This window comes from Solea senegalensis, linkage group LG6 (genome assembly GCF_019176455.1).
Source record: "Solea senegalensis isolate Sse05_10M linkage group LG6, IFAPA_SoseM_1, whole genome shotgun sequence".
Classification (NCBI taxonomy): domain Eukaryota; kingdom Metazoa; phylum Chordata; class Actinopteri; order Pleuronectiformes; family Soleidae; genus Solea; species Solea senegalensis.
In genome coordinates this window covers 23,855,149-23,964,755 of record NC_058026.1, presented here as the reverse complement: position 1 = coordinate 23,964,755, position 109,607 = coordinate 23,855,149, and the positions used below count along the sequence as shown (strand labels likewise).

The 109,607-nt window shown below is 41.4% G+C and overlaps 2 protein-coding genes across 6 annotated transcripts in view; one reads left to right on the top strand and one right to left on the bottom strand.

The window, feature by feature from the left end:
• Nucleotides 1-4,247: 4,247 nt before the first annotated feature.
• Nucleotides 4,248-63,738, bottom strand: nr3c2 (nuclear receptor subfamily 3, group C, member 2). 2 transcript variants are annotated; one of them, XM_044027666.1, is made up of 9 exons: nt 63,276-63,738; nt 59,994-61,796; nt 31,724-31,866; nt 23,690-23,806; nt 19,955-20,299; nt 18,038-18,182; nt 13,231-13,361; nt 8,599-8,756; nt 4,248-7,857 (listed from the first exon to the last, which is right to left on the bottom strand). In XM_044027666.1, exons 2-9 carry the CDS (start codon nt 61,775-61,777, stop codon nt 7,702-7,704), a joined length of 2,979 nt encoding a protein of 992 aa, XP_043883601.1. In that variant the 5' UTR covers nt 61,778-61,796; nt 63,276-63,738; the 3' UTR covers nt 4,248-7,701. The 2 variants fall into 2 exon arrangements, with proteins under 2 accessions (XP_043883601.1, XP_043883602.1); XM_044027667.1 differs by having other exon boundaries at nt 31,739-31,866.
• Nucleotides 63,739-99,699: 35,961 nt separating this feature from the next.
• dclk2a (doublecortin-like kinase 2a) overlaps nt 99,700-109,607 on the top strand; it is a 29,005-nt gene continuing 19,097 nt past the window's right edge. For all 4 annotated transcript variants that reach the window (XM_044029320.1, XM_044029318.1, XM_044029316.1 and 1 more), the window contains exons 1-2: nt 99,700-100,545; nt 104,558-104,898. In XM_044029320.1, coding sequence (XP_043885255.1) covers nt 100,140-100,545; nt 104,558-104,898 — 747 coding nt within the window. In that variant the 5' untranslated portion in view covers nt 99,700-100,139. The remainder of the gene's footprint in view (nt 100,546-104,557; nt 104,899-109,607) is intronic.

The window sequence follows — 109,607 nt, the reverse complement described above, 5'->3', positions numbered from 1 at the left end:
GAACAGCTTTCACTTATAAAATGTTGTATTTTATGTTATTTTAAAGTTATTTAGATATTAAAGAAGAGGCACATTGCTACTGCAATTCTTATTTTATTTTATTTCATATATGACCGGCACAATGATTGCATGACCGTTGAATTTTAAATACACTCTGTGCTGTTCTGTCCGTGGTGCACTCCTTCACCGACATACAGTGGAACACCTGTTGTGTTTGTGTTAACACGAGCATCTGACACATCCATCAGAGGCCAGTTTCACTTGGTAGTGTCGGTTGAAACCAAGTGGTGTTCTCATCAAATTGTGTATTAAAATAAATATTCCTCTGAGCGGAGACCCGAGACGCTGCTGCAACATTTCAAACGAAATTTCAGTTTTAATTGTATCTTCAACTTCAGCAGAGTAAGTGATTATATCGTCGACATACATTTATCTGTAGGCCGGCTCAAAGTGTTCTCGCCTGCCAGGTACATTCTGGAAATTCACGTTGAGTGAGTGACAGTTTTTAGGGATTTTTATTTGGATTGGTTTTAGCGTGTTTGCTCTCCACATTAAATTTCATCCCTCTGCTCTTCAACAAGACACTTTAATTTTTCTGAGAGCTTTGGTTCAGCAGATTGTTTGTGTTTTCAGTTGCAGTTGCAATAATTTAAAGACAGTGATTTATGTTCTTTGTAAAGGGCCTTGACTTCTTTCATTTTTATACCTTTGGGTATTCTCTGGATCAATGTTAAACAAATAAAGATCTTTTGTTGTTTGTTACTGTATTATACGTTCTTTCCATGAAATAAACATGATAACTTAAAATTTGACACAATGAGCACATCTTACAGTCACCGATTTTCATTTGTTTTCAACAAACTATAATATTCCCCCCAAACATTCAACATTGTAACACCGTGAACCACAGTTTTATGGGGTTGTAAAAGGCGTTGTTGAGATATAAAATTTAGATTTAGGGAAATGTGTCTAATTTTGCTGACTCATCTGTTGTGTCACTGTGAAAGTGAACAGTTTCCCACAGTCTAAGAATAAAGTCACTGGTAAAATGAGGATTGGTTCTGCAGCTCTCACTGCAACACTGAGCCGTGTAGTGTAATGTAAGCCTTCCTCTTTTTATTGACCTGCACTGGTCCGCCTTCCTAAAAGAAACTTTCACAACTTCAAAATGGGATCAAAATGGATGTTTATCTTTCACAGAAGCAGAAACCATGCATTAATCCACCTCCGCCTCCCTGATCCATTAACATTTCCGCCTTGTGCATGTTAATTCTCCGTCTACGTTTGGGTAATTAATACACCAAATGGCCCCCAGACCTTGTGTTTTTGGCCCGAGCTACATAATTACCAACAGTCCACCACCACGTTCACACCTCCAGTAAGTGAGCAAATGCACATTTCTTTAATGAAGTAAACACTTGTAACTTTGTCCACTCAAAATAAATAAATAAACAATTGTCGGCGCTGTGGTTTCCGTACGACACCTTCTCCCTGAAGCAGCCGCGGACGGGTGATGATTGCATAATTAAATGGGGAAGCGTTAATGAGATGGGCAAAAAAAAAATAATAATAATTCCCCCACCGTCACTCCCACCACCCAACCCCCGGGGGCTGTCGTCATCTCCCCTCACCGCCAAATTACTGCTGAATCATAGAGACTTTCACTCTGTGTGCTTCTCACTCTGCTTTGCACTGTCTGTCATGAAGTGTGCCATGTTGCCATGTCTGCCTTCCTTTTCCTCCTCTACCTGTCTGTCTCTCTGTCTCACTCTTCTTACTTTCCTTCGTATGTTAACCCCCTATTAAGTCGGTGCTCAGGTTAGTTTCTGCTGCTCTAGCGTTAGCTCGTTTTCATTAAATCAGTGAAAGCTCTTTGCATGTATCGCTCCTCCTGATCTTGTGAATGTGACACAGTGGACAGCAGAGGTAATCTGTGTGGATCAGACTCATATTGGTATCACTTGACATTGATGAAGCGTCACCTGTGGTGATTTCTGTCTCTGCATGCATAATGCATGGGGGAATATCAGCCCGCACTGACGGATATATCAGTGTCACTATGTCAGTTTAGACGTGCGTTTGAATAAAGATCACGATATTTCCTGGCACCCTGGCCGTGTGCCAACTGTCCTCTAACGCTCATAACGCAGTGTCCTTCAGCTGCAAAACCTAGTCCCACACCATGACTCAGCTTAGATCAGTGCAGTACAGCAGTTTGGTAAGACCCTGACATAACAAAGTGCCTTAAATGTGTCTGAATTTCCCAAACGTGCTCCAGAACATGTCCAGGTTAAAGGAACTCAAGGTTCCCCGAGTCTTTATCTGGATTATTTATTGCACAAATCTTCTGAAATATAACCTTAATGACTCTCTTGATGTGTTAGTGGGGAAAGCTGAGTAAGAATATGGAGAAAATGAATATCAGTGAGTGAGTGAAGGGAAAAATAAAACTCAGCTTAGAAAATGGGCCACAGAAGCCGCCATGTGCGAGGGTGCAGCCGTGAAATCAGCCTGATCCAATAGATTCTGTTTATCTGGCACGACTACAAGTGAAAGCAATTGGAAATCTGGGGGAGATTTGGAAAGGGCTGTGGATTCAGAGGGAAAAAAAAAAAAAAGAGCAAAAAAGTAATACTGTCTGCTCTACAGTCTGGCAAAGCAGGCGTGTTTTCAGATCAGCCTCGAACAAGGTTAATGGTGATTTTTCTCCACAGGCACCATTTTACTGTAAAAGTCTCATCTTTGCTCACTTTATCTCTGTCATTTTAACTCTCATCATTTTCTATCTCTCTTTGTTTGCTTCATCTCCTCTCCCTGCAACCGCCGTACCTGCTGCTCTGACACATTATTTCTGTTTTTCTATGTTTTCCGGGGGGGTTTTTTTTCACTCATTATTCTTGCCAGACACCAAATGCAGCTGTGTGGAATTCACACAGATCAGACAACATTTCGGGTGGGAGCCTTTCCTAGCCTCTCTCTCTCTCTCTCTCTCTCACTCTCTCTCTCATGGTATACATGCATACATAAACCACCACATGAATTATGTCAAATTGGAACTTTTTTTTATTAGAGTCTTGCAATTGTTTTGCAAACACAAATATGGCAATATCTGCATCAAGATATACAGTAGTGACTGGTTTCAGAGACGTCTCACTGCTTTCTGGTGAAGGGTGTCTACTGCATGTTTGTTGGACAGTTGTTGAGAAATGTTGTACAAATCATCTCAGTAAAAAGTCATTTCTGGAACTGGACAAAAAGCATTTAAAAATATATATGCATATATATATATATATATATATATGTACATATATATATATATATATATATATATATAAATGCACTGGCTGTGGAAATATGGCTTTGTCTCTCTGCACCCAATTCGTCACCGGCGATCAGAAAATGGCGATGACGCTACTCCGCATGTACCGTGAAACATTGTGAGTCATTCATGCCTCGAAAGAAGAACTGAGTTACAAGAAGACAGCTCAGAAGATAGAATGGCTTCGTCAAGTGGTTATTCATGGTTTGCAGCAAGTGGTGATTCATGAACATTAAAGAAACTGAATCAATTAACCAAAAAAAAAAAAACATTTTAAAAGCTAAGTTCAGTGTTTTTGGGAGAAAACGTTAATCATGAGTTAAATGATAAGGTAAAAGAATGGCATCTACTCTTCTATAACACTGTTGGTCTCACACTGGAGCGTGTAGCTTTTTTTAAATTTCACAAAGTCGTCGTCATTGTGAAACTACTTGCCTACATAACCCACAATGCAACGCGGCCACCGTTAGATCTGTTGCTTTGCCTCATGCAGAGACGCAAACTTCTTTAATTTCTAGATTTTATTATTTTAATTTGTCATTTTTAAACTTTCCACATGGAAATATGCTGACTCATGTGGCATCACTTGGAGCTCCCTTGCTTTACAGCGATGTTAATTCATATTTGGCCACGTTGGAGCGGTTTAACACACGATTAACACTTGGCATGACAATAAAAATCAGTTTTTCCCCACGTATTGAATTGTAATTTTAAATGTTGGCCAATTGCATCCTAGATATTGTCTGCTGTAAAAACCCAAACATTATTTGCTGTTATTGAGCCGTGGTTTGGACGGTCATATTTGAATGAGCTAAAGCTTCCAGGAGTCTGTACTTGTTTCATTTTACTTTGTGTGTGTGTGTGTGTGTGTGTGTGTGTGTGCACAACTGAAAAGACAAGAATTTAATTTCACATGTGCCAGCCTTCCTTTGTTTGTGACTTCTTGGTTTTATTGTGGTGCTCTGCAACAGTAACGTCATGTGTTAGGAAATAAGTTCCACAGCAACTTGTCAGTGATCCACTCACATCTTGTTACAAAACAAAACCAAAAAAAAAAAAAAACTTTTTTGATAATTATTATTTTTGTATTTGTTTATTTATTTTTTATTTTTTTACTTTTTACTCTCTAACATTCAGGTTGTAAGTTCCATAAGTCTCCACAATGTATAATACATTCATTTCTTTGTTTGGCCCTTTCTGCTGCCAACCCTTACTTTAAAGTTTTCTCTGTGATTCGACACACAGAACATGGCAAGTGGGAAACCTCCAATATTCCAACACGAGATGGATAAAGTAGAAATGTTTTATACTATATACTCAACATAAAGACTTGCTGTATTATTTACAATATATACTGTAAAATTGTAAATCAGGTGAGATAAAAAAGGCACAAGTTTCCCTTTTTTAAATACAATGTAAACATCTCATCAAAAAGCATGCATCGACATTTCATTTTACAAAAAGGATATCGTTTTAGACAAAGTACTTAAATATTGTTTTCCAGCAAAATATAATTCTCTCAAAAATACTTTCCCATTCATCCTATGAACCTTTAGACAGTATTTTTTTTTTTTTTATTCCTTTAAAAAGGACAAAGTGGCAAAACAAGAAACGGTGAGAGATTAGCTTAAGGGTCCTTCACAACTTGAACACAATAATGAGTGACAACGATGGGCTGTTAAACGAGGCCCTTCTGATAGGGACTGTGTGAAAATTATTATGGTGGAGTGTGATATTAATGCTGTCTTTAAACCCAGTCAAGTCTTGGAAATGTAATAGCTGAAAAATAATAAGTTACTTTATGTAAAAAAAAAAAAAGATGTTGAGTTTAATCATTTTAAACTGCAACCTGACAATGGTTTGGTCAATGGAAGTAACCAAATGAGTGAACCAGTTTCAGGTGCCAGCTCAATTAAATGTGAGAAATAGAAGAACTACCCTTCCTGCCCTGACATCCCACCCTCTAACAAAAAAAAGAAAAAAATTAAATATGCATCATTCTCTTTCTTCTGCTCTTCTGCCACCCGGTAATTTTCACATCATCCCTAATGACGGTTGTAATCCTGGTTCCTCCACCTCTTTGTACCTCAACCTTCACACAGTAACCTCAACAGAAGAGACCTCGCCTCCGCCGTTTTTTTTTTCCTTTTGCACGGTGCCGTCATGCGAGCGCTGAGGCCACAGATGCAAAGAAAGCGCCCTGCCGTGCCAGTGAAATCGTGTTGTTAAACTACAGGCTGGTTGACTATGCAGGAACTCTTTTCCAGGAACATCACAGTTACTTATCAAAACAGACCTTTCCCGCTAGCTGCATTAATACCTCATTTCACATTGTATCTCCTCCTGTGCAAATCTAAATGTGGAAATAGGATATGGCTAATCCTATAACGTAAATGCATAATACCCACGCTGAAATAACAGATCAACTATGCACATGCTTGCCATGAAAGAAAAAGAAAACGACAACCAAACACACAAATGTAAGCCACACACTCACTTGTCCATCCTCACGTGTAAGTACACACTCACAGGGCACAGAAAGAAAGAAAAAAAGGAAAAAAAGAAAACGCCACACACCCACTGTTTTTCTCCCCCAGCGGCTCTATCGCTTTTCAGTAGCTTTATAGTAGTTTTCCACAACCACACAGAAACCAGTGGGGTGCGAGACAAGTTAATGGTCCAGATGACTGGGCCTACCTAAAATAGTAGTACTTGGCCCAAAGCTAAGAGAAAGGAAATAAACTAAATTAGGAGAGTTGATTATACCAACAGTTCCTCATCAAGCATCCATGAACGTGTACTGTACAACAGCTGAAGAGAACGTGTTTAAGAAGTTAATACCTGTACACATTTGCCTGGTTTTGATACATGAGCCATTTTGCTATAAGCACTGAAGAGTAATGCTCCGTTTTGGATTATGTCGTCTTTACATAGTATGTAGTCTTTAAAGTGTATGTCCATATAGTGTTATTGTATAGAATGATCTACAAGTTGACTGTACATTATGTTTTGCCTGGCTTTGTAGAAATGAAGCACCTTAATGTAAAATGACTGACTTGTCAAAAACTAAACTTCTGCAACACACTTTTATAAAATGCTTTTTATTATTTCTGGGAAGAGTAGATAAGTATTGATTCACAAAGGGCTGGTTTTGCTTCACTGTGAGTAAAAACAGACATTTGGACAGCTGCTCTGGAGATAACACAAATGACAGCAATTACTATGGATGCACCTCAGTCAAATCCATTACCAGAGAACTCAATTGAAATAATTTCCTCTTACATATGATGTTTTCCAATGCCGCAGCACCCACTGGCCATTTTAAACAGAGGTGAATTTGCTCATCAATATTGTCTTATGTCTTCACCCCAATGTCTTAATATAGTGATTTCATGAAATGGGAGCGCCACGTGCAAGCTTTCCTTTACAAAGAGACATTTTTATTTCAAAACAGAGTTAGCTTTGGACCTTTTGCATATTAGTTTTGATTGTTTTACTACATATTGTAATTAAGAACGCACTATGTGAATGTTTACGATGGCTGTTACAACACTGATTGAGCTTCAAACTTGGACTTGTTAGATTTAATGTAATTATTAAGCCTAAGATGACGCTTGTATAGCCCTTGGAATATATTCAAATAGACCTATCGCCTTACAGTCTATTATTTCTGTGCCTCCTCATAGTGTCCTTTGCCCTGTAGTCTTGCAGTATGTTGCTACACTGCAAAGCACGGTCTAAGTATTGGCATGTTTTTTGTTTTTGTTTTTTTTTCTGTAGTGCTTTTTTTTTTTATTTGTGAGAGACTGCATAAGCCACAGTTAATATTTGCAAAAAACCTTTTTCTGTAGATTTGTCAGGGATTTGTCTGATTTGAGTGCATGTGGAGTGCATCTGTGCGTCTGCGTGAAGGCATGTGGACAGCATGTGTATCGATATCCCTCAGTGTGTGTGTGTCTGTCTGTGTGTGTGTGTGTGTGTGTACGTGTGCGTGCACATAGTGAACATATCTAGCGCATCCTAAGAAATGTATGGCTTCATCTCCATAGAAAATACTGTAATTGTCTTTGGGGCGGGGGGGGACTGTCACATTTGTCATAAGTGCTCGTCGGCGCGTCACACGGGCTCCATGGGTATTCACAGCTCCGACCTGCTCGTCGCGACAGCGCGGTCAAATCCTTCCTCCGTATTCTAGTTTGCTTAGTCCACTTGTCTCCGTGTCTCTCAAACTTTCCCATCCAAGACAACGATGCAGGCATACAGGGTGACGACCAACTGCTCAGGCCTTTCTTGCACACTTTCTGTTCCTTGAATATTTATTTATTTTTTTTACTCCCTTCTTCCAGTTTGCAATGTTGCTTCTGTCCCAAGAGTTAAGTGAGTCACTTCTTGTGGAAGTAGAGCGTGTGAGTGAGGCCTGACTCCACCTTTGGTATCTGGTCACTGATGATTTCCACCAACATTTCGGGGAACTCCACCTTCAGCGCCTGGGATTCGCGGAAGGTGTAGAAACAGAAGTCCAATAGGTTTCCCACCAGCTGGACAACACAGATAGAAAATATGATGAGAAACATGCTCAGGGTTCAGGTTTCTGTTATTTATTTTTATGTTAATCACATTTAAATGTTTTCTATTTGACATTCATATGAGTGTGTATACATTTCACCACTGGGGGGCATCACAGATGTTATTTCTCCTTTAGAGGAGGGTCATCCGCTCAGCCCTAACCCCATTCACACAGTCATTTGGGTCATTGAATTCCGATCATCTATCTCTGTGACCTCTTGCTTGCTGACTCGTATCTCTTGGGGCTTTGCCTACATCGTCCGTGTGCCATAATCCAGTTGCCCCACGCTTGGAATAAGAGCTGTGATTTAGCACATTTTCCACAATGACCACTGTGCACTCTGATCCAATAAACTCCAAACTGGCATGGATCCCTTTCTGTTCCATTCACCAGTGCAGCCTGATCCACCACCATCCAAAACAACCCCCCCCTTCCCCAACCCCCCTTTGAGGGAGGATTGGGACCCAGTAATCCTTATTCCAAGCCACAGTAGCACCATTGAACAGCTCAGTAAATGCATGGTCCAAATCCACTATGCTGACATTTCAAAACTCAAAACATTTCCAGTGATATGAGAGCCTCAGAGTGCCACTGGACACCTCGTCTTCCTCTGTGTGTGAAGGCATGGCATGCAGATCATTCTGCCAAGGGAAGCCTGTGCTCTACTGTAGGCAGCTGGCACACGAGGGGCAGACGGGACAAGAGTACTTACATCATGCATGGCATCGAGTAGCTTGGTGAGCTGGAAGAAGCGCTGCCAGGTTTGGCCAGAGTTGTTGGTTGCTTTTCCCACCGAGCGCCGGAGCTCCTTGATGTAATTAACCCTCATCTCCTCGAACGCTGCCTGGTTCTTCAGACCCTCTTTTGGAACTGCAAGACAGACAAATACCATGTCATGGTTAACATACAGCTGGCCTTTCCCATTCACTTTTGCATGGTTGACCCCAGGTATTTAAACTCAATAAGTCCTTAACTATGTCCCATGTCTGAGATAATGGTTTAGTACACATGTTTTGCAGTGCTCAGCCACAACCTAATGTACAAATGTTCATTTGTGTTAAGGGTATTTAAAGGTACTACCACTCCCACACAGTTGCCTTTTTTTGGAAATGTTGCCCCATGTTGACGACCCAAGCCCATTTAGCATCTCATTACAACCACTTTCACAATTTCGAGTGGCAATTAGTTCTCATGTGTAGCCACTGTTTCATGAAAGACGACTAATATGCTGATTAAAAGTTATCTGGGTCGGGGCAGCGTTGGCTCTCTTGGTGGGGCTGCCGTCCCGTGTTGAGGCTGTAGTCCTCGCTGCAGTCCTTTCCTGCGTGTCGTTCCCCCTCTCTCTGCCTCCCCATTTCCTGTCTCTCTGCACTGGACTATCAATTAAAGGCATTAAAAGCCCAAAAAAATACTTAAAATTTTTTTTAAAAAGTTATCTCGGCAACAGTGACGACAGAAAGGAAACAAAAGAAGAGTGTCGAGGAGCTTAAACAGTTTGTTCAGTGACCAGCGTTGATAAACGAGCTTCACTTCACACAATGCATTAGGATCTGAATGGTACCACTCATGCACTTCAATTAAAAAGCCAGTATAACAGTCAGCTGTCAGACAGATGTGAAGAATGAGATACAGCCTCTGTGCAATGGGGATGCATCAATATGACAACTATCTGTCTCCCTCCCTCCCTCCCTGTGCAGGAGAACAAAGTCACAGATATGCAGATCTGTCAAAGGACTTCAATGACATTCAGCCGCCGCCTTCAAGATTAAGTAACGCCTCACCTCGAAAAAAATGTGTCAGGAAATGCCTTCGGTTGTCCCTCACCCAAGACCTCAGATATGATTATAGATGCCGTGACACGTTTGTTAACCATTCTTAAAACAAACTCTTTAGTATTATATTATGATAGTAAGACACTATACTCTTACTCGATACAACATTTAAAAAACATGCCGTCAACTAACTGTGGACTCGTGTGACCGCGTCCAGCGTCTCATTGTCGTCCCCCAAGTTGTCACTCGGTGACCAGACTCGACGTCTTTTACTTTTTTATAGTATTTTTGACACCTTACAAAAATACTCCCCGCAGCACAATGTGAAATTCTGAGCCCTCGTGGTTATAATGACTTTGCCTTTTAAACACACAATCCTGTACTTGGTTCAGTTAAGAGCAGCCACAGTGGCGCATGCACGGCAGACCTTGAAGCAAAGAAGGGAAAATGAATAAGTGACTGACGGAACCTGTTTTAGGACTGCATAACAAACAATTAAAGACAAATGTCTACTACTGCTTGTTAGGAGTGCATCATTTGAAAAAACACCCAATGTGTACTTGTGTGTTTGTCTGCCTCCTCTTTCTGTTTAACTTTCTTCGTCGTGCAGTATTTCTGCAAACACGTCTAGAAGCGACATATGAAAACCGAACTGAAGTGTGGGGGACTTCACAAGTCCTTCACTTTAGTTTCAAGAGAATGTGATAAAAGTTTGTTTATCTCCCACTGACCCACATTGTGGTGAATAGATTTCAGCTGTAGTTAAGTACGTGTAGAAGACAAATGCAGCTCGTAGATCCTGCTCTGGTTGCTTTTACATGTAATACATCATACTAGTAATTAGGGAGTTGTACAACTGGCATGACAACAGTGAGATGCGTCTGAAGGTTCAGGGTGTTGGCAAAAGAAATAACAATTGACGGATGATTAAGATAAAACTAATGACTTGAAAATGATAGACTATTTATAAAGAAAATGTTTGCGTCACCGCGTTCACGGTACGACACAATCGGAATGAAAGCCGACAGACATTTCAGCCTAAAGTGAGGAATCTGTTTGAAAGCAGAGCAAATACAATCCACAAATGCTGTCCGTCTGTGTACAGGTGAGGAGTGCAACTACTTTGAGCAGGCCGCCGCTCATGTTCCAAATCCAAACAGGTCATGAGACGCTGCAGGCTCAGTGAAACCTTAGCCAAGGTCAGAGAGGAAATAACAATCCCTCCCTCCTTTTCTCTCTCACATGTTCAACCTCTCTCAATTTAAAACACATAGTCACTTCTTTTTTTTTTTCTCTCTCCCTCAAACTAACCCAAAGGCACACACGCACTCGATGACCCTGTAGTAAATGTTCAGCTGACAACAAAGCCATGTATGAATGACTGTAACGAGCAGGTCTTCCTACAGCACCTCAGGAAAAGCAGAGCTGCTGGACTCGTTGTTTGTAGATTAATGGACGCTTCTGCTGAGATATGCGGTTAAAAACAAGTCCGCTCGGAGACGTACAGAGACTACATTATAAATGAAGCACCAGGGTGGTTGTTTTCTTCTCCTTTCGTCATATTTCACCACTATATTTTGACTCAATCCAATAACCAGAGCAGACTGAAGCTCCTTAAGTTCCCCCGATTTCATTTTGTATACCTGCTTCTTTTATCCACAACCTCTCCTTTGAAAATTCCAGCTTGGGTTTTGAGGGAAGTGGAGAAAAAGAACAGATTTTGGAGCGCTGCCTGGTGCTTGACTGGCCTTTATTAAGTACAGCAGGGCTCTCTGGAAAAACTCCAGAGGAGGAGAGCGAGGCCACAGCAACAGAAGGACCAGTTCTGACCCCCCCCACCACCTCCCCTTTGTCTCATCTTTCTTTCTCCCTACAGCTATGCACCTGTCTCTTTTCGCCAATACCCACTGTCAACATTGGTCTGATTTCACTCTTTCAATCTCCGTTCCCTCTTTTTCTCATCTTCACCCTCTCTCATCCTCAGCTTTCCCATCATGCAATAGCTGAAGTCCAGCTGGAGCTCCCCCGTTGGTCCAGATGACTCAACAACACAGAGGTTACGGCATACCAGGGAAATACTTTCACACCACTTCTTCCGTATGTCATTGTATTATTGTGCCAAAGTCAACTTTATACCGTCGCTGCGGTAAATACTGGCTGTATCGACTTACTCCCCTGTAGACTGTTTATTCAACTGTAAGTGCACCGCATGAGACACACTTTCATCAACCCAGAAAGTTACAAATGTATTTTATTTAAAAAAGAAAAAAGAAAAAAAAAGGTCAAATCCAATTATAAAAGGAAGTATTCGACTGCATTCTACTACGAGTTTTTACCCCATACGAAACGACAAGCTTTTTTATAATTGTTTGTGCTCATTACAAATTCTTTTAATAATGACACAACTAAAATGCGTGCGTTTTCTAATCCTAACCCATTCAGAGGCTTTAGTTACTGAAAAATAAAAACTTTGCCAATGAATATTTCACCTGATTAGCACTGGTAAAGTCTGGCCAACATGTAAACTCTTATGAGAATACCTTGCCCCCCCCCATCCTCACCTCTCTCTGTACTCTGTACCTGTTGAACTTCTCCACAAACAGTACACACCCCAAGTAAACATTTGCAAAAAAAAAAAAAAAATGCAACACTTCAGCTCACAGGTCTTGTGTCCTTGTGTAACTTGAGATGTTGTGTTTATCCTTGCAAACAGCCAGCGACGTGGATGTGAATGGTGAGAGATAGGACGCAGCTGCCATGGAGAATCTTGAACTGGCAGCGGCTCGTAGTGAGTTGAGGTAGTGGAAAAACCACTGCTTTCCGTTTCAAACTGAGAAACTCGGTCCAACAAGTGAAGCCGCAGAGCCAGTGGGCGAAGTCTGGCTGAGAGTGGCAACACCTTCTGTGGTGAGTCATTGAAAGACTCCTTTTATCCAGCAGCAACGACTACAGTAAAGTCCAAATAATAATCTCCTTTACATTTACATTCAACAGTGAACATGTGTTTCAGCACCTGTTTCTCGTGCTAAAGGATTACAAAGAATGAGCTTCAGAAGGCAGATCCGAGCACTGTCAAAGACGTCATGGATTATCAATACATTTCCTGTGAAAAGGCTGTTTTTGGCTTTTTGTGTCGAGTGACTCGGGCCTTAGCAGTTCACAGTAAAGCTGGTGATGTCACAACACAGGCGCATGACGTAAGAGCAGCCTCAACTGAGACGTTCCTGCTGCTTATCGAACACCGCTGGTTATCAGTGACCTAAAAACCCCGTGATTCAGTGTAAGCAACACAACCGTGCGTGTGTGAGTATTTGCCGATGTGTACTAACCCAACTCGTTTTGGTGAAGGGTTTTGGATTTCCCTGGATTTAACAGAAATAATGACACATCAACTAAATAATGAATAAATAGATAAAAAATGAATTATTTTAATCCAACATTTGGCTGAACTGGTCAGTTAAGTAAGTTAGTAATTGCAGGCAGGTTTGAGACAAGGTGCAAATAGTACAGGTAGACACAGTATGGGATGAATCAAATTCAGATCCAGAGCAGACCTGACGCTCACTGCTCACCTGTGCTGAGGAGCAGAAGGACCTTCATGGAGAGGAACTCCTCGTAGCTTAGCTGCAAACGTACAAACTCCTGGCTCACCTGCCTCATTCCCACACACAGCTCATACATGGCTGACTGCTGCATTCGGTCCCTGAAGAAGAAGAAGAAGCAGAAAAAACACGCACAAAAAGACAGAGATGAAGAATGTGACATTTTTAAAAGTCTGAAAAAAAGTCAGATTAAATTGCATTACAATTCTCTGTAATCCCTGCTCTCTCAATCATTTTTTTTTTTAGGAGGAGGAGGAGGAGGAGGGGGTCAAAACTAGTTCAGCCTGGTAAAAGAATATTTCAGCGCAGGGGAAGATGCTGCGAGTCTGGGCTAAGAGCAGAATACAAAATCCCTCTTTAGATTGCAGAGCACTGCGAACGGTACCGCGGCACAGATGCACCACTTTTTCAAAGAGTGTGTGGCAGACTCGGGGCCTCACATGTAACCCTCGTTACCACAGACAGCCCTCTGAAGAAGGACGTGTGTCTGACACGCGCGCCAACACATGTCGATTATACAGAGACATGAATGTTTACTAAACGTCTGCATGTCAATCACTCAGCCGTAACGTGCACATGCGGATTGTGCGGCGCTATCCGGGGCTAACGCTTCCTCAATCCCGCTGCTTTTCACTCACAATTGATCAGAAAAGAAACACATATATCACATAAGAGCCGATGCAGAGATTCCCCTTGTACCGCTGGCATTAGATGACATTTCTCCAAGTAGAAACCATTATTATGACCGAGCTCGGAGAGAAAAAGAAACTCTATCTTCACACAGACATAGAAGCTGGAGACTTCACTCTGAAAACTAGTGCTTAATATCCCCATTTAAACACAGGCCAGGACGACACTTTACAGTATTTACTGTACAGCTGTGTCCATTGGCTGGATAAATAACTGAAAACATCTGAGCTGCACTCTGTTTGTGAACAGTTCTGCAAAGTGCAGCATAACGTCTCATCATTTAATACAACTTTGAGCCGGAGTTACTAAAGTCTCCACACGTTTTCTCTGCCTCTCTCTCTCTCTCTCTCTCTCTCTCTCCCTCTCCACCTCTTGCACTCGCTCTTCCTGAAATCAATTTTGCTGAATCACTTCCCAAAATGAGCTGCTGGTTGGGGAGGGAGAGAAAAAAACCCTGGCAGCAGTCTCTCTCTCTCTCTCCTTCCCTCCTTCTTCCCCTCCACTTCTCATCTCTCTACATCTCTCTGCCTCACTCTCGCTCTGGTTTGCTTTCTCGCCGTCTCTCGCTCAGCGGTGAACTTTCTCGCTTTCTCAGTTTCACTGGTAAAACTTTCAGGACGGAGATTGAATTCGAGGGAAAGCGAAGATCACGTTCACCTTTGGCTGCCGGAAGCCAACAAAATGTATTTGGTCAGAAAAGTATGTCCAAACAAATCTCTTTAAGTCCAACCGACATCACAATCTAACAATCTGACTTTTTTATAGTCACATAACGAGTCAACAATTATTTTACCACGTGTATGTATCATGTATGTGGTGATTTGACTGTAACACGCATGCACTTCCCAAAGTTGTTTCCTGTCTGTGTTACAGTCAGTGTAGTGTTCGGGCACCTGTGTGTGTGTGTGTGTGTGTGTGTGTCATTGTTACAACAAAAACCACAACCCATTCACCAGAATCACGTGTCACAAATGTCAGACACGTGAGCCGCCTGTTACAACGTGATAGACCTTTGATTGCTTTTGGCTGAAACCATTTCCTGGTTATGAATGTAGTTATGGTTACATACGGAGAGTAAACCTGTATTTAGGTGTACGAAGAAAAAGCGCCAGATGGAGTTCTTGTTGTCCTCATGACAACGTCATACTGTAACATTCAAAACAAAGTCAAAACACGCCAGGATTGGGCCTTCATTAGCGGCGTAACATGCACAAATGACGCAGGGTGGAAACACATCAGTGTCCATTGTGACATGCACAAATCTATTCACAGAATACGACGTTTCCCACGGAGTTGTTTTGTTTGTGTTTACTTTGGCTAACATGTGCACATTTCTACATTACTATAGCAGATGTTAATGCCATTGATCTACGAGCATGTGTTTATACCATTACATTTCTACCTTTAAACATGGCAGATAAAGTTTACTTAATGCCTATATTAATTTAATCACGAGTGAGTGCCCAGAACCTTTTTTTAGAGGAATGACTTTGTTTGTTCTCCAAGCAAAAACCACTCATAAAAGACTAAATGCAGGCAGAATAAACTTTGTCTTTAATGTGAAATGCACATTTGTCCTTGCAGTGTTTACCCTCAATCAGTGACAGATTTTTTTTCTCTAATAGCTGAGTGAGCGGACGGCCTGCTCAATAAATGCCTTAATGCTCTGAGTTAATAAGCACTTAAGTCGCCATGGAAACAAGTGACCAAGGTCCACTCCTCTAAAAACTCCGCAAAGTTATGGACCAATTCTGTGCCCGTGTCTTGACTGAATTATCAATGAAAAAGATTGAATAGCACACATTAATAAGTCATAGAGAAGACATATAGACGTTGCTGTAAGAGCAGCCGACGCTGTGACCACCACGCAGCTGCTCTACGTGTTCATGCTCAATATCAAAGCCCGGTGTGGGCTCGCCACAGAAACCACATCTTATACAGTGCAGTGTGTGTGTGTGTGTGTGTGTGTGTGTGAGAGAACTTATTCAAAAAAATAGGAGCCACTCAAAAGCAAACTACTTTCACTATAAAACGGAGGATAGGGTGATATCTGCTGACACCTGTTAGGGAGTGGCTCTTGCGCAGCAGAGGAGGAGGTGATAATTGCTGACACCTGTAAGGGTGTGTGTGTGTGTGTGTGGGTGTGTGTGTGCATCACAGACAAAGGTGTGTACGTGCAACTACAATCAAGTTTAAAAAAAAAGTAATAATAATTATGGATTCACTGTAAACTATTGCAAACTATTAGTGGTGTGAAACATCTCTGAGCTGCCTGCACGGCAGTATATAAGTATATAATAGACACAGAGCATCCATTACACTGGCAAACACCAACGACAGGTGATTGTCTCTTGTAAGGTCTGATCAGAACTGCTCTTTGCCTGCAGATTCATCCTCTTACTGAATTTGGTGACGCTCTCCTTGCTTCTGCTGGCACAGATAACCATCTTGAAAATGTCTCACCTGACACACAATAAATAATCTGCTTTTTCCTCACTATCTTGATACTACGAACAATTAAGACCCACCTCCTCTCCACAACTCTCACATTCTAACTTTTCTCCCAGACAATTGACATTGACTTATTTCCACTGGGACATAGGTTATTATATATTATATTCCTTCATCACTGTCCATTTTCCATCTACCTTTCATTTATTTCTTTTTTTAAGCACAGATTACACGGAAAGAGTTAGGCCTAACTGATCATAACTGGCCCTTTTCCACTGCCCACACCCTCTTTCTACCTCCTTCCACTACATTTGCAGGGAGGGTAATCCAGATTAAATGCCATCCCGAGCGTGAGTTACAAAACCTGTCTGTTTCACATTCATCGTGCGACCAAGTGTTCGAACTGTACAGCCTCTTATACTGTACAAGGATTTATTCGCAAACTGCTCACACTCGGAGGCAATTTCCTACAAACGTCAGCAGCTTAAATGTTGTATTGTATTTTGGATCAAACGTGCCTTTCTCTGGTCAAACAAATGGTCGGCATGTTCGTTTGATTGTAAAGGGCAAATTAAGCATCTTATACTAAATGTCAGAGGAAAGAAGATACGTACAAAACAAAAAGAAGAAATACCACCAAAGAAAATGTTGAGTGAACTGTAAAGTAGGGTTTGACTGTAGTTGCACAACGAGAATACAGACTGTAGCTCAACAATTCATCTCAACCTGAGATTTTGTCTCTCTGAAAGTCATGGGTGAGTGACAAATACACAATTCTTAATAAAAAAGAAAGCCACTCGGCACTTAATAGATTAGAGGGTTGGGGAGTCTCTGGCGTGGCACACTAGCGCTTCCCTAAGCGTACGACGGACACAAAGGGTGTCGCTGTGCGGCGCAATGTCATCTGCTCGGTGGTTCGTCTATTTATTTATTTATTTATTTATGTAGTTGTTATTTGGGGCAAACTGACCTACTAACACTGACTTACACAAGCTATTAGTTGGAGCTTTTAAAGCTGCCCCTGCATGAACCCGGCCCTCTGCATTAGTCGGCCTACAGAGGCTGCTATTCTTCTCTTTGGTTCATTCTATGACACAGAATTAATCAGCAGCCATGTGCTGCGGCTGCGACGAGAGCATGGCCGCATGCAGCGTACGTCCTCCCCCCCCCCCCGCTTGCTCTCCTTACTCTCCTCTTCAAACACATTAACACACAGATTAAGTAGGACATTGACTGGCCCCGGCTCAGCTTTGATTGTCTGTGTTTCCTTATGAAGTGCCACACTTCCAAGTGCAAGATTATGACCCGCCACCACTACAGCACAACTCCATTTGTCCCATTCAATAGAATGCTTAAAATAGTACAGTTGGAAAAAAAATACACTCCTTTCTTTCCACTGAACAAAATCCCCAAAGTTTTTACATACATTTACATCCAATAAGCAGCAGGAGAAAAAAAAGCCACAACAAATGTGTGTCATTTTATGTCTTTACAGCACTACAGAAGCTTTTACCTTTACCTAAATAATGTGATTCTTCTTCTCTTTTTTTTATTACATATCTGGGCCATTGCTTAATGTCAGGACTTCAATAACATCAGTGTGTGTGTGTGTGTGTGTGTGTGTGTGTATGCCTACTCGTTAAAGATGAGGTCAGGGGCAAAGTAGAGCATCTGTCCATTGGTGTGTTTGTATGAGCGCCAGCTGAGGCAAAAGGAGGACAGACACATCCACGAGTACTGGATCAGGGTGATTTGGTCCTCGATGGGCAGGCCCCGGAAACCTAACACACACAAACACACACAGGAAAGCACGGGTTCAGTGTTACTGGCAATGCACTTAAGGTCAACCTTTACAGAACCTCCACGATCGTTCTATCTATCTATCTATCTATCTATCTATCTATCTATCTATCGATCTATCTATCTATGATTCCTAGACTCTTTTCAGACTCTTTTTCCCTTTGTTCAAGGCATCATAGGCAGTTGTTACCATTGCTGGAATAGTCCACCAATGGGATGTGCATGGGTAGCAGCTTAATAGAACAGAAGGACCCTCTCTCCCTCTCTCTCTCTCTCCCTCCCTCCCTCCCTCTCTCTCTGAATATCCCTGTGATTGGTCAAAGTCGACCATCACAAGCCAGATTTCCCTGAAGCTGGAAGGACGTGAAGTCTAGACGTCTCCCATCGCCCGATGTACAATATTCAGAAAAGTCATAGCAATAACGTCAGTAATACACTCCATCTTTTAAACACAATAATAGAGACAATTTTTGCAGGTGTTCACCTGTGCACATTACGTATGTGTATGCCTTTTTAAACGTGAGTGTGTGTTTTCTGCCAAAGTTCGGTTAGACACTATAATCACTGAGAAGTATTCACCCACTCTTCTTCTAAGCAAATCCCCAAAGGCCTGCAGTTATTGGCACGTTGTCTATGGAGCACCAGAAATAGAGCTGAATAGGAAAGTTGCCAGACTCTCAATCAAACTCTGGCAAGAAACTTCTCATGCAAAACACAGACCAACTGAGGACACTCAAGTGACTTACTAAGGCTTAGGGACTATTATAGTCTATATGCATGAAAATCTGCCAAAAACAAACATTTAAATGATCAGCTGGCTCACCGCTCTTTGGTGCGGGAATGATAAACGTGTCTCGATATCTGTATATTTTTTCCACGTTCGTTTAAAAGGTAATTATAGTCATCAGAATGCTGACGTAGCTGCTATCATAGAACCAATCACAGACTTTTCTTGATATTGCCGGTGAATGTGTAACTAACAAATCCAAATGTAAGCTGAATTCACGTGGTGCCATTATCTGAAAGTCAATGGCGCTCATTTTGACTCTTCCGTCTGGCTCCCCTTCTATTTATACGTCCGGAAACGGCAAGCAGACACCGTGGAGGTATCAAATATTTGCAATACAGCAAATTAAACAGCCTCAAAGAGCTACCTGTGAGGTATCTTTCAATATGTCTGCCACTGACGGGCATTTTAGGGGAACATCTTTTCCCCCCTGTTCGACCATTTTGTCTCCCTGTGCTGCAGCTTCTCGGTGAAATGAAGGAGATGTGTGATGTAAATGAGTTCTGTTTGGAGCTCTTAATCTTGATTCTCTTTAATGGTAAAATAGGATTCATTGCTAATCTTGTCGAAGCTTTGCAGATTAATTTCCTGCCCTAATATTTAAAATGAAATGTGTTGGGTGCGCTCGAAACCAGCTGTGTGGAAAAGAAGAACACATTATAGAGACTCTGTAATTATTAGACTGATTTTTTTCTATTTTAAATTCAGGTCCCTGTGGCTTTAATTGGCATAGTCGTTTGACACTAGACATACAATACATTAAGCCTTTTTATTGACTTTTAAAAATATAATTGAACTAGCAGTGCAACCTAATGCACAGGAGCTGTCTTCATTATATTGTGTGTGTGATTTACACTCCATTACACGCGTCTATGAGGCCACAGTATTCTACTGCTTTCCTAAAATATGTCAACACACCCATAAAGAGCATTTAGGCCTCAGTGCATCACTGACGTGAACACTAACCTGGAAGTACTTTGGCCCACTTCACCATGCGCACCATCTGCTTTCCGGCCAGGCGGTTGAGACTGGACAGCAGGTGGTCAGTGGTGTCAGGCTGTGTGTTGTCGTAGCCAGAGTACACTTCTTCAGGCTCAATCAGCTCCAACACGCTGCAAATTGAGGGCGGCAGGAAAGGTGTGACCACCCCAGGCCCGTGGGGCACCAGGGCGTTGGCAGCGCTGGCATTCAGCTCCTTTTGTTGGGACAGGTAACTGCCGCCAACACCACCTGTGGCAGTTTGGCCATCCTTCGAGCTCTGCGGGTCGTCGTTGACTGTCCGTATCTTGCCGGACTTTTTGGATTTCCGTGCTGCGGGGAACACAGCGGCGCTTATTAGTACATCGTTGGTGCGGCATGATCTGAGGTTATAATTACAACGTGACATACGGTAAACTGTAAATATTAGCACGTGGATCTGAAACTGTAACTAAATCTCAAATAAAAGCCAATAAAACCAGGAGCAGGAATACACAGATGGAAATGGGTGCAAGTACAAACATCCAAATTTGCTTTTTGACAGCTAAACATAGGTAACCCAAAGCAATAACTCCTCACTTCCTGAAGGTTATTATGTTCAGTTTAATTGAAATGTTGTTACAGAGAGGTGCTGAATCTACTGGAGGGTGTGGTTCGTGCTGCTGTGGCTGCGTATTGCTTCCCAAACAGACACGTCTCCGTTACTGATATAAACGGGTGGACAAAAATAATAGAAGCCACTCTTTCTACAGTGCAATGCAGTGTCCATAATTACCAAGGAAGTAAATCAGCCATTCTCTAGAATAATAATAAGGCTGAACATAATCGCTTTTAAAAAGGTAAGATTTATTGCAGCACTGTAGTATCAGGCCATTGTTCTAACCGCAGCAGTAAATGCAGGAACTGGGAGCTAATAAAATGCCACCTGAGTGTTCGTGTTCATGAACATTCATGCAGCCCATGGAGTCAATCAGCTTGTTCAGGTTATCAACTCAGGTGCAGTATAACTCCTTGATAAAGTCTTTTAAAGTCATGCCAGTGCTCCTCCCACTGCACAACACTGAGGCGTGTTGCCTTCCACGACAAGGTGGCAGCTACTCTCTTCACCTTGTGACTCTATTTTTCATGTATTTGATTGCGTGTCGCCAAATTGTGTCATCGTACCGACTTGCATGCACCCACTGAGGCAAAATGACATATTACACTGAAGCAATAACCTATGCTCTGTATAATATGGTGTCTGACAGCTTTCTTTGTAATGTTATTATATGTTAACAACATTCACTCATTAACACTGCTGTGGCTTGAATCTGCAGACTCATTCATCAACAACTTGTTTTATGTGTGACTGCTGTGATCTATTGCTTAACAACAGAATATTTTACGGGGCAAATATGTGTTTAATCGGATTTAAAATGCTGATTTGGGATCTTATCTTAAGTTTTAATTAGGCTTATACATGATTTGCATCACACTGTATGCTGACTGGGACCCAGTTCGCACTAGAACCTTGTTTTTCTTTAGCATCACTCCTCAGTCTCCTCTTCAGTGCACGGTGACACAGGTCAGACTACTTGAACTGGTTTTGTTTGGCCCATTCTTAGCTCTACTTCATGTGTGGAACCACGCGGCTGCTGCTGCTCATACAACATGTCAGGAAACCCACTTTCACCCCCTTCAGCATCAGGCTTTTGTGTTTTATAAGCGTCCTCTCTCTGCTTGAACATGTGATTGCAGAGGGTTAAGATGTCAAAGCAGAAAAAAGAAAAAATACTGCAATGTCAAAACCCTGTTCACATATTCACAAATAATTAATTTGATTTTTCTCTGTGCATAATGACAAGTGTTTACATTGTTCTCTTGTCACAAAAATCTTATTCCAGTCACCATTTAATAAACCACTGCAGAGATAGATAGATTTAAAATGTGATATTTGACTATAAATAAACTTCATTTTGACATTAGCATTTTCAAGTGACATGATGTCATTTACCAGTGGAGCGCTTCAAAATGAAGGTCACACATCCTGTCCACATATACCTGAACCCTTTCAGTAATCAATAATCACTAACCCGCTTAAATTATCCTGTCACTGCAAATGACCTAAATGTGTTATGACAGAAAAACGAATGCCGCCAAAATGAAGTCATCATAATTACGATAAACAACGCCATAGTTCATTTAATTTCAGGCAAGAATCTTTTTTTTTTTTACAGTCTCATTAAGTGACTTTCAGTGGGCTTTATTAATAATTCTACTACTACAGCAAGATACATAAAACTTCTACAAACTTTTTACTGTGTTTATTTTACCATAAAACTTATTTTTGTAATTACAGTCTATCCAATTAACTGACATAAGGTCACCAAGTGGCAATTTAATAAATAATCACATTTTCTTTAAAATCAACCAAATCCCTCTCAATTACAGTGTCAGTTTTCTTCCTTTTGATTTTTGATTTTTGATTTTTGATCTTTCCTGTGGTAAAAGTCTCGGTCCAGCTTCCTGTTTAAGAACATGTTAGGACTTTGAACTGAATGTATTAATTGTGCAGTACTTGAGGGGGGGGAGGGATATAAAAACTCACATACATGGTAATCTTCAAAATATGTACCATTAAATGATGATGACACACTCCAGCGACAATCCAGAAATCCTACATTTTTCCCGCTTCATTATTGTTACTATCTTGTGCTCTTGAGTGGGAAGATAGTAAGATGTGGGGACTTGGATCTTGAGCCGCTGTAGCACTTATATTTAGTGTCAAATTTAGCCTAAATGCACCATTATGCATTATGTACTGTTACATTAACAAGACTACTGCTAACTTCTAACATTCAAGCCTTGGCATCACACACCCACTCTCTCTTGACTGTTACACATAATGAATCACAGTGCCATTTTGCTGTTTACATGCCACAACTACCTTTGGATAAAAAGGCTGTTGAATTATCTTAAAGGTTTCCGACACACCTGTGAATGTGTATAATAATGTGGACAGGTTAAAGCTGAGACAAAGGCTGCTTGAGATGCACATTTGGCTATATCTAGTGAAGATTATTATTATTATTAGATTATTAATAAATTATTATTATTCTTTATGTGAGAAAACAACATGCATTTGTTATTGTTCAGGATCATTTTTAGTTTGTTGTGCCGCAGGTAATTCACATCTCCTTATATGGTCACATATTCCGGCTTCTTATGTGCTGTTGAGTCAAAGTTATGATTCATTTCATATCACATTTTTAGTGGTGACATAAAGTAGCAATAATCCTGCAGAAGTCACAAAATAGAGCGTTTTTCTTTGAACTGTGACATATTTCCACAATACACAAATTCAATCGGATTTGAAACATTTTGAGTATTTTTTTCTTTAGATTGCCCAGGTTGTGCTGGAAAGAAAGGGGATATAAAACACTCTACATTGCACATTCTTATAGCCTCTGTAGATTTAACATAATGGGAAAAAAGCAGCCGAAATGCTTGGTGTTCTAATGGTTAAATGATCAAGCTCAGTGTGTAACTGTGGAGTAAGTTTGAATATTAAGCTCAGATCCAGGAGAACACATACATGAACACAAACGTCCTATGACAAAGGCTCCCCAGGCTTCCTATGACTGCAGTCCGACCTACTTCTCCGTATCTTTTATTTTTAATGAGCAGAGTAACGCCGACTAAAACATCACACCGGACACATGTAATGAATGTGTGACTCCTCACCTCCGAGATTCATCCCGGCCTTGAAACACTTCCGTACGCGACACGCCGGGCAGTTCTTCCTTCGAATCTTGTCAATGATGCAGTCGTTCCTCCCGGCGCACAGGTAGTTATGCTGACCTACAATCAGACAGGACTCGGAGTCAGTTCAGCGGTGACACACACACACATGTAGCTCGCGATGGAGCCTCAGTGACATGCAGCAGAGAGATAAAAATAGAGACAGAGGAATACATCTGGAGCTGCTTCCATGCAATGCAAAGGCAAATGGAGACGCTGTACATTTGACATGTCTGCTGTTGAATGTAGGTCAGCACAAGACAGCCGTGAAATGTCCGGCAACATCAGAGAGCTGCATTAATGAACATCAGTGTGAAAGCACATGACTAACTATACAGCATTATACAGTGTGTTTTACAGTATATGGCATAGAATTGGCTGGAATCAGGACGCTGGCTACAGCGAGACTATTCCTGACAGTGATGCTAACATGGCGAGAATCCCTCCTGCCTCCTGCCTAGCCCTTAGCTAAACCCAATGATCTCCCATTTCAGAGCGCTTCCTTCCGCTCCACTAGCTCTTCACAGCTCCTCTCCTCCTCCTCCTCCTCCTCTTCCTCCTCCACCACTCTTCTCTTGCTCGACGCCTGCATCTCCATCCCTTTTTTCCCTTTTTCCACACGTCCCCCAGCCTCAGAGTGCCATACGCCCACACACAGACAGGCTCGTGCACACATGCAGTCATTCACTCACTCACTCACTCACTCACTCACACACACGCACACACAGCCAAAGCAGCTCCACTTGACTATTAAAAATAAAAATGGCAAAAAAAATAAAATGCTTTTACAAACGGATACACAACTTTATCACACGGATATTATGACACAACTAAATTGTAGTATGGTGGCCCCAGTGACCCCTGTACACAGCTCTATTAGAGCTAATGTGTGTATGGTTGCCTGCCATGCACATGCCGGTGCATATTAAGCTGTATTTACGTTTTCTGTTTCTAGGAAATTTTAGAAAAAGACTTAAGGGCTCTTACTTGCAAATCATCACAACGTGCAGTTTGCTCAAACATGCATATTCTGTGCATTGCCTTTTGTTGCATCTACGGTACAGTATTCGTGTTTGTGAGGGACTGAGCAGAAGTTGTTTTGTGAGCTTGAAGGAGTGCGCAGTGTGTCTGTCTGGCTGCTGCCAAAAGCCAAGGAACCAAGCTGCAGGAGGAGAGGCAGCAGCTGTAGCCCCACCACTATTTCTGGCTAAATCACATGACCGTTACATAAGCCCATTTTTCTTGCTCTAAAAAACAGTAAACTGCGACACAGGAAACACAACGCAGCCATCCCCTCTCCCCCCTTGTGCACGAACACACAAACATGCTCCGTGTAAACGCACACTCACTTGGATAGGCTGAACCAAATGGCGATTCAAAAAAAAAACAAACTCTGGGGCTTTCCTGTCAACTGTTCTGCTCATTCCCCTGAATCTTGTTAATAATTGTTGGAGTGAAAGTCACTTTATGTGTGTGTCTCAGTGGTGTGAGGACAACTGTGTGTGTGTGTGTGTGTGTCTGGAAGGGAGAGAAGTTGTTTATTTATGCCCTGTGTTTGCATGGACTCACACAGAATGTTTACCTCTGAATATGAGCATTCACATATCAACTTGGCACACGGTAATGCAATTGCATGTTGAGGTTTTTAAAAAAATACTACGGCATTAAAAGGTAGGAATCCTCCGATTTTTATTACATTACCACCTTATATTTTAGCATGCCATCACAGGAAGAGCACAAGCATTCATGGAAACTTCAACGACGACTCATTTCAACACGACTGCCAACAGCTATTGTGGGTTTTTATTTACACCTGTGCTTTTCCTACTGTGGCCAATCAAAGTAGTATTAGATTTGACATCATTTCAAAAACCTCAGTGCTGCTTCAGCGCATGGCAACTGTCAGAAGATTAAAGAAGATGAAGAAGAAGAAGATTTTGGCGTCCACTCACGTCTACATTTAGCCACTGATCTCACAATCTGGCAACGACCCGCTGGAGTTTGTGTGTGTTGTCCCTCAGCTCACGCATACTTCAGTGATGAGAGGGAAATACTCTTTTCCTGTGGGGGACCCCACATTAACAAGAGCATTCTGCCCTGCAGACCTCCTGCCACTGGAGCAAATATGGTACATCTGCCTCCCAAACATGACACAGACAGACTTTGCACATTTAAATAGCCACGACTAGAATCCTTATTTTGAAATAGCCTCTCAGATACAGTAGCTGCCACACATGATGCACTGTACTGTGTGTCTGAATGGCATTTGGCAGCGGAAGCACATTTCATACAAGCGCTGCATTCACATGATGGAATAGAACTGAAGGACGTGCTCCTGGATTCATGTCATTCTATTATCCCTTCTTATGGCATTTGGTTGGCTCCTGGATTGTCATTCATTTTCATTTATGCAACCTAAATCACAGAAATGCTAAACTAAAAGTGAAGCTTTTCAGAGGCGCACTTGTCGTTACAACTGTGCCAGCAGTATGCAAATACACCAATTCTTTTGGACAACACACAAACAGCTGTGTTGGATGGGTTTCTACACAATTACGTTTCTTTCTCTGGATCATTATAAAGAGAGGTTGCACAAGTTCAAAAATGATGTAAATAGAAGCTGTTATTTTTGCTTACTTATGTCCCCCACTTCCATAATAATATCTCAAACAGCTGTCCTGTGCATTTTGTCCTCACAAACATATTCCTCTTTTGCTTTTGTTGCACTATACATAATGCATTTAGTAATTATTTAGACGCCCGTGTGCCATCTGAAAGGGTCTCGTGTACAAAAGCAGTCAGCTGTGATGGAGGCAGTTGCAGTATTTCTCATCGATAGTTCATCAAAACTTAATTCCCAGTAGTAACACAACATCATTTGCGAAACATATTTCATATATAAATGTAAATGTGTACGCAGTAACTTAGCAGGTGTTACTATCAATGCACAAACGTGCGCATGTAGCAAGCTCATGTCGGTGATTGTGCTCGCAGGTTTCAATCTCATGTCAGATGTGAGACGTGCGTTGTGGAGCTGAGATTGGGACAACACTGCTGAATGGCTCATCTCCAGCCTTTGTTACATGAGCCACTCACACACACACAGGACTTGAAGCATTCACTCCGGCACTCAAGGGACGCCTTTACTCCTCCGACCTAATCTGAGAATGATGGGATTGGTTGGCAGCGCTGTCAGTCAGAGCAGAAACAGTGTGAGACGTATCCTCGGGTGACCTCTCCCACAGCAGCAGTGCAGAGGAACAGGTTTTTATATTGACACGAAGGTCACGGAAACCGTGACCCAGACGCAGCGAGGACATAGTGAGGACACAGCTACACAAAACTCTTAGTACAAAAAAAAAAAACACCTATAGTGAGCTCAAAGCAGCATTACAGAGACCAGACATGCCGAGCCACTGATGACATGTGAATAATAAGCTGGAGTTCAACTCCTCAAATACGCTCCACATGGAGTGGTTTATTGAGTGCAGCTGTGTTGTATCAACAGACTGGTCTTTGGAGGAGTGGATTCAGGATTCATTATGAATTGTGTTGGAGTTTGTCTGTCAGATGGCAATATTCTGCGGCGCATGGCAAACACGGATGCGGGAGAATTTATTTATTTCAACAGAGCCTGACGCTGGCACGTGAGTCAACAGTAGCAGTACAACTGCAAAACGTATCTGTTGTCTATTCAATATTCACAAGAAGTGGCAATATTTCTATCTGTCAAGAGTAAAGTGTAAACAGCAGATCAAGATAAAGGCATCCAAAGGCACTGCAATGTAGATTGTTTCCAATATCCTTTAGATTACTATACAAAGTAACCTTCAAACATATTCATGTATAATAAAGGATTTTTAAATTCTTCTATATCAGATAGCCTTGAACACTCTTCTTTTATCATTGTTACGACTTTGGTTACGATATAAGAAAAATGTGAATGTTGTTATTTATTGTAGTAATAATAGCTGCCATACTGCGTTAAGATAAACTGAATGAGTAGTCAGTGGCTGAGCAGGTGGACGAATAACATACTAAGTTGTGAGTGCCTAAAGAATGAATTTTGAAGAACTCACAAGCCACAGTAGCCAGCACTTTATTGTTTCATAATTCTATACATTTCCTGGGACCGGGATCTTTGAACTTTACGGAGTACAGTTGGCTAAGCCGTCTGGTAGATATGACAGAAATTACGTGGGATTCTCTTAAGGAGAAATCTAAGGGAACAGATTTGGAGAGTAAAAGGCTCAGGTGGCCTTTGGTAGGATCTCTTAAACAGATGGTCTTAAACTGTATACTGTACCAACGTCCACTAATGTAAAATAAAGCTGCACAACTGACTAATCGGATTTGGATAAAACAGAACCCGGACCCTCCGCAGTCAAATGATTTCATCTGATTTGTTGATGACAAATCCAGAATGCTAACTAGCGCCGTAGTAAAGGGCCGTGAGCCAGTTGGTTTTCTAATGAGCTACAGCTGACTGAAAAGTGGTGTGCTCCGAGGCAGGCGGTGCCAAAAGAAATTAAGCATGGGCTGGATAATCTCCCTTGTACTGATGCCCACTCTCTGCAGTCTTCTTTTATACATCACACACTGAGTCTAAGTTTTTAACTTTGAGAGAAAAGAGGAGGAGAAGGAGGAGGAGGAAATACTGGTAGAGGGGAGGAGTAATACGTCTCCTCACGTCCTAACTTACACATCTCTGGGGCTCACTGCTGACACATCACTTTCCATCCCACTCCCTGTCTTACTCCCTCTCTGCGCTCCTCCTCTCTTTATCGCTCTGTCTGCATCTGACTTTTTCTTTGTCCTTCCCCACCCCTCCCACACTGTATCCGTTTCACTGTCCTCTATCTCTCTTCACTTTGCTTTCATCCTTTGCCTCACTCCACCTCACCTCTCTCTCGTTCCACCTCAGCAAGAGCGGTGGAGGGGTCAAGTGAGGTAACGGCCCGTTTCGCACATCAATAGGGTGCACACATCACGCGCAACCCCAATGGCACCACAGCGCTGTGTCGCTTGAAGGTTATGTCCTTATAGTTTGCACAGTTGTAGTTGTTTTGCATTGGAGGGGCATTAAACAGTAAAAGAGGGGCCGCGTGGTGAGACAGTGGCTAGCATTGCTGCCTCACAGCAAGGGTCAGTGATTAGAAATCCAAGGGCCTTTCTCTGTGGAGTTTGGACGTTCTCTTCCTTCCACAACATGCAAAGGTTGACACTGTAAATTGGCCGTAAGTGTGAGTGTGTGAGTGAATAGTATGTTGGCCCTGCGATGGACGTGTGACCTGTCCAGGGTGTAGCCTACCCCACCTTTTACCCTGTGTGTGCTGGGATTATCTCCATCCCCCCCTGCAACCCTCATGTAGAGGATAAAATTGACCAACGAGTCAATGAGTTGGTGCAATTACACTGTATTATAAATCAGGTTTTATCCATTTAATCAACTACAAATCCAAGTTTTCCGGAGCCTCACTTCAAAGTCACCTAAAGTCAGGTCTTGAATGTCTGCCACCAGCGCTGCGGGCCATGCTTGAAGCAACAACGGTGGCATGCCTGATTTGATAACCCCCAAACACATAATCTAGTTTCCTTTATCCAGAATGACGGTGTGTAAATATCATCAAATTAATACATGATTAAATTGGGGAATGAGTGCAATTCCTCCAATGGTCAGGAAAACACCTTGAGGGCACAGTTGCTGGCTGGCAGGTTTGTTTGCGTGTTGGTCTTTTTTTCTTTCCTCTGGCTCTATAAAGAGTGTGTTTTTCATTCAAACATTCATCTAAATGAGTTAGACGAACGCCTCAGGTAACAGGCACAGAATGAAAGGCACATTATGGTGCCTCTCATTTTCCCCCAGCTCAATATAACAGAAATTAACTACTGAATGTGTTTGTTTCTAATATGCCTCTAAACTTGGTCACAGTTTATACATGTAATGCCTGCTGTCGGTATCCATCTTTTAGACAAAATAAATATGCAGAAGATTAGCTTGCTGCAAAAAAAAGAATATAAAAACTAGTATCTAGTAACTGTTTGATTAATAAAAATAACTGTGTGATTCATAAAAGGAATGGCAATCTGCTTCTAAATTAATAAAATATCTAAACGATAACTGAAAGAATGTATTGTATTCACACACATTTTCTCAATGACATGTCCCAGCTGGAAAAGCTGTAAGATTGTAGCAAAAATTTAAGCTTGCTTGGCATTAGGTACTCCCCATGAACCACTGTTAATGAACTGAGCTGAATGTCTGCCAATAACACTGGAGTCTGCAGTTGTCAGTGAAGATGATATTGTTTGAAATGATTTGATATTCACTGAACCAACTGTGGGTTTTCTGGCATAACGTAATATGAAAGTGGCTGAACAATAGCACACAGCGAGTGACTGGTATAGTTTAAACAACTACTGTGTGTCATTAACAAAAGAAAACATCTTCCCCTTCCATTTTAACTGCACACTAGATACCAACACACCCCATATCACACATCACACATCACACACACACACACCACCAAATCACTCCCTGGCAGGCTGGGGCGGGGGGCGGTGGTGAGTGCTCTCCCAGGTGCCCGACTCCTGCTCACCCCTCGGCCGTGTTGGGGCTGGCGGTCTGGGTGGCGGCGGCTGTGGTGACCGGCGGGTGTCTCGGTCTGGGGGGTGTCCGTGTGGCACATCGTGGCCCATCATGACGCACTTCCCTGAAAGTGCGGTGGTGGGAGGCGGTCTGCCTAACCGACCGGGGTCACCGGTGGGCGGCGGCGCTCCGGGATGTTTGGTGGGGCCCCTCACCGTGGCACCGCGGGGTCAGGCATAACGAGTCCTTGGACCTCTGGCCCCGCCTCGGCTTGGGGGATCTGCCCTGGACTGGCTCGCAGGTCTGCTGCGTGAGCATCTGCCTGTCCCTCCTTGGGATGGGGGGCGTGCGGTCTGTCTCTGGTGGGCGGTGGGGGTCGCTGTGGTGGGCTGGGCGGGATCCGCTTCTGCTGGTGGTGGACTGGCCCCGCCCTGGACACTGGCAGGCTCTGGATGCGGGGGGCCTGGGTGTGGGGGGCCACAGCCTCTGTCCATGGTCTTATTGCCGCCTGCTACCTCGGGCTGACCCTGGGTGGGGGGGCTTCTGCCTCGCCCTCCTCCGACTAGTCTCCTGCGGGGTGGATGCGTAGCTGTGGGGGGCTAGTGGCTGTGGGTCTCTCCTGCCCTGCACGGCTGCTGGGCGCCCTACACGCCTGGATCTTTATCGGCCCGCTGCCGGGGTTTGGCCGGGCATTGGCTCAGTCCCCACCCAGATTCCGACCACATCTAATGACAATCCTTACACATATACACTGATATGTGCGCTCACACACGCACACACACGCACACACTAAGATAAATGAAACTAAACTGATATACAGTAGCCGTTGTAAGCCCGGACACCCTCTCTTCATGTGGTTGTTAACGATTGCTATAGAAACTGTACCTGAATGTCAGTCTAATGTTGTCTATGTTTTGTTTTGCCAAGTTTGTTCTGTGTGTGCAGTATCATTTCAACTGTTATTGTCTAATGTTATTAACCTGTTGCACTAATGTCAGTCTAATGTTGTTTATTGTCTTGTCGAGTATGTTCTGTCTATTTTATATAATTTCATGGAAATGGACAAAAGCCGTAGTGGTTAGCTCTGACCAAGGTTCGCGAACTGGTCAGAACAAGGGCCTTTCTGCATGGACTTTGCATGTTGTCCCCGTGTGTGCATGGGTTTTCTCCGGGTTCTTAACTTAACTAAACTGCCCGTAGGTGTGAATGTGAGAGTGAATGTTTGTTTCTGTGTGTGCTGGCCCTGCGTCAGCTGCGACCCTCATGTGTAAGATAAAGTGGGAGAATGGACGGGTGTTTTGTGCTGCCAGTGCATTGCTGATGTAACACGTTTAAATGTTTCTACTTATTTAAGTGCAGAAGGTGTAGTAATTGGCTTGTCCCTTCACCTTGTTTGTTCATACCTTCCACAGCTCTTTTGAAGAAGACTTTGCAGCTTCCGCACGTCACGACGCCGTAGTGGCATCCTGATGCCTCGTCTCCACAAACCAGACACACTTTGACTGTTGTGGACGGTTGCCTCAGTGGCGAGCTGTAACGACACACACACACACACACAGAGACATAAGAGTTATGAAACTATATGTAAATCAACAAAAGTCAACAACAGAGCCAGGGCAGAATGCCCCCTTCCTCGCTGTGTTATAACTTGATACGCATTGTGAAGCATTCTTTCGTTTTTATGACCCACAGTACAGTAGCGGCGCAATGTGGCTCGCCATAAACCCAGATGTGAGGGCTTCGCACTCCAGTGATTTATATCTTCACCAAGTGAGATGACAGTCAAAGAATTACATTCAGGAGTTCATTTGAATTCAACAGCACAGAGTCTTCAAAACACTGTGTCGTGTAAAGCACGAGGAAAAAGAGTTTGATTGATCAGCAGAAATAAATGCATAAAGGTGAGAAGTGTGCAGCAAGTCGAGCTTCAGTTTATTGTCCATTGTTTTGGATTTCAAACAAATGATAAAGCATTGCTGCACAGCACCATTTAAAAACTGACTACTCTATATTATCATATGAGGATGATGAATTTAAATAGAAAGTAACTACATTAAATTGCAGTCTTTGCAATTTCTAATTGTGTTTCAATTTTGATTTGAAAACAATTCATTTTTCAGGCCTTGCTGTCATTTTGAGATTTGACCAACAGGCAACAGAGAAGATAAAGTGATAGAATGACTTGTGCAGATCTGCCCGACCTGAGGCGTTGTTTACTTTGGCATCATTTACTGCTTTCACCACTGACTGATTTCTGCAACGACCATTACAGCACGGGATGAACAGTGTGTTCCCGCTAGAGTAGAGCTAAATGAGAGAATACGTTTAGATTTGAAGTAATTTGCCTTTCCCTGCACATGTGACTATGAGGGCCATGGGTCAAATGTAATTATTCATTGTCTGCCTAATTGTGCATTCAGGTATTTAAGAGTTAAGATTTTACCACCAAGTTACTTTAAAGTTAAACACCAACACCAAATTTCAGATATAGAGTTTAGATTCACTACTTAACCACACATTACAGCAACATTATGCAATAACTTTTTGCTTAATCATTTTCAGCACAGCTGACTTGGTGCCTCTTCTATTCCCAGCCCTTGTTCCAAACACCTGTTCTCACACTACGCATCTTACACTCTCTTGTGTGAAGTGTGTTGATGAGTGATTGTCAGCAAAAACTGTCAGAATCAGACAGAGCAAGTTTAGGATTAATGCCGAAAAGCACTTCCGGGTTCCTGGAGCTTGGCGTTATGAAGCATATACAGTGCTGAGGTGTGTTTCAGTACAGTGAGAGGGAACAGACAGCCAAAGCCCCAGTTTTCTCCACATGGAAACCACTTAACTACTCCGACTCCAAAATAATTACCACTTATGGTTGAAGAGGCTGATGTTGCTCAGCAAAAGTTGTCTTTTAGCTTTTTAAGGTTTATACCCAGAACACACTCAGCGACACTTGGACCAAATCTATTCCTCAGACCACACTCAGGTTAATGGAGATGTAAGGAAGAAAAAAAAGGAGCAGGTCACTGAATACAGCTCGGAAAGAAACCTGACACAGTTTCATGTTTTTTACAGAACAAGTTTGCTCTGTGGTGGAGGAGGAGGACACACGAAATGTTGTGTAATGTGTGAATAAGTGGGCTCATTATATTAGGCTATGGTTTTCATGTATGCTACTCGTTAACAGAGTGACACAGAATCACTCGGCTCTCACATGTCACACATTTTCACTTGACTCACTTGAGATCTTTGCATTTACAGTGAGGTTTGTACACGTCGCAGAATGGGGGTGTACATATTTCACGTTCATTAAACATTTCCCTTCCCTTCGTGCACGCAAACACAAGACACAAAGAACACAACGTGCAGATGGGTACAAAGACAGAACACCTTGTATCAAAGCATTAAAAGTGGCCTCAGCTCCCCCCCTGTCTTTTCTGTGCTAATTGCCTCTCTCTCTCATCTCAATCAATAACATGCAAGGTGATTGTCTGGTTAACATTCTCCTTACATCCTTCATCAAACCAGCTGCCAAGCTCTTTCCCCCACCCTCTCGCTCTCTCTCTCTCTCTCCCCTGCACACACACATTTCCTCCAGGGGACTTGCTGGAAAGGGGTACGGCCACAGCACACTCAGATACAATCAGGACCACTGATCTAATTCCCTCTTGTCCATCTACACACACATTCAATTTGTTAGGACGCTTAGAGGAGTCTCTGGTGAGGTGTTTGTCTGACTACATCTTTCTGGCACCGGGCCCCACTGCTTCAGCTAATGTGAGTACAAGTGTGTGTCAAGTATTTGTTAGACCCATGTGGAGGTGTGTTTTTCAGCATGTTGATCTTGCGAATAATCTCCCATAAACTTCAGCGTATTCGCGCCATTACGGTGCCGTGTTCATACACACAGTACAGATGGAGTATGAAGAAGTTTAAGGCCAAAAAAAACACTTCAGGCAGCTTCTCTCTATAACCGTAATATCAAGTCAGTGGTAAGCCCTGCACACTAAAACCAGCAGGCATGTCTGCCGGTCCACCAACAAGGTGACTTCCCCTCCCTCAGAGAAGTATATAGGTCATTCACTCTCTCTGCTTATGAAACCAGAGCAGACAGGCCAGGCTGCAGTGACTGTGCACCAATGGCTGCCAGGAGCCAAACACTAAATACAAGCTAACAGATATTTTCCAAATCAGGCTGCTTTCACTACAGATATTAATCTGATTTATGTTAATGAGCTTGGAGTTAGGACACGTTATTAAGAAAAATAAAACCAGGAGAGTAAAAATCGAGTGGCGCGCATGTTTTTCCTGCTTTATGATGGACGTGTTAAATGAATGACCTTTTTTTTTTTTTTTTGTTTTGTTTGGCATTGTCATGGAAAGGCATGTCAAGTGCAAGCAGCATCTTGTTAAGGCCAGCGGTTAAAACTGTTAATACCTGCCTGCAGAACCAAGTGTCACCTTTCATCACATGCTGAAAACACAGAGCCAGAGAGCAGAGGAGGAGGAGGAGGAGGAGGAGGAGGAGGATAATGCTGACTAAGTACAGATGTGTTAAAAAGGGGTACGTTGTAAAGTACAGTATATTAACAAAAAAAACAATGTTGTTCTAATGAATTCATATCAATTCATATAAATACAAATATTTGTATTATATATATATATATATAAAAACTGCAATAGACTTCCTTTATGAACTGGGAGGTTTTTTTGACCCCTGTCTTCTCTATTTCTGGTTACAGTCTCAGACTAACTGAATGGGACTGACTGCAGAGATCAAAGGTTTCATTCTTTGCTCCAGTTGTTGCCTTTTTCCCTTTCCTACAGAAACCCCAGGGCAGCGATTTCATTGTTTTCACTGTCCTTTCATCTTTAAAGATAACACACAAAGCTAACAACTGATTTACTTGCTGTTTATTTCCCGTGAGGACACAGATGAGTGCGAGTACACAATGCCTGTTTCTTCCCACCCAAATAAAAGTAGAGGAATACATTTGTATCTCCCTCTAATTCCCCCCATCACTGCTTTGTGAACCAACAGGCTGCTCGGGGAAGGCACAAGTGAAACGACAAAAGGAGAAGAGAGCGCTTGAAACCAGACGAAGTCCACTGTGCCCACTAAAATGAAGAAGGACACGTCTTAGGATGGACAGATGTTTGGGCTCAAAGTGGCCTCACAGTTTTCTAAAAGTAATTCGGATGTCACACTGGGAGCATTTTTCCAAATGGTTCAAATATCCACCCTCTCGCAGCTGCGGAAGGAATGCTATATCAGCGAGTGATAAGACCAGACGGGATTGTTATTTAAGCCAAAGATTTATCAGAATCAGGAAACACTGCACTTTATAATCACAGCAATCAGGAAATAGAGCAGTCAAAGGACGCCCCACTCGCTCTCTTAATCTATTAACCGTGAAACAGGTAAATATTTGTCACACGAAAAGGTCAGAGGTCATCTGAGCGTGGCACAACCGCAGCAAAAAGCCTTACTGTCGAAAGGGAGCATGAAGTTGCTGAAGAAAACGGACAAATTAGAGATACAAAGGAAGTTGAGGGGGCCATAGCTATTCTGAGGTTATCAGGATAACATCATTATGGGTGAATAATGGACCGTGAGATGGCTGTGTGAAGGAGGGCAGCAGGGCCCACGTGGTCCAGCCTGAACCCTGTGACCCACATAAGTACATTAGTATGACAGAGTCACTGAACAAGCAGCTGAAGCACAGTAAAGACACAATGTATCTTCTGGAGAAAAAACAATGTTCTCGTCATGCATTCAACACTGTGTGCCAAACACGCGTGTGCGTGTGCGTGTATGTTCGTTCATTCTAGAGGCTGTTATCACATGGATAGTTCAGACAAGTACCACAGCCTCCCTGAACCTGCTCTTCATAAAAGAGAAGCATCCTTGACTCTGGGGGGGAGAAAGCGAGAGAGAGAGGGAGAGAGGGAGGAAAAAACACATCTTTCACTGTACACTGCCTCTCTACAGTTTGGCCAACAATATTTACGCAATGCACACCTTGGCATGCTGAAAAACCTTAAAATGGTCCAGCTTGAAGAACATTTATGTAACACACAAGTTGGCATGTTGGAGAGGTAAAGGTGGATTAGTTTAAACAAAGGGAGACTAAGACAAAGAGAGACAGCGCGAGGGGTAGAAAGAGGACAAAATGGCTTACATAACCATGACCAGACAGTATAAACATTAGGCTGACACCCACTCACCGCCTCTCAAAGGGAGAGATGTCTTATGGGTAGTGTTGGAGAGCCACTGGGGATTTATTTTGCCTGGTGAAGGTGACCCTGGCATTGGCCAGAGTACCTGAGCATAGAGAAATATGAGATTTCCTCTTTGGCAGGTTTGTGTTACCCTATCATCTCCTCTGACCGGCTGTTTCATATGGTTAGACGAAAAGCTTAAAATGTTAAACATTAGTGTTACATGCATTCCATAGTGGAGTTTATTTTCCATATGCTCATATTTTCTGATAATTATGGAGGAAGACTTTATGTACAGGGCAAGCGAGGCCCTTCTTCCCATCAAATAAAATGTATTTCACCACAGAAATGATAAATTTGCCATCCAATAGAGTCTGGTATGCCAGATGTGATTGCACGCCTTGTTTTAAATTCCAAGCTGTTGTGTTGTCTCCCCTCCAAGGCTTATGCCGGCAAACTTCAACTGACCTTCCCCATGACAGCAAATCATGATTATCTTTCTAAAAATCCACTGTTTTCAGTTCAAACAAAGAGGCGAGACGAGGCGAGAAACGCACACACACACACACTCTGCCCAACCAACCAGGGCACAGTTTCATTCACACAGTATTTCAAAAGCAAAATGATGACGTTGTACATGATTCTTCCACAATCCCCTATAGAAATCAACTTGGTGAATGTTTTCACCTTTTTTTTCCCCCAACATGCAGCAGCACCAGCTGAATGGCCCAGAGCCATTGTGTTGACAGTGGATACCTATAGAGTAGCAGGTGTGTGTTTGGCTGCTTATAACCAGCCGGAGCTGTTTGACCATTTTATCTACACGTAAATAACTCGCCATGTCACTAAATGAATTAAATGAATCACCTGAGTCATTTGAGCTATGAGGTGAAGCATGCAGGCATAAATCTCAGAGATGTAGCAGGGTGTTGTTTGCTGGAGAGGCTCATCGGGGGTTGGAAAGTCCCATAATTTGTGCCTGTCAAAGGCAGCAAGGGACTGATCACGTCTGCAAAGTATAAAATTAGCATGCCCAAAGCTTTTTTTTCACGGTTTCTGTGCAGCCCAACATACTTAAACCCTGCACTAATGCTGATGTACTGTTAATGAAGGCTGGTAGGCATGATTTTCATGCTCTACAAACTGCACACACAAACTTTAGTGCCGCTGTATTAAAATTTAGCTGTTTGCAAAGTGCCACAACAAGAAAAAGAAATAGTTCCTATACAGTTTATTAGGTCAACACTCCCACTCATTCATTTCTGTCTATATGCAATCGGCAGTGTTAATTTACACATAAAGCACAAACCAGGTCAAAGATCACCAAAGCCACACTAACGGATAACATAGCTGCACATCACTGAGAATAAAGTTTATTTGTGTAAATCCTGTACGTTAGTCTCTTCAAAACTTTCTCTGTATAGAGACAGTTTCCAGATGGAAGTCGTCACTTGCCACAAGAGACGGGAAAAGCATCTTAATAGCCACAAAGCGCAACAGCCAAGCAAGATTTGTACACATTACGAAAGAAAACAACACAACTACAGCCTTTACTATTCTTAATTCACCCCTGTCCTATGACTCCTTTATGCAGCTTTGTTGCAGCCTCAGAAAATCTCCCTGTCAAGTCCTGCAGCACTGACTTAATTGACTGTACAAAAGTACCTTTATACTGCCTTTAAACACTGAATTCTCCTTACACTAATGTGTTAATGATGTTAAAAAACAAGTTTCAGTAGTTTGCTAAAAACAGAAACGGCCAAAACAACAGCTGGGAATAAAATTCAGCTGACGTATTTCAAAAAATCCCTTGTCGGCATCGCAGTGACTTCCGGGAATGGGAATGAGAGAAACAACCCAAACAAGAGGCTGGTGTTAGACGCAAGATGTTTAACACATGAAATACAAGCTCACTGACTTCAATCACATTTTCCTCCATAAACATACATAATGACAACAAAAACAAGCACAGTAGTTTGCCTAAATCTAACTAAATATACATAAAAAGAAGTTTGTTTCAGCGCCTTGGCTCAGAAGTGGCACAGAATTGATTGTAATCTCGCTCGCTGCTTCAAACATCAACACAAATGGTCCACTTCAAAGATGGGCACACAAAACAGGCTTTATTGTAGACCTAAATCCTTTGATTTCAGTAGCATGGATGAACTCTAGACCTGGCCTCCCGTTGTGTTCATATTTCATCTCCATTTATTGCTTAGGTTGCTTTCTTCCACTAACTCCATGCAATACCTGGCTCCTTACATATGTGTCTGGTAGCCTGTGCAGCAGGTGACCTCCAATCTCAGCTTAGAGGGCCTAGGACAAATGAGAAAAACAAATCCCTGGAGAGGGAGATTATCTTTCAGGGATCAGCCCTGACCTGAGCCACCTCCATGCCACACACTCCTTACTTCTGTTCTCCACTTTCTAGCAACAGTAAGCACACAACCAACTCCTGTTTATACTTGCCTCCCAACGTAGAAGAAAGGTCTCGTCAATAGCATAACAGGACAAGGTCAACGTTTAGATCCCAAAACCTCACAAAACTGAACGACCCAAGCTCACGAGTCGGGAGAAATTAAAGGTGCCAAAAAACATCTCATTCAAAAGACGACCTTTTCCTTTTCCATGTGATGCGAGGCCTCACTCTGAATGTAGGTTAATGTACACTGACGCTGACACATGTTGCCAGCAACCCCACGCATTAGCTGTCACATGCTATTATCTTCAACACCCACCAGTCATTTACAATTCTTTTGGGACAAACACGGTGGAAGAGCGGGCAGGGGAAATGCTGCACACACAAATCAGAGGACGTAAACGTAGCGCAAGTTAGCAATAGTGCTGCAAATAGGACCCGTCTGGGGGTGTTTATTGTATGTACTCTATAGTTAATAGTCAAGTGGCTCACTAAAGTCACAGGGTATAAAACCACAACCTCAAGAAGTGGGCTGTGCACATGAACCACAGCCAAGTCTCTAACTGGCTGAGAGCCAGGTGGTTAGCACCACAGCAGCACATTCTGCATGTTAGCTCCAGAACTGCTGAGAGCTGCTCTCCAGTCAGCCTCTCTATAGTATTTGACAGGTTCATCGGCAGAAGAGCAGTCGCGCACCCAGCTAGAAGTCCTGCCTGCGCTCACCCACTTAGCTCAAAGTGCTGCAGACAGCATCTATCACGAAGCAACCACATAATGAACAAAAATGTGCCCATAATGTGGCAACTACACAACTACAGAAATACGCATATCTGCAGGTTATTTAAGTCCTACTAGCGAGATGTAAACGGACAAGTTCTGCATTTTTAGTCTGAATTATTTAAATTTTTTTAAAAATTAGTTCAATTAAAAAATACCATAGTAGTAGACATTAACCACAACCAAGAGCAAATACAAATAAACAACAGCTTGTGCAACGGCATCAGTCGTTGTAATTCCATTTTCTGAAAAAGGTCAACTTTAAGATTCTGACCTCACAAGTACACAGAATGCAAAAGAGGAGAAAAAGGTTAGAGGGCAAAGACATGCACAACTACACACACACACACACACACATACACACATAACCGGGCCAAACTAAATGCCTGTCTGTGCAATGACCTTTTTCAAATTCAATGTGTTCACCTCCAAAGGATTACAGGCCCAGATGGCCACTGGATGAACAATGCAACACCTGCTGAGAGACATAGCTCAATTAGGTTCTCATAAAAAATAAAAAAAATAAAAACTTCAAAAAGGAAAACATCAGTTTGAACTATCGAAGCAACACAACGGTAACCACAGTTCAATCCAGCCCATTAATCTGCACCACGTCTTAAATGAAGCCGTGTCCCCACAGTGCACGCTTCGCTGACATGTCTCATTATGTAAAGGACAATATTGCAAAGGGAAGCAAAGAAAGTCAAAATAGTTTCAATGAAAACCTGAATCCTGTCACGTCACATTTGTGAAGACGTTTCACTGTTGCCGTTAAAGAATTAACAGTGAAAAACAACACTGTGTTTAAAGGATCCGACAAATGAAATAAACATTTTCTCACCTCGACAAAGCAGGAACAGAGCTACTGTCCGTGCAACACGAACATAAACATCATCTACTTCCTGTATACTAGTCCACATGTACTGAATGAAACACAAACTGAGGCTGAAAACACAAATTCCCAGTTCAAAAAAATAAATACGAGGGTAAAAATAACATCAGCCATTGTAACCTTGGCTCAGGTGAGAATTGCCTCACAGGTATTGCTGTCTATTGATGTATATTTAATAGGGCGAAAGGTGCACAGTGCACGTGGCTGCCCTTTCATAGCAGGTGACCGCGTCACCTTTTGGGCCGGCCTCCCCGCAGGCATGTCAGCAATGGTGAAGCGGATATAATAATACAAATGATTCTTAATTTCCTCTCTTACTAACATCCAAATCACTTTGGGATTTTTATTTTGCACGGACAAAACAAGGAATTGAGGTACAGTAGTAGGTACACATATGCTACACATGCTACAGCTGCATTCAGGGACCTGTGTTATGTGTCACGCCCCAGTTGCTTCCCCTGCTTTTGTTTGTCTACCACTTGAGAAGAAGAAGAATAAAGGCATATATATATATATATATATATATATATATACATATGAAGTTAAAAAATAACAAGCATTAATACATTTTTTGAACATTTTTTAAATAGTATTTCGTACATAAACATATTAACTAATCATAATTAATCTAACTCTACAACTACCTGCTGGCTTACTATTTAGATTTTTTTAAATGAGCAATTTTGATTTGTATTAACATCCATGTGGTTTGTCCAAAAAAGATTTATCATTTAATTATATATAGTGAATTATAATAGTCATTAGTTTCTGCCAATGAACTAATTCAAATATTAAAGTCATTTCATTGACTCTAATCTACTGAGATTGTTCATAATACTTTTTACAAAACAGAATAACTGTAGTATATACAGTATATGTATAGGAAATGAATATTACGTGCATTACGTTAACACAGTCATCTGACTGAGCTGTCCTTGTCCTCTATCTTCAGGCGACGAGTCATGTGTAAGCAATTGAATTCATCATCATACATAGGCTCTCTCTCTCTCTCTCTCCCTCGGACACACACACACACACATAAACACACACAAACACACCATGTTGTAAGTCTCCTCACACTGTACTTTTAATAAATAATAACATCAGGCTTTGCCACTAAGACGCCCTGTTCAAATAAAACATTCGCCCAACCAAATACTCCTGGGGCTGAGAATATCTTGCACACTTTCCATGCGAGGGAAATGCTGTTGATTCAGAGGTTTCTCTCCTTCCTCCCTCACTCTGTGCACAATACATCTCATTATTTGAGATGTATGAAACTCTGAAGATTAGGGTAAAAACATGACATCTTCGGCTCATTGCATAAATATTTAAGAATGGGAGCGAGGCCTCAGGTGGAGAAGGGAGGGGGGCACTTCTACTGTATGTACAGTATCTTTTCTGGAAGGTGTTGGTGTCTTGGTTTCTACTACGATGAAAACACACAGATGGATTTCTACTCTGCTCATGGTCCAATTGCAATTGATTCCTTCTTCAATATTTTAATTACTTTTTGTGAGCAGGAGTTGGGTCTCGAGTGATTTTCACGGGGAGACCACAGGGAACCGTACAGCGAACAAAGGATTCCCTATTGAAACAGCGGCTTTGTGCGGCTGAAAAGCAACTTGTAGCTCCACATTTTCTATCTCGTCATTGTTCTGCTTCATGTTGCGAAACCTGTCAGTGCTAATGAGCAGCTTTATAGGAGGAAATAGAGCATAATTTGTCTTTTCTGAGCAACCTACGGGCTGGAATGTGGAAGAACGGCTGTCAGTCTTATATCCAGAATCTACTTTCTCTATCAGGTCCTGAATGGCACAATACATTCAGATTTCTGACACTGTATTCAGTGTAGCACGTTGACGGCCTCTCAGTGTGCCACTGACTCTTCTTTATGTACTCTGCCCCCAGGGTCTGTCAGTCCACAGAGACTTTATAGGAGAAAGCCTGTCATGACAGCCATGCTGGAGTGGGAAGTACGCCCATTTTCACCGAGCTCCATGGCCAAAGTATACAAACTCTGGCTACTGTAGAAATCAGACGAGGTGTCAGGCTGCTCTGAATACATCTGTCACCACCAAATCCACTTGGGAAACAGAGGTCATAATTTCTCTTTAACACCTACTGCTCTTGAACACTTTGTACCCTTAGGTGTTTTTATAGGATAAAACATTACAAAGCCCTATAAGTCCAAGAAGGCCCAGACCTCATGGCCTCTTTGCATATTGTAGATACATCACACTACATCTTTGAAAGAGGTTTAGATTTACAGGTCAGAAAACACTTCACTTTTTTTAAATGTATTTATTGCTGCTTCCTCATCCATTTCCTTGGAGGATTTTGTGCTCCCTCTTTTCTGAAAGACACACAAACACACGCAAATGTGTGTGATCTCTGTAATCTTCGCCTCCTGCTGAGGAACTCCTTCTCATCGATGTGGATCAAAGCCATTTGCTGCAGAAGGCAAAGTGTGCCATCGTGGAGCCAGACCACCAAAACATTAGCCTCATGCTGGAGACTTACAGCTTCTATGCGTGTTCAGTTCAGCGCTGTGTCTTTAAACGCACTCACACCTCAGAGCCCACTGTGCCTGGGTTAACCATACAAAGCACCTTTTTTTTTTATTTTTTGAAAACTTGTTTTCGTCGTGATAGCATCAGTTGTTGTTAACGAGGAGCAAATGCTGCATAAATGAATCTGTCTAAACTCTTCCCCCTCAGCCATCAATCACAAGTAATACCCTCACTGCTGATTTAATAGGGTTAGAATGGCTGCAGTAATAATGCTATAATGCTGGCTGTCACTCACTGAAAAATATTTCCTCACTGGGCCCATTCGACATCTTTCCTCACCTGTGTTTGAAAGCCAGTTCTAGTCACACAAGCTCTATACAGAGACTCTATAGAGTCCGTAGGCAGGTCTTCCAGGTCTGTATGTATGTAGCATGTACTCCCTTGACAAGAGATTCAACTCCCCCCTTTTTCTGGTCCCCTGAAATCAATTGGTGCAGTTAGAAACAGTCAAGTGTGAATGATACAGACTAATTCTCTTGGAGAGGGAGGTTAATGTGAAGCGTACAAGGTCAATGCATTTATAAAGGTAACTTTGGCTTCGCCAGTGACCTTATCTCCTTCTTTTTTTTATCCCTCTGTCTTTTTCTTTCCCTCGCATGAGCGCACACACAGCCGCAGAGTCTCTTAGTGGCTTCTTCCTACTTTACTCCATCACTCGCCTCCCTTCCTCTCCCTCTCTCTCTCTCTCTCTCCCTCTCACACACACATCCCTCCTTCTCACTTGCCTTCCCTTCCTCCTTCCCCTCATTTCTCACTCTTTCCTTTTCTGCATGCAAAGAAAGTGTCTCTGCACATCACGGGGGCTCAGCGAAAGCTGTGCTGCAATAACAGGATTATTGAGCAAACGGCAAACAAACATGAGACACAAAGCACAGGATCAATACCAAACGCTGCCATCATTTGAGGTAATCAAAATCCAAGTGCGAGCAGTGAATAAAGTTGTCAAACAACTGACTGATCAGGATGAATGCTTTTAAAAAGAAATGGTGGTGGAGTGTCAATAAGAGTTTATGAGACATCGAAGGAATCCTTTCTCTCTGCTGAATTTGGGTGTTTTTTGTTTTGTCGCGGGGCTTCGGCTGAGTCTGTCTGTGACTACGGAAATACATTCGGTTTTCTGTTTGGCATTAATGTCCAGATGGACAGTTTGCGTGGTAATCTGCTGCACTTCCTGTTTACAGCTAGTTACTGCTTTAAACTGGGCGACCATAACAGCGGATCATCAATTATTTCACGTCATTTTGTTAATACACAATCAGATGTATGATTCATGCAGGGGGAGATATCAGCAGGAGCTACAGCAGTAGTGCTGTTTTTGTATTACGAGTGCTTAATATTATATTTCAGTTTGATGTAGCCTGCACAAAAAAAACATCTCCCGCCTATAAATGACTTGAAAATTCTAAATATTTGTGCAGTCATACCTAGAGCTTTTTCTAGGTCAAGTGAACAAACACAGCCATTCTTGCATTTTCTTTATGCAGCAGGGGGAAAAGGAAAGAAATGATTTTGTCCAAAGTTTGCCAAGGCAACCTGTTTCACTAAACCTGAACTTCTGGTGTGGAACGTAAAAGTTAAGCTCCTGCCTGCCTGTCAGGTTGCAGCGAGGAGGGTGTCGATAAAAATGTTACATCGGAACTGACATGCTGGCAGTGTTTCGAACAAAAGCCCTGCACTGTCATCCTGCTTTACTGTCTTTCTGAGCACACAGTCAGTGAAACCCTTCCTTCTTCTGTTTCCTCCTTCTCCCTCACTCCCTCACTCTTTCTCTCTTAAACCCTTATACTGTAACATCCTCCGGATTTACCAGCTTAAATGTCACTCTTATGATATCATTGCCATTCAAATTAAGCTCCATCAATACAATGTAAATGTATAAATGTAGGCCAATGAGTGGGCACCATTCAATCCAATTATCCATAATGAAGACTCTCTCTCAAGAAATCTGAAAAGCAGTCATTTTTAATCATTTTCTTCCGGCTTATTGACTCTATTACATGCCAAAGGCAGACAGCTGAATATAAATATATTTAGTTTCTCTTTTTTTTTAATTTTCTGGTTTATATTGATATATTAGTTGCTACAGTTTATTGATTTTTTTTGTTTTAAAGGTCCAGTATGTAACATTTAGGAGGGTTTATTGGCAGAAGTTGAATATACTACGTACAGCATGCACTTTAGAACAGAGCAGCCATCTTATGCCTCCATGTTTACATGTTGTTTCTGAAACTTTCAACGTGCTAAGAAGGTGGAGACAAGAAAGAGAGTGGAGAGAGAGAGAGAGGTACGCACAGGCCAACACTTTCCTGTCCCTCATTTTGGGTCAATCTGCATCATAACCCTTAGATATCACCATCTGTTATACACTGGACTTCTCTAGTTTCTTCCCACAGTCCAAAAATCATGCAGAAGATGATCGGACAGTCTAAATTTCCCGCCTCTCGCACCTGTGTCAGCTGGGATCGTCTCCAGCAGCCCCCTGGGACCCTCATGTGGAGGATAAAGCGGCAGACAATGAATGAATGAATGAATAAATGAATGAATAGCTACTGAAGTTTTGCATGTGAATCACCTCGTCACCAACCAGCCCATCTCACTCTCCTCAGCACGGATGCAGCAAACGTGTAGCACCTGTGGTTTGGTTGCAAGTTTCTTTGAATTTGAATGATTTCATGCGGACACTGTATATGCCAATATACCCGAGCGTTTCCAGTGTCAGCCAGTGGAGGCCTCCAACTTTTGGAGAATCAAATATTAGTAGGCCGTATTGATTTTGGACCTCATCTCAATGTGCCTGTGTGAGCTCAGTCCTCCTGCCAAGTTTGTCTGGTCTGTCTACTCACTCTTCCTTTTCAAGAAATACAGACGTCTCTGGGCTTTCTGTTCAATGTGCAGAGCTGCAATAGCTTTTGTTTAGTATCATTTTATAGATATATATATATATATAGAGAGAGAGAGTCTCTTTCTAATGATATTACCGAGGGTCGGACTAAAATGCAGGTAAATGAAATATCTAGTATTTTAGCTGTCGCACTGAAGTGTCTTTTGCTTTTCTTTTGTCTCGAGAAGCAGACTTCAACTATGTTTAATCTAAATTTGGCATGGTTAGTGACACTGTCTAAGTTAGTGGCCACCAGCCAAAAAAGATAACGATGACGGAAAGGATTGGACTGTTTACCTTACAATCCTCCCTCCCTTCAGGCATATTATTGTTCAAGACTTCATGCATATAGGCTCTTCACAAGCATGCCAAAACAATCCAAAACAACTATTCTTTCAATCAACCCCTATCTTATTAAAACAACTGCAATTAGTTGTCACCATAAATGGCTCAGAGAAATGCCATTTTCAAACATAATGCCTTCATAATTAATTATAGAGCACAACTCATTTGCTGGATAAATCCCGTTTTCTCTAATTAAAAAGAAGAGCACAAGTTAAATGAGGTGTGGTTTCATGTGTGTGGATTAATTGTGGTCATGTCACCCTTTTTCTGAGACTTTCCACCCTTTCCTGTCATCTACAAGGAACAATATTAAATATTAAATTGACAGGATACTTGCATTTTCCTTCCCTTTTGTTTTTCTTTCCGCTTATCTCTCTGGTCGTCGTCGCTCCTTCTCTGCATTTGCACTACGCGGCTTCTTATCCCAGTTCCACTTCACTTATTTAAACTGCAAAACTCAGATTCTCTGAAGGACTTCAGTGCTGCAGCTCCATGTCGCTTTGGTGATAAATCACAATGAGGGCTTTTTGTGAAATTCATTTCATTCTAAGCAAATAAATACTGCACTCCCAGATACTATTGATATACAGCGATCTGGAAAATGACAACTGCACCTCAGCAACGCCCGAAGACGGTCTTCTATCAGGTCAGCATGTTAGACACAGCAGAGAATCGCCTCTTTAATGGGCTGCTGTGGCACAATCATTCGATGATAATCATTAACAGAAATAGAATGGTCATTGCTTCCAAGTGGAAATAGAAATCCCACTTGATCATTTTTGTCATCTTAGAAAAAGATTATGGGATTTGCTGCATATGCGGTGTCATGGGTTTGCATGGCGATGTTATAATCCCACTCAAACCTGTTTAGCAGCTTTACACGTTCCTTTTCTGTCCTATGGAAAAATCGTGTCCCTTTATAGCGGTGCAGAAAACATTAGCGGACTGAATTAGCTGTCCGAGTGCTCACCAGGTGCGAGTGCGCTGGTCAGAATTGGCAGACAAGAAATATACATCAGCATTCCAGAGCCTTATTTTCCTTTTAACGGGCTTAACAAGTTCAGTCGTCGCTATCAGTTTGATCGGAAAAATAAATATTAGCCTGTGTGGGATATATGTTGTTTTAAATGAGATATATGTATATGCAAGAGAAAACCGATTCTTTACAGTCTGTTGTTATTCCACCTCATTAAGTAGGTCAACACACCTTCAGGGATGTGTTGACACTGTCAACATGACATACTGTACCTTCCCCGCTGACAAGCTCCACAAACGCATGATACCTAAACCTAATTTTAATACACTGCATGGTTAACAGATGCTGCAGGCAGAGTGAGCTCTACTCTCTGAGGTCACATCGGATCAATTACCCAATTCATCAATAGACAAGCGAGAAGAAGCTCCTCTGCTCCGACTGTGGATTAGCTGAATATATTCTCATTTAATCTGCGCCACGATGACCTTTCATCAATGCCATCTTCCCTCGGACCAATGAGGTGTGAAGAAAGACAAGTTGACAGGTTTGAATGTCCTTCAGTGTCTGTCCTGTATCATTACCCATCTCAAAATAGATCGAAGCTATCTAAAAAAAGAAATGTGTTGTCATGCATTCACTGTGCTTGGTTGGAGTTCTGAGCCCTTGATGCAACAGCAGCAGAAGCTGTAGGTTTTCCACACACATCATCACTGTACAGCTGTTCGTGAAGGCATAATTCAGGTGTGATCGTATGAGGTCTTTACATACTGTCAACACTGACTTTCCTGAGTGGTTCCATGGACTCTGCCTGGGAGCTATACACTTGCTGCCATCAGGGACAGAGGGTTTCTTTTTGTTTTTAATTAAAAAACAACTCAACTAATTAACAACTACACCTGCGTAAGTCTACAACATAATAAGAATATAAGGAAGGCTTTTTCATGGTATTTGACAGCCTTTTCTGAATGGAAACTCAAGTTTGTAAACCGCTCACTCTCCCACACCAAAGTCCACAGAGAAAATCTGTGTTTTTAGCCCCATTTGGTAAATTTGTGTCACTAAATTCAAATGTATTCAAATGTTCAAATGTAAATTCAAATGATTACAAACACCAGTGTCACAAGATAACTTAACGGGAGCAGGTGGACTGGGACAAATCTGGCCCACTACACAATTCGTTGACACCATCTACCAATACGACATTGTTACGGCCCCTTTTATCATGTATTCTACAAAGGAGAGTCGTTTATAATCAGTCTTTATAAATAACACATGGTTAAATACACCAGCAGCAAATACACCTTTAAATTCTGAGAGGAAACGTACAGTTTGCTTTGCCTTTTGTTGACATTTTCATCGTCAGTGCATCATCAGTCGTCAAAGTAAATGCAGAAAGGTGGAACCACACTGGAAGAATAACATGTCCACAAAGCAGCTGTGTGTGTGTGTGTGTGTGTGTGTGTGAACACCCCAAAGGGAGCCACAAGGGGACCAAATGAAAAGGAAGCCCACTGAGGGGGAATAACTAAATCATGCAGTCCACAGATGTTGGTTAAATACCACATTGAGACAGAGAAAAAAATAGGACACAAAACTGGACGTCCAAGACATTCTGTCTGACCATCTACATCGAGGATGTCAGCTTGCATGTCGACACTAGACAACAGGAGGACTATAAGTCTTACACAAACGCCGCAGTCAAACAGTTGGCAAGCTGGCACTCGTGAATGTCATGGAGAAACGTTTACTGTGATGTAGCTTAATATGAAATGAGGCTCTACAAGCAGACATAAATTTGTTTTTGGCAAACTGTTCCTCCGTTGCCGGAGGCTCTTTATGCGAAGAAGGAAGTTCGTAGTAACCAGTGTGTTCAGTGGCACAACCGCTGGTGCCTTTGTCTGCTGATGGCTGTCAGTCCCCATAAAAACTCCAAACGACATCAAAAATTAATAATTATTCAAATATATGACCAGCAGGAAGGCGTGCCATGCTGAGAGAGTACACAGCAGCCTGTGCTGTTGCCTGAGCCTTCAGGCGAGCTCTGTTGCGACCACTGCCGCCCGCACCATGTGACGTGCTCTCATTTTCGACACCATTAATCTCAGGGTGGGTTGGGTGTATTGGGGGGGGGTAAAATGTGATGCAGTAGACAGAGCATTTGACTCAGCATTTTGTCTTGTCTTTTATGGACTGTGTAAACTGTGTGAGCATCACCTTAAACTGAATGTGCAGGTGTATGTTGGTGTTCCCCCACCGTATGTGAGATTTACTATAACATTACAGTTTTGAATAAGCAAGCCTACATTACGGCTGTTGTCGAATAGCCACGGTGGCCAATTATTAAACTTGGGAAATTCCTTGAAATTCAGAACATAACACATAGGGTCTTAAAAGGGAAACACCAACAAGCTTGAGCTGGTTGAGAACAAGTTTAAGCGGATCTAAAGAAAATGACATTACTCTTTGAAAAACTGTCACTCACAAATTTAACTCACACAATCGAAGGTCATGGAGAGAGAAGCCTCAGTAACCTCTTCACTAACAGACTTTGAAGGAATAATGTAATATTACATCTCCCACACCTTGCTTTCAGCAGTAGCCTTTACACACTACAACTACGTTTTAAACAGATTTCTCTCTCTCTTTGTCTACAGAATAGTAATTTATTCCCGTTTAGTTCCTGGCACCTCTCCAGTGTAATCACTGAAGGGAAATCACCCCTTGAAACACTTGTGAGTGTTTGGCCCTTAATTCATATTGTATGAAATGAACATGTAGCTTTGTTCACAGCGAGAACAAAAAAAAACCAAGCTGTCAGTGGAGCTTGTCTCATATAACCCGCAGAAAGGACCTTTAATAACTCCTGCCAGGGTCCAGGAGAATAAAAACAGCAACATGATATCATCACAAGACACTTGGTGAACTAGTGACATGGAATAGGGAAGTAACTGCACTTGGCTTGTGAATCCTTAGACAATGACCTATTATATTTTATCTATTACTCAAAGAAGCAAGTTAAGTGAGTTTTAGTCGGCTGGAGGGTTAACGTGACCATTCCAGACCACTCTGGGTCAGAGTGAATAATAAACACATTGTATGTCTACATTACCACTGACTGAGGCTACCCAGAGTCCTCTGGGTTACAGAGAACGTAAGCATTCACAGCAGACTCAAACGCACTGTCATTAAATCACTGTTCACTTTTCACAATCACTGAAAATCCATTAAGTCAACACTAACGGCATCACACCTAAAAGGATTCTGGTGAGTCAGATAGATGCATTATGTCACTGGAGCTGGAGCACGTGAGTGCTTCAATGACTCAACCAACTTAAAAAGAAGATTTAAGAAACCTTCTCTTCTGTTCAGGTTGTCAAATCAAACTTGACCCGACTGTTTGGGGACAGTTTACATTGATAAAAGGTTTTAAATGTGGATTAATCCTCATCATCAAGTCCATACAGTCCTTTGCGCTAGGCAACACATCATTGATCCTCAACTAGAGCTGCAACTAACGATTATTTTCATAATCGATTAATCTGTCGATTATTTTCTCGATTAATTGATTAATCGGTTGGGCCATAAAATATCAGAAAACCTTAAAAAATGTGTTTGTCAAACCTGCAAATGATCCACAAACCAAAATTATTGACTTTTAATGATTTCTTTGTTATCCAGAGGAAAGACATGAAGAACATATTCACACTAAAGACGCTTAAACAATCGTAAATCTTGTTTTAATCATGAAAAAGCTTCAAACCGATTCATCGATTGTCAAAATAGTTGTCGATTAATTTAGTAATCGATTAATAATCGATGAATTGTTTCAGCGCTGATGATAAACTACAGTTAGAGAAGACTCCTGCTTAAATGTAAGTTAAGTTCACGAAACACGTGGGAACTAATGTGACACTAACATGCGACGCGGCTGAGATTCTGTACGATGAAGGCTCGCCATCAAAAACGTTTACCGCTGCCGAGGAGGTCATGAATTTGCCCGCTTGTATCTGTCTGTCTGTTTATGAGCAGCATCACTCAGAGAGTAAAAGACGGATTTGGGTGAAATTTTCTGGGCGTGTAAGTCATGACATTTCCGGTGCCTCATCTCAGTGACTTAGCTGCCCGTTCCTCTGCAGCATCACTTCCCTTTGAGGCTCTGTGAATTTGATTTAAATGTCTGCCACAGCCCTGAAAAACCACAGCCAGAACCAAAAAAACGTTCCTCAATTTTAAGTTTCTTCAAACACAAAAACTGTTATTTAGTGTACAATTATTTTACATGTTTTTTTAATGAAAATATTGATATTGTGAAGGAGGACATGAGGACAGATGATCCGCAGTGGCGACCCCTAAAGACCGAACCCGAAAGAAGAAGAGGTTGATAATAAATTGTTCATTCGAAACTGACTTAAAAATAAGAAAGGCCTTATTTAATCTTGTCGATGTTTTCAGTATCAGTATTAGTCACAGCTCTGGCACCATTTAAAAGGTATAAACTGGTTTTGGAAAATCCCCAAACGATACCCAACCCTTGTAATGACAGGTGCCCTCAATAATTTGACACAACCTCCATTGATGCCTTTTCTCTACAGTTGGCACGAGATTTATCAAGATGTGCCAGCCCCATTTCTGTTTGATAAACACGTTAATAAAGCAGGAATCTCGGCCGACTGGATGTGCAGGACGTGACAGACGACTCACGTGTCGTTAAGTGCTGAAGCCACATGGCATCGTCATCAGTGACAATGACATGTGAACATTCTAAATGATAAGCTATAATTTACGCCGCTTTGGTGGCTGGAAAATGAAGGTAATTAAAGTTTGGTACCAGATTAACCTGAATGTTAACCTACATTGCTTCTTTTTTTCCCCACCTTTGATTATCTGGAAACTATTTAAAGACAGTAAACAAAAGCATTGTGTTGGTGTGGTTAGACAAAGAAATTAGGTCCGGTATAACAACGCGTTTGATTTGAATTTTCTCGAAGTTCCAGCAGCCGAGCAGGACTGCAAATAAAAGTAAGAGCTCAGACTTAAAACTAATTCTCTGTGAAGGACCAGACTCTCTCTCTCTCTCTCTCTCTCTGAGTTTTCTGTTTAACAGGCATCTGAAGCTCAGTTGCAGGAAGGCGGACAAAACAAAAAACAGACACTGAAGGGGAGAATGTTTGTTCGTGCCAGGTATGGGGCAATAAATTCTACGGGGGACAATGGCCATGACTGAGCATTTCCCAGGATTGTGTACAGTACTGACAGAGTCCATGCCATCACATTGTTCTATCAAATGTCTCATTGGAAAAGGCCAAGTTTTTTTTAACACGTGACCGCATCCAAAACCATTTGTGCTCGCCATGATCACAAACAATCACTACCCTCCATTGCCAAGTGGTTCCATCCTAAAAACCTACTTCTGACACGGCCTGTCAAACTCACAAATGCGTGATCCGTTCAAGTTAAAGCTGAAAACGCATCCCTGGCGTTCTCCTCTTTGGATCGGGCCAAGTGTCTCGTGGAAATGACGGATGTTAATACTTTATGAAGTAACATAAACAGTTATAAATCAATGTTGGCACTGTTCTATTTAGATTTGTAACAAGTAAAGAACAATAGACATCACAGTTGTCACCGCATGACCCGACACAACGCGAGGTCACAGAGAGAGAGAGAGACACGTGTTCAGTTTGTGTAATATGAGGAAGCTGACCCTTTCGTATTCCTTCAGTTATGAGTTTCCTTGTCTCTTATTCTGTTAACGGTGAACACTTCCTGCCAAACAAGTTCACCCGTTTGCAGCGTCAGGCAGCTAACTGATCTCTTCAAACAGGTTCAGTACGATATAGGAGCTTTCTCTTGACTTGCCACTTGATCCTGGGGGGCATTCTTTTACCTGCTGGGTCAGTGTGTCACAGGCGGCTGTGAAGCTTCAGACATGATTTGTGTGCTTTGGAGAAGTCAGAATCTCAAGAACGGGGATTCCATAGGATGATGTTTATGGTTTGAAGTGAATGCTTGACTAAGACCACAAATCAGTGAGGGTTTTTTTTCCCCACTACAGAATACCAAAACAGACAACTACTCATTAGGTGTGCTTTCTAGGTCACTGTGATTTCTGTAGACTGTAGTGTAGAAGGCTAAAGCACACGCATGTACTACAAAAACATCTCCGTGAAAACATCTAAACTAAAATCTTTATACAAAGCTCTTAAGAAACCCTTTAAAGAACTTCTTTTTTTTCCCCATTCCCTGCATAGACAATTTCTTACTCAGCTATTTGGACAAAAACAAAGTTATTAAGTCACAGTCAGCAGCAGCGCCTTTTTGAATCGCAGGCTGTGCTGATGCTAAAGTGTCTGTGGATGCGCAGCATGTACTGTATGTGTGTGTGTGTGTGTGTCTGTGTGTGTTATGTAATAAGGACACACGAAAAAAACACCCTCCATTTTATTTGAGCCAACGATGCATGGCCTACTTTGGGAGCCTCTCAAGCAGAAAAATGTAGATTTTTGTTGAAGTGCCTTCCTTTATAAGTATTTTGACGTGATTACTTAGGCAACCTCTAATTAAACATGAATGATAAAGACATATCTTGTTTGCTCAGTCAAGTAAAGCGGGAAAGCAATAAGCTGAGAGAGGGGAGTTAGATACAGGAGCTTCATCTACACCAAAACTAAAATATAGATCTCATTGCTTTTTATAGCTCCACATGAATAATGCCTACCCAATGAATTAGACATCCACCAGTATTTAGCTCAACAAACAATTCATTTTGTTTAGGACGTTGGATATTGGCTCTTATGACCAGTTAATCCCTGTCATTTGTGATTTAATATGTATTTTCTGTAGTCACGCCGCTGTATATTACTGATCCCTGAACGCGCTGCTATATTCTCCCAGAAACAAAGCTCACGGGCTCAGGTGATCGCTAAGACCACTTGTGTGATTTTCAAAACTTCTTGCCTGCGAGGCAAACAAAGCACTTTGGACACAAAAGGCTGCCATTCAGCTACAGTAGTTCACAAAGCAGCGTGCTGTAAAAAAAAATCAGGCCATTCAACACTACAAAGAAGCATACACTATGCTTTGTTGAAGGCCTGGTATTCAGTTTCCACCTTCTTTATACAGTTTGGTAATGACCCCAACAACAGAAGGGTATGTCAGCGGTAGGTAATTGAGAGTAGATCTCCAACTACAGGCCTAGCCTAGTGGAAATCTGGCCCTCTGTCACCAGACTGTGTATCAGGAAAAAAAGTTCAAATGAGGACAAGACAAGCATTCAAATCCCAGGAGCTCTGGCCAGCACTAACCACACTTTTATTGGGGTGTCAAGTCTGGCCTAGAATGTGTGCTGTCGTTATTGTTGTTTTTGGCGTCAATGGTGGTGGTGTTGTGTGCTTGCTGTGTGTGTGTGTGCATGGCTGTGCGTGGGAGAGGGAGAGTGAAGACTTTTTTTACAGGCTTTCTCTTCTGTGCTACAAAAGCATCCGATCATTGTGCCACACTGTTGGCTCTTTTAAAAAGATTACTGTCACTATAGGTAGAAGAAAAAAAAAAAAGGGTTCCATTCATGTCGCCCACATAGCAATTCAAATTAAGATAACGTTGTGGAACATTTAAATCAGATCTGCCATTTCCTTCTGTTCTGCATTTCATTTTTTTTCTCCATGCCTCCACAAGAGCTACAGCCATGGCCAGACATATGAATTAAAATTGTCCCTCCGTCCCATTCACGTGGACATGAAACCACATGAAGACCTTGAGGGCATGGTTGCTGCACAAACACCACCCACACCGAGAGGTGATATAAAAATGTAGTTTTTTTGTTTAAAAAAACCAACAAAAAAACAGCAACCTTGTTTTTATATTAAGGCTTTTTCATTCCAGTTTCATAAATGTGTTTTATTCATTAAAAAACGTTCCAGTAGTGCTAAGAGAAATCTATCACATTGTAAAAAAACGTTTTTTTTTTTTAAAGAAACAGAAATGGATTAGGGCTCATTACAGGGCTGGGTTGTCTATATGAAGTGATATGAATATGATATTGTCAAAGATTATAGGTCTAGGCTCACAATTCTTTTTTTCTGTTATATATTAATTATGGAAAAAAAACTAGTAAAAATGATGGAGTGATTGCATGTGTATGGTGATTCTGGGGATGTAAACTACTGCGTCACTGGTTGTAAAAGGCAAAAACATTCAAAAATGAAATCTGAATTCAAAGCGTTTTTCAATATCATGAGAGCATTAAGCTACTTCTCTATTGTGAAAATATCTTCAAGCACCATCTACTCTGTGGTTTGTACCCGGTCGGCACAATCTAATCATTTGATCCCACTTTCCAACATAGTGAGAACATTTCTAATCACTTGATCCCAGTATCCAACATCTGACACCATTTCCCCTTGATTCAGCCTCGTTCCAAACCTTTGCTCAAAAGCACACGACGTAAAAATCCTTCTCTTTAACTTAAACGTTTGCAGACCAGGTTCTAAAATGTCTCAATGGTGTTTTCGTCTTTTTAGCTTCCGAGCACATACTATATATATATATATTTTTTTTATTTTCATTTTAAAATTAGGATTTCAGTAGTCGGACCAATTCTCGCCACTCACACTTAGAATGCTGCCGTTTTTCTCAGCTGTATTCAGCCTCCCACACAAACAAGGGATGGTCTGCCCAGATGAAAAAAGAATAAGAAAAGGGAAAAAGGGAATCAGATGGGCTTTTTTTTTCATTCAGGTTTCAAACAGGCGTTTTATTCATTTAGATATTTTTCGAGTGGCAGTAATAGAAATTTGAATAACTTGCTAAATAATTATGCTGTGTCTATTTGTGTGAAAGAAGGCTGGTTTTCGGAGAGTGGCCGCGGTGAGCACTGTCCCCTCGCAGCGGCGAGGTTCTAGTTCAGGTTTCAGTTCATTTTAGTTTAGTTTAAAAAATCCACTGCAGCTACTGTATATCTGCATCTGCTATACACACTACTTTTAAGAGCTTTAAATATTAGGAACTTTGGAAAGATTTTAGTTTGAAAAGAATCCAGGGCGGCTGTTTTTTCTAGGAAGTACCTGCAACCAGCAGTTCCTCCTTATTGTCAGCTCAAGAAATCAATGCTCTTTTTTATCCTGTGCCTCTCATCCATTGTATTTTATATAACTAAGTGCAAGCTGCTATTGCACAATCTACTTCCTTGGTTCTAATTACCATGAATGATCATATGATTGTCTCAACAAAGGTTAGAATACATTACTTTCAATACCTGGTAGCCATTCAATTTGATTTAATTACAAAACATAAGCATGCCACTAATGACAGACAAATATGACCTAGTTAATTTCAGTTTGTCTAGAAAGAAAGCTAAATGAAATGACAACATTCCTCATTTAATACCATCTATAATTTAAACGTCTGACAGCACACTAGAGAATGCGCCAATTAATGTGTCGACGTATGAGACCCACGGCAATTCCCCAACACGTTCACCTGTAACATCCTCTCTGAAACCTAAACAAGCAGCTGCCCGCTTTTTAGTCAGGGACCCATAATGCACTAGGAGCCCCTGTGCATGCCTGGTGTCGGGATTTAATTGGATATTAGTATCCAGCGGTGTCTGAATTAATCAAATCATTTACATCCATTAATTTAGTGGAGGAACATACAATTACAGCCTTATTAGTGTGCTCTCAGGAGTATGCCTTTTCATCCCCCTGCAGAACATTGAGAGTTGGCCGGAGTCCAGTCTGAAGCCTTCTCCCCGCTTAAATCTAGTGCCTCATGACGGGTATTTTGTCCATCTGAAGAAAGTGGCTGCAAGCTTAAAGCAAGAGAAACGCCACGATATACAAAGGTGTTATTTTTCTCTTGGCTACAGGAAAGTTTATTTTTATCAAACTGAAAAAAACGAAAATTATTGGCTTCCATTTTGAGTCTTTAATATTTGTCAGATTATGAAATTATGAGGTCAGAGAACTGAAACGTTTTAGAGTAATTTCACTGGGGGAGGCATTACTGTGAAAACCATGCAGCAAAAATGCCCCAAATAGGGTGATGAGAGATTTGGAGATTTAAGCAGTGAGCAAACATAATCCAACACACTTTTTATCATCATCTCTGCATCTATATATATTTATATAAATCACATTTTTTTCATAATGACAGTACAGTGTCATGGAAATAATCAAGAAGGGCAACTTGGAGCTGTGAATTCAGACTGCAAAATGTGATGATTGGGAACTGACGGAACTTATTGGAAGAAGAAGTTAAATAAATATTCATTACAATTGCTGGTCAGGCTCGCCGTTTTATTTTACCTCTTTCTCCTCTGTTGAAAATACAAGTTCAAACTATTCTGCACAAAATAATCCAGACTGCTCAGATGAGCAGCCAGTTTTAATTAAAACCATTTTTGAGGAAACTGAAGTGAGGTGGGGGGGGGTTGAGAGAGGAGGAGCCATGGGACTTTACACTCAGTCATCCAAGTCTTCAGTGGATCAGAGAGTTTTAACTTGTGCTTTTTTACTTTGCCTATTAAAAATATTGTGCTGGGCATCATGAATTCTGTCCAACTGATCGACCCTGTCACCGATTTCCTTGCAGGGTACAATAGGCTTCAGTTTGTGTCTAAGTATAGCTGTCAATCAATACAATACTACCGGTGCAACTGCATCTCCTGCGAAAACGTTAGACTGTTCCATTCTGGCTAAGACATTTCAGCGTGTGTGTGTGTGTGTGTGTGAAATAAGTGTATGTACTGTGTGATGTATTTATATGTGTGTGTTTGTGGCTGTCTGCTTCTCTGGCTGCCTGCCATGTGGCCCATCTCTTACTGTCATCCTGTCTGACATTAGGGCTAAGCTGGATCTCATTAGGACCAAGGTGGCAGTGATCCCGTCAGCATCGCTTTGGCTCCTGCCATATGGGTCGCCTCCAAGGTAACAGGCTGTATCAGTCTCCTCAGAGCTGCAAGCCTTGTTATAGCACGCACACACACACACATATATATAGAGACACACACACACACACACAAACAAACATATCTACTCTCTAGAAAAGATTGGACTGTACACATTGACCTAAATTAATGTCAGACAAACAAAACAACACATAACTGATGATAAGATAACTTGGTTAAATCTGGATGAGGTGCAGTAAATAAATGATACAAAAAAAATTGAAAAAATACCATGGGAACAGTTTCCTAATGCGGTGTTTGTTTTGCACTTGCACACAACAGTAAGGCAGCTGGCAGTCAATGACCCGTGTGAAAATGCTGTGACGAAACACTGTAATTAAGTGAATTTTACCCCCGTCCCTTCCTCCAAACTTGTCCCTGCAGTCTGAGCTGAAGAAAGCAGAACGACAGCAGATGATTGAAATGGCAGCACGGTCGGAGCAAAGTCGGTTCGCACAAATTCAATCAGGAAAACTTTTCTTCATCTAATAAATCTCCATTTTGAGACTCTGTGCAGCATCACTGCCTGAACAGTGACAGTGAAACTTCCAGCGACGCGCGCTAACGTCCCGCCGATGTCTAACACAGTACTGTACAGTGCCTGACTCTTATCAAAGCCAAGCAAGCAGGAAGTCATTTATGACTTTGCTTTGTGAGCCCATAAAAAACTGTGAATTTATGACATCGCATGCATTAATAGATGTTAGTAATATGTTTCATGAGAAGCCCCAATAGACAGTCGCCGTTACCTTAAAAAAACACCACATTACAGGAACACATACTTTCACAGACTTTGCTTTAATTTATCACAAATAAACAGCTGCCATGTCTCACCGTTGGTTGAATGTGTATTTATATGCACTTATGTATTTTCAGATTCAGTGTTATTAGTCATGCTGAAAAATTAACTGTCACCTGAATATATTAGAAGCACAACAACACATCACCAGATTGGCAGCTATCATAGATTTTTCCCTTTGGCCTGTGTGTTTTGTTTCAGCCCCCAACCTCACAAAAAGAAACTACTTATTTAATCAGTTTGGCAACAAAAGCATGTGATCAATCATTCATAATTTATGTTGCTGCCCATGGCCTAGGGCCCATAAAAACAGATACAGTATTTGTGTTACACAAGGTCTGAGCTGGACCTCCCGATAACAGATAACACAATAATTTTTGTTGTTGCACATACAAAAAGGCCACTGATAAGAGGTAAACTTTGTCTCTGTTTTACAGTAGGACACAGGGCAGTGCTTGTGCTAGAGATGATGTTGTGATCACATGATACCATAACAAAGATGCGGGCGCCGTCTTTTAATTCCAGTTCCCCCAGCCAGCATCCCGCTGCCTTTCCCAAGCTCCGCTGTTGTTATTATTTAGCACTTTTCCAAGCAAACACCCTAAATCCCCCGTGCAACAGGAGTCTAACTGTAACAAACTGGCCGTCCATTTATCTGATCCTCTGGAGAGACAGGCTGCTGGCTGTTACACAGGTATGCTTGCAAAAAAAAAAAAACTGACGACTTCTGCTGTGTACTGAATAAAGCCAAGTCTGAACGCTGAACACAACTCAGGTGTTTCAAGCCAGACATCTGAGACACACAGAGCGATATCTTAACTGTCCTTACCTGGACATGTTGTCTGTGATGCAGTTTTGACCTGGGTATCCTTCCCCTCTGGATGACATGCCTGGCCGAGATTTCCACGACTCCATTAACGCAGTTACGGGTGAAATTAGATTCAACAAAGGGTTGGACTGGTCCCTCACATCATGCCGCGTGATAGACATTGTTCCTTGGGCTCCAATCTGATAATGGAATGAGTGTCCCCCAGAATTAACCCCAACAATGGCCGACGTGGGCATGCTGTTGTTCTCTTGGTAGTAGCTGCCATCATTTGACTCCTGCTTAACGCCCTTAGACATGACATTGTTGGAGAACACGTCGGGCTCATAGCTCCCATTCATAGAGACTGGGGGTCCTAAGATACCAGAGAGACTGTACTCGTCAATGTTATTCCTCAGGGACAAATAGGTGGTCTCAGACACAGGAAAGAGGCCAAGAGAGGGTGACTGTTCACAATAGGACTGCTGATTCATACAGCCCTCGTTTTTGTTTGGCTCATTCTTAATCTGCGTGATAAAGGGTGTGCTACTCGCATTACATTTGGAGCTACCCAAACACATGCTCCTCAAGTCAGTCCCAGGCTCGTTCTTAATGTACTTAACCATGCCCATCTGATCTAAGCCGACATTGAACATCTCCCCATCTACCATCTCTACTTTAGGGAACTCAAAGTTCTTGAAGTCTGTGTCCGTGGCCAGAGCTGTTGCCTCTGGGCTGTTGGTGTCATTCTGCACCAGACCCAGTCCACCAGCAGGACTGGACACAGGAAACCCCACAGAGGACGGGTTCTGTGGGCTGTTGACAGCCATAGCGCTCCCCGTGGCCGGGCTGGAGATGGACGGCCTTACTGTGTTGCAGTTGTTGGCAGTGCAGCTGCCACCAGTGGGGCTCGAGACGGACGACCTCATGTTACATGTAGTGCTGCAGGATGGAGGCGATGTCACACTGCTCATACTCTGGGGGCTTGACATGGGAGACCTCATGACATTGAGTGGACTGGTGAGGGGTGGTGAGCCCACTGTAGTGGACTCTACAGGGCTGCAGGTGGCTGAATTCCTGTGCTTGATGTTGGCCAGAGTTACAGGACAAGACGTCTGGCTGACCGGACTACTCACGGATGGACACATCGGTCCAAAGCACGTCGGGGGACTGGTGGTTGATGACACCATATTGTTGCTGCCCCCGGGGCTGGAGATGGAGCTGGAGTTCTGGGGGCTGCAGGACACAGATGAGACCATCATTGACACTGAGCTGACTGGAGTCTCAGCGGTGCATTCTCTAGGCGTGGTGCTGGACAGCTGGAAACCTATTTGCTGTATCTTGGGACTCTTTGTGGTTCCACGGTTGGTCTCCTCAAGAGGCCGTCCACACACTGAATACATCTTCCCAGGGCTGGTGCTGCCCCCGTGTTGGTTGAAGGCAAAGTCTGCCTCCCTGGCAGCATTCATATACAGACCCATAGACTCAGCCACAGTCTTGGAAAGCTCCTTGGAGTCCATTTCCTGCTTATGACCGTGGAGAGAGTTGTTGAAGTGTGGCAGAACAAATGACTGGTTCTGGCCAAGTCGACGCATTGGCTGCTCCAGCTTCTTTATATTGTTGTCTTTGCTCTCGGTGGCTGCGGTTCCAGCAGGGCAGCTGACGTTGACTATGTCCATGAAGGTATCACCACTAGTCGGACTTGAATCTTCTGTGCTGCAGCAGTATTCCATGGTGCTGGGGATCTGAGACCATTTGTTCTCTGTATCACTTCCATCGAAGAAATGTTGGTATCTTTTGGTCTCCATGGCAGGCTCATTGATTTACCTGGGAAATGAGACCAGAAGGAGAGGGAAATAAAGACATGAGACTTTTACACGTTTGTTATTAGAAATGTGTTAAATCACACAGCTGCAAATAAAGCATCCGGTTAGTTAAAAGAGTCCATTTGGTTCATTTAGGTAGAGATTACAAATTCCTGTAATGAAACTATATACTGAGGAATATGAAAATCTGTTTAATCTTTGATGTGAATATACTATAATATGTACTGTTTTTAGTTTGGGGTGGACAACAAAGTAATAAGGTTAAACAAAAACAGATTAGTTTTTGTCAATTATGTGAAGTTTTCTTATTTTCACCTTTTTGATGATTTTCCTTTTTAATAAGAAATGACAACAACAGTTAATAATTAGTTTAAGGTGAGAATGCGAATAGAAAGTCAGTAAAGTACTTTTAGATTAGATTAACCTAATCGCGGCACAACAGGGAATATACACTGAATATTACATAAAGAAAAAAAAATGCACCGCAAGGGTTAATGTATCTGCGTGACGTTGGCTGGGCTTTTTTTTTCTCTCCCTCTCTCCCCCTCTCCCTCTCTCTCTCTCTCGCTCTCTCTGACTTCCCACCTCCGCTTCTTCTATTGGACAGACGAGGCAGAAATCCGCCAGTCTCATCAGGCCATTCGTGCATTGGCCCCGAACCTGTCACTCAATAGTTACTGCTCTTACAGCCACAACACTCTGGAGCTGCGACATAACTTTAACTGTTGTTTTAGCGGCCGGGACCCGCTCGATCACGTGCAGACGCGGCGCAAACAAAACATACAGTCAATAAAGAATGTGACGATAAAGCGTTGCTCCGGTGCATGGCCACAGTGTCACATAAGTTATTCAGGTCGCTGGCCAAATTGCGTCTTAACGCATACGCCAATGTGTACATACTTGAATAGAAACAGAGAAATGATCACCGGTAACTGTCTTAATAATGATTCCTGGTTGTGCTTCAGCCGTGATTGTGCCTCGCTGTGCGTAAAACCTGCGTTTGTCTGGGTTTTGCGTTTGTGCAGATGAAATACTTTATCACTCTCCTTCATAATTGCTGTTGTTACGCTACACTGTTGCTTAAAGTTTGGCTTTTCGTTTGCGGCTCACGAATGACTGGTGAGGGGGAAAAAAAAAGAGTGACAGCACAACATTTCTCGCCACCTACGCACAGGTGCGCGCAGACACGTCAAAACTGCTGTCAGCGGCAATAAAAGTGCTGCAGCTGTTTCTCTCAGTGCACAACATTGTCTGCGTAAACTTACTTGGCGGACTTTTATCGCGGACGACACACACACACACACACACGGCTTAACGGTTCCGGTTGAAAGTTATTAGATTTCGCTCTCTCCCACGGCAAAATAGGACTCGGGGATGCGGACAGAGCGCGGAGTTGGTGGCGCTTTCTTTAATTCTCTTCCATAAATAAAGAAACAAAACACACACGCACACATAACAGTGAGCTATATCACGTCCTTACCTTAATTACGACATTCAGAGTTGTCAGGTGGGTGTGTTGCTGGGCAGCGGTATATTCCAAAGGACAAAAAAAGACGCACGGTAAAGTCTGGGCTCCGTCTCCTCTCTCTCTCCCTCCCTCTTTCTCTCTCTCTCTCTCTCCCTCACTCTCTCTTCTAACGCATAGTTTGACAGCTAAACACAAGTGGATTAGTCTACTGCGTATTATCAGCAGTAATCCGCAACAGACAGAGAGTGCGCTGCTGCTGCTGCTGCTGCTGCCGCTGCCGCTGCTGCTGCTGTTGACAGGACGAACGGCACAGACGCGGGTCGAAACCAACAGCGGCGGATCATCTCACATTTAATTTCGCAGGAGTGACGAGTATTAAAAAGACGGAGTAATGAAAACAAACGGAGGAGTCGATGTGACTTGCAGTCAAGGCGACGTCATTCTCTCCCATAACCCTCCTACTGCAACGAGTGCAACAAACTCCGGGGAAGGGGCAGGAGGAGGAGGAGGAGGCGGCGGCGGCGGAGGAGGAGGAGGAGGTGGGAGGGGCTCAGAGAGCGCAGGTAGAGTCAGAGTCGTCTGGAAATAGGGCACCACAAAGTCTCAGTGTCTCAGACTAAAGACAGTCTTTGTGGTTTCAATAAAAATATCTTTGGTGGCCATTAAACTCCCCGAGTCATCTTCTCCTGCTCTACTTTTTTGTGTGTTTTTCTACACTTTCTACTGCCCCCTCTGACCAGCATTGGTACTGCGAGACATTCTCATTTTTGGACTTACCAGGCTGCCTTAGGCTAAAGAAAGTCAAGTGAAATTCAGCTGCCATGCATCATTTTCTGGCCAACTTTGAATGTTTAACAGTAAGTGATATCTAACGGTGAAACTCCTCCGCTCACCTCTACTACGAATGCCTACGATTCTGAATAGACTTGGAGTTCACACACCTGAAAGACCGGGGATCACACGTTTATGACGGATCACAGACTACAGGATCAGACTCTCACGAGAGTGACCATGTCTACAAGAGTCCCGTGTCCCCACCTGCTCTTTTGCGTTGTGTTTGCAGTTGGGTCAGTTATCAGTACCCGATTGTGTCCAGAGTCGGCTTAAAACATTCAAACGTGTTTGATTGACTGTGACTGAGGTCAGGTCACGGTCTGTTCCCCTCACACACTTACAGATTTCTGTGCCTACTGTCCCCAAACTAGTGCTGACTGGTGCACACTCTGCCCAACTGTGAATCGTGGGTAAAATCAGACAAGAAGTTTTGTAGCGTGTCACAGAAGTACAGTGGCCTTCACGTGCCAGGAAGGATTTGGATCTTCCTCATTTGTGTTGTCGTCAGAACACACGTTGGTTGTTTGGGCTTCTGTAGAACACAGGGCAGCACAGAATGCTTCCATTGTACAAGACCCTCTTGCAAAAACCTTTTTTTTTTATTTAAAAACAATTGTACACTTATAAAACCATAATAATGAGTAATATATTCAATATCTCTTCCCTTCCTTCCGCCCTATATATATCAGCTTGGATTGGCTCCCACTGGGACGCCCGTGTGGAGGAAGAATCAGTAGACAGTGAATGTATGAAAAACTGTCGCTTATAGTGCTGGGATTCACTCACTCTGTAATCGAAGGTGTACTGAGATCAAACCATCCACTACAAAAGCTATATCCTTGCAAAACAATTAAAAATAAACAAACTGCATGCATAGATCTGAATTTTTATACTGTATCATTCCTATGATAATGCACTAAGTCTCAGTTGTAAAATAGATTTTAAATATGATTGAGTATATTAAAAAAATGCAAATGCAAATCTTCCTAGGATTATTATTGAAACCAAAACATGATTCATTAGAAATAATAAAGCCCAAGACTGAACTTAACAAGTAACATTAATATGTCATACACATATAATCATAAATAATACAATCTCAATGTTTATCAACAATAACCATGATTATAATTCTGGCCATAATGTAAAATGTGTAACATGTATCATTAAAAATGTCAATACATAAAGTGAGATATAATATTTTATGAGATACTTTTCAAATCCTCTAATTTAATAATAAAATTTTGACTGAATTTTGGATTTTAAAATGCAATACCACTAACAGCCACCAATGGGCTGTGGCGCAGCAATGCACAGAAGCTTCTGCAATGTATGGTACAGGCGTTTGGATGAGAGAGCAGACCTCACTTTACGTCACCATACAAAGAATGTGTGAACTGTGCACAATACTGGGACAGGAGTGATTGCAGGAGTGAAGTAAACATCAGTTTGTTGTCCTGGACTATAACGTCTGCCTCCACAAGGTGGAGCAATATTTCTGTTGCTGCTCAAAAACAAAACTATTAAGTGGCCACTTAATTAGTCCAAATATTTTATGCCACAAAACTAATCACACAACACAAATCTTGTGGTTTGATTGGGCTGGTTATTTTTCTTTTTGAATTTTGGTCAGCCAAACTTGAAACTGCACCTTTATGATATCTTATTATATGCACATTATGTCATGAAGTTCCTTTTTAATATGTGTGGTGAAGTGTCTGATCTTTGAGGCACAGTATTATGTCTTCATGTGTGCGTTTAGTGTGCATTTGCAACAATAAACTGATTCTGATGAACTACAGTTTTGTTTGAAGAGGATGGCCGTGTTTGGAGAGGTTTATGGACTCACACGTTGTCACGTTGTGATCTATACTGGAAATAAAAAGCACCCACAGGGTGCAAAATTTGTCCAAATATAAATAACCGCTGGTGGAATAATGTAGATTAGATACATTCTTATATTTTGCTGTGCAGTTATCAGACACATTTAAGCAGGCAAAGGCACGTAGAGGAGATCAATAAGGCCGAGTGATAAATCTTTGGCTGCGGGGAGAGTACAGCGTCTCTGTCTGTGTTTATCTGTGACACCGACACCAACAAACATCTGTCATTCCAAGTCTCTGTCTTTCACTATTTAGTCCACTGTCAACACTTAATGATACTGGTGTGAATGTAGACTCTGGTTCTCCTCCAGTAGTGTAATCAGTTTAATCTCTGGAGTTGCCAGTCAGGGAAGTGGCATTCCGTAGAGTTTCACGTGGCTTTGTAAGAGAGTGCATGTAGAACTCGGGCTTCAAGACTGGATCTCGGCTGCTGTGAAGTCTTGACTGTTTCTCTTCGCTGCTTGTCTCCGTTTTCCAACCAGCCTGCGGCCGTTAACCCAAGTTAGACAGTATCAGTTAGATTAGTCAATGCCATCCAAGCAACACTGCCCACTTCTCTGATCTGTCTGCTCATCACCCGTGGATGGAGAACTGCTTCATCAAAAGCATGAGAATTGAGATATCACCAATGTTTTCCTCACACATACAGCTCCCACTTATCTGTTGCTCATGGTGGATGCTCTTCAAACACATCATGAGCAAATCCAATTAAGCTTCGCATCGCAGATGTTTTGTTTTTTCTCCCTCCTCTGTGACAGTCGTAAGACGTTGCAGACTGACGTTGGCGCACAGCTGATATGAAATCAGTTTTAAGTGGCTGCCTCTCTGGCAAAAAATTGAAGGTTGCTCCATTAAAACTCACCCCCATCATTTTAGTCAAATCAGTGATAATCACCCTGCCCTGAAAACGTACATGGGAGCTAAAAATAAGCATCTTTTTAGGGGGCGGGGCTCCTTTTGGATGAGTGATTGCTTGCTATGTTTAGGAGCGGACCTCCACTCCAGTTTAGACACATAGCAGACAACTCCAGTTGCTGAGAGGGCCACAGGCATAACAGAGAGGTGCTTGCTGCGCCTCATGGGGATGAGTGAATTGGAGCATGTTAACTCTGAAACAAAACACTCGTCAACTCAGCAGAAGATCCAGTTCCCATCGTTTGTGATAATTACAGAGGTAGTTTAAATCTGTGAAGAAGTCAGCCTCTGCCATCTTTCCTAAACAGCTTAATTGCTCCAGTTTAGCAGAATTATTCTCATGTCTGAAGTGATATCGACTGTAAACTACAGCAACTGCCATTTCCCTCTCTTTCTTACAATGAGCTGAAAAGTATCGTGGTGAGCTGCCATGTCAGTGGAAACATCCTGTGTCTGCACCGGTAATTTTTTTGGGTGCAGATTAAAGCACATTAGCCAATTACAACCACTTTTAATCTATAACAATGGGTAAAATGTCCCTCATGTAGAAAGTGTTTTAATCAGCATAGAATAGCATAGATTATTAATCCCACAACCGTTCCTGTGGAGGATAAAGCCGTGGATGGATGGATGTCGTAAATAATCCCAAACTGGGAAATTAGAGTGTAGCTGTATGTAACTATCAGGCAGTGTTCTTCAGTTATTATTAAACTGACGATATTTCACGCATTATGGGTATATTATTATATTTATCTGCCCATTAAAGCTGTGCAATTTCAGTTGCTTTGTAAACCTCCAGTTCAAACTGTACAGCTAAATTGAATGCGATGAAAAGCCAAAGTTTATGATTTCTGTGCGCACACTTTACTAAACGATGCACGATTAAACTGAAATTCGTCCTGATCCCAATAATAGTCACACGGGTGAAACATTTGAGAATTAGTGGTGGAAATAGTGGAAGATAAAATAAGCCCAGAGAGGAAAAACATTTGAAAAAGCATCAGTGGCTACAACACAGAGAGAGTTATAGCGGGTGACGGTAGCTCAGCGAGTCATCGTTCAACTTGAAGGTTGTGGGTTCAATTCCCGGCTCGGCTCGTCTGCATGCCGACGTGTCCTTGGGTAAGACACTTAATCCTATGTTGCTCCTGACGGCTGATAACATAAATGATGGGTGTGAATGGTAAAAGTGCTATGTAATTATTTACCATCTATAGCCTACAGTCACCTCCATAGACTGTAAGCACTACAGAACCATATGGGATTAACTAATTGGAGTGACATTTACATATTGTCCCTTTAATAACACAAACTGCTTTGGGGGCTCTTTAACATAATTACTAAGTAATTATCCTTTTTTCTATCCTTACGTTATCCCTTTTTTGTTTGCCCAAAAATTTTTGGGTCCGTGAGATTAAGATGACCAAGATTACCTTTGTGCCATCCAGGTGAGCTGCATACAGTGTGTATGATACCTTATAGTCTACATGTGGCAAATTGGAGTCCATCTGTTTGAGCAAGACAAGTTTGTTTTTTTAATTATGAACTGTGTCTGTTTGCTGCAGTCAACACTTCTCCAGCTAACACGTAGCACGTTGAGGGTTTCAGTCTGAGACAGCATGGTTGTATCTGCTGTCATATCTGGCACACAGGCTGAACAACCTCACATTTGGATGAGAGGACTCATGCCTATGAAGGTCACACATGAGAATATACTGTATGGGAGAATTTTAAATAGTGTTGCTATGGGAACTAGCATGCATTTAAATTGGAACTCCACAGCCATGGTCAGTGTAGGCTAATGGGGGGAGGAAAAAACCTTGGCCATTACACGTAAATCACTATTTGTTGCATGAACTCACTACAATACATTTATTATAATACTGACACAGATTTGTATGCAGGAAATTAGTTAAAATATATTTTTGCAATGTGAAATAATGTTATAATGTATTATAGTTTAGCCTTTAGCTTTGGATGTTCATGCATTATTCATGCTGGTGAAAATTCAAAGCACACTTCCCCCCATTTAAGCGAGTCGAGCCATTACTGCAAAATCTAATAGAAATTAAAAATCAGTCAAATACAAGTGGAGGAGATTTTAATTATTTAACCTGGTACAATTACAGACAGAATCATTCAAGTGTAAGATTTCACACAAAAGGCATATCGAACTGATTCCAGATCAGCAAATGTTTTTTTTGTTTTTTTTTGTTTAGTGAGTCATTAATTATTTAAATGCATGCATAATTTATGCATAAAAAAATATCCAAAGTCAGATAGAAAATAAAGAGCATATTATGCAGAATCCACGTTTTCTCTCGTGAGACTCAGACAACATAAGGCCAACATCCAGTCCCACTTATGACACAGATTGCCGTTCACCTTAAGTTACCCTACAACACGGACGGCACGAATCTTTTAAATGCTGAATGATATGCATTCAGCCTGCCACCAGCAAAAGTCTCTCGTACTATGTGTACACCACCTGGGGTTTGTTCATCCTACTTAAGCGATGACGATTGAAATCCCGTTGATGATTAAATAACATGTTTACCCTCAGTGTAGTCAGAAATACATATTCAGTGGGAACACGGCGTATAGGCTACCGCCTGACTTCAGATTAGATTATTAACACGCAGGGAATTATCACTAAATAATGTGTTGTTCAATAAAACTGTGTCAAGTATATTATGAATTGATATTCCTGGTGTCAGCTTGCAAACATAATTCCCATCCTGCAGCATGTAGATGCCAAGATTTAAAAACAAATGCTCCAATAGCAATTTTGAGTGTGTTGTGGTGTTGTAGCGCACCTGATTTACTTGTGCAGTATTTTGTGACGGTAATAAGAAAGCACTCAATACAACGTTTGTACAAACGCGTTGCAGGTTATACTATTTCTGTCAATCATGTCTTCAATTAAATGCCTGAAGAGTCTGTTACAAGGCAAGTGCTGATAAGCTTCTGCAGATAAATTAAAAATGTAAGATCACAACAGATGTTAGCGGGGGTTTTTTTTCATTTAGTTTGAGACGTAATTATTATTCAGCTTAGAAAATAAGATGCATTAAAACTAGTCAACAGTAAGTTACCAAGTTAAAGTGTGTTCATGTTGAACCTTCAAAAAAACATTTAGAATAATATTAGTCTTTTTTTTTGCACACACCAATTAGTGATAGTGAGGGCATTGGGTGTCTTGCTCAGGGTCCCTGGAATACAACTGGCAACCATCCGGTTACAAATTCCTTTCCACTTGGCCACATTCTGCCCAATATTTTATGTTAAATATTCACTCACATTTTGTGCAGATTTTTCCAAATATACTTAGAGGTGCAAGTGTAATTAGATTCTTATTTCTTACTCATAACTGTGTATTTATTATTTTATGTCAATGAAAAGCATAGATTAATGTGTAGACATGGATTTTCAAATTAAATTGTTATTTAAATGTTGTGGAGACAAAGTAGGCTACAATATTTGCCTCAAACATGTTGTGGACCATAGTTGTGATGGAGTAACATCAAAAAACATCATTTTTACACCGTGATACTGCGTTTTTGTACTTAAAGATTATAAAGAGTCCATTTCCCTACAGCTCCGTTTTGGTTCCCTCCACCCGAGTGACAGTAATATATGGTAATCTCAAACATTTGCTCTTCAGCTTATGGTATACTTACTTACATAGTTGCTGACATTATCAACTGTAAGCTATCCGTTAAAAAGGCTTATACTGAACCAGGATTGATACACAAATACAACAGTCATGATCCTTGAAGTGCATCTCAGTGTTGTTGACTCTTGGACGATAAAGCCCAAGAAAAACAGAATGTCAAGACAGAAGCCAGAGAGACAGCTGTGCTCAATGTGTCACTCTGTCTGTCTGTGATGTAATGTAGTAATACAGTAGACAACGCACAAGGGGGGGCGGGGGGCGTCATTTTTAAAGGTTACCTTCTGCTCCCCTGTCTGCCACATGCAGTGCCGTAAAGCAGTGTCGTATGCCGTAAAATGTTGTCGTTCTTTTTTGTGGCACGGACCCAGAACGATTTTGAAATTATACAGTGTGTGACTTTATGGTGAAGGTTAAGATTAGTGTTAGGCTAGTAGTAGTTATGGTTAAGGTTAGAGTAAGTCTCCAGGAAGTTATGTTAAGTTAATGTTAGTCAAACCATATTCTGTGTGGACCATTATTGTCAAGCAAACCTATCTTTGAGAGGACACTTTGGCTGGTCCACACAACTTTAACAGGCTTTTTGAGGATTAAGACCTGGTTTTAGGGTAAGGGTTAGGGTTAGGTATTTCGTTGTGATAGTTAAGGGTAGGGTAAGGGGTTAGGGAAGGCTTTATGTCTATGAGTGTCCACAAAAAGACTGCAAAACCAGCGTGTGAGTGCAGTGTTTGCACACAGAGTACAGCTCTGTGCTGATAATTTATGAAAACATATCATGGCCTCTTTTCCATTTCTAATTTTTCCATGTGACCTTTAGTCAGACAGACTGATGGTATTGTTTACCTGATTATCTCAAGTTTCCTTATTTTTCTCCGCTTTATTTCCATTTCATTTGTTTTTGCAGGTGAAATACACTATATATCTATAGATATATACTGTATATATATATATACATACAGTACATAACTCTATCACTATGAATATTACATTTTATCATCATGTCTTGACTTCCACATACCCCGCAGGGCAGTGGAAATATTATAATGCTGTATCATATAAATAATGCAAATGTAAATTGTAATCAGTATAACCCAAGTTTGTGTTTTTGCCACTGTTACTGTGAAACGCCTGAAAAATACTTGGGGGGGAGAAAGTGTAAAGGAAATGTTTAAATTAAATGCAAAACAAAACATTATTTGTTTTTCCCAGGTGGGTTTTGGGCTCTTGGTCTATACTCTGCAGTCTTCTCTTCCAGGTGTACTTAGTGACTCACCTCAGACTTACTGCAAACAGGAGAATTTGGTTTTGGATAATGGGGAAAGTGCTCAAAATGACCCGGAAGTATATGATCCTAACTGAACAGTATATATATCCTGCAACTGGATAAATGGGATTGGCTAATGAACAGTTCTGATACATTACTCTCTGAAGCCTGTGGAAGGTCAAAGGTAATCACAGCTGTGTGGTGAGAGAATTATGTGTTTATCTCAGTCGGATGTGAACAAATAACAATATGGTAAATCAGTTAGCCCACATCACATCCTCATTTGCCACCGAAGCAGTGAAAAAGGAAAGACTCCTTTTCCACGAAATGAGCAACCAGCTCTCATCGAGGTTTACACACTGATGAGTTGCATGTCACATTAATTATGCCTGATGCAGGTGGCTGTCTTCCTAGAGTCTCAGTTCATCTATTTGTAATAATAAAGTGACAGGGAGATTTTCTGCAAACAGAAAGCAACTGTTTATGTTCCACATGACTGGATATACTGTAAACGCTCTCCAGTGCAATGCTGGGATTTATAAATAGCACGAAAGTCCTCTGCAAGCTACTGTGGACCTGCAGCTGCTCAGAATTTGTATAGAGTACAGTCACACACGCTTGTTATACATCAAGTCTTTCATTATGTATGACACTTCACAGCCCAAAGTTTGAAGCAGAATCAAAAACCCCGAACATACGACTGTAATACTTCGACTATAATTAGTTCAAATGTTTCTTTTCCCTTCTTTTAATACACTTTTCCTCCTTTTCCTCCTTATGCCCACAATGTGTCACCTGGCAGTGGGTTACCGAGGGTACCTGGTCATGATGAAGACATTAGTGTCAGTGTTTTATCGGTGTTTGTGTGCGTGGGGTTTATTAATTACATCGACTGGTACGACGAACTCGGAGCATTTGGCAAAAAATATCAAAAGCTGACGCCCGTGTCATGATTAATTTCGCAGTGAACAGTCTCTGCGATGTCAGTGGTAATTAGGCATCACCCATTGCATAACACACCATGTGTCAGGGTGGGTGGCGTGTGTGTGTGTGTGTGTGTGTGTGTGTGTAAGAGAGACAGAGAGAGAGAGAGAGTGTGTGAATGTCTGTGAAAGAGAGAAGGAGAGAGTAAAGAGACAAAGAAAATGTTTCTACTTTTTTTGTCTCTAGTTAGAGGAAGTTTTCAAATATTACGGCTGTCACTTATTATGAGCTGAACTAGTGAACTATGTTGTAGCATTACTAAATAATCCCTTTTATTTGCAATTACACATCCATATATATATATATATATATTGTCAGCAAGCTGATTCATATGTTATACAGTTTGATTCTTAAGCTCAGAGAGTCTTCTGAGTATATGTGATGCTGACCGTTAATGCAGATCTGAAGAAACAAACCACAAACATCCATGAAAGCCTATGGCGCTCCAAATGTTTTCACCAGGTGGTGGAAACGCAGCACAATTACTTTTATCTGCACAGCATGATTACTGGCCTATGTCGTCGACTGTTTAAAATATTCAATTCAAGGATTCATGAAGCATCAATGTCTTGTAGCGATATTAAATCTTCATGTTGCCATGTTCACCTTATCTAAATTTCAGGAGAGACCAGCAGGTTATTTTAAAAAAAATAAAAAACTTGGCACAAAATTAAAAACAAAAGGGTTTTTAATCCCGTGAGTGAGGATTCCCCCCTCCCCCCTCACTTTTCCTCTTCTTTTTTTTTTTTCCAAAACAAACAATGGCCCATAACACTCAAATTAACACAGATTGGGATTTGATGTGCTGTGCAGCCAGATGGCTCGCTCACTCACTCACAGCGCGCTGGCAGTGCAGCTGAGGACGAAGGCACTTCCAGAGCGGATTTGAAAGAATCTAGGCCAGAGAGAGTGGGGCTGCTCTTGGAGACTACCCGCCAGTGCTGTCAGGTTTTAGTGCACATTTTCTATTTGAGGAAGAAGCTGCTACATAGAAAGATGTGCATACATTGTGCATGCCTATGCGTGTGTGTGTGTGTGTGTGAGAGAGAGAGAGAGAGCAGTGAGGAATGCTATGATAGAAATGAGCAGAAAGAGGGATCATCTTGGCTGAGCTGTGTAAACAGGCTTGTGGAGAAAAAAAAAACATTAATATAGTCCTGCATTTTTTGCCTTGTCCACCTACAGTATTTCTAAGATGGTCACTGACAATTTGACACAATGACGCTTGTGTCCAAGTCTAAAGTATTTAAAGTGTTGATTTCGGAAAAATAAGTCTGGTAATTGCAACGCCAAATGACACGGGAAAATGTTTATAGCTACCAAACTCCACTGTCAGTGAAATGCAAGTGAGATTGATGCCTGGTGCTGCATGTACAGTAAACATTATTATGCACGGGGTAAAGATCAGCACTTTCTTAAACACTACAGCACAGACACTCCAATGCAACTTTTAGAACCCGTTATTTTTCCAAAGCATAGCCTCCATCTGGAAAGTGCCAAACTTGGCCGTGGTCCTGGTGTTGCTGTGGAGGGAAAACTGGGTCTGTGTGAAAACTGCAGGACTCATGATACTTTGATAAGGTGTAAATTTGTCTGGCTTTGATGATCATTTTCTTCGCGGCTTCTCGTTTGCCAGCGAAGACAGTTTTAAGTTGTTACAAGACTTTGAAACTTTTCAGGTTGTGAACACAAGTTCACACAAGTAGACCTGAAGAAAATGTTTCACACAACAAATCACTTCAAATTTCCTTTGCATTATTCTTTATTCAGGAAGTGGATATAATTTAGGCCTGCAATTAATAATTAGTTTTGTTATCACTTAATGTTCTAGTTGTTATTTCGTAATTAAAAAAAATAAAAATAAAAATGACTGAGCCCATATTCTTGTTGCCCTGAGCTTAAAATAAATAATAATAAATACAAATAATAATAAAAATCAGGAGATTCTTCAGTCACAAACTCACTAGATAGTCACTTTAAAATGACATAAAGCATAAAATAAGCTGCACATTTTCACATCTGAGGAGCTAAAAAAAAACTGGCACGATTGAGCATTTTCTCCCTCAAACTGTGTCTCCACTAACTGATGGAGCTCTGCTGTGATGATCTGCACTGATCCCACCTTGGAGAGACACACATTCCAAAGCAGGCGCTCATAAACACACAGGTGGCTCAAGGATGAAATTAGAAAACACTGGCACAAGTGAACGCACAGTGATTTACAGTCAAAGATGTTTTGTAGGATTTAAAATGATTTAGTTGGACATTGTAGATGCACATTAAATTCCCACCCTACACACGAGACCCTCGTCTTCCACCGGAGATTATTTCCACTCGTCAAAATGGCTCCATGACTGAAAAACGGGGGTGCAGCAATCTCAGCGGCAGATTCATATTAATTACAAACTGGCAAACTTGTTAATATAACTCTGCAGTGAAAGCCAGGAGTCTGTGTGAATGGCCCCAAGTGCCAGACAACACCTTCTGCTTCGGTCGATGGCCATCAGCATGCACACCCTCTTACACAAGCAAGGCTGTTCTGCTATATATAAACACACCAGCCTCTACTGCCCGAGAGGAATCTCCTCATACAAACTAACTTTTCACTCTTTTTTATTTTTCTATATTCTGTTTGCATCCTCATTATATCTCTGTGTGTGTGTGTGTGTGTGTGAGGGGCTGCAGATGTGCTTCCACTATCTCAGAGGAATTTCATTTATTTTTAAGATTAGAATAAAGATGATGGGGAATTTAAAAAGAAAAGAAAAAAGAAGGAGTTGTATGTTGCACTGCATTGTATAGGAGTAGATAGTGTGAATATCAAATACGACTGAATTGGGTCATCTGTAGTGATTAAATGCATTTCCCCTTAACTCAGAACATTAATATAATTAGAAATGCTTGCTGTAGCCTGTTTGGTGTGAAATTAAAAAATGTGTTTAGGCAATAATGCTCATTGCCTGAACATACTGCAGAGGTGTCTCTGTACTGTGTATATACAGTGTACTGCAGACAGCCTATGCAGTAGTAAGTTTTGGCAGACATACAATGAAATTAAATATTAACTCCAGGTTGGCTTACAAGGTTTTTTTATTTAATTTTTATTATGAATATCATTTTTATTGGTTAGCACTCTTGCCTTTGCAGCAAGAAGACCTGGATTCACGCCCCAGGGCCTGCATGTAGTTTGCATGTTCTCCCCGTGTGTTCGTCCCACAGTCCATTTGGGGATGAGGCAAATTAGACACATGTGGTCCTGTGAGGACCGGCGACCTGTCCAGAGTGTTGCCCTGCCTTTCACCCTACGTCAGCTGGGATTGGCACCATGCAGCGCCCCCCGCAGCCCACATGTGGAGGATAAAGTGGTAGAAGATAAGTGAATGAGCTTTCACCTTTGTTTCCTAAAAACAAAACCATTAACATAATATGAGCTCATTTATGCCATTTTGGCCTGATTCATACAGTAAAACTCAAAGTGTATGTTCTTGCTGGCTTGAAAGTGAAGCTTAAATGCTGAAAGCAATCCCAGCTGACATCGGGTGGAAAGACGCAGTAAACCCCGGACAGGTCACCAGTTCATCGCGGCGCCAACATACTGAGACAAACAGCCGTCCGCTATGGTCAGTTTAGAGTGTCCCATCAACCTAAGGACAAATCTGCATGTCTTTGGAATGTGGGAGGAAGCTGGAGTATCCGGAGAACCTGGATACTGAACCTGGATCTGAAACCGGCAACCATCTTGCTGTGAGGCAACAATGCGAGCCATCTCACCACGGCGTAGCCCCAATACCAACTCAAGAATGAGACTTGAGTCCTCATTTTTAAACCAACATACGCAAGAACAACCTTTAATCATCAGAGCTGTTGAGAGCATTTCTGCTGAAGACCAATGTGAAAGCAAGTCATTGAAGCATAGTTCCCGAATCGTAAACTGTCCCTGTCTTTATTGTCCTGTTGAGGTTGTTTTGAATCTTTTAAATCTTGATCTATCGATGCTTCTAAATACACATAAAATTAGCAATCGTTAGTAATGAGAGAACAAACGTGGTTTCACATTCCCCGATGCCAAGAAATATCACTGTTTTGTTCACAGAATTGATTGTTAACCACCATACGACACCTCACTGTATCATGATTCCTCGTCCTCCTCTTAAAATATCTCTCTTTCGTCAAAGTGGCAACTGTGTGTATTGACTGAACGACATCCTTATACAAATATCATGTTATCTGGGGATTAGAAAACTGGCAACAGTGGCATAACCCCTTTTATTATTAATTGTCGTGTTGAAGCTTTTAAGAACAGTCTGCTGGGCTTGTTTGATCAGACAGTGGTTCAAATATGTGCGATGAAGAACCAAGAAGAAGGCGAACGTCGCAGTGAGAAGCATTTAGCCTTTCATGGAGTGGACAGAAGAGGATTCACATGTTAAGATGGACAAAATCCACAGAAGATTTGGTTTTGTTTGACAAAGCTTTGAACCAGAACCACTGAAAGACTGTTTTCTTCCTCTAATAATAATAATAATAATAATAATAATGTCCAGCAGGTTGTTAAGTTCTTAATCACAGTTCAAACTTCCTTCTCATCGCTCTCTCCATCGCAGTACAACGCAGCTCAAAGCCCTCCACCCAAACACTCCTCCGAAGAACTTTTATTAACCTAGATTAAGAAATACTGTACATTTACTGTGGTAGACGCTGCCATCCTCCTCATGGGTTTAGCGCAGTTATCATCCTGGCAGTCAATGTGCATTACAGAAGGAGGGATCGCTGGGGTGAAGAAGGAAAACTGTATCATCAGTGTCTATTAACAAACATAATTCACACGGCCGGCCCAAAGTCTTCCTGGCAGGGGACACTTTTTGTGATTTAGGGCGCAACTTTGGCGGAGAGAGTGTAACAGACTCCTCTGTTAAAAACGTCCCTTTACCGGAGTCTGTCTTCAACTGTAATTTGCTGGTGAAAGGTCAGTTGACCCAATTACTGGTGCTGCGCGTGTTATTTCCGGAGAAATGTCCGGAAATCAGTAAGTATGATTTACTGTCGGTAATAACTACATCCTCACTGAACATGAGAATAGTTGTTAAGCAACACAAAGTATTGATTAATACATTTTTGGGTTTATTGAACTATAGAATCAGTCATTTTTGCACACACACATGCATTTAATCCATCACCTTTGGCCCTTCCGGGGATTTGACCAATTTGCTGACCTTTGTTATTTGAATTAACTTTAATTTAAACATGAGATTATTAAATACCTGCACTCCCTCTTGTTCTTCCCATGGCTTAATATCGTCTTCTCTGATTTGTGCATCTTTGGTCTCACTCTGACCTACGCGAGCAAATTGTTACTACATGAATTATCAATTTGATTGGCTGTGTAGGAGGAACATTTGCAGTAACGAGGAACCTGGGGACAGGATTTACTGTTCCATATGCCCACCAATGACATTAGTTGAAGTGATGATGATGAGAGTCATAAATTGGTCTTGATGGCTCACAACAGATAAAAACCTGTATGGGATTTGTTTGCTCCATGCATGGTTAAATTCCTTATGAGCACTTTCAAATTGACCATTCCTATGTGACATTTAAGATCCGTTAAGAACCGCTGGTGGATGTTCTGAAGATGATAGTGAGTAAGTATTATATATTTGGGAGGAATTTTAATGGGAATAACCCCCTCCACTCTATTATGTTGTTTTAAACATGTCATTTTCCATCCTCATCTTCACTGTAATCCCGGCCCATGTTCACTTTATCATGCATTCATCTCACTCAGCTTCACATCCCTCCCTCCTGTCGTGTCCCTCGGGATACGCTGACAGAAAAACTTGCCCCGCACGCCAGAGTGGGATGTGGCTGCGGCGCTAAACACCAAAAAGCAGCCTGCTGCGGCAGTCACAATTTGGTATCACTTCCAAAAGTCCTGTGTAGCAGTGTCCCAGCAAGGCCTTTATAAACTTGTCTCAGTGCAACTGAAGTAACCTTTTGATAAGCCCTTGAGACAGTGTAAATTAAACGCATTAAATCATGATTTGGTGGTGTGCAGAGGTGGTCATGGAGACATCCCCTTCACAGTCTAATGGTCAGGGGTGGAGGTGCGTGGTGGTCAGTGCAGACAGGTCATCCCGCAGCAATGACGGATGGCTTTCATCAAGGGGCCCATGGGCTCACTGGGGAAATGTACGTGGAGGCCGCTGCCAAAGGAGCTGATATTTATCTACCAGAAGCCAGCTCGCCAGGAGACGGGAAAAGAGAAGCAAAAATTGAGTTCAGGGAGGAACGCAAAGAATATTGGTCGCTTCTTTATTGAAAGCTCCAATCTAAAGACACACACTGTACACACACAGGGCTACAAACAAGCACAATGGAGAGAGAGAGAAGGTCTAATCCTGAGTGTGATTTCAGCTCAGAAAGCAGTATTCCTACAACAAGCCTCACAGCAGCTGCCTCGCTGCTCTAAATTCATAGCAAATGGAGACATCCTGAGATTGAAATGAAGCCAATTAGCAGAAGCACAGCTGATTTTAAAGTACTGATTAAGAGATGTGCTGTGCTCGTTCTAGGATCTATTCCCTCACTGCAGACCTGCCTCAGCTTGGGCTTCCATTAATATCCCATGAGGCACTGGGGCACGCTCCTGGCCAGTAGCCAGATTTCCAGTTATCTGTTTAAACAATTTTGCAGGCTATTTCAGGAAGAAGGAACTTGCTGCCCATACTTCCTGGTGCTGCTAGCAAGAAGTATGGCAGTCGGAGTATAGCAACAGTTGGCTTCATCTTAAACATAACACGCACGATTCAAAACCTGCTTTAGTCAACAAATTGCTGGATAATTTGGGTGGATTGTGTGCGTTTGAGATGAAATCAGTTGCAATATTGCGTTAGCGCCGTGGTCTTAACCTTAGGTCAACTGTGATTATACTAAAAATATAATATGAGTTTATCTTTTGAAAAAGCATAATCAAGGGCATCTTATCTGTTTAAAATTACACAAATTCTAACATCGGTCTGATAAAATAGTTATGCGTTTGTTCATAAAGAGACGCTTGCATGGGTGGCTTCAATCTGACTTTGTTCGATCCAATCCTGAAAGTAATTGCTTATTTCAGTAACTGCTCCTAAATATAGAAAGGCTTAATCCTTGATAAGTGTGTAATTGTTGCAGGATTGTGAATGCATGGAGTCTAATATGGAAATTCATATGAATAATGTGATGTTAATGAATGGCAACGAGGTTAATAAGACTTTTCAAGCTGCATGGTCCACAGTTGTGTAAAACCTTGGAGACTCGCTGTTATCATTTATTTATTCATCTGACACACTTTTGCAATATGAAAAGTTTCCCGAGGAAAGTAATATTGGAAATGAAGGTTCAGAGTTCATAACCTCGTAACGGCAGCTGACAAAACATGTCCATGTCATGGGCTTTTCATGGCGTCACATGACCTGCAGTGGCAAACTGAATATGCCCAGCAGTCACGTAATTATAGCGTACATTCAGACTCAGTGGCCCAAATCTCACATTGTGGCTCGTACAACTTTTTCTTTTTCCGATGGAATCTGATCTTTTTCAATTCTCACTCATGTCACCTTCCTTTTGTTGTTCACACTGACCACATGTAAAAGTGGCCTGAATGAGATCTGAATTTAAAGCTTCCACTTTACTCTAATATTTCAGTGAGATATTCTGCACTTTGCTGATTCCTCGTGTGATGCTTATCGCTACAGGCTTTTTTTCTTCAATTCTCTGTAACCACTGTGAATATTTACACCTTAACGCCAAACCGAATCAACCAAATGAATGGGTTACTTATTTGCTAGCGCTCTCCGCCATCCAGAACGCATGAACAAACAAAATGGAGGACTTTAGTGTGATCATCAGATTAAATATTTGACAATATCACTTCCACTCTTCTATAAATGCTTTTTGATTCTAACGTGTCAGTCAGTTTAATTAGTGACTGCTGCGATGTTCTCACTTCCCTTTGATATCGTTTACATTACATCCATATTTGCATTTTCAAATATATTTATTTAAACTTCACAGACTCACTCGTGTGCCTCCTCGGTGAAATGAGGGGTGATAATTGAGCGCATAAAAGACTATCAGTGTGATGCTATAACAATATCAGGATTATCAGAAATATTGAGGTGATGTCGTTTTGAAGCTGGTGTTTTAATATTTGGTGTCAAATATGATGTTTTTGACCTTTTTCTTGGTCAAAGGAAGACATTTGTGTGCGTACTGTGCTTTATGTCCTGGCTGATATGTGTACTGCATGCATCTATGGTCGTGGGTGGCAAATTCTGCATTTGAAGCCAGACATGATGACTTGATAGGCAATGTTTTATCTTTAATGAGACGCGCCAGAACTTACTATGTCTCCAAATACTTGTCTCTAGATGTGTTTATGTTTCCACAGGCTGTTATCTTTTGAGATTGTCAGCTTAATGCAAATAAATTGTTTTACTGATAACGTCACCGCGTTATCATAGTGTCTGTTTGGCATGTGGCTTGTGACCTATGTTGTGTAATCAACTTTTCTATTTTCTAATTCCATACTGTACAAAAATAATGAATCCGAGTGAGTAATACCAACGCAAACTTTGATCAAGCTCCAACAGCGTATGTAAATCCGTGATCTCTGATGATCCCCCTTGTTCCAAGGTTGACTCTTGCGTGTTATCCCTCATCATCTTTGAGACTTTGAATCTGCTCAACCAGTCATCAAGTCAACTCTACAATTATTATACAGAGGGAAAAAAAAGAAAGAAGAAAAAAGCCACAGTTCTTGTTAAAGCACAAACAGTATGTCAGTGTTTGAATTTGACTCAGATTCAAGGTTTGCCAGTAATGAAAAAGGAGGATGAGGGGTGAGTCACCCACTGGCCTTTGTTAATTACATGTCTCACATCATCCTGGGCAGGACACTTAATTGGAAAAGATCAAGGGGATTTGCAGTGCTAATGAGCTTCCTGTGACCCCCAAGTTATCCTTTGGATACCAGAGGAGACTTTACTGTCTCACATATTCACAAACCATTCTATTGAAGCAACACATTTAGTTTCTGGAGCCACACGGCCATGAGCGACAACTGCCTTAACACAGACAACTGCCTGTGTGTGGTAGCGTCAGTTCAGAGCAGAATTGATGGTCTATTATAAGCACAGTTTGGTTTAAGCAGAAGTAATCAGTCATTCATGTCCACATCGAAGCTCCGGTTTTTCTGAAAGCTGAGATGTTGCACATCAAAGCCAAAGTGGTTATTACGGTAATTTCAGAGCAGAATCAGCGTCTTTGTCACCGGAGGAAAGAGTTGGAAAAAACGCTTGTACATTGTTTACATATTTTTGGCCTGTTTCTGGACATTGAGACAAAAACTCAAAGAAATGTTATTTTAAATATGTTTTATACTGTTCAAATTTCAAATGTACACATATAGTGTTGTTTTTTTTTTTCTTCATGTTAAATTGTTAATACACTATTTTAACACGCAATCATTTGTAAATAACTGCCAGTTATTTTGGAAACATGGACAAAAGCACTTACTCACAGGACATTTTCTGGCCCTTTTATGGTTAAAATAAAAATAGAAAAACGTACAAAAACAAACAAGCTGAAAACATCACACACGCAAGATTAAACTGCCATGCATTATATTTAATTTATTTCTGGAAATACTATATAGCTTCGGGGAAGCATCCACTAATGACCATGCCATTACCAATCCATGTTTTGTGTGTGTTTGATTAAGTTATTATCAGGATTTCTGGTCTGATTTATGTATGTATATATATATATATATATATATATATATATATATATATATATATATATATATATATATACATATATAGATGTATATATATAGAAGAAGAAACACCAGAGCAGACTTTTGGCATGCGTTAATGTCGACAATGCTTATTATGCACATGAAATATGACGAACATCTACAGCAGAACAACAGATTTGATAACTGCTTTTTTTCATTTGTTCTTCCTATCAAAGTGAACAGTGCAAATGTGACGCACACAAACAGTGTCATTCATTTTCCTCAACTTAATATAAAGTCCATATGCTGTGTACAGCACCGGAGACATTACAGTTGTATAACGTCATATAAGGCCATGTAAGTTTGGGATTTAGGCCTCACAAATAATCCAGTACTCCGTTTATTGTGCCAAGTCAATGAAATAACAGTGAAGATTCCTCTGGTGGATTGATTGTTTAAATGGATTTAAAACCTGCTCATGATGCTGCTGTTTTCTGTTGGGTGTGAGTGTCTGTGTCCACCGTACATATAACATTCAGCTATACAACACATACATATACACTGCACATATGTGACCGATGTCTTGACTTCACACTCCTTCGCTTCCTATTTCTATTTCTATGTTTGCTGTGTTCATGAGAGTTCGAACACCTCCTCAACCTTTTTCACAACCTGCTAAGTCTCGTTTTTTTTTCAAAGACGCGACTTCCAATGTTATAAATAGGTGTTCGCTGACTGAACGCAGCATGATGAAGTGGTAGAAAGTACAGTAGCCCATCTCCTCCTGTACTTGTAAGTCACAATGTTACCTGTCTATTTGCGTGGTCTGCTCTCTCCTGACGCTCCTGCACACCTTCAAACAAGTCAAGCTTGTCATGGTCTGACATGCTGCTGCTCACTTTTGAATTTTGCATCCAGGAAAGTGTGTGAACCAATCTGTGCAAGTATTTGTGAGGAAGCCAGAGAGAGAGAGAGAACTTATTCAGAGAGGAACACGCCAGATGTAGCACTGCTTTCTCTAAATGGCTCTTATGTTATTCTAGTTTTAATAACTGTGTGTATCTGTTTGCCTGCCTGTAGAAGGGACGTGACGCAAAGATCGGAGTCATACGACCTTCAGAAAGCGAGGAAATCACCTGAGACTGCAAAAAAGAGCACTGCACTCCGCTTGGTGTCGCTGTCCTGGGAAACATGTCAATAATGGATCACAGCACACCAGGCCTGGACTCAGTTGCACTGTGCGACCTCTTTGATTTGAAATATTCAAGCCATTGCTCTTGTCTGTCAATTAATATTTACTTCAACAAGCGCTGCACACAGTCTGTGCATAGTGCTCTGGGGACGCATATGACTTTTACTGTTGTTGGCTCGTTCGGGATCAAGTATAAATTATTTATTCATGAAGTAGTTCACTGTGTTGTGTCCTTTTTATGTAAATGACAGTGACAGAGCTGAAAGAGCTAGACCTGGAAATCTTCCACAGTCGATGAGCGGTTACATCTTTAAAGGTTCGGTATAGAGGCAAGCATTTTAGATTTTTGATGAATAATTTCATATTTACTTTTTAGCATAATCTAGATCAATGGATCTAAATGGGAAATTGACCTCTGCACTTCCTCTGGGCTTTTGTTTACAAGCCTAATGTTGTTTATGACGGGGGACTTTGACCAAACACAGATCAGTTTAGATAGAGTGAGAGACAGGGTGATTCTACTGGCTGTTCTACGCTTACTGCTCTTCATACAGGTTCCCTTTGGTGGAAAAATGCTGCAAAGAAAGACAAAAATAAAGAGAGGAAAGAGTCGATCAGTCAAATAACTGTGCATCCTCTGCCGTGTAAGAAATGAGTCGGCACGTGTTCATCTGAGGAGAGAAGCTCAGGACGCTCGGTAGCATTTCAACAACATCAACTACTACTTTTCGATCAATCCTGACCACCGCAGCGTCACTTATCTGATTCCTGACTTGAGGACAGCCACAATCATCAACTTATTTGCTTAGAACTCGCTTTAATTCACTCGGATTTCTCATTTCTTTCCCCCTCTCGTAGGAATTCTCATTTCACCTGTTTCAACTCGATTGCTGTGACAATCGGCGGCCGTGGGTTACCTGGCAGCAATTTTGGACTGCCTGTCTCATTCCCATTATACTGACACGGGTGACAGATGCCAGCTCTGCTGCCAAAGGCCGCATCAGTCCTCACACTCAGCCGACTGCCAACCGCCCATTACTGCTGCTGAACATGCAGCGTACATGAATCATGTCACAGCTGCCACACTTCTGTGGCCTCAGCCTAATTAAGCAATTAGGGCATTTGGTTAACAATAATCAGTAATTGTCGGAGGACAAATAAGGGGCTTAACAGAATGGGTCGTACGGCAGTATAGTTGATATGAGTCCCTGAAAGAATGAAGTCAACTGTGTCTCTCTGTTTGAGGGACAATGAATATCTGGCCAGATTTGTGTGATCTGTCCGTGCATCTGCTATATTTTACACCAAGAAGCCAAAGTGTGTCCTGATGCAAAGGCATAAATGAGACACTCTTATCTCATTTCATCCCGTGACGACACACACCCTTTATTCTTCGCCATCTGTAATGTCATTTTAAAAGTTATTATGAATTTCTATGGTGTTTTCAGTGGCCGGACAACGTGAAAACGCACTGATGATGAATGAGTCATCAGTTTTTTTGTTTTTTTTAAAACAAGGATTCCGTCTCAGAGCTGTTTACGGAGAATTTTCAAATGTAATAAAGTAAATATTGTCACTCAGGGCCGGCTCTTGGCATAGGCGATATAGGCGGTCGCCTAGAGCGCCATCTGCTGGAGGGGCGCCGCGAGGCGACTAGTGACTAGTATACAGTCACTTTTGAGCGCGACACACACGCTCGTGGACACACACACACAATCTCGCCTAGGGCACAAAATTAGGTAGAGCCGGCCCTGTTGTCACTTTATTGTTACCTTGGAGAGCCTTGGTTTGACCACCGGTGAGGACTAAGAAAGAGAATCCCACAACATGTTCTGTAGATACACAGGAATGTGCTGGAGGTGGTGGTTGGTTGTGTGTTCAAGGTTCAGAATTTGGACCAATCAAGTTTTTTAAGTCATTTCACGGAGAGGGAAAAAAAACAAAAACTATTTGAGGTTAGGAACGAGTTCTACTCGTGACATGACTTTGACAGATATGAGGGGTTTTAATCAGGCTTCCGTGCTGATGCAGACTCAAACTCAGTGACCTCTATCTTGTTGCGTGTAGGTCACTTGAGGTAAAGAGCGAGAGGGATTGAAAATGACGAGGGAGGGAGGGAGGCAAACAGTGAGCGTGTGGGAGGGAAGAGAGAGAGAGAGAGAGAGAGAGAGAGAGAGAGAGATTTTACTGCAAACAGGCCTGGGGGATTTAATCACAGTAAAACACTGAACTCTTATTGGGGGTATCAAAACATTTTATGAGTGCAGCTGTGCCAAAACTGTAGCACCACAACAGTGTCCCGGTCCAAGATAAATCAGCAATAGTCCTCCAGATCACCTTATGTGCCTCATTTAAGATCCAACTAGTGCAACTGGCAAGACATATTTGTTAGACGTGAAACAAAGTTACATCATAGGATGTCATTGGTAAGTCAAAGGGTCAGCTAGCTCCTCACACGAGCACTGTACACGCAAGATGACATCAAATCTTCTGTCAAATCTGCTGTTCCACATCATCCCAAAGTGCTTTCTTTTTCTTTCCAGATCAGATGACTGTTTTCAGTGGACTGAAATCATTCAAATGTGCGACATGGTGCATTACAATGCTGGAAGTAGCCCTTAGATGATGGTTATATTGTGGCCCTAACAGAAAACATATGATCAACAACAACTCTTAGACTCTGTTCATTGATGACTGTTTGCTATTAAAGGGCATAAAGTGTGTCACCACCACCACCGACCGCCTCGAGGATTGTCGACACAAGGCAGGTCGGGTCCATAATTCAAGCTGTTGCGGCAGAAATCTGATTCTACCATCTGTGTGCCTCAGATTAAATCAAGAATCCTAAACCAGGCTACATTTGTCCAGTGGTTTGAGTAAGTCTGTGTCCACTGCAGCTTCAGATTTCACTTTCTGGCTGTCAGGACTGGAATCCAGCGGCGTCTTTTGTTGTTGTCCACCCCAAGCACCTCTGTACTGCATTCCAAGATGCTTTTCTGCTTCCTGCAGTTGTAAAGCAAGGTTATCTAAGTGGTTGAATCCTTTAAGCTCCAACAAGTCTGGAATTTCTCTGTGGGCCTTTTTCGTTTTCAACAACAAGGCATTTCCAAGGCAGAATTGCTGCTTTGATGATTTTTTGTTTTTTGGTTTTTTTTACACCAAAAATCATCACATCACACATCAAAATTCAACAGAGAAATCTTTCTGATTTGTTCTTCATAAAGTGAATCTACTGACTTGTAGCTGAGTAGATGATATGCTATTGGGGGAAGAAGCTTCAGTTTTTATTTTCCTGAGAGGAAATACACCAGCCATTCTGAGCATGGGATTATTACCAAATTTGACACAGTAGAGGAAGTGCTGTCCTCTAAGCCACGCTCGATCCTAACAAAAGGTAAGGATTTCTTTGAACAAATAGTTTGGGCTGAAAGCAGCTGCTATCATCACAACCAGCTGATGTTAAAAGAGAAGCAGCTCCAGCCGTTTGCAACAGAGAGATTAATGTTGTGCATTGAGTGAGTAAGGAGGGATAATCTGTATCACACTGTGTATCACCATTAGTTGTATATCTACATTTCTGCATACACATGCAAATGATGTTTATTATATTTACTTTTCGGCTGCATATAAAATGGTGGCTTCCGTGGAATTGCTGTGATGATGGCAAACATTTCAAATAGATAACTTAATATTTCCAACACTAAACCAAATGCTTTGAAAATATGCGGGTTCCCAGGGCCAAACTGGGATGGACAGATTTGAAATGAGCAACAGATGGCAAGAATTGATGAGGGGAGGAAAACAACACCAGTGAGTGGAGTGTTGAGGCATTCGGTGGATTTCAGTCCTATCATTTCCAACATAATACATTTATTTGACTCGTCAAAAGTGGGTACTTCTTCAGATGAGGGCCAGTGTCTGTTCATCATCGTCTACACAAACACTCATGTCACTGACATTAAGACATGCATCATTCATTTTTAAAACCTTTACCAGGGTCTGTCGTTCAAACCAGGCGGTGAAGCTGCGCCGTGCCAGTAATATTTGATTAAAACCATGGGTTATTTGGTCAGTATATCTGCACTCAGGAGTCGTTCCCCTCAGGTCTTCGAGGGTTCCAGTGTTTTTCAGCTTATTGTTTTGGTATGTTCTGTCTGTCAGCACCAAACAACAGACAGACTTTGCAACCATCTGGTGAACACAGTGGAACATTTAGCTGCTGAAGCGCCAAAGTTAAAAAAAATATTGACTGCTGCAGAAGAAAGACAGGTTTGTTAAGTCTGGACATTTATGAACACGGCGTCCTGAAGTTGAACTTCAAATTCTGTTGCATGCGTTGCTCAGGGAACTCCGGACGTACACATTTCCCATATCAGTTGTACACGGTGGTAATCAAAAGCTGATGAGAGAAGTGATAACTGGTCCAACGTGCTCATGATGGAGGACTTCCTACACTTTACACAGCACATAATTAGACTTGTCAAAACAGGTGTCACCACTGCGCCTGACGATGACAGTGTTATGCAACAAAAGCAGCTAAAGGAAATTCAGCCATTAAGGTTGTACTTTACTTTACAGACATGGACATACACTCGCTTGTCACTTGTTAGGGACACAGGACAACTAATGAAGTGGCTTGAGAGGCAGCCAGAGAGGTCCTGATGTGCTTCAAGGTTCAAAGTGTTGTGCATTCAGACAGAGTCTCCTGCACATACCTTGGTAGTATCAAGAGCATATTTGAGTTGCTGTTGCCATTTTGGCAATTCTCCTCTGACCTCTGGCAGCAGCGAGGCATTTTTGCCCAGAGAATGTTGCTGCTCACTGGATATTTTCTCTGTAAACCCTAGAGATGGTTGCACATTAAAATCATCAGTTTCTGAACTTCTCAGACCAACAACCTTGGTCTGAATATGTCTGAACTGTAGCAGGTCAGTGATTGGCTGATCAAACGTTTGCGTTAACGAGCAGTGTACCTAATAATCTGGCCAGTGAGCATACAACTTTGCCCACTGTAAAATCCAAACACATATACTCTGGATTTCTACTAAACGTGGTTCATTTTCATTTTCACTCGCAGGGAATGATTCACAAAGCAAAGCCTGGTTCTCTGAAAGCTCCCGGCGAAGACCGTGAGGAGACCCGTTACCTAGCAACTCTGTGATTGTCTCATGCTCCAGGTGTAACTTCTGCGAAGGAACTAGCCCCATGTGAACCAAGTGGATGCAACGATATTTGAAATCCTGCTTCTCTTGTATTTTAAGAAAACGGAGCGGATCGAAAGGACACTGAAACGCACACTGTGTTAGTAGACTGCAGGCCAAGGAAAATAAAAAAAATAAAGAGAGGCAACTGTTGAGCTCTAGGAGTTAAGAGAGAATATCAAAAAGTCTAGTGTGTCTTTTTTTACTGGTATCACAATGATTTATCAGTCAAGCTTCACTCATTTTCTCTCTCACACTTTAAGATCACAGTTTTAATTAACAGCACAACACTTTTATTCGTGTTGAAGATTGAGACATCTTTGCAAGGCAACAGTCTTTCTCTTTTTTTTTGCTCCTAGACTGACTGCAGGTGCATCCGTGAATATGCTGTAATGCTGCAAAAGTGCAGTGAATAGAAATTAAAAAGTAAAATAGCCAAACGTAGTCGAGAGATGCTGAAAGTCACAAGTTAAAAGTCCAGATTGCGTCAGTAATGTTATGTTACGTATATATACTGTTTAACATATGTGATATACATGCTTAGAAACACAACAGTGTAAAACCACATGCTTTATATGCATATAAATCTCCCTCTTACATTGTATAAATACAGCAATACCAGTCGTCTCATCCTCAGCTATAGTTTTGATCCAATAAGTGCAATGATGTTTGACTCCTGCTTGAAATGACTCCAAATGTACTTGGGCCATGAGTCTATACAGAGAGAGAGACAGAGAGAGACAGACACAGAGAGAGAGACAGAGAGAGACAGACACAGAGAGAGGCAGAAGGAGAGAGAGGGAGAGATGGTGCTGATGGCCAAGGCCTGGGAAACAGTGCCATCTATTGATTATACTTCCTGTCTTGTTACGTTATGGTAGGAACAAATAAATGCTTGTGGGTTTACAGTAGTCATTTATTTCATTACCTCTCACTGTAAGTTACGATCCATGCCATAATCACATGCAACAGCAGTTTGACAATATTACAATGTTCCTGTGGATAAGAGAGTGAGAGAGAGTGAGACAGAGAGAGAGACAGATCTGAAAAAAACTAAACGTCTTGCAGCATTTCTCTTTCATGATGCTTTTTTTGATACATTTATGATGAAATGATGATCATTTCAAGGTACTTTACATTCTTTATTATTAATCATTATGGAAACATTCAATGCAGAGGTCTCAAATTTAGTTATTGGATATTTTTTATTCATAGATTCATAAATACATTTATACCGTCAGCTATCGTTCCATATCAAAACATGGAGTTTTATTATGAAATTCTGTGAAACATCATCGTTAATGTCATTATTTTGATATCATAATGGAATATTGTGATATCATTTTAAGCTCAAATCGCCCACCCCTACTGAACAGCTGCTTTTTCTCCAAAAGTTGGACTTTTTTCACTACCGACCAAAGTAGACACTCAGTGGCCCCCAGGTCATTTGAGTTTGAGATCTCTGATTTTAGGAATGTGTGCAGTGTCCTTGGATCTAAGATCATTTCAAGTCTTTATTAATGTACAATTGTGTTTCCCTGTTCTTATCCATCTCTTCTTATGACTATTGACAGAAGTTAAACTTGTTGACAAACACTTTTACAAACATTGCTTACAACGACATCACAGTATAGTTTTGCTAATGTTTGTATTCACCCATTGTCTGCAGCTCTGTCCCTCACATGAGGGTCACAGGTCGCTGGAGCTAATCCCAGCTGACATAGGGTGAAAGGCGGGGTCCACCCTGAACATGTTGAGAAAACACACAGAGATGAACGATTCACTCTCACATTCACACCTACAGTCAGTTTAGAGTGTCCAGTTAACCGCTGCGTGTTTTTAGACTGTGGAGAAAATCCAGGCTTTTTCCTGCTGCAAGGCAACAATGTCAGCCACTCCTCCAGCAAGTGAGCAAAAGTGCTCTATTTATAACTCTTAAAGTTTTTCCCCAATGTACAAGGAAGTTTTTTGTTTTTTTTTAACCATTTTGCAGCAGAACATTTCCTGGACAAGAACTTATTGCAATTGACACATGTGTTATGTTATGACCTTATAAAAACAAGTGTTGTTTTTTAGTCAGGCTTCCTTCCTTCTTACGAACGAAAGGCGATAGAACACAGGACTCTCACCGAACAAAAGGATTTTATCTGGTTACAAGTCTCTGCAGCAGCTCGGGGGGATGTTCCTGCCGAATCTCCGAACAATTCTGTCCGAGAAAGAGCGGGGCCATGCTTTTAAAAGTTCTCTGACATCATCCTATACCTCACATTTGCCCATTTTAGGTATTCTATCTTAATATAGAAGCCACCTAGTGATAGACAGAAAAGACCAAAATGGTCCACCTCTGTCTCACATTGTCCAGGTGCCTCGTCCCTGAAAAACAAGCATAGTTGATTAAACTATATATATATATATATATATATATATATATACATTCTCTGGGCTGACTGGAGCCCAAACAAGGCAGTGTCCACGCCTGTCCTATAGACCTCTGTTGTGAACCTGTTGTGAAACTGTCATAGGTGATGCATCTAAACCCCAAAATAACCCTCTCCTGAGAGATCTCCTGTTTGCTTCTCAATACAATGAAGTGTCCGTCTTTAAAACATTCAAGACAAGACTTAGTGTGTTAATGTGCTCATCTAAGTTAATGCACTTCACGGGGCTTCACATCTGCAAGACACAGTCACTAATCTAGCAACGATGACAAATGTTTTTATCATCATTACAGTAAAGAAGTCGTGGGCACTGGAAATATTGAGATCAGCGCAAAGTGAGTGGACGGTTTTAATAATTCAGTCCTAGGGTTGACAGGGCTCCAACAGCGTTCATGTTCACATGAGCGCATGAACCTACAGACAGGTTCTGACACCACAATGTTCTGTAGGAGTTTGTGTCATATTCATCAGCGCCATGGTTGATATTCACAGTGAAAGACGACCGTCAATACCCAACTGCTCACAATGCTAATTTCTGACTCATCTCTGTGAGTGTCTGTGCCAGATTGTGTGGTGACATGTAGTAACCAGTGGTAACTGTGCATCATAGTTCACATTGGGTAATTGTTGTATAGAAGGTGATAATAGAGTCGTCAGTATGTCAAGGCACAGTCCTCGAAATCATAGCTCGTTAAATGACCCCACTGTTGTTTATGTCGCTGCAGGTTTGTGGTTGTCAAACAAGCTTAAATTCAATACCACCTCTATCATAAATGATGCTTTATTCATAATGACTACAGGTAATGTTTTTATCAATAGTTATTAGAACATTTATTTATGCCCTATGAATCACACATTAACTATTGATTATACCTACAGTCATGACAGCTTATTATAAGCAGAGATACTGAGTGTTTGCCTGTGTGTTACCAGTATTTGTACTTATTAGATCGCCTGGAAAGGGCACATTAAATTTAAATTAGTACTTACTTTAGTCACAGGAAATCACATGTTTCATATTTACATCTCCATCACAGTCATGAAACACAATAATGCTTTCCGCTCAGCTGATATCTTATGACAGCAGCAGGTCACTGTCAGTGTGTACAGTACCAGTGCACACAGATTTTTCTCAATCGTGAGACCACATGGCGCGGGGAAGGAGGAGGAGGAGGAGGAGGAGGAGGAGGAGGAGGAGGATGTGTTGGACCAGATCGGGCCCAAGCAATACCTCTCTCTGACTCTCCAGCTCTAATTTGCAAAGTGCAGACTCTGACAGATTATCGGTGCTGTTAATATCTAGATGCTTTTGCCCTCTGCAGAGGACACAGCACACACACAGAGCATGTTATTGATCAGGGATTTGTCCTTCTATTGTCCGTGCTACTGTGCGAGGGAAAAGTGAGTTTCATGTCGGGTCAAGGCCAAAAGATGTCAGAATTATTATTGTTTCTGTTTATTTTTTTAATGTACAGATTCATTTTGCATCATAAATACATTTTTATTGTAAACTATTTATCATTTCTTATTGAAACAAACGTTTCTAGAGACAAAAAGTCTATAAAATATCATTATTTCTATACAGTATGTGGTTGTTTTTTTTCCCCTCTTCATCGCCCCCTCCTGACCAGATGAGACACTGAGTGGCCCCCAGGTCATTTGAGTTTGTGACCCCTGGTGTAGAGACACATAAGAGCAGTGTGGTTTGGTGAGATTCATGTGGGAGGATTTTGTGCAGCAACATTGACAGTACACGCATTGATGTTACAATAAAAGGAAAACTCAAAGAACTCATATAATGAGACATTTTTGTTTGTTTTTTTAAAGCAGCCATTTCCTGCTTATCCCTCCATGCACAGTCCTCCACGCTGGTCTTTTCCCTGATGGTAGAAAGACTTTTGTTTCCGCTCCTTTTTCCCCCCACTTTCTTTCTTCACTTTCTGAGTGTAAAAAAATGGCCTACTTCGTATTGTCCTCGGCTCACTGAATCATATCCCCGTTCTCCCTTCCCACCATCTTCGTCTAATTAGTTCTTTAAAAAAATCCCCTCAGTCTTCTTTGCTGTTGTTTTTTTTTATTACTGTTCCCACGACTTAATGACGTTTGGTCACAATTTGGTGCTCTTTAGATTCTATAGATCCAGCTATAGATCCATACATGAATAAATGAGTATATAAATGAAAGATAAGACAAAAGTAGTTCTGTGGTAAGAAGGTTAGACTGAAAAGGAAACCAGACATTTTGTAGTGATAGATACAGGGGCAGGCAAAACGAGGTGTAAGATCCCCATCTTGTGGTGAGACTAGAAAATTGACATTTTTAATAGACCTGTCAATACCTTCTACCTTGTTTTTACATTTTATGTTGGACACATGTGTTGTGGATGGTTTTTTTTAACTTACCAACAACTACATATTTAAAACTTTACACATTTCAAGGGATTTTATCAGAAATGAATGGCAACTTTTTAAAAAATGAACCCAAAAACACTTCAGTGGAAAATACCAGAGAATGTGATTTAAAAGACACTTCAGATGAATATAAAAATCAGGAAAGGTATAAAAGTATGCTTCCAGAATAAACTCGGGAGTAAGCTGTCAGCATGATTTAGGAGCCGTAGGGCCCTGACCTCAAATAAACTGGTTTAGTTTCTGGAATAGAAAACAGACCTCTGCCCTGGATCCCTGGAAGTATTTACCGACACATGGGTTGTAAGGAAATAGTGGCTAAAGAGGACATGGAGACTTATTTTTGATTTTATTGTTTTTAAATTTTATTTTTCACCGTGTTTACTTTGTTTAGAAAAGTGCTATAGAAATAAAGATATTATTATATTCTTATTATGTGAAATTGTCTCACTCCTGATGTACTGTAAATATAAAAGGGCTCATTCTGTGGTAATGAAAACCACAATTCATACATTCACACACACACACACACACGCAATTAATTAGTATAATAATTTTACATTTAATCTCTGCCAAATGAAAATGTTGAACCTAATCTTACGCACTGGGCCTGTTCTTAATCTTACCATAATTTACTGACTAACCATAAGTCACCGTAAAAGACAGCCTTTTAGCAGGTGTCACTATGTTAAATAGTTCAACTACCTCGAAGAACTTTGTCACTGACGTCCTGAGACAATGTCACAGCAGAGACGACAGCTTGACTGATGTAAAATGTCTTCCCCAGTAGAAAGTTTTTCACATGAACACTCGTGATTATACAGTAAATCCATTTGATTCCAATTTACATAATTCTCTAACTGACAATTGGATTAATACATCCTAAAACATGGTTAACACGCTTGCCTTTGCAGCAAGAAGACCAGGGTCCGTCGGGTTGGAACAAAGGCCTTTCTGCATGGAGTTTGCATGTTCTCCCCGTGTCTGCACGGGTTCTCTCCAGGTTCTCCGGTTTCCTCCCACAAACATGCAATATGGGGATTAGGTAAATTGGAAACCCTTAATTGACCGTGGGTGTGAGTGTGAGAGTGGCAAACTGTCTATCAGCACAGCACCCCCCGTGGCCCTCATGTAGAGGATAAAGAAGTAGAAAATGGATGGATGGATGGATGGATGGATGGATGGATGGATGATCGTAAACATACTTCCTCGCCTCTGAGCCCCGACAAGGCCTTGTAGCCTCTGCTCGTTTACAGCATCATGTTAGTTGGCAGCACTGCTGGCTCCTCTAACCTTTTACATGCTGTGAGAGAATTGGGTCACTGAGGGAAAACATGGCCTCAAAGAGCGACTGCTGCCAAACTGTGTAAAAACAGAAGTGACCTGATATTATTCAGTTCATTTTAATGAAGGAAAAAGGGCTTTTCTTTATGAAGATGTAGCTGAACCACATCATCTGATTACTCTTGTTTGTGATCAGGTGCAGGTTTGTGTGCTTATTATGTTTTACCCGCCAATAAATAGAGGGTAGATGGCATTTCCTGGACATTTCCTCTGTGGAGAAAGCTCTACTATAGCAAGAGATTTACGTGGGTGAATTACCATGTGTGGTTTTCACTTTTATTACCCTCATAAAAGCTGTCATGGCTGAGAATGATTTTTTGAATGTTTTTTTGTGTTTGTGTGTCTCGTTGTTTATGGTCAGTCACTGATAATCCAAGAAATATAAAGCAAAACAATGGTGGTGGTGTCTGTGTAGTGTGTACAAAGAGCCCAGACATGTAATATAATGACAAGCAGGAGACGTAGTGTAATGACTGTTCCTTTATTCATATGGAAAACTGTGTTGTTTAAAGTTAAATAGAAATATATTTTTGTCATATTTTTGGTTTCCTTATATTCCATGGGGTGATGATTTAGAGATATTTATTTTTAAAATGACTGTTTAAAGTGTTCCCTTAAATAAAGTTTCATACGTGAATTCTCCTGTTGTTCAGCAGATGGATGGGATAAGCGCTTCTTGCACCGCCTGCCCTTGCACTGGTGCTGTATACACACAAAACGCTCCCTCAGACGGAAGTCGTTTTCAGACAAAGAAAGCAGCATACAAATAATGTCATATTATTATTTCTATTTATAAAAAACAAACACAGGCAGAAGAATATAAATCACCAAAAGTCAGTTTAAAGTGCACCTTTAAGCTAAAAAAGTGTCAAGATCTACAGACAAACTGGAATATCATTTTACATATGACAACATTGTCTGTTAGTAATCCATAGAATCCTACAAAGAAGTGTGCACATTGAACGTTCTCTTTAACATCTTATCTCTTAACCTTTGACCCACTAATCTGAAATTGTTGGGGTTGTTGCACCTGGTTTCTGCCATGAAATGAATATAAAGTTGAGATAAATACAAAGAGACAGAGAGTGTGTGCAGTATGTTGTTAGGTATAGTATATTCATGACACTTGGGATTATTTGTGTCTAAAACCAGCAGCGCTTTGCTGCCTGATCACATGCTTGGCTTTGTTTTCTTGAGAATGGACTGTTTCGCTAAATGATTTTCTTACAAATGCCTGACGAGAGTTATTCCCCCAAATCCCCATAAACTACATTATATTAGCAGCTTAGTAAAAGTACCAGAAGGAGCAGTCACTAGAAGCTTAAGCTTTGCCGCCAACCTGATTGTTATTTTTATTTTAAAGAGGGATTCTTGTCATTGAGGGATTTTCTGCTTGTCATTATGTACAGGATTTCCCTCTCTGCCGGGGGAAGAGTACTTCTATTTGGTTTCTGCTGCTCAGTGACTTCCTCCCTCAAAGGCTGCTCAAACAATGCATTCAAAACAGCCGTCTCTTGTTATGAAGAATTCCTAAGATGGTGCTGAATACACATTGGTTATTTATAAAACTCTGGATGAAAGAAATGAATCCAATTGAAAGAAAGAATAAACACCATTGCTGATAAGGTCACCATTTCACAAACAATTTCAATTCCTCTGCCACTTTGTAAAAACAACAGCCACCCACCACAACCATAAAACAACTGCTATCTACATAAATGCTTTCTGGTCTTTATAATGGTGTTATATATTGGTGTTTGATATATTAAAAAAAACAAAAAAACATAATCACTTAATCACAAATTGAAGCAAATTAAAATCAAATGAAGAAAAATGTACCTTTTCTCGCAAAAAATATAAAACGTGAGGTGAAGAGAATACTAGTTGTCACTATATTCATGACTATTATGTACAAATGTGTCTTTAACTTTGTCTATAACTTTATGCTATGTTATTTTCTGCACAATTCCAAAATGAGTATAAAAGACATTAAAGACTGGTTGATGGAAACCTGGATATTGTTTCGTGGGGCAGACTGAGAGTTTCATTTGACCACCTCCATGTAAGGGCTTCTCCTTCCATGTTTGCCCCCTCTGAATCCTCCTCTCTGCTGGATTTCAGATGGCTGAGGCATTCACGTAGCAGGTCATCATTGTGGCTCATTTTCCTGATCTTTTCTTGGATGTTAGTTGTTTCATTCTGGATAGTGGCTTTGACACTAAATTGTCCTCAACCTCATTGTACTGGACTTATAGTGATACCCTTCGTGCATGGTGAGGAGCTTACTTGTCTTGATGTCAGCAGAGTACCTTGTCGGCATAATTGCCTGGCCAAACCAAGCGATGGCGCTTGGTTTGGCCAGGCAATCAAGCCGACAAGGTACTCAGCTGACTCTTGAGGACCTGTCTTACTTGGTGTAGGTATGTGGTTGTGGCAGGTCTTCTTGCGGCCTCTCCGTGGTTGCCATTTGCTCGTGGGAACCCAAGATATTTGTAGCCGTCTTGAATATCTGCTATGTTGCCTTCAAGTACCTCCACTGCCTCACTTGTGATCATCCTACCTGTTTTTGATATCATTTGGCCACATTTATCAAGTCTAGATGACATTCCAATGTCTTTGCTGTAGATCCTGAGCTGCACTGATGCCTGACAGGAGCTTCCATGATGTGCTGAGGCAGGTTCCTGCTCCCTTCTGGAGATCCTTCATGATGATTCTGCGTGGGTCCCAGACCTCAGCAGTTGGTTCATCTGTGCTGCCAGGCGTTCATGGAGAGAGTTCACTTGGGACGTTCTATCTTGGACGTCTGGCATTGTGATCTTTACTGGGTCTTGCTCTGGGATGTTGCCGTGGTCTCTGCCAGCCACTAGGCATTGATGTGAAGCCTCTTTTTCCCATATGTTCTCCCAGTATTGCTCAGTCACAGTCCTGGTTGTTGTCTTTCCATGACATTGAGAGTAGACCTTGGATGAGTTGGCGGAGAATGTCCTGTTTATTCTCTTGGCCGCTACCTCTCTCGTGTATCTCTTTAGGCGGGCAGCCCTGGCTGTGAGTCTTTGTTTGGCAGTCTCCAGTGCCTCGGGTAAGGACACCATGCTGTATTTCTTAAACCACACCTCTCCGCAACTCGGATAGAAGACAAACCTCTTGTTGCCTTGATTTTGGCATTCTTCTCCATGAGAGTATTGCTCCACATGGTGAATGTTGTTCATCTTATCGGCAAGAATCTCAAGGATACAGTATATATTAATATGTACTAATCAACAAAATGCATTTATTTTCTTAACGTGTTAATAAGTCAGCTGCAGCATAACAATGACAGACCAGCTTGTGTCACTATCTTAACTTATTGGTCATTCAGCTGAAGACAGAAAAAAAGGAAGAGAAAGTATGCACTGTATAATTAGGCTCAGATTGCCTTAGTTTTAGTTTATTTATTTTATTTTAAATACATTTTATTTATTTATTGTCCAAGTCTTGAATGAAAATGAGCAGAAAGAAAATGACTCTTATTTAATCTGCACCTTCATCCCAAGTATTCAATTTACATAGTATATAAAACAAAATTACAATAATATACACAGTTACCTGCACTTTTAAAGCTGAACATACAATGATATAATGTTAGTGTTACATTCATACAATCATTACTTATTACTTGCTTGCATGTTTATACAATAAAATCCAATAGGTTTTTTTTTGTCCTTTTGACCTGCAGCCCACTATCAAGTTTTAATATTTGGCCACCCAAAACAAAATGTTTGGACACCCCTGTAATAGATGGAATGATAGATATTGTCGCTTTACTTCGCCACACTTATCCTACTTTTTCAGGTGCGTATCATGTAAAAAAAAAAAATAAAGTCTTAATATTAAAAAAGTCGTTATATTGTGAGAATTAAGTTGTATTATTGTGAGAATAAACTTGTAATATCAAAAAAGTGGTAATATCGTGAGAATAAAGTTGTGATATTAAAAAGTGGTAATATTGTGAGAATAAAGTCGTAATATTATGATAATAAAGTAAATTGTGAAGTTATAATATTACAAAGTCATAGTATTGTGAGAATAAAGGCTTAATAATATGAGAATAAATTCATAATATTAAGTTATTAAGTTGTAATATTCCGAGGAAAAGTTGTAATATAGTGAGAATAAAGTCGTAATATTAAGTCATAATATAGTGAGAATAAAGTCGTAATGTTAAAAAGTTGTAATATTAAGAGAATAAAGTCATAATATTACGAGAATAAAGTAATTATTAATCAAGCAAAGACCATCAGCTGCAACCTGCAACAAGATGAGAAACGATGATACAACAACTAACAATATTACGACTTTTTTCTGTGTTGTTTGGCCCTAAAACTCCTTCGTACATTCCAGGTCATGTAGGTGGCCAATTTTTAAACTCCATTGTCTTTAGAGCCTGAACAATGGGTGCATTAGGACCCAGAGGCGGGAGGAGCTTCCGCCTCTCTCATTATCCATTGATTTGACAGCTTGAGCGACCAGTGTGTGTGTGTGTGTGTGAGGAAGGATGAGAAGCAGAGACGGATCCAGTTTGTAGAACCCTGAAGTTTAGTAAAAGCGCACAGTTGTTTTGTGTGAATCCACAGCGATGTCTGTCACACACACATGCTTATCGCCGGACACGTTCTCCACCGGATAATCCCGAGTTTGCGTTATTTGGATTATAACTGTGTGTTTTTGTACAGTAGGTGGAGAGTTTAAATTCATCCACTCGGTCAGTTTCTGTAGATTATTTTTCTTCCTTCATTCTGAAACTCGTGTCTCAGCGTTTAGAGTGCGGGAGAAGTTGAAGTGGTCACACAGTGGATTGGGATTGGGAGTGGAGACGCACACGTGTATCCTCCTCCTCCATCCGGCTGCGCTCACGCCGACGCTTCAGGATTCAACTATTGTTTCTGTCATAGCAGGAATATAAAGAAGTGACACACGACAATGTCTCTGAGCAGAAGTATTGAGTTCGAACACTTCGAGGAGCGAGAGAAGCCACAGCGGACACCGAGGACCAACTCGGGCGCCGGGTCCCAGTCTGGCTCCAGAGGCAACGGACTCGTGCCGAGCCCTGCGCACAGTGCGCACTGTAGTTTCTACCGCACACGCACTCTCCAGTCCCTCACATCGGAGAAGAAAGCCCGGAAAGTGCGCTTTTATCGCAATGGGGACAGATACTTCAAAGGGCTGGTGTATGCTGTTTCAAGTGACCGGTTCAGGTCCCTGGATGCTCTGCTCATGGAGCTCACACGGTCTCTGTCGGACAACGTCAACCTGCCTCAGGGAGTCCGGACCTTATACACGTTGGATGGAGGCAGGAAGATCTCCAGTCTGGATGAGTTAGTGGAGGGTAAGGCTGATGGATGGATGGATGGATGAATGGACCTCTTCATGTCATCATACATTATGGAAGTGGCTCAGTACATTATTGTTTTGACTAATGGGCATTGATGCAGACCTAGGAATGGATTTCTTTAAAAGCTTCATTTGGCAGAGAGTAATTGGCCTCAGGAAAGTTGTGTCACAGCCTGTTAGTCCACCTTGTATATTACTGAATATTAGAAAAGTTTCCACTGTCAGAGAAAAAGGTTAATGTCAAGAAAACATTAGACTCAGTCAGAGTAAAGATGCTCTGTAGCTGTCTAGCTCATTTCCATGGATAGAAGGAAAGAGATTTAAAAGGTGCTTAAAGTGCATTACACCATACAGTCCTCGTATACAGTTAGAGCTCCTTTTGTGCAGAGTGTTATTTGTTTATCTCAGAGTAACATTACACTATAATGGATCCAATGCAAAGTGTTATTGATCCACCCCATAGGTGAAATTTAAATTGACACAGCAACACAGGAATGTAATAAATGACAAATAAGAGCAGAAAACAAAATATAGACAAAATATAGGATCAAAAATGAGACAAAAAAACAAGATTGAAATGACGTACGCATGACAATATAGACAGTGTAAATGTGACACTGTGCAGTTTTTAATGCAGTACATGTGAAATGTTGCCCTAACAACGTTCAAATGCAGTGACAGAACTGTGTCTGGAGAGGAGAGGAGACGACAGGAGACGACAGGAGACGAGACACCCCTAATCCTCAGTTCAACTTGAGTTCAGGGCTTTTGCTAGCTGTGCATCAGTGCAGCACTGGACTCTCTCTTAATATTCTCCCACTTTCTTTTATTGATGAGTCGACATTGTGTGCCTGTAATTGTTTCTTGTAAATCTCCTACCAGGGAATAGGCTCAATGTTTGATGTTTTAGTGTTCACTGGCTTTAAAAAACTTAATCTCACCCCGGGGGTTTGAAAGACGAGACATTTCCACCTCATGTTTTGTCTGTTTATTGTTGGAGGCACATGGGTGAATTTATGGGTTTTAATATTGCAAACTAACCAACTGCAATCATTATAATTAAAAAAAAAAAAAACAGTAAACCACAGCAAGTTTAAAAGAATTAACAAACGCCTCATATGATTCCTTTTTCTTTGGTAGGAGCTTAAAAGGCTAGAATCCTTTTCCCAAACAAATATGGTTTTCATATTGTTTGTCATAGTCACTGGTGCTCATGCAGCCATAAATGCAGCACAGTCACTGACTTCCCTGCTGTGTTGTTCTCTCTGCAGGGACGGTGACCTCTCCACAATGACCTAATCTTCAGTATCTGTCTGCACTGTCTGTGACTGTTCAATCCTCTTTTTAAAATGAGAGCTTTACACCTCAGCATACTCACATACTCAGGAACTACTGACCTCCCCCTGCAGTCATTATTCCTATATTCTGGCTTGTTGTTGTTGTTTTTTATTTCACATCCTCCCTAAAATTGACTCTGTGCTCTGTCTCCTGAGAGAACAAGGAAGATTTAGGTCAGTGCCTGATCTGAATTCTGTAGCATCGCTAGTTTGGCAAAAGTGGCTTTTTCTGTTTTTGTTGGGTGCAGAAATGTTCACTGACAGACACTTAAACGGCTGACGACACTTTTATAGTGTCGTCCTATGAAATCTACTTTCTGGCAACTGGATAAGTAGTTTGTTTTGCTTCAACCATTCAAAAAGTGTCAAACATGACATGGACGGTAGTGTCTTGTCCTTGTTTACTCATCCATTTAAGTGCACGGAGGGAGGGAACATTACTGCACAGTTCAGCAGTCTGCCTCCATTGATTCCGGCCTGCTGTGGCTCTTTTGTGTGGAAAGCCGATCAAGCATCATTCACATGTGTGTCCCTTACGTCTGGGTCGGAGCCCGTTCAAATTGAACTGCTGTGCTTGTGGAAAACAACTCTGGGAGGTAGCAGAAACTGAAGCTTTGAAGTTATTATGTGATTGTGGGGGGGGATGTTGCACAAGTTGCTGACAGTGGAACTCTTGTTGGGACAGTCATTTTGCAAGCTGAAGGGTTTATTTCTACCTCCTGATGAAATCCAGCCGTTTAATGGTGATCGAATTGGCTGCACACAGTAAAGCAGCTCAGCTAATGTTCTTTTAGCTGTTCTGATTCTGTCTCTTGTCATCGGCAACAATGTGAACATGATCCCTGATTCAGGAGTGCTCATATCGTGAATCATGCTGTAGTGCTCGTAACGTTTATGAAGAAGACAATGTTGACTTTACTCCAAATGGCAAAACAAGCCATGTAAAATCCATATTGCAGCCTTACGTCCTCACTGTCCTCGGTGTTGCCACAAATGGCCAGAAGCAAGCGTATAATGCTATTATCTTATCTTATTCGTATCTTATCTATCAGTAGAATCACAGGTAACTAACACCTTCCTAAAAATTGTTGTTTGTTATCATTTGTTTTAATTTCCAGTGATTATTTTCCTCAGAATTTGTCATAATGAAAACCATTTCAACCATTTCATTGTTCATGCCATTAAGTCATGAATCATTTTACATGTCTAATGTGTAGTGATTCATGTGGTATTGCTCCAGGCTGAACCTCAGCTGGATCCTTAATGTATACTTGATGGACAAAGGTATAGTACTCTGCATATTTGGTAGTGCTGTACATGTAATAATTACTCTAATTACTCACGAGAAACAATTAAAATTCATTTACTGGATAAAAGAACAAACGGAACATGTAAAAATGTCATTTTTGTTCAGATCTTTACTAAAGGATGGGATTATGAGCCTATATTATGTCTGATATTTCTAAATCCTACTACTCCAGTATTATAGTCACGAGTAATGAAGCTATTCTGAAAATGCTGCGTCAGTGTTTTCAAAATGAGTCTTATAATCTCACAATATCAACACTTTAACATCACCTTGTTGTGGTTTTGGTGACAGCTGCGTGACTGCTGCGGTAAACGCTGCGCGACTGATTGGACGTCTCTGTTAATGTTGACATCGTCTGTTGTCCACCTGAGGACAGCAGCTGGTGGTAGATGACTGAGGCGTCCTCTCACATGACGGAGAGATGTTGCACCTGAGGTCCCTGCTCCCCGGGGAGAAGACGTGTCACCCGCATCTTAACATTCGATCACTTACCCTCAGATGACTGACAGTCCCAGTTAGGTTCTGTTTCAGTTTTCAGCTGTAGTGCAGTCCCTTCAGCTGTGTCCTAGCCTTTTAATTAGCTCTTGGATAATTGCGGGCTTAATAAAACCAGGTGTCATGGGATATAATGTCTCTTGTAACCTTCTTACATTGCTGCTTGACACACATTCAATGAAAATGACATAGAGTTCTTTAGCTTTAAGTCAGTTCTTACAATGCTGTTCTTAAACTGATGCAGCAAATGGTTTCTCGCTTTGGAGAGAAACCATCATCAGTTTCCAGTTTCCTTGTTGAGATTCCTGTAATCGCTGTCCTTTAGTCGAGTACATTTCTTCACTGAAAGACGGTGGATGTTTGCTGGAACAGAATAAACCATTATGCAAAGAATGTCTTCTAAAGGGAAAATGAATCATGAATGTGATGACGGAATCTGAGCAGGAACATGTGTCACTTTTCTTTTCGTGCTCGTGAAAAACACAACGTTTAGGTGGAAAAGTTTCAAAACAATCGCCAGACATTCTTGCTGCGGTTTTCATTTACTGGCCAAGGCCTGCAGTCACATGACTTTGTTCTTAAGGGGAAACATTTGCGTGTTAATAGTTCGACTGGAATGCTGGCAGATTAAACAAATGCTTTGCTTTGGAGGAAGGCCAGTGCTGCAGCTCAGCAGCTGAAAGGGACAGAGAACGGCATTACACTGGACCGGCCTCTCAATGTGCCTTTTTGTTGCAGCTGAGGAATGTTAACTCTTTGATGTTCACAAAAATGCCCTTGTAGAAGCAAGTATTTTATGATGCATACCATATGAGTTGGTTTCCAACATTTCCATGTTTTGACCACTGACTAATTCCTTCCTCCAGGTGAGAGTTATGTGTGTGCCTCCAACGAACCCTTCCGCCGCGTGGACTACAGCAAGAACATCAACCCCAACTGGTCAGTGGGCAGCAAGACGGGCACATCCCGCTCCCTCTCCTCTCTCATGATCCCGTCAAAGAGTGACCTGCAGCGTGAGGCCAAGGACTTCATTAAACCCAAGCTGGTCACAGTCATCCGCAGCGGCGTCAAACCCCGCAAGGCTGTTCGGATTCTGCTCAACAAAAAGACGGCACACTCCTTTGAGCAGGTGCTCACTGACATCACGGAGGCGATCAAGCTGGACTCTGGAGCTGTGAAGAGACTCTACACGTTAGAGGGCAAGCAGGTGAGTCTGTTAATAAGAACATGTCTTTAAGGGAGATTAGAACAGCAACTCTTAGTGTTTTAAAAACGTAAAATTCACTGCCACCCACAAAAGGGTTCTGACACACAGAAATACAGAGCTGCACTTATACATGTTACTGTGTTCATGCATATACCGATACACATGTTCCACCATCTGTTTTACTTTTATGATCAACCAGTCTATTTGGTTAATTGTCACATGTTGGTAATGGGTGGAGATTGAAGGTAAAAGTGAAAGTCTGTAGGAGCAGAGATGTCTTAACCTCTGTTAAGATGTTTTTGAGAGGGGTAATGAGGCTTTTTAGGTTGCTTCCGCCCCACCGATGGGTGGAGTATAAGCCCCGCTCACCAAGCAGAAAAAAACATATCGGCCACAGAACGTAGTCGAGCTGAGTCCAAGCATAGTCATCCAAACCTTGACCTGGTGACCCTCGAACCTACTCACTCCCTGACTCCCCTGATGACGGGCCTTTCAGCTGTGAACCAGACGTGTCCGAGGGAGCTGTCGCATATCCTATTCCCTGTGTTCAGACTTGTAACGCTGCCCGATACTGGGATATTACAGGTCCCTGACGCGCGGGTACACCAGGGCCCCCCGAGATGTGATGCACAATGCTACACGGCATGTACACCAAAGAGTACCAAGAAACATAGACATAAATGGATTAGTGGGGGGGCCAGTAGTTCAGTTCATCATGTTTCCTTCCTCTAATGCCATATCTTAGTTATTGTATGAGCTAATATTAGTAATGTTAGCTCATGAAATAATATGTGTAATATTATATTACACATACTGTATAACCCCACAAACCGTCCAGGGTGTACCCCGCCTATCGCTCTATGTCGACTGAGATTGGCACGGCATCCCCGCGACCCTCCTGTGGAGGATAAAGTGGTAGAAAATGGATGGATGGATGGATGTATAACTCCTTTCAATAACGTCAAAATCTGAAAACATAATTACTATATGAAACTGGAGCCGTGGTGCTCGTGAAACAATTGTTGTGCAAAAGCAGAAAGTATATTCTCTCGTTGTTGCCAAGTTGCATAACATGACAGTTGGAGGGAGTTCACCGCATTGTTTTCTGTGAGATGGGGCTGGATGAGGTGCAAATGAAAACCAGATGGAACCGTGAGGCTGAGCTTTTTTGGCCAAACGTTTTATCTCCAGAATCTGCTGTGATTTATCAGATTCAGCTGTGTTAGTCGTCGAGGTAATTACGTCTTGTTTAATCAGCCGTGCATAATAACACATCATTGTTATTTCAACGCGGCACTAATGAATACATTTTCAGGTTCAGGTCTTCACAACAAGCATAGAGTCATTTCTACGTCATCCAATCATAGTAAGTCATTTAAGACCATTTTTTTTTACTATTACCCATCCAAGTGGGACACATACATTATTCTAACATTTCCATTTGACTTGGCGTGGAGATGAGCTGGTGTTGGGGGATGATGTGAGCGGCTGTACACATGGTGCTCCCTCTCATCAAGTCGATTTATATTAATGCTGCCTCATCTGGACCAAGTCTTACTTCATTATTTTTCATTTGGTCGTTGTTATCTGGGGCCACATGGTTGGTGTAGTGGTTAAGCACTCTTGCCTTTTGCAGCGAGAAGACCCCGGTTCGTGACCCGGTCGGAAACCTCCTGCATAGAGTTTGTGTGTTCTCCCTGTGTGTGTGTGTGTGTGTGTGTGTGTGTGGGGGTTCTCCAGGTTCCTTTTTACAGTACAAAACATGCAGATTTGTGGATCAGGTAAATTGGATACTCTAAATTGACTGTAGGTGAGAGTGAATGGTGATGGACTGGAGACCTGTCCATGGCACCAGTGACCCCCGTGACCCTCATGTGGAGGATAAAGCGGTAGAAGATGAATGTATAGACGTTATTATCGGACATAATATACAATATATTAAAAATGCTGTGATTTAAAAATCGGAAACATTGCGAAAAGCTAATAAACAAATAGATACGTCTCATAAGTTGTTTGTTTTTAAGGCTGAATGAAAACATTTTGGTCACCTTTCATCGTAACTTGGTGCTTCATCATGGGTGTGAGGTTGTGTACGGGCTGGAATAGGTCAACTTTAAAAACACCTTTAAATGCAGAGAAGAACATGATTTAATCAGATTCCACAATGTAACTGCTTGACGGCAAAAACATAGAACAAAAACAGCAGATATGCAAAAAGTGGATGTTTTATTTTAAGTGGATGTTTACTTATAAACTGCAAATTCAGTGATGCAACTACTTTTAAAATTTCAAGATTTGACAGTTATACAGAAGACTACAAAAATCATTGATGCTTGAAGGAGTTAAAGTATAAAACATCTTGGGTAGAAGTTTAGAGCAGTAACAGCAAACTAAGAGTGTCTCAAAGCTGACATAACATATCTGAAAGTCAAAGAATCTGAGGTTTGCTTTCTGTGAGGTTTTCTGGACACTGACACTGACAGAGGAGCAGACTCGTGAGAAAAGTGATCCTTATCACTTCTGACAGTCAGCCCAGCCCAGATTTGTTAGGATTTCTAAACAGTATCCAGATTAACATCACATATATTTATTTATTTATCATCACTCTACATTTCCATGTTTGATGGTGCTCACAAAACATAAAAAGGAATGTAAGCCATGTAATGTAAGGTATGGCACAGCTGCTTTTTATGCATCTAAACTTGTACATGTTGTCCATGTGTCTGTAAGTCAGTCAGTGTATCACAGCAGGTGATTTACTGTGATTCATTCAAATTAATATCTGTGAAATGAGTCACGGATGTGTCTCTGTTGTGCTTTTAGGTTTTTCACATTGTTCAGATTTCAGCTAAGTCGACCGCCAACAATGAGATCTGCTGCAGTGCATGTGTGATTTTCTCCTGCAGATTGATATTTTATGTGATTTGATTTGAAGTGCTCCACCATATTTAGTGCACTCTGTACGGTATATTACAGATGACACATTACACAGCTTCATGCTGCGTGCGTCTTGTAGCTTCCTTAGATAACTCACCACATGATTTTTAATGATAAACACGTTTGCTATTAGTCACAGCGGCCTCAGTTTAGCTTCCTTTGATGAATGATTTCACTCTTTTCTGGAACATAAATCCAATCACTCAGTATTCTGGCTCTGAAAAGCTTCTCCTCTTCAGCTGATGAACACTTGAGCACAGCACATTTTTTTTATTTAGATAAACTCAACAGTTAATTTTAGAGGTTAATATTTATATATATATAAGTCAAGTGAATTAATCAAGTCAAAATTGCTCAATTTAATTCCTTTAAATCATACCCAGTCACTGTTTTTAAATGGGTTGTTATCGTCGAGTGAAATTGTCTCTCTTCAACATTGAACTGTCTCAGGATTGAATTAAGAGTCTAATTCAGAGGTTAAACACATTAAGCCTGGAACCTGAGCCTAAGACCAGAACAGGACGCCTGTCAACATCCTGTCCATGATCATAGGAGTCGGTTCAGTTTAAGACAATCGGGGGCTTTCTTTCATTTGTTGTGTAAAGTAATATAATCTTAATCTGTACTGTATAAAGCTGTTTATGGAATTAAATGGGGCAAACTCAGTTTGAACAGGAGGCGACACTCCCGCAGACGTGTCTGATAATCTGAAAGCTCGGCTTGTTTTGAGTCTCCACACTGAAAAGCCTCTTCTTAAACTCTGACTGCTGTCGTACTGGTGGACAGACAAGAATGACTGTTTGTCACATCCTAAACATCAGCATTTCATGAGCAGCAAAGAAGAAAAAAAAAAGGCCTGTGTTTCAGCTTCAGGACAATGCATGTCTCAGCTTATTCATTTGAAATTTAAAAAAATATATATTTATTTTAGCTTTACCATTGGTAGATGTTTGCCAATCATTAAAAAGCATTTGTTTTTTCCCCCCATTGAAACGATTGAAATAATAACACAGACATTTTGTAAGCGAGTCGTCCTTCAAAACAACAAAGTCAAAAGCAGCAGGTCAATATTCAGCCCAGAGTGAAATTGGTACAAAAAAAAAATGCTGTCCAACGTCTCTTTGTCTGTATTTAAAAAATGACCTCATAGCAGTATTAGAAATGTTTAACACCAGCTTTTAAATCAAACTATAGATTCTGGACAATTTCTCAGGTCATGAGTGATATTAAAACTAAAGTCAGTTTTATTTATCTCTACATACATTTATATAAAGACATTTATAGTTAGGGCCTAAGCACTCGCACAGCAATGCGAGGACCTATTGAAATTCCTGGATTTTTTTTCTTTTTCTGAAAGGATACAATTTTAGAGGCACTAACTACAGCTAACCGTTAGTGAAAACGGACAAAATTTAGAAATGGTGAAGAAAAAAAGAAGATAAAAATAAGGATAATATGTAAACGTGGTGCAAAATGGCTCTGTAGCTCCCCCTAAAGTGAAGCCCTGCACGACAAAGCCGAAGCTAAGATGCACCAAATTTCACAAAAAACTTATCACAGCCCAAGATGATCAAAAAACCATAATAATATAGTCATATTATGATGTGACCATGTGTGTGTATTTGGTTAATGTACCAGTGTTTAGTTTAGTCAGCTCTTTAAATGAGCGTCAAATCTGAATGGTATAAACAAAAAAAGTTCCCTAAAAAGCTTTACTTTGCACTCCTTGAAAATAATAGTTCAATCAATCGCACACGCACCCACATACACCC

Excerpts from the sequence above, each read along its gene's own strand:
- nr3c2 (XM_044027666.1), bottom strand. The coding sequence starts at position 61,777 with ATGGAGACCAAAAGATACCAACATTTCTTCGATGGAAGTGATACAGAG. Across the intron at positions 20,300-23,689 it reads GGCCGGGATGAATCTCGGAG|CACGGAAATCCAAAAAGTCC; the intron begins GTGAGGAGTCAC and ends TGTTCCCCGCAG. Across the intron at positions 13,362-18,037 it reads CCTGACCTCATCTTTAACGA|GGACCGAATGCAGCAGTCAG; the intron begins GTAGGCATACAC and ends CTTCTTCTTCAG.